General features: G+C 35.9%; 6 protein-coding genes, 1 long non-coding RNA gene and 1 other non-coding gene across 8 annotated transcripts in view; 6 read left to right on the top strand and 2 right to left on the bottom strand.

The window, feature by feature from the left end:
* The first annotated feature begins 65451 nt into the window (after positions 1 to 65451).
* LOC145580380 (small nucleolar RNA R71) lies at positions 65452 to 65557 on the top strand. Its single transcript, XR_014099437.1, has one exon. It is a non-coding gene; the product is annotated as a small nucleolar RNA R71 (small nucleolar RNA).
* Positions 65558 to 69844: 4287 nt separating this feature from the next.
* Positions 69845 to 72535, top strand: LOC145579019 (uncharacterized). Its single transcript, XR_014098972.1, has 2 exons — positions 69845 to 70022; positions 71910 to 72535. It is a non-coding gene; the product is annotated as an uncharacterized LOC145579019 (long non-coding RNA).
* Positions 72536 to 91849: 19314 nt separating this feature from the next.
* LOC145577852 (uncharacterized) lies at positions 91850 to 92368 on the top strand. The gene has a single exon (XM_081635283.1). It carries the CDS (start codon positions 91850 to 91852, stop codon positions 92366 to 92368), a length of 519 nt encoding a protein of 172 aa, XP_081491409.1.
* Positions 92369 to 100026: 7658 nt separating this feature from the next.
* On the bottom strand, positions 100027 to 105369 carry LOC145579018 (mitotic checkpoint protein BUB3.2). The gene is made up of 9 exons (XM_081636304.1): positions 105165 to 105369; positions 104931 to 105061; positions 103855 to 103937; positions 102899 to 103165; positions 102280 to 102355; positions 101724 to 101804; positions 100603 to 100681; positions 100416 to 100516; positions 100027 to 100320 (listed from the first exon to the last, which is right to left on the bottom strand). The coding sequence occupies exons 1-9, from the start codon at positions 105282 to 105284 to the stop codon at positions 100233 to 100235; spliced, it is 1026 nt and encodes a 341-aa protein (XP_081492430.1). The 5' UTR covers positions 105285 to 105369; the 3' UTR covers positions 100027 to 100232.
* A 7567-nt stretch (positions 105370 to 112936) lies between these two features.
* LOC145579017 (uncharacterized) lies at positions 112937 to 124319 on the top strand. Its single transcript, XM_081636303.1, has 9 exons — positions 112937 to 113286; positions 113791 to 113871; positions 117438 to 117558; positions 117643 to 117737; positions 119498 to 119569; positions 120108 to 120356; positions 120511 to 120619; positions 123762 to 123948; positions 124061 to 124319. The coding sequence occupies exons 1-9, from the start codon at positions 113263 to 113265 to the stop codon at positions 124140 to 124142; spliced, it is 1020 nt and encodes a 339-aa protein (XP_081492429.1). The 5' UTR covers positions 112937 to 113262; the 3' UTR covers positions 124143 to 124319.
* Positions 124320 to 131761: 7442 nt separating this feature from the next.
* On the top strand, positions 131762 to 133648 carry LOC145577851 (uncharacterized). The gene is made up of 5 exons (XM_081635282.1): positions 131762 to 132355; positions 132448 to 132678; positions 132766 to 132831; positions 132926 to 132991; positions 133305 to 133648. Exons 1-5 carry the CDS (start codon positions 131762 to 131764, stop codon positions 133395 to 133397), a joined length of 1050 nt encoding a protein of 349 aa, XP_081491408.1. The 3' UTR covers positions 133398 to 133648.
* Positions 133649 to 136686: 3038 nt separating this feature from the next.
* LOC145579016 (uncharacterized) lies at positions 136687 to 139590 on the top strand. The gene is made up of 5 exons (XM_081636301.1): positions 136687 to 137205; positions 137533 to 137793; positions 137891 to 137956; positions 139294 to 139359; positions 139479 to 139590. The coding sequence occupies exons 1-5, from the start codon at positions 136687 to 136689 to the stop codon at positions 139560 to 139562; spliced, it is 996 nt and encodes a 331-aa protein (XP_081492427.1). The 3' UTR covers positions 139563 to 139590.
* Positions 139591 to 141413: 1823 nt separating this feature from the next.
* Positions 141414 to 144179, bottom strand: part of LOC145580105 (vacuolar-sorting receptor 4-like) — a 9796-nt gene continuing 7030 nt past the window's right edge. Inside the window, exons 10-12 of the mRNA XM_081637454.1 lie at positions 142874 to 143002; positions 142675 to 142784; positions 141414 to 142018 (exon numbers count right to left, since the gene is read on the bottom strand). Of these exons, the coding sequence (XP_081493580.1) occupies positions 141923 to 142018; positions 142675 to 142784; positions 142874 to 143002 (335 nt within the window). The 3' untranslated portion in view covers positions 141414 to 141922. The remainder of the gene's footprint in view (positions 142019 to 142674; positions 142785 to 142873; positions 143003 to 144179) is intronic.

Genomic DNA, 144179 nt, shown 5'->3' with positions numbered 1-144179 from the left:
TTGAGGTAAGGAAGCAAGAAAATGGTGGAGGAGAACGAAAATGGCGTCTGTGAGAATGAAAGAGAAACGAGCGGAGGAGAGAGAATTTGCGTCTGAATAGATCCCAGCCGTCGAACTAGTGCGCGCCCCTCATTAGATCCAACGGTTCTAATCAGTTCCTAGTTCCTATTATAGGATTGGTTCTCATTGTAACTTGGTCCTATATATATATATATATATATATATATATATATATATATATAAGGTTTTATTTTATGTATGAGAAAATAAAAGAAATTAGATTATTTTTTATTATTATAGAATGTTGTTGAATATTTATGTACTCGTATAAAATTAAACATTAAATCTTCAAATTTATGAATTTGGTTAAGTCTTTTTAACAAAACATTGTACACATAAGATGTGTTATTGGAGTCAGTGGGGGAGCCATAAATTTCAAAACATGGGGACAAATGGATATCACATAGTTTGACACAAATGAAAAAATCATTACTTGAACATGTAGTTAGTTAAATAATTTAATTTTAGCAACTCTAAAATTTTTTTAAAAAAATGCTTAACAAAAAAAGTCCAAAGTAATTCTAATTTTTTCCTCCTTTGATGGTACATTCTTATTAATGCATGAACCATGAAGGATCTTGAAATGTTTTTTTTATGGATTTGAGTTTTTTGCGAATTCGAACATAAGATAATATAAGTAATTAAATACACTAATCACAATTCTTAATTTCTCAATTGAATGAAGGGTGACACATGGCGTTAGCATGTTGTCCCATAGGTTTTAATAATATTATATAGATTTTTGTAAAAAGTTTATATTCTAATTTTATCCTTATTAGTACCAATTTGCTGCACGCGATGCGCGCAGAGTGTATTATGATTAATTATCATTATAACGTAACAACTAAAATTAAGAGATTTGATAACTTGTAAATCTGTCTTATGCCTATGAAGAAGATGGTATGAGTTATTCTGAATCTCCCAAAAATGTATCCTAGATGCTTGAGCAAAAGTTATTTACTTTGTTGTATAGTGTTCTTTTCTGCCCTTACCCTTTTCTCTTATCTGTTTATAAATTCTTATCTACAATGCTTTGATGAGCAGCGAAGATTATGACGGCGGTGGTAGATGTGGCGGCGACATTGACAGTGATGGTTAGATGCGGCGGCGACATTGAGAAGGGTGGTGTTCTGACAATTCGTGGGAGTTGCTTCAGTTAAATGATTTATTTTTAAACCTGAATTGTTTTTTTAAATTAAGTTTTAGATGAGTTAAATTAGGTGAAAATATTATGTTAATTAAATCTGATATAGGTAGTTAATTGTGTTTATGAGTTCTTTAGTAAGTACTTTCATTTTAAAGAACTTACTAAAATAGGAAAAATATGGAAAGTTGCAACTAATGTGTAGCATTCCGTTTTGGCAAAAGTTTCAACTAATATGTAACGAAGGTAGTATAAATAACGATGTGGTAATGATGAGAAAGCATCCAGAAAATTGTAGTAAGAAGTTTTGGAGAGCTTCCTTCCTCACGAAAGAAAGAGAGTTGTATTGTTGATTATTCTGATTAGCAATACATCATATCAATAGTTTGCTATTTTTTCTTTGTGTACTTAGATTGTCTACTTTCTAATTTCAATTCCTAGCAAGTTGGTATCAGACTAGTGACGACCTGAGTAGGAGGGTTAATGGCGCCAGCTAGCTACCAATGCTTAGAGAATCGAATAGATGGAGATCGAGGTCGCAGGAATTCTTACCAAGGTTGCTTAGGAGGTTGCCGCTTCCATGGTTACACTCAAAGCAGATTTAGCTTCACAGCTAGAGTCTAGGTTTGAGCAGCATTCAACCCAGATGAGGACTGATTTATCGGTCATGTCTCTAAAGTTGGATGCGAAGATGGTGAATCTTCGCGCAGAGCAGGAGAAAATTTGAGAGGAATTGCGAGCTTTTATCTTTGAGGATCAACCATTCTTTGTGGATTCAGGGGTTTGCCTCAACTCACCAATTCAAGGTGGCGTGGGTGGTGGCAAAAGACTTGGGAAAAGGGGACTGGAGAAGCGGAGGATGGAGAAGGAGGTTTCCATGGAGGTTCGTCCAATTGGAAATTAAGGAAAATTGATTTATCGATTTTTGTTTAGACAAACCCCGATGGTTGGATCCTCTAAGCGGAGCGATTTTACAATTTCTACCAGTTGAACGAAGAGGACCAGCTAGAGGCGGCGATTGTGGCATTAGATGGCAACACGCTACTATGGTACTAATGGGAGCACCGGCGAAGACCGCTTACTAGGTGGCTCGATTTGAAACAGCTTCTCCTTCGTCGGTTCCGATCTACGGCCACCGGGACATTCCATGAACAATGGTTGGCTCACCAGCAAACCGGGTCTGTGGCCGATTACCACCGCTGCTTCGTGGAGCTGATTGCTCCCATTGACGGAATACTGGAGGAGATAACAAAGGGAAAATATATAAACGGGTTGAAGGAGGAAATACGGGTCAAAGTTCGGATCCTAAACCAGTATACTCTGACCAGGATGTGGAGCTATCTATGAGAATTGAGGAGAAGTTAAAATTTGGCCCTAGGCCCAAATCTAATAATAGCATGCCCACTTAGAGAGCCCCCTAACCAACCCAGAAAACTTGTTCAACCCAAACCCAGCTAAACACTACATTCAATTCTACTCAAAACACTACCTAAACCGAAACTCCACACAATCAAACACTACCACCACTGTGCGCCCTACTAGAGAGATAAGAAGATTGAGTGAGAAGGAACTTCAAGATAAGAGGGAGAAGAGTTTGTGTTTTCGATGTGACGACAAGTGGATTTTGAACCACCGATACCGTAAGGAGCTTAGCGTCTTGCTCACGATGGATGATGAGGAGGATAAATCGGAAGAGGCCGGAGAACTAACCACCGTAGAAACCACCGAATTGACGTGGGGAAAACTAGGTCGTTAAACTAATCCTCCCTACGGTCAAACAAATTTATAATCACTCAACTACCTAAATACAAGTATAGAGGTAAGTCAAGGGTCGAACCACTAGGAATGGTTATGTTCAAGTATTTCTAATTAACGCCTAAGCTAGGTCGAAGTCTAAAGTGAAAAGTAACATTATTCTACTTCCTAAATCAAGAACCAAACAAATGAAACACTAGGGAGTGGGGATCAACATGCATTCATGATAATCAAGCTAATTAGGGAGTCAAGCAATCCAAGCAATGCAAAGACAAATAGTAGGAGCAATTAGGGGCATTCAACTAATCATCCTCACACTCTCTAACATAGATTTCTCTAGTGCTAAACAATATGAAGAAACATAATCAAATACTCAACTAATTATGATCAAATCGATATCAAGTGGTCATGTCAATCAATTCAATCATGCAATCAATGCTAGCAATCATGGTTAGCTACTCCAATCAAACTTATGCAACTTGCAAACCTCTATGAATCAATTTAATCACAACACAAGAACTACTCAAATTCCCAAATCAATCTCAATCCATCAATCACATATGTTTACCCAAACCCTAGCAAGTAAACTACTCAAGAAACATGATCAAATCTACTATCAACTATAGAGAACAAGAATCAATAAAATATCAAGAACAATTACTCTAATCAAACATCAAATATCAAAATCAAACCAAACAAACATCAAATTAAACAAAGCAATTGAATGAGATAGAGTTTAGAAATGCTCATTGATAATTAGGAAGATCTCCAACACAATTGTCACACTTGCATCTTCAATCTCTCAATCACCATTGAAATTCTTCACTTTCTCTCTCTAAAACTACTTCTAAACTAGCCTAATCTAGAAAGAGAAGCTCTCAACCTAAGAGAGATAAAACTATTCTAAAACTAAAGAATTACATGAATGAAGAATAAAGGAAACCAAAAACTATATAAATAAAAGGAGAAAAGAAGCTTAAAAATCGTAAAAGACCCAGAAACCCGCGCCCGCGGAGAAATCGGCCGCGCCCGCGGAGGGGAACGGACACCCCGATAGCCGCGCCCGTGGCCCAAGCCCGCACCCGCGGGGCCAAGGCCCGCGCCCTCGGGGAGCCCTCGGGACAACCGCGGGTGCTTACTGCCCAAAAACGGCAGTTTTGGAGCTGCAGCAACCCCGAGCCCGCGGGTACTGTAGCCCGCGCCCGCGGCAGAATTTCAGGGCTAACTTTGGAAGGCTGTAACTCTCAATCTATGAATCGTATGAGGGCGTGCGACCTATTATGGGAAAGCTATTTAAGTCTAGTTTCCAACCCAACCTAAATCACATCAATCCGATCTGTAGAACTTGAGATATGGCTGAAACAATGCACAAAGGTCCTATTTGATACTTTGCAATCCTTCGTTTTCCTTTGTTTCAAACTCAAATTCAATTCCGAAAAGTGCACATTGATGCTAGTGGGTGCTATTTTCAATTTCCATGCATATAGCCCACGACGTACCTATAAAACAACACAAAGAACCATAGAAGCAAGAGAAATAGCCGAGAAATGAATAAAATGATAAGAAAACCATTAAAAGCATGCATTTCTCTAAACTAACACAAAATCCCGCAAATCGAGAATTATTCTCTATAAACACGACATAAACGACTAAAAACGAGCATAGAAATATAAAGGAAACATAGCCTAAAGGTGCCATAAATGGCATGGATCACGAATCAACCCCACTAACCCAGACCGTAACCTGTAACATTAACCCTGAAGTTTCTCTTAGCTCCGTTATGGGAATTACGGGCCCGAAGACTATGCGCCCGGAAGGATCCCTCAATGGTGGTGAGGTGTGAGGGAATTGTGTCTTCAATAAGTGCAATTACTAGATATATTAAGGATCATTATTATGGAGATAATAAGTTCACTCTTTTGGGTTGTCATTGTCTGTTGCTAGATATAATAAATGAACTTTGGGCTAGTTAAATAGTTCAAAGCCCAATAGAATGAATCCTATGAGGTCACACAACAAGGGTATTGGGTTAAACAAGTTAGAGGCCCATTAATGGGCCTTATGAGGATATAACAGATCATGATTGGTGTTGGGCTAGAGTAGTTGGATTAGAGTTAGAATTTTGGGCTTGACATGGACTCTTATTTTAGATATGATCAACAAATAAAGTCTATGACAATAAGTTGAATTAAGTCACAATTTACAAGTCAGTTAATTGTGAAACAAGCAACAGGCGAATCCTAAAACCCTAAGCTATCTCTCTCTCACGCACGCCCCTCCCCTCTTATCCCTCCGTACGGCCGCCCACCCTAGGGTGGCGTGTGGTGCTCGTGGTGGTGGATCTTGGTTGGTTCGTTTCTCTCCTCTCCTTAGAAGGTTGATTGAAAGGTTCAATCACGACTAACTAGCATTAGTGGAGGTTTAATCTGTGCCCGTGGACCAAGTAGAGAAATCATGCTTGAGGTTCTTTATCCCCCATAGTTCTTGCTCAATTGCACGTGGATTCTCTTCAAAGGTATTATTATTTTTTCTTTATGTGTTATGCATTGATCTTGGTGTTTAGATGCTTATGAATATGATGCATGCAATTCAGCTTAGAGTATCTAAACTCCTACAGTGGTATCAGTTAGCCTTTGCATGTACACATATTGAATTATTAATTGTTTGAATGTCCACAATTTTAATTCAATTAGGAAGGAGAATAATTTAATTATGGGTCAAATATTATTTTAAATATGATTTAACATATGGAATTATTAAAATTTGTTTAATTTGCTCAAAATTAGCCATTAAAAGGTCCGAATTTCGCCCTAAAAAGTTCAAAAATTTCAAACTCCCTAACCCTAAATTCGAAAAATCCGAAAGACCGAAACCCTAACCCCTTTATTTTGATTTTTGTGTTTTAGTTTTGATTTAATTCGATTGATATGTGATTCATGAATTTAATCTATTTGATTTCATGTTAAATTATGAATTTTTCATGATTAAATTATTTAATTTAAGAGTTAAATTGAATTAGGGATTAATTTTATGAACAACCCTAATTTTAAGATTGAATATGATTTAATTTTGAAATTAATTGGACCACATTAAGTTAATTTATTTTTTAACAAAATATTTATTTTAATTTAAATTAAAAAAGGAGTTTTTGTGCAGTAGCCGTGGCTGGGTGGCGTAACCACGTAGGCTTCCGCTGCTGGTGGTCCAGGAGGAAGGGTAGGGCGGAGCAGCAGTGGCAGCAACAGCAGCCGCGTGCAACAGTTGCGCGCACTGTTGTTGCTGCTGTGCAGCGTATACCAGCTCGGTGAATGGCCAGCGTGGCTGGCTTCGGCTGGCCATACCACGGTAGCTGGAAAATTTTTTCAAATTTTTTTTTCAAATTTATTTTATTTTAGTAAAATCAGATTTTAAAATAAAAGATAAGTTTTGAATTTTGAAAAGATAATTGTCAAAATTAAAGTTGTTAATTTTGATAAGTTTTGGATAATTTTTGAGCAAAAGATTCTGTATGGATAATAATTGGTTAAATAATGAGATTATCTCATAATTATTTTAGGATATAATTGATTTAAATATTGTGATTAACTAGGAAATTTAGATAGAATCTCCTAAATTAGTTAGGATAATCATGGGAAATAAATATGATTTATCTTCCATGATTAAAATATAATTTGATTCTATCTCATACGTAAAATAGAATATATGATATTTATGAATGGTAATGAATAATATAAGATAATATTTAATTGCAGTAATTTAATTAAAATATGAGATAGTTAGATGCCATGATTCCTTAATTATGAACATTCGATGTTGTAGTTTAGGAAAGCATGATTTATTATATGGCCCTTTATAATATATGATGTTATTTATTGCTATATATAGACTAGTATGGCCCATATATTTTAAATACGATCTGCGCATCGTGACGTATTTTTGTAATCTAAATACGGTCTGCGTACCATTAAGTACTTTTCTAATTTATTTTATTTTATTTGAGTAGTAGATAGAATTGAATAGTATACGAGTTGCAGTTAATCCAAGAAGCCAATGAAGTGAAGGCCCAAAGGAGCTAGATGGATGAGATCCATGAAGGTTCAAGTGGGAGTTTTGCTTTATTAGTTTTCATAGGATCAAGGAGCCACACTATGTTATTTTATTTATACATTAGTAGATTATGCATGTTAGATTTTTTTTATGTTGATTGATGATGCGCTAGAGTTCACTAAATAATCACAACATAATAAACCTAGGTCTCGTTAATATTGAGGTTGCTTTTCCAATTAGATACCCAACAATCCTTCGATTGTGAGTGATGGGTCGGACTCAGCAGAGTGTCACTTGTTATCTTGGGTAATTTGGGGTAGATCACGTTCTACATATTTAATTGGTTATACTCAACAAGGTTACCTAAAGAGTTTAGAACCTTGAAGCAAAGGGTAATAGTTAAACATGTGATGGTTAATTATTCAACCAAGAGTTGTAATCAGTAAAGAGTTTACTCACCTTGAAAATGTAATGCTTGATGGTAGGGCCTCAGTCCGGTCAACTATTACAAAAGTAAAGGATCTTAGAATCATTTAATTCAATTGGGATCAATTAATATTGAATAAAATGTTTTAAAGTTACCAATTTAATTCGTCTATGGTACTTTAAATTTATTAAACATAATTATTGAACTTTGCCTCATTTTTTTATTTTTGTGTAGATGAATAGCTTTAACGACAACACTAATTTGCCAAATAAATTAAAAACAAGGCTAAATCTCAGAAACTTCAGGGAATGGGAAGAAGAGCTAAGAAGTGTTCTTAAGTGCCATAAGCTTGAGGCTCGACTATATATTCCCATTGAAAAAAGATCACAGTGGGTTTCACTCCTGATAGGCATGCGAAAGATGTTATGGATGCAGAGAAAATCAGGAATCTCATTTTGGCATCTATTCCAACTTATTGGAAGAGAAGGTTCAAGGATTATGAGCCATAAGGTTCAAGGACTTGCAATATTCATTGTAAGATAATGGCTAAGAAACTCACTCCTGGTCAGTCAGTTAAGAACCATGTAAAGGAACTGATTTATTTACTCAATCGGATGGACATCTTAGGGAGACCGTTTGATTATGACTTTTCACATGACACTATTATGTTTGTCAATCTATTGATCAACCATATAGAGGAGTACTTGAAGAAGGAGGGAAGCCAATGCTTTTATTACGGCTGGTGGTCTTGCCATTTACCAGGTTGTCCCCACAACACACTTGTGAAAACGGAAGGTAAAGAGTTACCTAATGTTTTTGTTGTAAAAATAAACCTTACTTCCTCTTCCACATGGGTATTCGATACCGGTTGTGGTGCTCACATTGTTAATCAAATGCATGGCTTAAGACTGAGTAGAAGGCTAGCTAAAAGGGAGATGATGCTTCGAGTAGGAAATAGAGCAACTGTTACTGCATTTGCTATTGGAAGCTATGAACTCAAGCTCGCATTCGGACTCGTTTTGGTGCTTAATAACTGCTATTATGTTCCTGCGATTACTAAAAACATTATTTCAGTTCCTGTTTTAGATACTTAAGGTTTTTCTTTTGAAATTAAAGACAAGTGTTATTTTATTTCTAAGGAAAATATGTTATATTCTAGTGCTAAATTGGTTAATGGTTTATATGTATTAGATTATACGACCCATGTCTACAACATAGATCATAAAAAGCAAAGAACGGATGGTTCAAACCCAACTTACCTATGGCATTGTAGGCTAGGTCATATTAACGAAACGCGCATCCAGAAATTACATAAGGATGGACTCCTTTCATCATTTCATTATGAATCATTTGACTGTGAGTCATACTTGCTCGGTAAAATGACCAAGTCACCCTTTACGGGAATAGGTGAAAGAGCTAGTGACCTTTTGGGACTCATACATACAGATGTGTGTGGACCAATGAGTTCAAAAGCTAGGGGTGGATTTAGTTACTTTATTACTTTCACTGATGATTTAAGTAGATTTGGTTATATTTACTTTATGAAGCAGAAGTCGGAAGCCTTTGAAAAGTTCAAGGAATTCTAGAATGAAGTACAAAATCAACTTGGGAAAACAATTAAAGCACTACAATCTGATCGCGGTGGTGAATATTTAACCCAAGAGTTTGATTATCATCTGATTATGTAACACCCCCAAATCTCCCTCTACAGAAATACTAGTATAATACATATAATTATATCGTAGAGATAGACTTGGGCGTATTACCGCCGCGTGATTACGCAAGGCTACTCAAAATACTTAACTCAATAACAAAACTTGCAGCGGAAACTCAACTTTCTTTTATTAATACTTATAAAAATAGTAACATTGTTATGAGTACTTAAAATAAAACACAAAGACCAACATTTCCTAATCTAGGTGAAACCATTCCCGGGACTCCATATGCTCAATTATTGACTCCACCTGAAAATAGTCAACACTGCTTACCATTACGATAAACAGGGCAAACCAAAACAAATAGGAAATACGGATTAGCAAAATATGCTAAGTATGATAAGTGCAAAATAATGTAAACTCAATTTATTGGCAAACATGCTTTAAAAATCAATTCCAATAATTAATCCAATAAATTCCAAATTCATAATTCCTTTATTAAGAACCAATTTCTTTTAATCCAATTCCTCACCCAAGTGTGCACACCCCCCAAGCTAGTCTCCTTATATTACAAGGTTATTCTTGAGGAAAGACCTGGTCATACAAAGTCCAAGGCCTTATCAATAAACCAAATCCGCATAGTGGGATTACCAACATGCTTATAAAGCATTAATAATAATAATAATTCAATGGTTCAATAAATCCTTTTAATATCCAATAGTTCCAATATAATTTAAACTCTTTTTTAATAATTCCACATACTTTGAAAATCAAAACCTTTTAAATAGATACTTGAGAATAAAATCTCATATTAATAACTTTTCAAAATCAATAACTCTTCCTTGAAAAACCTTTTATTTAATTCAACAAACCTTTTAAATCAATTCCATTATTTAAACATGATAAGTAATTCAAACCATTCAAAACATGATTTAAAAATCAATCATTCAAAATTCTTTTATTAAAATCAATACCTTCAAACATAATTTATTTCAAAATCATAATTCAAATCAGTTTAATTCAATCACCAATCAAATCATGTAAAACATGTTATTCGAACCAATCACTTCCAAAGGTATCTAGCCACCTAAACGTACCTTGATCCTTGCTAGAAAAACCACACAAAAAGAACCTTAAGAACCTTGACTCTGAATAATCAACACTTCGTACTTTCAAAGTTCAATCACGAATGCACCTTGCAAATAACATAACCATAAGGTTATCACAACATAAACTCAAATCAAATGTGCATGGGCAATAAAACTGTTTTAAAATAATACTTTAATATAAAATTATAGCTTTGAAATAGGTATTTGTATTTTAGAAAACTAACCATAAAGAAGATAAAGAAATAGGATTAAAGAGAATTGAATTTTCGTAGGAAAGAATAGGCAGAACTTGCAGAGGTCATAACTCCTTCAATATAACTCCGAATTGGGTGATTCTTGAGCCTAACCTCAAGGATTTTTTGAGAGGAACAGTCTTCTGTGAACCATCAATACCCCAAAAACTGAACAGAAGTGCCCAAAAACTGACTTCAAAGGTATACGGGATAATATTAGTACGAAAAGAGGAGAAGAAAAGTATGAAAAGGTTTAGGGAAAAGAAGAATAAGAGAGAAGAAGAGAATTGGGTTTTGGTGTGAAGAATATGAGAGGTATGAAAGGGTATTTATAGGCTCATGAATGAGGGAATTATGGTAAGAGAATGTAGGAAGAATTATGGTAAAAAGAATTAAGGAAATTACTTGGAGAAGTGAATAAAAGAATTAAGGAAAGTTTGGATATTAAGTTGATTGTGTATACTTGAATATGGAAGGTATGTATGTCATGAAAAATAATAAGGAAATTAGAATTACTTGGGGAATAATTAAGAAGAATGAATGGCAAGACAATATGATGATTAGATATTAAAAAGATGGAGAAACAGAATTAAGGAAAATAAGAGATTTTGGGGAGATGATTAAAAATATAATAAACCAAAATAAGTCACCCAAAAATCCATCATGGTGGCTTTAGATATTTAGGGAATTAATTTGCTAGTTTTAAGGAATTAAAAATAATTGTGGAAATAATATTTATTGTATAAAATAATTAATTAATAAAATTTCAATTATTCACTAAATAAAATAACTAAGAAAATAAGATTTTCTACACATAGAAAATCCGAAAATCATAGTTAATAATTTAGGAATTTTCGGCCCTTTTAAATAAATAATAAAATATAATTTTGTTTAGTTAAAATATCCGAAATATATATAAATAATCCGGCTTTTAAAATAAAATAAATGGATAAGAAAACTTATCCAAAATCCAAAAATAATAATTGAGTTTTAAAATACTTTTGGCGCCGAAATTCAAATATCATTTTGGCTCCAAAATTCAAATAGTAAAATAAATTACTAAAATACCCTTTTTAAGAGAATACTAATTAGAAAATACGTTTCAAAAATACGGGGTATTACAGATTAATTGTGGAATTCTTTCACAGTTAACTCCTCCAGGAAAACCACAGTTAAATGGTGTGTCATAAAGGAGGAATTGAAACTTGCTAGACATGGTTCAATCTATGATTAGCTTTACTGATCTTCACATATCGTTCTGGGGATATGCATTGGAAGCAGCTACGAAAGTACTAAACAAAAGCCCGTCCAAAGCAGTAGAAGAGATTTTATATGAGATGTGGAATGGAAGAGCTCCAAAGTTGTCTTTTCTTAAGATTTGGGGATGTGAAGCCTAAGTAAAACGTTTACAAGGCGAAAAACTAGGCCCTTTTCTTCATTGGTTATCCCAAGGAGACAAGAGGGTCTTACTTCTACAATCGTGTAGATGACAAAGTGTTTGTTACTCGCGATGGTGTCTTTCTAGAAAAGGAATTTCTTTCTAAAAAGCCAAGTGGGAGTAAAGTATTTCTCGAAGAAATTCGAGACGAGCAACAAATGGATGTGGATAACACCACATCAGAGGCGAGGGCACATGTGTCGACTAATTCGACAAATCATGTGCCGGAGCAAGCTAATTCGACTAGCGAGACTCCTATCGTCCCACTTAAATCTAATTCTTGTGAAAAATCTTCAAAGAATTGAAGAGAATATTTGTATTGTTGCTCCTACCCTACGTAGGTTTGTTAGAATCAGAAATAAATAGTTTGTTGGTGTTCTATTAATTGAGGATTCTGAAATCTTCTTATTGGAGAATGAAGAACCTACAACGTACAAGCAAGCTTTGGCGAGCCCCAACTTTAAATAAATGGCTTGAGGCCATGAAATCCGAAATGGAATCGATATCTGCAAATGCTGTGTGGACCCTAGTAGACTTGCTTGATGAGGTAAAACCTATTGGTTGCAAGTGGGTCTACAAGATTAAAACGGACAAGGATTGAAGTGCCTACATCCACAGAGCAAGACTGGTTGTAAAATGGTACAGACAGATTCATGGTATTAACTCTGATGCAACCTTTTCCCCAGTAGCTATGCTTAAGTCCATTCGGATTCTTCTAGAGATTGTTGCATTTTTCAATTATGAAATATGGCAGATGGATGTCAAAATCGCCTTCTTGAATAGGTTCTTGACTGAGGAAGTGTATATGACACAACCTGAGGGTTTTGAAGATCCAGAAAATCCTGGAAGGGTATGGAAACTTCAAAAATCCATTTATGGATTGAAGCAAGCATCACGGAGTTGGAACCTTCGTTTCAATGAGACAATCAAATAGTTTGATTTTCTCAAGAGCGAAGAAGAACCTTGTGTATACAAGAAGTCTAGTGGGAGGAGCTTAGTTTTCTTAGTCTTGTATGTATATGACATACTACTCATGGGAAATGACATACCAATGCTTGAGTCAGTCAAGGAATGGTTGAAGAGTTGTTTCTCCATGAAAGAATTGGGTGACGCCGAGTACATTTTGGGAATCAAGATCCATCGAGACAGATCTCGAAGGATGATTGGACTAAGTAAAGAGACTTTTATTGATAAGGTCCTTGACAGGTTTGAGATGAAAAACTCTAAGAGAGGATTTCTTCCCATGTCCTATGGCATTACGCTCAGTAAATCTCAGTGCCCTCAAACGCCAGATGAGATGTGACGTGTGGCTAGTATACCTTATGCTTCTGCAATAGGGCCTATTATGTATGCCATAATTTGTAGAAGGCCAGATGTTTCATATGCTCTTAGCATGTGTAGCAAGTGTAAGGCAAATCCAGGTGAAGCACAATGGACAGCTGCCAAGAACATCCTTAAGTACTTGAGAAGGACTAAAAGAATGACTCTAGTATATGGCGGTGAGGATGAGTTTGTTGTCAAAGGCTATACGATTGCGAGTTTCCAAACAGACAAATATTACTTCAAATCCCAGTCAGGGTACATATTCTGTCTGAATGGAGGAGCAGTGAGCTGGAAGAGTTCGAAGCAAAGCACTGTGTAAGGAGGGTGTGCCCATCATAGGGGATCCTTCTCCTCTATTCCCATGACCCTTTAAAATCCTAGGACTTTACACTTTTTAGAGTGTTTTAGGATTTGAAGTCCTGACTGTTTGGGAGACCTTTGAATTAGAGTTGATACTATCATTATGCTTTTTTGTAAGAAACTAGTAAGGTGTCGCCAATGAGTTTTAGGAAAACTCATAAACCTCCTTCATGCCTTTCTCCCAAGTAGGGTTCAAGGGATATTTAGCATGAATCATAAGTTTACCCCATGCCCAAATTGGTCTACTTATACCATAAATGAGTTCGAGAGCGAGGGTACTAAAATAACGTTCCTTTTAGGGAGGAATCACTATTCTAGCCCTAGTGCGGCCTCTACTAGCTCTTCATTTTTCACAATTTCATCACCAAACAATATATGCAACGTGGCTCCTAAAAACTAAGTTAGTTGATTTTATTTACAAGCATTAATCATGTAGGAATTACATTGCGAAAGTCGTTATTCTTTTGTTATTCAAATTCGTGAAAAGAACAATAAATAAACAATATTTGCCTTAACTTAGGTGATAAAACAACAATTAATTATTCAATTCTAATCTTTGATTAAAGAAAGAATACTATGTGAAATAAATTAATTAAAGTTTATTTAAAGTGATCAAACAACACTAATTAATCAATTAAAGTTATTTAAACAATAAAAGAAAAGTGATTTATCTAAGTGCTCAGGAAACTAACCCTTCTTTTCTTGTGCTAAATCTCCATCTTATGCATTTATGGACTTTCCTCCTTCTTCGTACCTCCAAGGACTTCAATGGAATGTATTAGGGTTGAAGAGTAGTTGGAAAGAGGAGGGAAAAGTAGTATGATAGTAAGAGGGTTTGAGATATTAGGGATTTCAGAATTTAGGGTTTAGAATTCTGATTAGTCTGTTGTGTTTAGGGTTAAATGAAGACCCCTATTTATAGGCTTAGGAATCTAGGTTAAGGTTTTTAAGAGCCGTGGCGTTAGGTGGCGCGCGCAACTCTCGGAGTCGCGTTGGGTGCCGCGCGCATCTCAATGACTTGGCGTGCGCAACTCACTGAGTTGCACTTGGTGCGGTTTGCCTTATACGAAAATTCGTTTTTAAAACTTCCATAACTTTTAATTGCAAAGTCAGATTAAGGCGTATGAGATATCATTAGAAATATCTTAATGTATAATTTCCAATTCCGTTGGAATTAGGTTAACAACTGTTATGGATCAAAAGATATGGCCGTTGGAGTGCAAGGGTGTCGGTTTTAGGGCCCGATTTAGTGTTTTGATTAAAACTTCTTCGCTTTAACTCAGAATCGGGCTTATAATATATCGTTGGAAAGCTCCTTGAAAGGGATATCCATCTGTATAGGCTTTCATGGAAATTTGGTCTCAAATATAGGTTTTAACTTACTTCATAATGTATTTCGTAATCCATAAACACTTCAACTTTGATCTAGCACGAAGAACGGATTTTTGTAACATCATCGCACTTCCTGTCGGGACAGGAGGATAAAATTAGGTGTCTGCAGTTTACCCCCACGTTGATCGAGTCTAGAATAGACGATGATCAAAGTAGCCAAGGAAATAATTCTGAGACTCGTTATGCGAAGTTCCTTAAGAATAGGAAATCTTTTAGTAGTATTTGAGAATGTCGAAACTATCCTCAATTCGCTGAATGTTCAAGACAAGTAGCTGTTAAGGCTTGAAAAAGTACTTTCTAGTCTTAACGCGCTAAATAATTTAGATTGACTCTTTGCAAGTGTAGAACGCTTTTACAAGTAAAGGTTATCCTGGGTGGTGTCATGTCATGAGAAGATATCGGTTTTAAAAAAATAAAGAGGATTATATCCTCTCAATATGACATCGTTGATCTAAAGTCCCTCGATATGTCATTGAAACTTTAGCCCATGATTTTGACAAAGTAAAAGATGATAAAATGAGAGGTGTTTCAGCATTCGGAGCCTAACACGTGAATAGAGGTTTTGACACTCGCTTGCCAAAACAAAATATTCGGGTCCATAAGATAGAAATACATGTCTCAAGGACTGGAGGTATATATCCAAATCCAGTGAGAGAGGAGAAAATCGGCAACTCTCTCAGCAGTTTTGTCCACAAGATGAAAACACGCGTCTCAAGACTTGGGGCACGTGTCTAAATAGGTGTGACTTCGTCACGTCGCTTTTTATACAGGGGGTGGACAAACACCTTAACCGTCTGGTAAGCTAGTAAGCTCACTAAATACCGCATTTACTTCCAATCGAGAAGTGTCTGTTGTCGATGGTTTGACGCGCCAGTCGACTCGTAAAGCTAACGCCTAAAGTTTGAAAAGAAATTCTACCATTTTCGTTACGAGAGGTTGATCACGTTGCTGAGAAGAGGGTGCAATTTTATGCAGCACCTACGCCATACAATTTTACACTTTACTATACTCCATTCTTTTTGTTGTGGACGCAAAAAAAAAAAAAAAAAAAAAAACGTGACATTTCTAAAGTCAGTACAGTAAAATGACAAACCTGTTTATGGGAGCTTTTACGTAAAGCACTACTACGGAACATTTTAAGACACGCTCACGAAAAACGTCCAAAACGTATGCTTAGGGCAGGCATAAAGCACGGTGTGCATGCAGGATGATGCAAAAAATTAACAAAGAAGAAAATAAACTACAAAATGCAAAGCAAATTAAAAGATTTTGATAATTTGTGCGTCATTACGTCTAACAACGCACAAAACCATTGGAAAAATTTCAAAACGGATCAAAATCTGAGTACAAGTCTTTTAAGTGACCATATCTACGCACAACTTAGTGGGTCACGCTCGCCAGGCGCGCACAAGAAACTGGGTTGCACTGGGATGCCAATGCGCAACTTGATAAGTTGCGTGCAACATTTGAATTAGTAAAAAGAGTTGGAGAAGCGCGACCTGCAGCTCACACTCTTCTTCTCCTCTTTTGCCATTTTCGATCTCTTTCCATTTTTGTTGTCGTTTGAAGCTAAGGAAAGTAAATCTTGCTCCTTTTATTATACCAAACTTCGAACTTGGTTAATAAAATGTAGAAAGACAAATGAAGAGCTTTAGCTTTTAGAAGTTGGGGACTTTGATCCGACTTGTTTTCATGAATTTGTTTATTTTATGTCATTGGGACATGTTTAAAGAGTATATTGCAATAAATTTCATGTGAAATGGTAAAGTGTTGATCCTGTATGAGCATATACAAGCATATATGCATTTTTTTTATTTAATTTCGATTTTTTGCTCGAACTTTTTTTTTTTTTCACTCACATGGACTATAGTTGTAAATTTTAATGTAAATTGAAGTGTTAGAACGACAATTATACACTAAAATTATGATCGAAATTTTGAACTTTGATAATGGCATGAAATTGTTCTTGCGACTCATGTATATTTTTGTCATTCTTAAGTTGCAATATTGGTTTTAACAATGATAACAATAACCGAAAGTTATTATTATTCACTTATAATATTATGATTTCAAAATTTGCATAAACTAGTAAATTTAGGGAATTCTTGAAGACATCATCGAATTGGTGTAGTTTAGCTATATCTCAGGCTTTTGAGTCCCCATTTTATATTTTCGAATGTCGTAGGCCCTAATATTGGGTAGCTTCGATGACTTAGACCCTTTCATGTTGCTCGAAATGGGTCTAGAAATCCCGTGTTTTGTCTCATTGTTACAACAACTAGGATATTTGAAACGTTTAAACGAGTGTGTTAAAATCGTTTTCGGCCATTCATAGTTTTAACAAATGAAATTGCTAAGTCTAGTGATATTGGTCATTCGTTGGAACAAGTAAGAGGAAAAATGAAATGTTGCTCAATTTTTCTCTATTCGCTATTCTCGAATTCTTTCTCTTTAGTTCAAACTTTGTTACTGATTGAAGCTCGAGAAATTAGATATTATTCTCTTTGTGAAATTCCAATGTGCAACAATAGAGAATCTAAAAAAAAAATGAAGACCCCTTAATTTTTTACTTAGGAGTCTTTTATTTACGTTTTAACTCATGAAATTGTTTCTCTTAATGAAGTATTTTGATACAATTTTCATGTTGAACGATTGAATATTAAACTTTCGTATGAGCAAGTATGTTGTATGCGTTTAAATTCTGTTTTGATACTCATGATTTTGTTTCTTTTGCTCTATGCTAATCGTACTCTCTAATCTTTAGAGTAAATTAAAGTATTGAAACAACAATTATGCACTAAGATTAAAATGGCTCGAATATGTAGTTGTAAGGCTCGAGATCTACACAAACTATTTATAGTTTAGGTGATTCCCGACAATATCTTGAATGGCATGAATATCTCATTTTATTTATTGTGGACATTGGAGCCCCCATGTATCGGATTATGTGCATTCTTGTTATTTCTCAATCTTGGAGCCCCCAATTTTGGGTAGTTCTAATGACTTGCTATTGTTTAGGCCATTCATATAATCATGATATGGGAATGAGCCTATGTATTACATGTTTTGTGTTTTGATGACATGGCTTACGCATTTTAGTTAAAGTCATGTTCAAGGAAGCAAGTTAGTTCTTTGCTTGTTTACAAACCAAAAACAATTGTAGTTAAGGTTTAGTAATCTTTACCTAATGTCAAAATGTTCGTAGAGATCATTATGGTAATATTATTCTTCAAAGTTGATTTAAAACATCAAATGATTTTTTTGTTCTTATCAATCTTTGATTTTGGTCTTGTAGGTGGTTCGTTTACCATCCCTAAGCCCATATTCGCACGATAACTAGGAGAGAACAAGTTTGAGTCAAGAAGCTAAAGAAGTCAAATATTTGTTCACTTTTTTTGGAAATATGCATGTATTGTCCAAAAGGTTATGGAAAATCTGAAAATTCATTTATTTTGAGAAAATGAAACAAAATTCAGAAAAGGGAATTTTGAAGACTATTTTTTTAGTAACACGTTATTTCGAATTAGAATTCAAAATTTGGAGAGGGTCCAATGAAAGTTTGTTTTAAAAAATAAAGTAAATCTATTATTTCATAATTATGTTATTTTTGAAACTAGACCCAAAATGGATAGAAAAGCCTAGTTCGTAATGGAGTGTGACTTTTTTTGTCCAAGATTGATGAAGGTAAGTTGTAATTTGCAACTTATTTCAACAAAGATATGAAAATGTGGGCAAACTTTTGTATATCTAATCTTGTTATCTTTCCCTTTTAGTGTTTGTCATCATTTTCATATTTTGTTAATTGAAAGTGAAAATCTTCCAATTAAACAAGCGCTAGTTTGAAAATGAATATTTATCAAACTTAGGTTTGATGGAGTGTTAAAATAATTTATAAAATCATTCGAATCACTTTCCAAAATATGGTCTTATTTCAAAACAAAATCTAAGGTGAGACCTACATTTTTGTAGCCCTCCAAGTGTGGACTTAGGTGGCTTTTGGAATTAATGTATACATATGCTAAGGGATGTTTCTCATGTTTATTTGGAGTCCCAAGATTTGTATTTTTAATTTGTGGATTTTTACATATGTTTATCATGAAATGTTTGATCAAGTAAGAAGTAATATTCTTTCATTTGTCAGTTAAAGTTATTGTGATAGTTCGTAATAAGCTTTGCATGACATAATTAGCGTGTTCAATTCTGTAAATTGAGGGAAGTAAGGATGTCCTGGCTTTTTTGAGCCCCCAAAGAGTAAAAATTTGTTACTATTTTTGGAGTTTTAGTTTGCTAATGGGAGAGATCATCCCGACTTACCCCCCTAAAAAAGAAATGAACAAAAAAGACAGATTTACATAAAAAAAAGGAAGGGGAATCCAACTTTCCCATAGAAGAATAAAGAAAAGGTTTAGACATGTTTTCGAAAAGCAAAGATTATCGACTTAATAGTTGAATCATCGTGATGACTTGACTGTGAGGTATATGTGTGATGGTGATAACGATCATTTTTTCATGTAGTGATCATGTTCAATCAATGTTCCTCGCTTAGAGAGGATGAAGATATCCCACGCAGGCGGACATATTAGTTGCTCATGATAAGTGAGAAGACCAATGCTCAGGAGTAGTAAAAGACATCTAAAGTTGACGTCGAGACTGTCGATATATTAAATCAATTTATTGTATTAGCTCGTTTTCTTTCTATATAGAACTTAAATCACCTTGGTAATAAATAGCCCTATTATTAAAAGATAACAAGATGATTGTTTTTTTAAAGTGATAGTTATCTTACTTTTCTTGGCAAAAGATATAGAAAACATTGAATTTAGTTTGATTCGATTGCTTTACTAAAATGGTGTCATCGAGCTATGGCTATCAAATCATCCAAATTATTTGATTTTTTTAATATGATTTTGTAATCATTACTCAACACTTCATGCATTCTATGTATGGGCATAACTACTCAATAGTAGGTCCATATGTGAAAAGGCCTAAGGTGGGACATATTTTCATAGAATGATGATTTTTGTGGTACATGATTATGGTCTACCTCAAGGAGGGCCTTTCCAGGGTTTTAACGTGGCTAGGCTCAAGGTTATGAAAAATGGACAGGCTCAAGTATACTCCTTTAATCCCTTACTTTTGGTGCTTCTCAAATTAAATCCTTTTACTTTGTATAAAAACTCCTACATTGGGTGCCTTTTTCTTGTCTTCTCTCTCTCCCCTTTTTTTTTGTCTTTTTCGATTTTGCATTTGATCTTTCCTTTTTTGGGTTTAGGTAACTTTGTGTCCCCCTTTTGTGTTTTGTTCCCCTAATTTTTTCATTTGTATCTCTTTGCACCATTCCCATCCTAGGATTTTAGAATAATGTAGGTTGAATAAGTAAGGTTCAATTGATGAAGCTCAAAAGGACTAACAAAATAATGGATTGTTCTCGGGTTATTAACATGGGATTATCTACGTGGAGTTTCAAGTTGCCTCCTGTGTTGGTGTTATCATCATATCTCTTTTAGTGGGCCGAAAGGTGGGCCTCTTTTCATTCGATACATCTTGTAAGCCAAAGATCATCAAGATTCTTAAAGTGTTGAATATGTATGCCTTTTTTGATATTGCCTGTTTGCATGTATATGTTTATTTAATTCGAGCTAATAACAACAAAGAGATTGAAAAGAGAACAAGATAGACGTACCTGAAAATATAATTTTTATTCATTAATTAATGAGAGTACATAATAAGTAGATTTGAAAACATGAATCTCTTAGTCCATCATAAAGAAAACAAAATAAAAAGAAACAAAATAAGACCTGGGGTGCTACATCTTGAGTTGTTGACAACTTCTTGAGATTACGTCTTCTAGCTTAGTCCGTTTCCAAAGTAGGTGAAATCCTCTCTAAAAATCTAGTCTATCCTATATGATTCATGGTTTCATTTATCAAGTCCCTTTCAATTAATGTTACCATAGTATAGACTTTTTGAAATGAGTCTAAACCAAGGTATTGTAAATGGCACTTGTATGGTGGATACATATTGTCTATGAACTTCAGGATAAGTTCATGATCCGGAGGTCTTTGTGAAAGAAGAGAAACCTTTGATCGTCACCTGGAAAAGAAGTCAATAAAGCCTTCTTCTTCCCCTTACTTAAGCAATTCAAGATCGCGCAACGTAGTTGTGAGCTCGATGTTGTCTCCATATTGGGCTAAAAACGCTTTTACAACGTTACTCCAAGTGGAAGTTTGTTTTTCATCGAGGTTATAAAACCATGATCTAGCAGTTGGGTCCAATGACAGAGGAAAAGTACATGCATATAAGCTATGCTAAACCCCTTTCAATTCCATAATTCCAATAAAGCTCATTAAGTGAGTCCTAGGATTGTCTGTAACCTTAAAGGTTGGTAAATCTGTAGTCAAGAACTTTTCTAGGAGAGTCTTGCCCCTAGGTTGTGGTGCAAGCTCATAATTGAAGTACTTGTTCTCTCAGCTAGCTCGAATGACAAGTTTCTTCAAGGCCTCTACTCTTTCGGCTCTTGCTTTTTCCTGCAGAATGTTTTCTTTTTATTTCTCTGCTTTTATTTTAGCCTTTTCTTCTTTTTTATGACCTTCATTTGGGTTTCTTCTTCTCGTAGGGCCTTTCTCTGATTGTATCTTCATTCCCAAAGGGTTATTTAAAATCGAGCCATTGAGTCCAACAATCAGGATCTATTTCAGGATTAAATAGCGAGGAGGCATATATATAAATAGCCCGAGCACGATCCGAGTCATCTAAACTCTTTTCAAGCGTAGCAAATTTCAAGCACAACGCCTTCGCTCTATCCTCGGTTATACTGGCTTCCGCTATTGCATCTTCGTACATCCTTCTCGTCTTCGCAACTCCAAGTATTTCAATGACTTTTAATGGATCGTCAATTTTTTTCTACGGTAAGAATCATCACCAAAAATAACAATACTGCAAATCATCAACCTTAAAAAAAAAAAGAAATTTTAATTTTTAAGGGTTAGCATTATCAGCGAAAATTAATGCAAATCATCAACCTTCAAAAATCAAATTTAATTTATTTTTCAAGGAGTAGCATCATCACACAAAAAAAAAAAAAAGTACTGCAAATCATCAATTCAAAACAAATAATTACGAAAGACAAATCTAATGAAACCATAAAATTGGACTCAATGAATATGATAATAATTGTTAGAAAGTTATAGTGGGGTAAACCGGATATGTTCTTCTAGGCACGTAACTGAATGCCACTTTCCTAATAGTAATTTACCAACCCCACTTAGAACAACGGAGTTAACACGGTAATACTATTGAGATACAAAGAAGACCAACTAGGCTTGGTTGTTGTTACAAGGCTAGTCTAACAATGGTTATGTTTTGTGTTTATTACAAATCTCTTAGAAGAAAACTCGAGAATAACTTGTAAAAGTGAAGCAAGATAATGAAATGCTATTTATAGAGAATTAAAACATATGTTTTAAAGAAACATAACATTTAATCCATAAACGTTTAACACCCAAGAAACTCCAAAAGTTATTAAATTACATAACTTTCATAATTTATGAAGTATGTTAGCTAATTAACTATGTCATTTAACTACACAACTCCAAATGACATAAACACGAGAAACTTATAAGCACATTTATTACATAAATGTTCCAAAAATCCTCCTCCATTTATATAATAAATGTTTAGAGCTTATACCTTGCTCAACATGATAAACACTCAAACTTGTGCATTACAAAAATTTAACATATTTAACAATGATTCGGATTGTAATGATAGACCAAGATTTGAATCATATAACCACAATAAACAATTGAAGATGTCACACACACAAATTAACCACAAAATACATTGTTCCTTTGACACCTTTAAAGGTCTCGTGCCCATATCCAAACTATGAGTACTCCAAGCTAAGCCCGAAACTTGGCGAAGCGACCAAACTTCATACTCATTTAGGTAGATCTTTTATCATATGCTCCTACAATATGAGCAACATTACAAAGATCTATTAAGAAAATTTATTCAACCTCTTATATTATAGAAAAACCGAGCACTAACCTTGGGATTTAAAATAAATGCTCCAAACCACAAATGAAGTAGTATCCTCATTGAACTTGAGATCTAGTGTTGTACTAGACGTCAAGTCGACTTTTCCTCCACTCATGAGTTATCAATAGGCGTAAGACCCATCCCTTATGAAGTTTTATTCACAATCTCTCTTGGTAACGGTTTCGTGAATGGATCCGCCAAATTGAGATTAGACCGAGCAAAATCAATGGTAAAGACCCCATCCTTTATCATCTCACGCACATAGCTATGGTGCACTCCTATGTGACCTGATTTTCCGTTATAAACATGGCTATATGATTTTTATATAGTAGAAGTACTATCACAAATGTATTGAAATAGGTGACAAGGGCTTAGACCAGAAGTCCACTTCACTCATTAAATTCCTTAGCTATTTAGTTCTTCACATGCCGAAGCCAATGTTATGAACTCGGAAGCCATTGTTTAGTCTGTAATACATGTTTGCTTCTTAGATGCCCATGAAATAGCACCTCCTCCAAGAAGAAATACCCAACCACTAGTAGAAAAGTAATCCTCTTTTTTTAGTGATCCAACTAGCATCCGTAAACCCTTCTAAAACTAAAAGATCTCCTTTGTAAACCAAACCATGATGCAGGATTTTCCTCAAATACCTTAGAACACGCCTTAGAGATTGCCAATGACTCATACTTGGATTACTAGTATATCTACTTAGCTTGCCTACGGCGAATGCTATATCCGGTCGAGTGCTTGTCATAACATACATCAAGCATTCAATCAACCTAGCATAGTCCAATTGTGAAATCGAACCTCCTCTATTAGGAACTTAAGAATCATTTGGATCCATTGGTGTAGACATGAGAGAACTATCCCACTCACTAAACTTCTCAATCACTTTCTCAATATAATGAGATTGTGTCAAAATTAGTGAGTCATTCCCTCTCTTTATCCTAATACCTTGATAACATCTACTTCTCCCATATCCTTAATGGAAAAGTAAGACAAAATAAATTATTTGATCTTTTCAACTTGATCCAAATCAGTCCCAAATATAAGCATGTCATCAACATATAACAAATCATAACACTTTTTCCATCATTATCAGATTTGCTATATACACACTTATTCGACTAATTTATCTTTAAGCCATTTGCCAAGGAAACATCATCAAACTTTTGATGCCATTGCTTAGTGATAGGCCGTTGTCGAGCCTACCAAAGATAAATCCTATCCTGGTCTCACTAACTAATATCAAGGTTAAGAAAGGGTCGAACCCAAGAGAGGCGTTGAATCAATCACCGAGTTACTACCGTTTACATAAGCTAAAGGAAGTCAAAATTGGTTTGGTTGTAAGTAACTTCTACTAGTTCAAATCAACTAAAACTAAGAGGAGATTAACAATATTTAGAGGATTCTAGGGCTCGAGTTATACCACTCAACTTTATAAAAAATCACAATTAGCATGCATCAATCAAGGTAAAATAAGGGATAATATAGGGGAAGTCATATAAAGCACCCAATTACTCTCTCAAGCTAGAGGGATTACTTGAATCATGAATACAACCTACTCTCGTGGTTACAAAGCATAAAGCAATTGTTAAAGCATAATAAAGATGACATAAACATTCACTTGACTGGAAATTCCTATTCTTATAGCATTTCAAGTCAATTAAGCATAAGGGAGCTAACTCAAGTTCATCTCTCGATCCTTCTTTGAGAAAGCTTGGATAAATAGTCCTAACATTGGCCAAATGCTAGAACTAACAATGAAATTAAACCACTTAAGCTCAACTAATTAACACCCAACAATTACCAAGTTAGCTCATGCAACAAGTAATTAGTGACTACATTGAGGGTTTTACCCAAACCCTAGAAAATTAGACTACTCACAATCCATGGTAGATAAAGCAATTAAAGATTTCAAGCAATGCATGAACAAGGTTAGACTAAGAATTAAACTAATTAACAATCTAAGCATACAGGAATTAAGCAAGTAATTAGCAATTAAAGTAGAGAAGATAGAAGAAAAGAGTGAGAAATAATTACTAGAAGCTTCAAACTTGAACAACAATGGTGGAAATTGTCTTCTATAATGATTGAATTGAAATCTCTAAGATTAAGAACTAAGAACTAAGCAATGATTTGAGAGTTTTTGATGTTCTAAATTACAAACTAAGAGAAAGGACTCTAAAAACTTGGATCTCCGTACAAATGAACCCCCAAAAACTATTTATAACCCCCAATTACATAGTAAACTCCGCAATAGAAAGCTCGCAGGATCTATCGGGTGCGGCCTCTCCAAGGCCTGGAGAGGCCGCTCCAAGGGACTAGAGAGGCCGCTGATGAGTGCCATTTATGGCACTCATTTGATGAGTATTTAGGTTGTTTTCACCTTATTTTCATAGCTTTCTTTCTTAATAAATGCTTAGTTTTATGCATTTTTTCTTTATTTCCCTACTCTCTCTTATTTTGTGTTTTTATAGTTTTTCTTGTGTTTTCTCCTCTATTTCTCCTCTTTTTGTGGTTGTAGGTATTGTACGAGGTTCGGGTCTCGATATTGGGGGTTTTCTAAATTGGAAGATGCTTTTGGAGTAAGCTCATAACATTGGGAAAGCTCACGATGCAAGGAAGTGGATGCTCCAAGTTCTAGCTCTTGCGCTCTCAAGCCGTGCTCTCATGAAAGATGGTGTTGAACCCACCGTGGAGGCCCTTAAAAACTGTCACCCCCAACATGTATCAAGTGGAGCTCACGAGATCGATTTGCGAGCGCACGAAGCGGCGAAGAAGTCGAAGAAACCCAGAAGAGCGCAGGCGCGCATTTCACGTGCGCGGGCGCGCACCCTTGCCCGCGCAGGCGCTCTTCCCTGTTTTCCGGCTTCGATCAATTTCGTTTCCGCGTCTCTTATAAATACCTTTCGACAACCGATTTTTGTTGGGAGTTTTTACTTATAATTTTGATCATAATTTTAGCTTAGTTGAGAGTTTCTCTCTCTAGTTTTAGGTTTAGTTTAGGAGTAGATTTAGAGAGAGAAAGTGAGAGATTTTAATGGTGATTTGAGAGATTGTTGATACAAGGGTGACAATTTTGTTGAAGATCTTCTCTATTATCAATGAGCATTTCTAACTCTTTTGTTTGATTTAATTTTGATGTTTGATTCTTGATTAGTGTAATTGTTCTTGATATTTTTTTAATTCTTGATTTCATTAATTTCTTGTTAATTAGATAATGATTCTTGAGTAGTTGTTTGGCTAGGGATTGGGTGAAACTTGTATGATTGATTGATTGTGATTAATTTGGGAATTATGGTGATTGATTTTTGAGATTAAAGTGATTAATGTAAGTTTGCATGTGTTTAATTTGATTAGGCCTTAAGAATTATGCTAGATTGCATTGTAATTGCTAATGACACAACCCATTGATTTAGGAATTGCAATTATCGATTGGTTTGGATTGTTATTCTCCTAGTTTGTTATTCGTAGGGACCACTAGCTTAATGATTAGGAGATAGCTCTTTGATTCCAATTGATAGCTCTTATCATTAGTCTTCACAACCATTGATTGGCATGCTTGTCCCAAGTTGTTGCAATTGTCATGATTACTTGTTGATCGTCATTCCCTAGTGTTTGATTTGTTTGGTTGTTTGGTTGTTTGTTTTGTTTATTTTTAGTGTTACTTCTTCACCTTTGACTTCGACTTAGCTTAGGCGTTAATTGGAAACACTTGAACATAACCTCCTTTAGTTTTGACCCTTGACTTACCTCTATACTTGTATTTATGTTTGTTAAGTGTTTATAAATTTTGTTTGGATTAGGGAGGATTAGTGAACGACCTAGTTTTTCCCCTCGTCAAAATGGCGCCGTTGCCGGGGAATGGTGTCTATGTTTGAGTGTTTTGATTGCTTGAGTCTAGATCTTTGTACATACTTTTCTTTTATTTGATTTTTTCTTGTTTTGAAAAAAAAAACATTGCATGTCTCTCATTCCCTCAATATGATAATGAGCCTTTTTGTGAATATTTCAATAGACTTCAGGGATTTCTTGATTATTATTGTTGTAATCTTTGGGAAGCTTTTGAGATTTGTTATTTTGGTTTGATAGAGCAAACTAGGGATGAAGTTTAATGCATGCATAATGGTGAATTTAGAGTATTGTCAATCGATGATGCTTGGGATTTTTATGTTTGGTTTGCTTGGGATGCCTATAATAGGGGTAATCATGGTCCTAATATTGATGTGCAATGTGTTCATTCTTCTAATATTAGCATGAATCCCCATGAATTGTCATATGATCCCATTAGTGAACCTAAAACAAATGATTTTAACTCTATTTCCCCTTTTGCTCATGATGATGAGGTTCATGCTCAAGTTGATGCTAATGGTGTGTTTTAATATGCTTCATTATTTACCATGCCTTCTTGTGATGTGATTTGTTCCCCCAATGACGAATCTCATATGCTTGGTTGTGCCCCCACTCCCCAATGTGATGATTATGCTCATGATTTTAATGTTGATTCTTCCAATCTTGGTTGTACTTCTTCGTCTTTCGTTGAACCTTAACCTTCTACACCTTTGAAATCTCTTATTGCTATTTTTGAAACTCAAATTAGGCATATTGAGCTTAGTAATGAGCTTGGGCCTAGTAAGGAGTCGATTCTTAATTCTATGAGAAGTCAATTAGAGATGATGAAAAAGAGTGAGGAGAATTTTAAGGTGGAAAGAAGGAGAGGTGGAGAGCTAGAAAGCCAATTGTCATCTTTGATGCTTGTGTTATGAAAATTCTAAATCCAATGTGTGTGATGAGGATGATGATGATGATTTTGAGCAAACAAGAGAGTGCGATAATCCCATTAGTGAGCATTTGAGTGATGGTGAAGGAGTTGAGAATGTAGAGAGTGTTGATTTCGAAAACCCCCACCCTCCTTCCCATCTTGATGAGTCTCTTGTGCATGATTGTGACTCTTCTATCCATGAGTATTTGGACTCGTTTGAGGTTATGTCCAATACGTTCTTTGAGAGTCAAATTAAAACCCATAGCCTTTTGAATGAGTTCAGTGAGGATGCTTCATGGGAGAGAGATGAGTTTGAAATGAATCTGCATCCATTCATGCATGGTTTTGAGACTTTGGGCTTTAAGGATGTTGAGGGAGTTGTTGTTCATTGTTGTGATGGAGACGATTATGTTGTTCCTCTTGGAAGTTGGATATTTGAGGGACTGGAGAGGCCGCTCCAAACTGGGAGAAAATTGGGCAGAAACTCCAGTAGCACGGCGGAGAGGGCTCTCCAAAAAGGTTGAGAGGCCGCTTCTCAGGTGGAGAGGCCGCTCCCCTTTTTTTGGAGAGGCCTCTCTTTATGAAATTTCTTGAATCTGCCAAGGGAGGCAGGAACTTTTGCATCAAGGTGGAGAGGCCTCTCCACTGACCTGGAGAGGTCTCTCCATGTGGAGAGGCCGCGCACCTATGTTGGAGAGGCCTCTCCCCACAAAATTTCAACAATCTTCCAAGGGAGGCAGTAGCTACATAAACAAGGTGGAGAGGCCTCTCCACTGACTTGGAGAGGCCGCTCCAAAGGAGAGGCCGCTCCTCCTTAAGTTTGCATAAAAATAGTGTATAATTGAACTAAAACACTAATTTACAATATGAAAGTTAAAAAACACCCTAAAATCATATTAAATAACAAGTTATCAAATCCCCCCAAGCTAAGCTTTTGCTCGTCCTCGAGCAAAACAAACATGCCAAACCAAGAAGGAAAATAACTTGCTAACATCAAACCAAGGAGGGGCAAAAAGGAGAATGCACATATACATGAATCCGCATGGCGACAACCATAATCACTTTTAACGCAAGTGAGAAGCAATTTAAACCTCTAAGTCGCCTTAGAGGACGAGTTTTTATCTCGTAAAGGTTTCCATTAAGCTTAACCCACAACTCACACAAGCCACAACAAAACCATTAAACTATGTATATCCTCATTATATTTGCCCAAGTCAACTCATCGGGATGTGAAACACAAGAAAGGCTAAAGAGCAACTTTCATTCATGAAGAACTAATCAATGTACACATGAGTTAGGGGTAAAGAAAGAAATTAACCAAGATTGCACTAGGACACTTACTTAAGCTTGTTGCTAGTTCATTAGAGCACATCTAGCTATTTCAAGGTTTTAATAAGCTCTCTTTCAGTTATAAAATTGCAAAATACAAATCCACCACCCAATATGCGTGTAGACACCCCTTAACTACACTCTATTTTGAGACTTTTACATTACATAAAGAGAAAGAGAAAGTGTGGGAGGCAACCACAAATTGACCTCTAAAGAGAAAATTGTAGGACTTTAGATACTTTAAGCGGAATTTCATGAATCATATTCATAAGCATCTAATAACCAAGATCATTTCATAACACATAAAGAACATATAATTTTACCTTTGAAGCGTGATTCCATGTGCGATTGAGCAAGAACAATGGGAGATAAAGAATCCTAAGCGTGATCCCTCTACTTGGTCCACGGGCACAAGTTAAACTTCAACTAATGCTAGTTAGTCGTGATTGAACGCTTCAATCAAACTTCAACGGAGAAGAGAGACACGAACTAACCACGAACCACCACAACTAACACCACGAGCCACCACGAGGGGGCGTCGGCCGTACGGACGTGAGGAGAGGGGAGGGGCTGTGAATGAGGAGAGAGAAAAGGAGATTAGGGTTTGGGAAAACCGGTTTCCTTGTTTCACAATTCACTGACTATTAATTGTGACTTATGTCAACCCTAGGCATCGATCTTATTTATAGATCATATCTCTAAATAAGAGTTCATTTCAAGCCTAAAGTCCTAACCCTAATCAAACTACTCTAGCCCAACACTCCATGTGGTATGTCATGATCTCATGAGGCCGGACCTCTTTCTTGTTTAACCCAATACCCTTGTTGTGTGACCTCATACGATCCATTCTATTGGGCTTTACACTATTTAACTAGCCCAAAGATCTTTTGTCATATCTAGCACCAAACAATGACGACCCAAAAGAATAAACTTATTATCTCCATAATAATGATCATTGATATATCTATTAATTGCACTTGCGCAATATTCAAATTTAAGTCAATGTGCATCGATTTGATAATATGATTGCATCTCATGTCATGATCATATTAATCTACAAATCTTTCTTGAAATCTGAGTTAGAATTACAAAACAAATGATTACTACTATGTAATCCATTTGAGCACGGCCATGCAATTTCTGAATTCTCCCTCTTCAAGGGGCCAAGACACATTCCTAATTAAATAGGTAGACTCAATCCAATCTTGTGGAAACTAAAGCTACCACTCAACCCTTGAAGTAACCAGTAAACATCCTTTATAATCTCCAGTTACGGGTAGACGTTTGAATGTACCACAGTTAAATCAATCATTGAATGGAATCAATGTTCCACTCATGTCAAAGGAATCCACTAATATATCCGGAAGCTCTATACTTGAACTTCAAAGTAGCTATATAGTTCGATCATGCATCATTCATGCATATTCATGTGATTGACCGGGCATCATCACTATGCCCCTATAGCCCATGAAACTGCGCTATCCAATCAATCTTACATGCTAGTCCATTTATTGAATCATTTATGTCCATTTTAATGATTTCGAACTAGGAACTTAAATAATATATGGATTTTGTTCACCTGTGGGGTTTCATTCACTAGGTCATCAACCTGATCAGCCCATCAATCCATAATTATTTTGGACATATTATTTAATATCAAAACCATGATTATTAAGATTGAAACTTTGTTTCAATTGATAAACATAATTATGCAAGTTAATGTATTACTTATGTAATATGCTTTCTCAAACATATATACAACTTCAATTACATAACTTACTTCAATCCAAGAACCTTGGTATGACTCTCATACCTTGGTCATGGAAGGGGTTTAGTAAGTACAATTAATGAGACATTCTCATGAACATGAATTTTGCAACTTCTAAATTTTATAATAATATTCATCTCCATACACTAAGAATCTTCCTTTGTCCTTTCGCAAGGAACTTAGGAATTTCTAATTTGTATTCCAACGTTACATTGGATTTCGATTGAAATCTATCATCACTTGTTCTTAAAACGCGTGAATCAAATAGACGAGTATAATCCATGACATGTGTGATGCACCTTTTGCAAACTGCATAAGGAGCATCACTCAAAACCTTAATTTCATCAACCTTTCTCAAAACATTGAATCTTATTAAGATTTGTGCCATGTTATATGGGATTGAAACTCTTTTCAATATAATGTTGAATCTTATAAAAATCTTATCAATATAAGCTTCTTAACCAAGCTCAAACATCCTTCGAAACCTATCTCTATAGATCTTGAATCCCAACTGTACTCATCTTCCTCTTCAAGTTTTTTCATACAAAATGCATTAGCCATTACTTGACTCTTCAAGTAATAAATAATTACTCTTTATACTAGACCAAGAAGACTTTATAGCTCCCACTAAACATCCTGTATACATAACACCTTCATTTATGAGAACATTAAACAATTTTGATTAACTCACAAAAATTAAGAACACTAACTCCATGATGCTTTCTACAATCCATTAATGGATCTTTTATGCATCCTTATGATTATTGGATTTTCAAAACTTTTGATTGTATCATATACAAATCTTCTTTCATGAACAATTTCAAGAAGGTGTTTTGAAATCCATCTACCAAATCTCATAAGGTATAAATCACTAAAATATCTTTGATAGATCTTTGCAACATGACTAATGTAAAGGTTTCATCGTATTCATAGTCATACTATGAATTAGTTGAATCCTTTAACAAGTCTTTTCTTTAGTTAGAAAACATTTTTCTTTCTTGTCTGTTTTGCTTATATGGGTCTCACCCAATTAGGCAAATTAATCAAGTGTCATACACTTGCTTACAGACTTAGAATCTATTTTAGATTTCATGGTTTTTAAACCTCTTGGAGTTTTAACTTGTCAATCATCTTTATTACTTGCATACATAATCATCATGTTCCAAAATTAATATTTTATAACTCTTAGTCAATATGAAATCATACTTCTTTAGCTAAGTCTTAGATATGCTAGTCATCATTGTGGGTCTTTATGCAACAATTGAAACTCATACAACAACTTTGTTTAGTTTTCAATGAGAAATGACAATAGAGAATGTGCACTTGGAATGTACTACCTTCGACACATGGTTATTAATCCCATTACACTTAATGAGACCACGCGTTGTCATTTATAACATGAGGTGAATCGTGCTCATATTGTTGCTTTTATTCGATTACTTCTCGAATTTCTTCAAGATTTTCGAATTAAATTTTCTTGAACTCTTTCAAGGCTCTCAAACTCTTTCAAGATTCTTATACTCCCACTTGCCTTTGTGAAGAGGCACATTTAGAATAGGGTGAACCAACCATAGTTTGAGCCATGTTTGTTTGTTGCTTTTCTCGAACTCTTTCGAAATTTACACTACTCCCACTTGACCTTTTGGAAATGACATAATTTCCATAAGGGCATTTACTTGAGCATCAAACATTTTGTGCTAAGTATGACTTATGAAGTAGTACCCCGTGCTCTGTATGGGAATCGAACGTGTATCAAACAATTTTAATACACCTTTTATTCCTTGCTTTGTAGAAAGACTTTATAAGAACTTTTCTTATCCATATTAAATATGAAACCTTTGTTATATTTTGATTTGACATTTGTAGTTTTGTAGCTTATCTTAAAAGTATATCCCCTGAATAATGGTTGGAAGATAGGGTATTGTCATCCATTATCAAAATATATCCCATATAGATTGATAGCTCCTATAGACACTTCATAAGGTTTTCTTTCGGAGTTTGTTGTAAAATGATTTCACAACTCTTGGATGTTTATCAAGGTCTTGGCTTAAATTCTCATTATTACGATCATATCGCAATATTTTAAATATGATGCCAAGTAAATGTCTTGACTCAAACTTTCACCGTTACAATCATATTGTAGTATATTTATTATCTTGTCAAGTTGATTCTGAACTTCATACTGAACCTTTTAAACTTTTCAAAATTTTCACACTTTAGCTTCAACTAAGCACAAGTGATCATATTACAAATGAAGTTTCATTGCCCATCTCTAGCCTTTGAACCATTGGTTTTCTTACATCGATATGTGTTCGATCTTGAGTTTACATCATCATTTCTCTAAATGGTGACTTTAGAATGATAATTACATATATCAATGGATTCATAATCTAATGATATTGAAAGTCCATCCCTTTGGATCTTCCGCATGCAATGTTCATTTTTCATTCGAATCAACTAACATTTTAGAGACAAGTCATATATATAGATCTGGTTTATCTATATCTATCATATAGAAGTTCTAAACCTATTTAGCTTTTCAAAACACATCGTGACTCAATAAAGCATAGAATAACATTTACTCCATGTTTTTGAATCTTCAATGCTTAGTCATTACTAACATTAAATGGGTATGTTTTGATAATGACAAGAATAAATAACATTAATTTAATTCTAGCCATAACTTGGTAAGGTGAAAAAGCACGCTTCTACTTGTAAAGTTGCAACTTTGCTTCTAAACTTGTAGAATCTATTTGTGAAGTAGAAACATTTGCTTCTAAACATGTAGATTTATTTCTCCCTTAGCCATTATTCTTCATTTAGTTCAACCACATTCTCAATGAGAGAGAACTAAACATGACATCACATATCCAATAAGCAGTAGTATGCTAAATCAATTTCTATGATATATTTCTTAAATTGGAACATTTCCGTTCTTTTACCTTCCAACTTGTATGAGGTTATTTCTAATCAATTGGAATTGTTCCATTTAATTGGAAACATTTGTTGTTCATAACAAACTTTAGCATATAAGTAGTTTTAGGTTTTAGAACTAACAGCTTGCTTGCATTTCTTGGCCTATAACTTCTAAATGCAATCCTCATATATTCTTAAACCTTTCCCTTTGAGCCACTTAGAACATTTCTCTTAGGTTCAAAATGATACTTTGCTTACCTACTTTAAGCACATAATTTTTCTAAGTCTATTCAATCATTATTCATATTAGACTTTAATCAACTATTTAACTCTGTATGAAATGGATGGAGAATAATATCTTCGATTAACTTTTGATCATATAGATTTCCAATCACTTTCTTATATTCAATCATATTGAAAATAAGAGATTTTATTGGACTTCTATACTTGTCTTTTGGAGGGTTTGTACCTCTCATCTCATTATATCCCTTGAAACACTTTTCAAAATGAAGATGTGTTGGCATTTTACTCAAACATTTTGAATAAAACCAACCTTAGACATGTACTTGGGTTTCTAAAACTTGCCTTTTAGAACCTTCTTAACAAAATTGGAATATAGGTTTATGGATTATCTTTAAACCTTCTGAGAACGTTTCTTAACTTTATTTTTAATTGAGGAAATTATATATTAAAATAAAATTAGAACGAAATATTATCTATTAATAAACGTAAAATTCAATTATGTTTAATAAAATTTAAAGTACCATAAGCGAATTAATTTGGTAACTTTAAAACACTTCATTCAATTTAAATGATCCCAATTTGAATTAAGTGATTCCAAGACCCTTAATTTGTGCAATAATTGACCGGACTTTGGCCCTACCATCAACCATTACATTTTCTAGGTGAGTAAACTCTTTACTGATTACAACTCTTGTAATTCTTGGTTGAATAATTAACCATCACATGTTTAATTATTACCCTTTGCTTCAAGGTTCTAAACTCTTTAGGTAACCTTGTTGAGTATAACCAATTAAAATTGTAAAACTTGATTTACCCCAACTCTCCCAAGATATAAAATGACACCCAGCTTTGGCATGACCTATCATAAATATAAAAGGTTTATTGGCTTTTTAATTAGAAAAGCAACCTCAATATTACCGGGACCTAGATTCATTATGTTTGTGATTAATTTAGTGAACTCTAGCGCATCATCACAAGCATCAATAAAATCTAACATGCATAATCTACTAATGCATAAATAAACATGACATAGTATGGCCCCTTAATCCTAAGAAAACTAATAAAGCAAAACTCCCACTTGAACCTTCATGGATCTCATCCATCTAGCTCCTTTGGGCCTTCACTCTATTGGCTTCTTGGATTAACTACAACCTGTAATATTATTCTATTCTATCTACTACTTAAATAAAATAAAATAAATTACAAAATACTTAATGGTACGCACACCGTATTTAGATTACAAAAATACGACACGATGCGCAGATCATATTTAAAATCTGTGGGCCATGCTAGTCTATATATATAGCAATAAATAACATTATATATATTATAAAGTGCCATATAATAAATCAATCATCATGCTTTCCTAAACTACAACATCGAATGTTCATAATTAAGGAAACATGACATCTTAATATCTCGTATTTAATTAAATTACCACAATTAGATAATATTATATATTATTAATGACCAATCATAAAATATCATATATTTTATTTTAGGTATGAGATAGAATCAAATCATATTTTAATTATGGAAGATAAATCATATTTATTTCCCATGATTATCATAACTAATTAGCAGATTCTATCCTAATTACCTAGCAAATCACAATATTTTAGATCATTTATTATTCTAAAATAATTATGGGATAATCACATTATTTAATCAATTATTATCTATATAGAATCCTTTTGCTCAAAACTTATCCAAACTTAACAAAATTAACAACTTTAATTTTGATAATTATCTTTTCAAATCAAAACTTATCTTTTATTTTAAAATCTTATTTTTATTAAAATAAAATAAAATAATTTTTTTTAAAAAAAACCGCATCAGCCACCGTGGTGTGGCCAGCCGAAGCCAGCCACGACGACCGTACACCGACTGGTGTACGCTGCTGTGCAGCGACGCAAGGCAGCAGCAGTGTGCACAACGGTTGCACATAGCTGCTGTTGCTGCCATTGCTGCCCCACCCTCCCTCCTGGACCACCTGGTGCGGCAGTTGTCATGGCTGCGCCACCCAGCCGCAGCTGCCGTACTTAAAAAACTTTTTTTTTAATGACAAGGAAAAATTGTCAAAAATAAAATGACCTTTGAACGGTCTTCCAATAATAAAACGATCATTTGATTATTCCAAAATAAAACGACCTTTAATGGATATCTGCCCAAGGAATGAAAAACTGGTAACCTGTTTAAAAAGTTAGACCGGGACACGTGTCATAATGTGATAGATTAGGATTATTTAAACATTTTAAAATTAATTTTAATTAAAAAAATAATTATTTCTCCCTCCTCCCTCACCCTCCATTTCCCTGTCATTCATCCTTCTCCCGTAACCCACCGCAACCACCATAACCATTACCCCCTCACAACCTGTTTTTCCCTTAGCCACCCCTCAAACACCCTTAAACCATGAAACACACCGCACAACCGCCTTAAAACTCACCCCACAACCACTCTATTCCCCCTGAAACCACCCCAACATCCCATACATCCCGAAACAACCCCAAAACTCCCCTCACCCACCCCACACACCTTAAAACAACCCCCTTAGCCAAGCCCACAAACCCAAATTGTTAAATCCCTTGCCAAAAGGGTTGAGGTTGCTGTAATTTTGAGCGGGTTTCAAGGGTTTATAGTTGGGTTTCAGGCAGTTTACAGGGTGGGGTTTATAAGTGAGTTTCGGGTGGCTAGGGGAATTGATGGCGCCAACATGGTCAATAGTGAGGGCTTAGTTAGGTCCGGAGACTATGGTAAGGTGAGATGTTGGGTGGGGGGGATTGGGGCTTCGTGGGCAGCGGGTTGCTGGTTGGGGGGGGGGGGTTTTATTTTTTTTTTTAAGTTAAAATCATTCTTATTAAAAATAAAAATAAAAATTTTTATTTTAAAAAAAGGTACCAATCGCATTGTGCCATGTGTCACTATTAACCAATTTAACAGGTTACCAACCGGTCACGTTATATTTTAGGCAGATGTCTATCAAAGGTCGTTTTATTTTGGAATAATCAAAAGGTCGTTTTATTTCTGGAAAACTGCTTAAAGGTCATTTTATTTTTGACAATTTTTCCTAAAAACAAATCTTTTTTAAAAAAATAAATTAATTTAATGTGATCTAATTAATTTCAAAATTAAATCATATTCAATCTTTAAATTAGGGTTCTTCATGAAATTAATCCCCAATTCAATTTAACTCTTAAGTTAAATAATTTGATCATGAAAAATTCATAATTTAACATTAAATCAAATAGATTAAAATCATGAATCACATAGTAATCGAAACAAATCAAAACTAAAACACAAAAATCAAAATTTAGGGTTTGGGGTTTCAAATTTTTTGAATTAGGGTTTGGGATTTCGAAAATTTCAAACATATCAGGGCAAAAATTCGGACATTTTATGGCTAATTTTGAGCAAATTAAACAAATTTTAATAACTCTATATGTTAAATCAAATTTTAAAAAATAATTGACCCATAATTAAATTATTCTCCCTCCTAATCGAATTAAAATTGTGGACATTCAAAGAATTAATAATTCAATATGTGTACATGCAAAGGCTAACTGATACCAATGTAGGACTTTAGATACTTTAAGCGGAATTTCATGAATCATATTCATAAGCATCTAATAACCAAGATCAATGCATAACACATTGTAGGGAATATTTCAAGCATCCCACACTTGATCCCCACTGTGATCATACACTTAAGCATAGTGGCGTCCAAAGGGAAGGAAGCTAGAGCAAAAGAGTCGCCAACAAGTTTTAGGAACTTGTAATCCGTTCACAGGGCGAAGGTTACACCCCTTCACGATCCATGAGATCGCTAACTCCATAGCGGTCCTGAACCATGACTGGATATTCGGGGATGAAGGTACAAATCCAACCTAAAAGAGATTGAACCTGCCCTAAAAATAGGCCTCTACTTTATTCTTCTCATATTCATGTGCGCTTTTTGACTAACATACAATCAATATATTAATCCTAAACCTGTTTAATCTATATTGGTTGAACATTAATGCAAAACTATTATTGGCGATCACTTGAATTAAAATCATATTAGACTAAATAAGATTATTAATTATCTTATTAGGCGTGATTTCAAGTACAAATACCCTTTAAACCTGTAAGAGAGGGCGTGATCAAGCAATAACAATAATATAAAGCAACATAATAATTATAATTATAGACACAACAAATCATCATCATCATAATAATCTCAATAAAGCATGATAACATTATTAGCAAGATCCTAGGCATGATACTAACAAGATTAATAACAACTCCTAGCATGTCACTAAACAATAAAGATCAAAGCTTTATCCCTAACATGATATTAACATGATAGAAGAAATAGGAAGCAACCTAATCATGATACTAGAAAGCAATAAAAGACATCCTAACATGATACTAGGATTTAATATAATTTAAGCATGCTTTCTATACAAACAAAGCAATAAAACAACTTACTTTGTTGCTTTGTATCTCTTTCTATCAAAACAATACACACGTTAGTAACTTCAATAAAAATATTAAATAAAATAATTAATTTAAATAATTGAGATAGGGATTTGGGAGCAAACCCTCAAAAATTATCAACCTTTCACGTCTAGGGCGAAGGCAACTTCGAACTTGGTTAGGGGCGTCTAAGACTCGTGAATGCGGTATTGTATTCGAAACGGGAAGGCTTAGAAAGAGGGAGAAAGAACAAGCTTCTATCTTAAAGAGAGAAGAGAGTAGAATAAGAAGATTGCTGATGATTGAAAATGGGGAATATCTACCCTATTTATAGAGAAAATAGTCCCGAAACGATCAGAAAAGATCAAATTTGATTCGGAGTAAAACTACTTCCATCGCGGCTCGATGGAGCTGTCGTTTTGCGATGGTGAATGCGTTAATTTCAAACCGTACGGAGTCCTTAATCTAATTAAATTATACTAGTTAACAACCGTACTTATCAGATTTAATCTTTTAAAACACTTATTTTATTCCAAATAAAATTCTTTTTTTCTAAAAAAAAAAATTATTAATCCTAATTCCACTAGTGTAACACCCTAGAAATTCCTTTCCTTTAAAATACATGCTTTGCTCTTTTTAAAACCCAAAATAGAAAAATCTAAGATATTACCGCCATCGTGAAAACGGCAAAGGCAATTATTAAAGACACACAGCGGAAGACTATCTTTAAAAACATTCAAAACAAGTCAAAGGCAACCAAAACGAAAGTAAAGTCAAACCAAAATCAAACGAAGTCAACTTACAACTTGGAACCATTGTAGGCCATTATTAAAAACAAATAAAACTTAAAAACCTTTGTGTTAGTCTCACAAGCATAATATAAAATACTAAAGCAATAAATCACATTGCAATTTTACGGAAACTACGCATGCTTCGCTCTTCACTCATGTCCATCATGAATACGCTTCATCGCCTGAAAAGCTCCTCTCTACTTGTCCCCACTACTCGCCATTAGAAATGGGTCGTCGTAGGGCCAAGATAAAGACAAGGCCAACAAAACACACAATCACCAATGCTGAGTACATAAGCGTAAATAAAACACACTAACATGCTTTCACCCTATCATCACACAACTTACCATGTTGCACCTGTTTACAAGCACACAACATACGACATGACCATCCAATAAATAACTAATTTATTTATTTTGCTTGATTATGCATCAAACGGGTTTCCCCCTAACCTGCCCCAATAAAGGGGTACTAACACGGGAGCTAACCGTGCCAATATAAAAGAACCACTCGTAAGTGGCAGAATTCCTGCGCATAATAAAATTGAAAGTACAGCGTCCTGTACCTCCAGTAGAATTTATGGTCAAATATAAAGTCGCATAACTCCCCCCATATGTTCATACTCAAGGTATATACGTTCCAAGAGTGTTGGTGCATAATCTCTTTCACTTTACGTTCTTTACATATTATTAAACTTGGTGATGACTCTCAAATCATAATAACATCAAACATTATAATTATTCAAACAATTACACACTCCAATTTAATTCATGAATAATTAGTGACCACATAATATTTAATGTTGAACCCTTTTTAAATCTACCTCGGTGTCAAATAAACCTTAAACGCATAATGCGCCACAAATCCTATCCCTCGGTGTTGAAAACACCTTAAGTGCACTAAGACACCAAAAATATAATTTATTCCTCGTGTACAAAGACACTTAAATAGCTCCTTCCTCAAGCTTATTGCATCAATAAAAATTATATGAACCATAATAAAATTCCTTTTCAATATTCCAAACCAAATTAAACATTTATTTTAATTAAATAAACCTTCAAACGTGCCAATAATAAAAATATGGTTCAATGACAATATTCCAATATCACCAATTCCAATAAGTAATTTATTTCAACCAATCATGCTTCACAAATAATTCACCAAAACCATTCTCAATTCGTGAAAGGAATGGTGTCCTTCGAACAAGTGTATTATTCCGTTAGCGGGTTCAGAATTATTAGAAAGCTAATATATTCAGTAAGGTAAAGTGATCGGAATGCCTGAGGCCGCTTCCGATCAGTAATATTAATGGATAATTAATGTTACAGCTTAATCTTGACTGAACCCTTCGGGTCACACCCAAGCATTCAACAAACCGAAACGACGAATTAATTCAGAAGGAATTAATGAGTCGACCGAGTAATATTTATTTAGACGTCGGAAATTCGAGCTTAGAGCGTCGAAACCGAGCGTCGGAAGTCGAGTCGAAAAATAGTGAAAGACGAGACGAGAAATGGTAATAAATCAACAAAAGACCAAAATACCCCTAGCATCGGAATGCCCAAGCAAACCGAGTGCTAAGGGTGTATAGCCTAGCATGGTGGCTAGCATGCGCACCAAGCCGAGCCTACGCTGGCTGGTGCGTGCTAGCGCACTCATGCTAGCATCGCAAGGCTAGGCGCTGCCTAGTGCGTGCTAGCATGCTAGGCGCAGCCTTGTGCGCGCAATGGCTAGCAAGCCATGCCGCAACAAGCTGCTGGAGCTAGCACGCTAGGCGCGCCAGCTCGCCACAGCTAGCAGCAACATGGCTAGGCCATTGCTTGCTGCCTAGCAGCGCTGGCCAAGGCACAAGGCCAGCAGCAGCAGCCCGCATAAGCATGCTGGGCGTGCTGGCCAGCAGCGGCTGGCAGCCCGCATGCGAGTGCTGGGCTTGCTGGGCGTGGGTGCCACGGACAGCAGCACATGGCAGCCCACCTTGGCTGCCTTGGTGCCCAAGGGTGGGTGCCATGTGGCTTGTGGTCCTTGAGTGTGTGGGGAGTGAGGTGGCCGGTTATGGGAGAGGGAGTGGGGAGCAAGTTTGGTCCCCCCCTTCTCCAAGTGGTCCTCACCTAACCACTCACATGAGCTTGCCACTTGTTGATTTATTACTAGCTTGATTATTGATTTTATTTTAGCTTTAAAATAAAATGGAAAAATCATACTATCCCACATTGATGGGAGAGTAAATGATACTCCCATCATTTCCTATAAATACCCAAGTATGGGCATTGGGAAAGATGCTTGAGTAAGAGTTGGAAAAGGCATCACAATTAGTGAAAACCTTTGAACTCAATATAATTACTCGGGTTTTGTTGGTCGGGTCTTGCTAACCCCAAGACATTGGACCTAGTCGGTTTTGTTGGTGCGGGTGGACTTCGTTGGAGGTCTCCGTGCGAGCGGGACTTGAAGCTTTCAAGTAAGAGCTCATTTGGAGCGAAGCACGCGTCAAAGGTGATTAGCTTATCTTAATCTTGTGATTAATTTAATTATGTTTATGGTTTTATTTATTGCGAGTGCGGTCTTGGTTTTGGGTTTGTTTCCGCGGTGAGTCGGACTCACCAAACCCCAACAGCGGTATCGGAGCCTCGCTCGTTTATTTTTAAAATCATAATATTTTCAAGGTGTCTTTATGGCTTAATTTTTTTTCTGGTTTTAAGTTGCTAATTAGATTAGTAACTCGTTTTTCAAATTTTACCTCGTATTAGAGCTATCTTCAGCTCCCGAACCCAGATTTCGACCCAAAAATAGTGAATTTTGGGTGGAAAAGGTGTTCTGGAAATGGTTTTCCCGTGTAAGGACTCGGTTTTTAGCCAGAAAACGACCAGTAATGCATTTTTCGAGGGATATTTCGTTTTGACGAAAAATTTTAAGTCTTTCTAACCTTGAAAATTGATTGCATATTTATGGTGGTTATGTAAATGGTTCTTTCCTTATTTTATATGCAATTTTAGACCACTTTAAGCATGCTTACTTGGTAGTAATTGGTGCTTGAAAGTTTGGTTTTATTTTTCACATAATTGCAAATTAATTGCATTAAGTGTGAAATAGTTGTTCTTTGTTGCTTCCAAGTATTAAAGATTCAATCTTTACTTATGATAAGTGATTGAAACTTTGAGTTACTAAATTCCATGAATTTTGGTTAAACTTTGTTGATTTAATCATTTTTTAGTTGATTGGAATCATAAAGTTTAAAACTTGTGATAGAAATTGGTTTATCTTCATATTGGAAGATATAATTTTTCATGGAGTCACAAGTATTAAAGTTGGAGTCTTTATTGAGCTTATGTTCATTTTTCCAACTCCCTTTTATTTTGTCAAAATCTCAAGATTAATTTAAAGTGATTAAATTAATAGTGAGAAATGCCCTAATTTATTTTGTTACACCAAGTTAAACCAATTTTATTAAAGAATGATTCTTGGTAATAAATTTGGTTAATTCCTTTGGATGAATTATTTAAGTTGGACTTGTTATTTTTCATTTTTCCTCAAAATTGATTCTAAAATTAATTTAGAATTGATTTATAATGTCACACATAAAATTTGATAATTTTCGAAGCATTAGCACGCAACACGAGGCCTAAGAGCCCCGAGCTAGCTCTCGGCCAGCTGGGCTGCTCACGCAACCCATATGTGGCTGCCGAGGCTGCTGGGTGTTTCGTTCTTAGGTGCGTGGTGCTGTGCGTCTGTGTGTGCGAGGAAGGGCGTGGGCTGCTGCTCGCTGCCAACCACATAGCGCACCAGCCAGCAGCAAGCAGCAGCATGGCGCAGCAGCAGCATAGTGCTGTGCGCGCTGTGCGTGCTGCTACGCTTGGCTCGGCTGGGCGTGGCGTGTGCGAGCACAAGCAGCCCATGGGCATGCTTGGTGTTGCGGGGGTGCGAATGGGTATGTTACGAGCTTGTTGTACGGTACGTACGATCCCATAATTGGCACAATAACCCCGGGTTATTAAGGCGATGCTATTTTAAAGTTAATTTTAGCGTTGCTTAATATGTAAATAAGGGTAATTTTGGGTTCCAAGTCTTAGTGCTAGGCACTTAGACATTATGGAATACGTAATTTTGCTTAGATTGTCGTTTTAATTATTTTAATTATTTTGTTTATTTAATTAAAATTTTGGAGGCTAGGCCTCGGGTTTTTTGAGCGACATTTGCAAAATTAATTTTGACAAATATTTGGGTTCACCGACTTAATTAATTGGATTAGTTAAGATTGGATGCGGAATTTAGTGGGAGCGTCTCTTAGTTATTACCATAACCGGTTAAAACAACTTTGACTAGTTTAATTAGGCGTGTTAATTGGATTAACCACCTAGATTAATTACTAGTTCTCGCGCGGTTTTATGCATTGTTACTTGTTTGATCGTTGTAAAATGCATGGGCCATTCACAGATAGTGAATGGATGAATGGAATGTAAAATTTCTCTCACAGGTTTTATGAAATGGCAACTAGTGGGGCCCGATTAGGATAGAAAATACGGACTGTGATCCGTGATGTATTTTTGTAAATCTAAATACGGTCTGCGAACCGTTGAGTATTTTTGTACCTTAATATTTAGATTAGTCCTAATCGTAGATATTAGCAATTATATTATTTGGTCAAGTCTTGAAGACGGGGTTCTTAGAAGACGAAGCCATGAAGTTGCAAATGAAGACCTTTTGAAGACTTGAAGATCTCAAGGGGTCATGCTAGTTGCCAAATGCATCTCTATTTATGTTTTCGATATATATTTATGTTTATATATTTGAATTATATGTTAGATGCATGGTTAGGATTTCGAATGTTGAGATGATTAATTAAGTTCACTTAAATCAACCAACATAGAAACCCTAGGTCCCTTAAAATTGAGTAAAACTTGCCATTCCAAAACACACTTACCAACCGAACGAGGGTAGTGGTGGGCTACGCCAAAGCGAGGCATCACTACTTCTCCAAGGAACGTAAGGCATACTGGGTATGCAAGTGGTTTTGGTTATACTCAACGATATGAGTGATGGAGTCCTAACATGTCGTGGCAAAGTGAATAAATTGTTTAGAGAGCATTGGATGCGACGATTTATTCAACCAAGAGTGGCTTGGAGCCATTAGCAAAGCGTTGCTTACCTTAGGAGATTGAGTGTTAAGACAAGCCAAAGCATGCTTAACCACTCTTTGTTTCTTTGGATCTTGGAATCGACTTATTCTCACCAAAATTGGGGACAATCTTTAATGTGTGAATAAGACGTTTTAAATAAGTTTGATTAAAATGCATGATTTCAATCTTATTTAAGTATAATGAATGGTTTTTCATTTCAAATTCTTTCAATTGTAGAATCATGTCTTCAAATAACTCAAACAACCAATTCTCGTTACGCTCAATTCTCGACAAGGAGAAACTGAATGGGCCAAATTTTCTTGATTGGCAAAGGAATTTGCGAATTGTTCTCATGCAAGAGCAAAAGGAATATGTCCTTGATGAGGAAATGCCCGAGACTCCCAATGAGGAGGTAACTTAAGCTGCCCTAAATCGATGGCAAAGTGCCAATCGAGATGTCAAATGTATCATGTTGGCCACAATGTCTCCTGAGCTTCAAAAGACTTTCTTTGAAAAGGAGACGGCTTTTGAGATCATTTCTGAATTGCAGAATATGTTCCAAGAGCAGGCCCGAACTGAAAGGTTTGAAACCCACAGGCAGATCCTTGAGAGCAAGCTCAAGAAAGGAGAGTCAGTCAGCCCACATGTACTCAAAATGATTGGATTGTTTGAAAACATGGGAAGGCTTGATGCGGGGTATTCAACCGAGATGGCAATTGACATCATTCTCCACTCGCTGCACAAAGGCTATGATCAGTTCAAGATGAACTATAATATGCATAGCATGGAGAAAACCCTCACCGAGCTTCATGGTATGTTGAAGCAAGCTGAGCAAACGCTCAAGGATGAGGGAAAGCATGATATGCTCATGATTAAAAAGGGCAAGCCGTTCAAATTTTCGGGCAAGAAGAAGAAAGGCTTTAAGGGGAAAGGTAAGAAGAAAACTTTTCCGCCTAAGTCTAAAGCTACCAAGGATAAGAGGGTAGCGTCTTCTAAATCTGATTCCGAATGTTTCTACTGTAAGAAGAAGGGACATTGGAAGAGAGATTGCCTCAAGTTCAAGGAAGATAAGAAGAACGGAACCGTTGCTTCTGAATCAGGTATATTCGTTATAGACTTTAACTTCACTAGCTTAACATCATGGGTATTAGATACCGGATGTGGCTCACACCTTTGTTCCAATTCTCAGGGACTAAGGAACTCTAGAAGGCTAGAGAAGGGAGAGATTGAACTCCGGGTCGGCAATGGAGCCAGAATTGGTGCCGTATCCGTAGGAACTCTCAGTTTGTCTTTGCCCACCGGGCTAGTTTTGGAACTCGATAATGTTTATTATGTTCCTAACATTACCAAAAACATTATTTCAATTTCGGCGTTGGACGCCAAAGGTTTTGAATTTCGAGTAAAGAACAAAGAATGTTCATTTTATCTCGATAATGTTTTATATGGTATTGCACATTCTGAAAATGGTCTTTATGTGCTTTCATTAGACAAACAAGTTTATAATGTGAATAATGATACCAAAAGAGCTAAGACCGTGGAGTCAAATCAGACTTACTTGTGGCATTGTCGTCTTGGCCACATTAACATCAAACGCATCAAGAAACTTCTACAAGAAGGTGTTCTTGACTCTTTTGATTTAGAATCGTTTGAGAATTGCGAAGGATGTCTATTAGGCAAGATGATTAAACAGCCATTCTCCAAGTTGGGAGAAAGGGCAAGTGACTTATTGGGTCTTATACATACCGATGTATGTGGACCAATGAGCTCAACCACAAGAAATGGACATCGATATTTCATCACTTTCACAGACGACTATAGTAGATATGGCTATGTCTACCTCATGTCGCACAAATCTGAATCATTTGAAAAGTTCAAAGAATTTCAGAGTGAAGTTGAAAATCAGCTTGGCAAGAAAATCAAAGCCCTTCGATCGGATCGAGGTGGTGAATACTTGAGCCAAGAATTCGATGACCATCTGAAAGAAAAGGGTATACTTTCAGAATTGACACCTCCAGGAACTCCACAATGGAACGGAGTATCCGAAAGGAGAAATTGGACCTTGTTAGACATGGTACGATCAACAATGGGTCTTAGTGATCTTCCTATCTCTTTCTGGGGACACGCACTTCTAACTGCGGCACTAACACTGAACCGTGCTCCATCAAAAGCTGTAGAAAAGACTCCATATGAATTATGGATGAAGAAACCTCCTAGGTTATCTTTTCTAAAGATATGGGGATGCGAAGCATATGTCAAGAAATTGATCTCTGACAAACTTCATCCCAAATCTGACAAGGTTTACTTTGTGGGCTACCCAAAAGAAACCAAAGGGTATTACTTCTACAACAAATCGGAGAACAAGGTGTTTGTTGCTCGCGATGGTGTCTTTTTGGAGAAGGAGCACCTTTCCAAAATGACAAGTGGGAGGAAAATCGAACTCGACGAAGTTCGTAAGGATGAGCAACAAAATCATAATGACAGTCAAAGTGCTCAAACAGCATCTGTTGACGCAGGTCAAAATGATCAAAATGTGCAAAGTCGAACCGACAATGCAAATGCTCAATCCATTACCCTACGTAGGTCTCTGAGGCCGAGATCTCAACCTGATAGATATCTTGGTTTAGTATTAACCGAGAATCAGGACATCCTGATTATGGATGGAGATGAACCGGCAACCTACAAGCAAGCGATGGCAAGCACCGACTCTGCTAAATGGCAAGAGGCCATGAGATCTGAAATGGATTCCATGTTTGAAAATCAAGTCTGGGACTTGGTTGACTTACCCGAAGGTTATACACCGATCGGATGTAAGTGGATTTTCAAGTTGAAAACCGACAAAGATGGAAATGTATTCATTTACAAAGCTAGATTGGTGGCAAAAGGTTACAGACAAGTTCATGGTATTGATTACGATGAAACCTTTTCACCAGTCGCAATGCTTAAATCCGTTCGGATCCTCCTAGCGATTGCTGCATATTACGACTATGAAATATGGCAGATGGACGTCAAAACCGCCTTCCTTAATGGTTATTTGGAAGAAACTGTGTATATGACACAGCCTGAAGGTTTTGTCGACCAAAACAATGCTAGGAAAGTTTGTAAGCTTAAGAAGTCCATTTATGGATTAAAGCAAGCAAGCAGAAGTTGGAATCTGCGTTTCGATGAAGCCATCAGTAAGTTTGGTTTTATCAAGAATCCAGATAAAACTTGTGTTTACAAGAAGGTCAGTGGGAGTGACATCGCCTTCCTAGTCTTATATGTCGATGACATATTGCTCATTGGAAACAGCATTCCGTTGTTAGAGTCTGTAAAGGCCTGGCTTGGAAAGTGCTTCTCAATGAAAGACTTGGGAGAGGCTCAGTACATACTAGGCATCAAGATCTATAGGGATAGATCGAAAAGGATGATTGGATTGAGTCAAAATACTTATATTGATAAGGTACTAGCTCGATTTGGCATGGAGGAGGCCAAAAGAGGTCACCTGCCAATGTCACATGGCATAACCCTAAGCAAGAAGCAGTGTCCACAGACACCTGATGAGCGGGTAAGAATGAATCAGATTCCATATGCTTCGCTTATTGGATCTATCATGTATGCCATGATATGTACTAGGCCAGATGTGTCGTATGCCTTGAGTGCTACGAGCCGTTACCAATCAGACCCAGAAGAGGCGCATTGGACTGCGGCCAAAAATATCCTAAAGTACCTGAAAAGGAACAAGGATAAATTCCTGGTGTATGGTGGTACAAAGGATTTAGTTGTGGAAGGTTATACCGACGCAAGCTTCCAGACAGACAGAGACGATTTCAAATCGCAATCTGGATATGTGTTCTGTCTAAATGGAGGGGCGTTTAGTTGGAAGAGCGCAAAGCAGAGTACAACTGCAGATTCCACAACTGAAGTCGAATACTTGGCAGCTGCTGAAGCAGCTAAGGAGGCTGTTTGGATTCGTAAGTTCGTTGGCGAACTTGATGTTGTACCCTCTATAAAGGGTCCAATAGCCCTCTATTGTGACAACAATGGAGCTATTGCTCAGGCCAGAGAGCCTAGGGAACATCAGAAGGTCAAACATGTCAAGCGGCGATTTCACATGATTCGAGAATGGAAATCAGAGGGTGAAATCAGAATTTGCAAAGTTGGAACGGATGACAATGTAGCCGATCCACTTACTAAACCTTTGCCTCAAGTGAAGCACAACAAGCACGTTGAGGCAATGGGAATCAAGCATGTAGGAGACTGGCTTTGATTTCCTTGTTTAGTGTTTTAGTTAATTTTGAGAAAAGTTAATGTAAGACACTAAGGAAAACCATTCATGTTTTGGAGTAATATAAAATTTCATGCAACATTTTATTACTCCGTTATGCTATTTAATTGTGTTTTAGGATTAAATAATGAGTCCATTCGATTCTGAGAATATTCAAAATAGGGTATCAAGACCAGTCTTGGTAAGGAAACACCTATTAAGTGAACATTGAATATTATAATCGAAAATTATCCCTAATCAAGGTCATTTAAACGATGGACGATTAATGACCAATTGAGATTAGTGTGTAGTCTGATTTATAGCACCGTTTCATGTGCTACGAGGACATGATTGTCATAAATCATTTGCACAGGTATTGGTTTAGAACCATACTGGATCGACCTATGAGAATACTTTAAGAAATTAAAAATTTGTCATAAGTATACTTCTCATTATGGCTATCGGAACCTATTTCCTCGACCATGAGTAGTGTGAGTTCTCTTGTTTGAGTACTAGTTCGCTTTGATGTTGTCAAACGTCTGCCGTAATAGGGGATTATAACGGCAACACTCGGGCGGCTAGGTCCTCTCAGTAAGAGGAGCTACATTACAAGACTGGGAATGTCCCCCTAGTAAAATAGGGAAGATGTCTTTGTTGTATACAAGGCCTCTCGTAGAGCGAGACTGTAAAATGCATGGCCGTGCTCGGATGGATTTTAGAAATCATCTGTTTATTGACAGTCGGACTCGGAATTGGGAAACACTTCTGGACGTAATAAGGATGACAAAAATAAATCTTACCTTATAGTTCATGAAGAGACATTAAGCGACATAGGAAAAGGCTGTACACAAAATAAGCACTTGTCCGGAAGGACAAGTGGGAGATTGAAAGGAATGGTGTCCTTCGAACAAGTGTATTATTCCGTTAGCGGGTTCAGAATTATTAGAAAGCTAATATATTCAGTAAGGTAAAGTGATCGGAATGCCTGGGTGGAGGCCGCTTCCGATCAGTAATATTAATGGATAATTAATGTTATAGCTTAATCTTGACTGAACCCTTTGGGTCACACCCAAGCATTCAACAAACCGAAACGACGAATTAATTCGGAAGGAATTAATGAGTCGACCGAGTAATATTTATTTAGACGTCGGAAATTCGAGCTTAGAGCGTCGAAACCGAGCGTCGGAAGTCGAGTCGAAAAATAGTGAAAGACGAGACGAGAAATGGTAATAAATCAACAAAAGACCAAAATACCCCTAGCATCGGAATGCCCAAGCAAACCGAGTGCTAAGGGCGTATAGCCTAGCATGGTGGCTAGCATGCGCACCAAGCCGAGCCTAGGCTGGCTGGTGCGTGCTAGCGCACTCATGCTAGCATCGCAAGGCTAGGCGCTGCCTAGTGCGTGCTAGCATGCTAGGCGCAGCCTTGTGCGCGCAATGGCTAGCAAGCCATGCCGCAACAAGCTGCTGGAGCTAGCACGCTAGGCGCGCCAGCTCGCCACAGCTAGCAGCAGCATGGCTAGGCCATTGCTTGCTGCCTAGTAGCGCTGGCCAAGGCACAAAGCCAGCAGCAGCAGCCCGCACAAGCATGCTGGGCGTGCTGGCCAGCAGCGGCTGGCAGCCCGCATGCGAGTGCTGGGCTTGCTGGGCGTGGGTGCCACGGACAGCAGCACATGGCAGCCCACCTTGGCTGCCTTGGTGCCCAAGGGTGGGTGTCATGTGGCTTGTGGTCCTTGAGTGTGTGGGGAGTGAGGTGGCCGGTTATGGGAGAGGGAGTGGGGAGCAAGTTTGGTCCCCCCCTTCTCCAAGTGGTCCTCACCTAACCACTCACATGAGCTTGCCACTTGTTGATTTATTACTAGCTTGATTATTGATTTTATTTTAGCTTTAAAATAAAATGGAAAAATCATACTATCCCACATTGATGGGAGAGTAAATGATACTCCCATCATTTCCTATATATACCCAAGTATGGGCATTGGGAAAGATGCTTGAGTAAGAGTTGGAAAAGGCATCACAATTAGTGAAAACCTTTGAACTCAATATAATTACTCGGGTTTTGTTGGTCGGGTCTTGCTAACCCCAAGACATTGGACCTAGTCGGTTTTGTTGGTGCGGGTGGACTTCGTTGGAGGTCTCCGTGCGAGCGGGACTTGAAGCTTTCAAGTAAGAGCTCATTTGGAGCGAAGCACGCGTCAAAGGTGATTAGCTTATCTTAATCTTGTGATTAATTTAATTATGTTTATGGTTTTATTTATTGCGAGTGCGGTCTTGGTTTTGGGTTTGTTTCCGCGGTGAGTCGGACTCACCAAACCCCAACAATTCGATCAATCCAATTCAAATCACCAATCTCATTTCAATTCAACCATTCCAACCAATTCCTAGCATGACACTAACTTAGACTCACTTAAATAAATCCTAGCATGTTTCTACACGCTTAATAAATTTTCGAGTACGCGTATGTACCTCAAATAAGCTCTTAAAATAGCCGAGTACACTACAACAATTTCCGAACTAAGTCTCCTAGATAAAGGGACAATAATATTATATTAATTAACCTTGTATACACAATTTTCAGCAACTTAAACTCACTTTAAACAACTTATAATAATCTGAAAATTATTTTAAAAACCCTTGATTAACTGTTCTTTAATGGGTAATTAAACCCTTTTAATAAAACCATCAAAATTAGTACTTTAAATCAAATTTCAACACTTTTAGAATAATCAAAACCCATTAAAACACTATCAAGATTACATCTTTATACTTAAATTATCCAAAAGAATCATTGGGTATATAAAAGCCCCAAATTAATTTATGTAATGACCCTAAAAATCATAACTTTATCAAATTGAAAACCTTAACTTATAATTTATATAATCTGAAAATTAACATCAAGTATAAAATCTGAAATTATATTCTTTGACTACTAAAAACATGATTTTGATACTAAATAAACATATTTAAAACCATTAAAATCAAACCCATAGGCAAAGCTACCAAAATAATTACAATAAAAAGGAGGAGAGATGGAACCACAACCATGGTGGCTGCGTGGGGATTTCGGCGGGCAGCTAGTGGCGCCAGTTAGGTGGTGACGTGGCAGGAGCGCCGGTGGTGATGTGGCGGTGTGGGCTCGGTGGCAGCAACTCCATGCTTGTTGGCTGCACTTCAAGCAAGAAGAAAAGAAAGGAAGAAGGAAAAGATAGAAAAAGAAAGGAAAGAAAAGGAAAAAGAAAGAAAAGAAAAAAAATAAAACTTACCCCTTTTGATTCTTGTGTGGGGAAATTTTGGGGATTGAAGGAGTATTTATAGTGTAGGGTTGTTTAGAGTAGGTTTGGACTTTATAAAAATTGTGGACTTGACTAATAAAATAGGTAGCCCAAATGTAAAAATAGAATGATTGGGTTTATTATGAAGGTGGACTATATTTGGCTTGAATATATATTAACCCAAAAATTAAACCTTGTATTATTTAAATCCCATAATAAAAAATAATTTGACCCAAAATATATTTTATAATTCCCTACATTATAAAAAGTTTAAAAGAACTCTTATGAATAGTGTGATGCCTTTTTTACCCCTAAAATGTTTATTTACTAATATACCCATTTATGTCATATTAACTTATTAAGTGTGTTTATGGCTTTTATGATTCCCATACTTATTAAGTCCTCCATTAAAGCGCTTGCTGATGGATAAAATCCACTTTGTTACTATTTTCTTAAATTAAAAAATAAATAAATAAATAAATAAAAAACATTCACGCACACGAACCCATCGAAATCACTCCCTCTGTGTTCTACTTACCTCATCACCTAATTAGACATTTTTCTTTTGAAACTTTCTCCGTTAACTCTTAGTTGCAACATTTTAACTTTCATGCTTGTCAATGCATAATTTTTATCTTCTGTATCTCTGATTATAGACGTGTAAAAAATCTAAAGATTAAATATTTAAAACATATATATAGAGATGAATCTAATAAGATCCCACATGACTATTTTGCCCAATAAAAAAAAAGTCAATAAAAATAAAGATCAGTCATGAAAATGTGAATAGTGTATATATATTTTCAAGTGTTGCAACTAAAAGTGACGGAGCATATATATTATACCTCACAACAAAACCCATATTACAACACAAAAAAGCTTACAACTAAAATGTGAATAGTGTATATATATTTTTAAGTGTTACATTTCCGTATCTATATAAGGCTATGATTGTCAACGATTTATTTCTTAGTATATGCGTTCATATGCCTAGCCAATAAGTTTTGGGTGTCATGACAAGCTATTACAACTCGATCATTTAAACTAATTATGTCGCGCGCAACGCGCGCGTAGGCTCCCCTAGTAAATAAATAATTCATAAAATATATTAAAATACGGGGTATTATAACTAGAATTATAAATAACCTTCTAGATTAATCTAAAAGATTAAAGCAATTCCTATTAAATTTAGAAATGATAATAAATGGGCCCTCCATTTGATCATGGGCCGTATATAAAACTCATTTCGGGCCCAATTTAGTATTTTGGCCATAACTTCCTCATTATTCTTCGAAATTGAGCTTATAATATATCGTTGGAAAGATCTTTTCAAGCCCCATCCAACTAAACCATTATTATACCCTTATCACGGACAAAACTAAAGTGTATTGGACATTTTCCATAAATAGAATACGAAAAGAAATATTTTCGAAAACAGAAAGAAGTAATTTGTATTAAAACGACCGCATCACAAGACTTTTCACATTTCACCTTGTTCGATAGTCAATGACGTGAAAGATATTCATCACTGGGTTTGGTTTTTGGGGAGACACAATCAGGTGTCTACAGAAGCCCCCACTTTGACTGAGTTTGGAGAAACGTAAGTTTCGAAAACAAAAGTCAAAGTAACGATAGGGACGGAGAATAACTCAGAACGTTCTACGATCCCAAATCATTCTTGTAACACTGATACCTGCAAACTAGCGTTAGTTAAACAGATAAAAGAGTTAAGAAACGCGTATCTTGCACCGTCGAGTACACGTCTTTGGAGTAACTGATTTTTGTTGCTACATTTGTGACGACCTCCATAGTACCTCGTGAATGCCATTTGAAGGTCACAGTGCCTCGCTATCTTCATCTGTTTATGAAAATCTTCCACAATACCTCGGGAAGATCGTCGAAGGTGACTGTACCTCGTCATCTCCAGTGTTGTGCAGTACCTCGCCGCTATAGACAATCTCCTCTATACTTCGGGACATCGTTGAAGACCGCTGTTTGTATCCATCTTCAGTATTGTTATGACAATCTTCCTTATCCTAGGAAAATTATCGAAGACCATTGCTTGTTGATCCTCAGTTTGCTAGTGCTTCACTGAATACTTGCTGATATTTTGCTTGTGATTGCTTGCTGTGCCAGTACTTTGGCGCATTTTGTAATGAGCCGGTACTTTGGCATTTGTGCTTGCCTGAGAACCAATACCTCGGTGCTTGTAACGAGCCAATACTTAGGCGCTTAAGCTAAGTGAGATGATCGTTGTCAGGTTGATCACTTACTGCGATTGTAATCGAGTAGACTACTAATCATGTCAATTTGCTAATAGGGGCTAACTAGCGTACCAAGGAACCTAATTTGATGAATAAGGTCCACATAAGCCATTTATGGGGCCCAATAGTCGTATCACTGAAGAAAACAAAACAACGTGTGCTGACACGTGTCATCGCGGCGTGATAGCTCTGTCGTGGCGTGATGGAGTTGGGTTTTCTGGAATAAAACACCTTCTTCTTCCTTATTTCGGCTGTTGCTCATTTTCGAACGAAAATCACCCAAAACTTCACCTTGATCGTTCTTGCTCGTTTCTCAACCAAAGTCGCTCAAATTTGTCTCAAATTAAAGCTCTCGATCTTTAGTTTGCAGATCTATGTAAGTTTTGCTTAAACTCCTCCTAGTTTGAAAGTATTTCATGTGTTTTATTTGCAAATTTTTGAAAAAATCGAAAATGCCTTTGCTTGTTTTGCTTTGTTTATCAAATTTCTTGCCATGAAATTGCTTGCTTATGCTTGTATATCACCTTAGGAGTATCTTGAGACTTGTTTGACTCAATTTGGTGAAGAAATGAACGATTTGCCATTGTTGGGCACTTTGAGTTCGTGAGAACAATGTCACTTGTTCTTCATGTTTCTATTCGTTTTTCTTGCTCAATTTACAATATTTGTCACAATATTGCAAGAAATTGTTTGATTACTTGAGAATGCTATTTTTTCTTGAATAAAAAACATGCTCTGTCTTAGTACTACGTACTCTGTTTTTGGCGAACATAGTATCATGCGACTAGGAAAACCTTAGATACTATAGAACCTTTTATTTACTGTTTGCTTGCATAATTATTAGCATATCTCGACGACGCGATCCTGGCTCACGCTCTCGTGGGGCTCACCGAGAAGACAAGCCTGTCGATGCCGGCGAGAGGACTTCCACTAGCCTTGGGGAGTTCCCTGAGTAGGACGGGCGTACCTTGTACTTCGCGCCCCAGTTTCATATCTCAGAGCGTGTTCGACGCGGGATGACTGATGAGCGAGTTCGTTACCGCGGTTCGGGTAAAGACACTATTGGGGAGCTATACGATTCTTACTTCCGCAACAACGAGGAGTTGCTTGCGCTGTGGGAGTCTTGTGGTTTGACTCCTTCGCTGCAGACTACTCGGGCTCTCTGTTCTTTGAGGTCGAGCCGTTTCTTGGTTCGAGCTTTGGTGGAGTTCTTTTGGACACCACCAACACGTTCCATTTTCCTTGGGGTGAGATGACTGTCACTCCCCTTGACTTCTCCATCATTACCGGATTAGAGTTCCGGTCAGCTGCAGTTCCTTTCGGTAGAGATATTTCCCTTTTCTCTCCTGAGGTAGAGGAGCTACTAGGTCCCATCGTTATTCGGGCTGATGGGATGAAGAACGGTAGGTCGTTGGGCTACCACCCCACCCAATCAAACAAAATTTGTAACTCAACAAACCCCTATTAAGTGTAGTGGTAAGTCAAGGTCGAACCCAAGGGAATGGAGGTCGAATGCACAATGCCTAAGTCAAGCTATTCCGAAGTCAAATAAAGGGGTTTATGAAGGAAACAAGAGCTAGAGCTAAATGATGCAAGAACTTGTATGAAATCAATCTAAAAGACACTAGGGCAATGGATCCACATGTAATTGTTATGGAAAATGGTAATTTAGGAGGTCAAACCGACTAAGTCAAGTGATATGAAGGAAGATCAATCATGTATCCAAAAGAGCATACCAAGCTAGTTCACCTAGAGGTCTAACTAGCGTCAACTACGCTAAACACTACCTAGGGAACGTCACAAAGCACCTCAATCGTGAAATTGCAAGTTACTAATCAATGGTCCGTATCATAGCAAGCTCACAATGCAATCTAGTGCAATAATCAAAGATGGCCAAACTTCAATCAATCACACACATGCACATGAATTATCAACCAAATTTAATCATATCATCAACTCCATCAATTATCCCCAAATTACTCTAATCCATCACTCAAACATGCTTCACCATTTCCCTAGCTAGAAAACTACTCACTAGCCATGGAAATCAAGATCAAAACTACACTAATCATTAATTTCATCATCAACATAATTGAAATCAAAAGATCAAATCAACAATCAATCAAAAAATCAATAAAACTTCAATCAATCATCAAACAAACTTCAATCAATCAACAATAACATGGAAAACAAATGAAATCAACTAGAATCAAACTTGTATTGAAATCAAGAAGAAGATCCTTACAAAACTTTGATCCAAAGATCAATTACAATGAAGAATTCTTGAACAATCACCAAAAACCATGAGTTTCTCTCTCTTCAATCCTTGAGTTTCTCTCTCTAAAATTCTAATCAAAAACTAACTATATGAAATCCAATCTCCCCAAAAAACTCTCTCAAAAATAGAAAGAAATAACTATATATACAAAGAGGAGGTTGGTATTGACGCCCAAAAATAGACCCACGTCGGTGCGGGCGCTTGGAGGAGAGAGAGTGGCGCGCACGAGAACACACCCAGATTGGTGCGCCCGCACGCACCAGGTGTGCGGCCGCACCCGACCAATGTGTGGCCGCACACTCCCTGGGTGCGCCCGCACCTAGCTGGGTCTTTTCCCCTTCTTCTCTTTGTCCTAACTCAAGTGGTGCACACATCCTGGATGATGATGATGGAGGACAAGGTAGGCAGAAACTTTCTTGAAGAGTATAAGCCATGAGAAAGGCATATACAAGGCCTTGAAGCATGCCCCTTGGATCCACCTTAGACTTGAAACTTCTTGCACAAGCTTTAGGCATGAAAACAATGAAAGATCATAGAGAGGAAGCTCGGGAATTCTTGGACAATCAATCACCACCTACAAACAAATGATAAAAAGCAAGTAAAAGAGAAAAATAACAAGTAAACTAGAAAATGCATAAAATAGAGAAACTAACTACAAAAGGCATAAAAATGAAGAAAACAAGAATAAAACTAAGGAAAACTAAAGAAAAGAGTGATAAAATGAAATAGAATTCATCCAAAAAGGGACCAAATGAGTGCCATAAATGTCACTCATCAAATTCCCCCAAGCTAAACTTTTGCTCGTCCTAGAGCAAAACAAAGCAAGAAAGATAAAGGATGAAAATTTTATTTGAAAAAGAAAAAGAAAAAGACTCAAGATAAGAATATACACTAAGACTCACTGTCGTAGGAATCACGGTTGCTTTTAGCTACAACAAGCCCTTTAAACCCCAAAGTCGCCTATGAGGACGAGTGAGGTCTCGTAAGGGTATCCTAAGAGTTTGACCCATAACTCTCCACCAAACATCAATGAGGCAAACCATAAAAAGGAAGGAAAATAAAATGAAAACAAACCTTTGCGAAATGAACTAACACAAAGACTATAATGCAAATGAATGACAATCTTTCTCAAGTAGTTAAGGTATGCACTTTTCAAGATATCTAAGGTTGATTGAAACATAGGGTATGCTAGGCATAGGAACTAGTCATCACAATCCACGTTCATCCCAAACAATCTTACCGCGTTCTCCCCACTAGTCTCAAATCTCCCCTTAGTGAGTGTCCCAATGATTCCTCGAAGGAACCGGAAAAAGAATTATTTTTAGGCTACTCGACAATCTTGATTATGCATCCCCTTTCCTTAGGCAATGACCCATGATGCCCTCCCCCGAATAGTGACTCAACTATCTAAGTCGAAAGATCTTTCCCAAAGGTTGTAACGTAAGGCATAAAGGGTGAAGGTAGGCTAAAATTTAAAATTTGGTGATTTTCCTAAAGAGTGAAGCAAAAGGGTGATCAATCCTTAACACCACAATCAAGAAATTACCAAACAAAAACAACACCCCCAAGCTTACTTGAAGCTATACTCACAAAAATATATACAAAAAGCGTACAGGCTTCTCCCCCAAGCTAAAATGAAGCATTGTCCTCAATGCTTAGAAGGAGAAAAGAATACATCAAAATAGTTTTGAATTTTTTTTTTCACTCTTTCAATGTTTTTTTTTTTTTTTTTTTTTGTTTGTTATTTTTTAATGAATTTGCAATGTCCTTGCCTTTTACTTAATTCGGACGGCTTTTTCTATATGCAACTTATTGGTCCATGCCTTTTATGAAGTAGGACGGCTTTTTCACAAATATTTGCCATTATTCACAAAGAAAATCTTATCACAAACTTGCATTCATAGAAACTAAAATTCCAACTTATCCACCACAAACACCATCTCAAATGATCATATTGCTTCACAAAAACCAAGAAAAGTAGAAAATGAAACAAAAGGTCAAATGACTAAAGATGTGGCTTGGAAAGAAGGGATAAGGCTCAAATGGTTGCAAGAAGGCAAATGTAAACCAAAAAATAAAGAAAATAACAAAATATAACAAAAATGAAAAACACCACCCCGAAAATGTGCCTTTGTCCTTCCTAGATAGTTCGGTCTCGGGTTTGAGAATCATACATCAAGCTTTATTAGATTAGGTTTGCATAGTCAAGGATCCACGCCGCTCATACAAGAAATGTTGAAGGCTTGAAAAACAAGTAACCTCACAAGGATGTGGCAAAAACTCACTAATGGTGTCAAATTGACTATAGGGAGCAACTACCAACATGCCACAAACAAGTAGAATCCGGCTTCATGATCCTCCTAGTTCAAACCAACTACCCTAGCATACACCTATTCTAGAGTCAACCGAACATAGTCTCAAACCGTGCATACCTTTACAACCTAGGAAGAAAATCATGCAAAAGACAAGTCCAATGTACAAAGTTCATTTCATAAGAAAAGTGAAAAATAAAGCCTCAAAATCATATCAAAAATGAAAAGAAAAATAAAGGAAAGTAATAGAAAAAGTAAAATAAAAGAAAATAAAAGAAAGGAAATGGAGACATAGAAAAGGAAATATAGGAGAAATAGCATGCAATGGACTAGAAAGCAAGTTAAACACATAAAAATCCCAATCGACAAACAAGTGATTGATCGACATCAACGTCATCGATCCCAAACACATTACGTGTTAACAAGCATTCATCCTCGAACCATTCAACTTCCCCTAAACTAATCCTATTCTATGCAACCAAGGAAAATAAAAAGAAAAATAAGAAAGGTCTCACCGGGCTTCCAAGAGTAGCAAAAATAAACGAAGCAAGTAGAAACCACCTCGTTGCATTCCATATCCAAAAGCTCTTCAAGGAACCAAGTGAGAAAAAAGAATATAAAAGAAACTATGAACAAAGAAAATGGTTAGTAACTTCAAAACAAAGAAAAGAAAACAACAAATTAAAGGAAACTAATCTAAACAAAAAGTATATACAACCAAAGGAAATAAAAGCTAAACTAATCAAAGAATAGAAAGAATAAAATAAATGAAACTAAGAAAGCAAGAAAGTCTAAACTAACTAAAGAACTACACTAAACTACAAGATTTGGATTCAAGGGATTTGGATCAAAGGGGTTTGGATTGAAGGGATTTGGATATTAGGGATCAACAACAACAACATCTCAAGCAAAGCATCATCACAAACAACAAGCATCCAAACAAATAGGGCAAGCAAGCTAGCTACAAGGAAGGTAGCCTAGAGGTCAAGAAAATGAGGAAATCAAACAAGAGGAATAAAAATAAGCATGCAAACAACTAAGGTATGTACACAACAACAAAATTGGTCACCGAGTAAATTATTAGTTCCCCCAAGCTAGATAAAAATACATCTCAACATCCCAAGCAAAACAAAACATGCATCAAAAATATAAGGGATGGAGGCAAAAAGCACGAAAAGCAAAAGGGAACTAATAACTACTACCATCACCACCACCACTACCACTCGGCCCGGCCCCATTGGGGTCCTTGTTGCGCTCGGGGTCATCGAAGGGATGAGGGTAAGGCTCCCATCCTCCGGTGTACCCCTCGGGCCACCCATAATACCCCTTGAAAAGATCTTGTTGCCAAGAAGCAAGAGGGGTGAAGTTATCGGGCAAAGTGAGTTCGAAGGGGTGGTTGGGATGGACATGGGGATAGTTAGGATCACCCCTATAGTCACTACCACCCGGAGCCTTGTAATCATAGTTACCGTGCTCATCCGGATAGTAGCGACGCTCGGTATCGGGGTTGGAAGGCCCCGACCAATATGGATGCCCATACGAAGGTAGAGGACCTTGTTGGGGCAGGAAATACGGATAGTTAACCGGGGGAGTAATGTTCCCACGGTTAACTTCCGCATCATAAATTTGTTGTTGTTGAGCAAACATACCTTGATGCATTTCTTGAATACCTCTTAGTTGTTCATAGATAGCCCCAAAGTCTTGATCATACATGCCATCCACGTGGATTTTCAATCCACTCATTTGCTCACTAAGAGCCCTCAAATCGGCATTGGCATAAGCATGTTGCCCTTGTTCTTGTTCTTGAGGAGCTTGTTGTTGTGGAAATTGTTGTTGTTGTTGCTGTTGTTGTTGTTGTTCTTCTTCATCATCTTCCTCATCCTCATCGGAGTCGAAGTTAGGACGCCAAAAGGACTTGGGGACATGCCACACATTGTTGGCGATCCGGGCCAAAGAAGTCAAGCCGGGGTTAGGCAAATAGCACCAATGCTAATTGCCCCTTAGCCATTCATATCTCCCTTCACTATAGCCCTTGGATATGAATTGGATTTGACCCAATTGTTGCATGTCAAGGTAAAGGGAGTTGCTATCCCCAATCTCCTTACAAAATGGGAGATATGCATCAAGGCGAAGGTGAGTCAAGAGCCTAGTCACCATGCCCCCGCATGGGATCTCTCCCGAACTCCGGCCACGAAGGTCCACACAATATTGGGCAAAGATATACCCCAAGTTCAACCGGCCCACATACTCCGGGCGGGTAGACAACCACAAGACCTTGAGCTCCAACTTGCTCAATTTCCCCAACTCTTGTTTAGGGAACAACACATAGCCCAAAAGACGATGCACAACCCTAAGGCAAGGTTGGTACACCGATGAAATCTTAGCCTTGTTGGTGATAAACTCGTTACCACCCGAGATGTCTTCCCACCATGAGTTGTGATCGTACTCCGGGAAGATATAGGGTTCAACGTTCAAAATATCCCCATGGGGATCAAAGTCCAATGCCGCGTTGAACTCTTCCAAGGAATGATCGAAGATATGGTTGAACAATTGGAATCGCACCCAATATACCCCTCCTACGGGTACAAGCTCCAAGGTAGCCAAGAATTCCAATGTAGGCTCCTTGTAGGTGCGATAGGCATCGGTGATGAAAGAACCCAACCGAAGGTTTAAGAGCAACGACCGCACATCATCATCAATCCCCAATTTTACCATGTCGGGTTGGAAATAATGGCGGGTTTGTTTGAAGGTTCTCTCTTCCTTCAACTGTTGGTAGAAGGTCTTTTGTTTGTCGGTGAAATTTTTCTTTTTGGGTAGAGAGGTTGGAGGTCGTGTTTGAGAGGAAGAGGGGTTGGAAGTACTTGGCCTAGAAGATGTACTCGGCCTTGAGGAGGTACTTGGGCGAGGCTCATCGATGCTAACATCGGTTTTTCTTTTCTTGGTGAGTTTCTTGAAGTATTTAGACATGTTTGAGAGTTTGAGAAAGATCACCAACAATGAACAATGAGCAAAACCAATGAACCAAGAATACCACACCCAAATTCACCACTTACTACCAAAATCACCAAACTCCAATTTCACACCTCCTTCCAATCAAAACCAATTCCAAACCAATCAACAACACCAATAATCCAAGAAAAACTCCTTTCAACAATTCAAGAACAACCACAAGACCAATACCAACAATCACAACATACTACCCATATTCCAAAAATCCAACTCACAAGATATCAACCAAAAATGATGAGAATCACTACAAAATCAACAAACAATACAATTTTATGCAAAATCAATCAATAAACATCACCAAATCACAACTAATATCGAGATCAAGCATCAAAAATCACAAAACCAATACTACACTATTCATGCTCATACAATTTTTTCAATCTATGCAAAATTATGATATATTTGGAAAAATTAAAGCAAGGATTAGTGATTATACCATAAAAGAAGCAAGATTAACCAACTTAGAGCAAGCAATTTCGACTCCTTACAAAAGCCCCAATTTTCGGCCAACAAGAGTAGGAGAGAGAGTGAGTGAAATTTGGGTCAATTTGTGAGGAATTTTGAGTGTAGGAAGGTTTGTGAGTGATTTTGAGTGAAAATGGAGTGATTTTAGTGAGGATTTGAGAGATTTTTGATGGTGAATAAAGGGGGTTAGAGGTGCGCACAAGAGGGTTTGGAGGAGGGTTATGCGTGAGGAAGATAAGGGGAAGTGATGAAATGAAGGGAAGAAGGAGGAGGAAGAAGATATATTGCAAGTCCAGCTATGTGCGGCCACACAAAACTGGTGTGCACCCGCACACGCAGGCTGTGCGCCCGCACCAGCCTCGTGTGCGGCCGCACACCCCTGTGCGTCTCCAAATCTTCCTTTTTCTCATATTTTTGATACTTACTGCCTATTTGGGTGCGCACATGAATCATGATGGTGATGAGCAACAACATAGGCAGTAGCTAAAATCATTTTCAAAGACCTCAAAGTTGAAAATTCATGTGCTCACCACAAAAATTCACTAAGTATCAAATTCCTCCAACTTTTAAAACATGGATTTCCTATCTTACCTCTCTAAAATTCTTACCCTTTTTACCTCAAATTTCGATTAGAATCGAACAAAATATAGTTTGTGCCATGAACACCTTCCATTCACCATGCATTCTTGTAGAATTCCAATCCCGCAAAAGTCATCCTAAAAATCCAATGAAGTAGAAAAGTGAAAGAAAAGACAAAGTAATAAAAGAAACCAAAAATAAGAAAATTCAAAAAAAAATCAAAAGGAAAAGTTAGAAACTCCGGGTTGCCTCCCGGGAAGCGCTTGCTTAAGGTCCTAAGCTTGACCCTTCCTCCAAATCATGGAGGGTCAAAGAACACCACCTTCTTCAAGGTAGTTGATGGAGCAAAATCTTCTTCAATTTTGAGCAACTTCTCATCGTTGCTTAATGAAACCTTCACAAAATTCTTTTCAAATTCTTCCTTCTCTTTTCTCAATTTCTTTCTTTTTCTTGATTTCTTCGAGTCACGGGCCTTTTTCTTCGGCTTGACTTCAACATCCTTAACCATGGAAGCTATCTCTTCATCTTGAGAATTAAGCTTGAACCAATTTGGAATCTCAATTTCTTTCTCATCCCTTAGCGTTGGAATTACAATTTCTTCTTCACTAACATCATCAAAACTTGCACAAACATCATCAACAATCTCAAAAGTATTGTTAGTAGAAGAATCAACCATGCACACATCATCAATGGAACGAGAAAGACTAGCACATGCTATATCTTGCACACAAGATAAGGACTCATGCATTGGCTTCAACTTAAAACTTTCTTCTAATTTTCCACATCTCAAAGTGATTCGGCCTCCCTTCACATCTATTAAGGCTCCCGAGGTGGCTAAGAAAGGTCTCCCTAGAATGATTGGAATATGCTCATCTTCCTCAATCTCCAAAACAACAAAATCCACGGGAAAGACAAACTCTCCAATCTTTAAAGGGACATCATCAATTCTCCCCTTAGGAAGCTTAATAGAGCGATCGGTCAATTGAAGTGTTATATTAGATGGTTGAAGCTCACCTAGATCAAGCCTCTTGAAAACCGAAAAGGGCATAATACTCACACTAGCCCCTAGGTCACACAAAGCACTCTCAAAAACCATCTTTTTAATTTGGCAAGGGATTGAAAAATTCCCCGGATCTTCCATTTTCTCCGGAAGCTCACCATGGACAAGAGCACTAAAACACTTCCCTCCTTCCACCGAACTACCCTCATCAAAATTTTCCTTCTCCTCTAGTATCTCCTTAAGAAACTTGGAGTACTTAGGCATATCGGGAATTGGCTCGGTAGAGGGTGTGGAATCATGGACTTCCTTAAGAACTTCAAGGAACTTCCTAAATTGCTCATCCATTTTGAATCTCATGTATTTTTGGGGGTATGGTAGATCGGGAAATCTCTCTACCTCACTCATCTTTTCAACAACACTTTCTTCTTTTTCCTCAACCTCACAATAAATTTCCTTAGACTCAACCCTCTCATCTTCATTCTCCATAGCACCACTCTCATCTTCTCCCTCTTTTGAACAAGAAACTCCCTCACTAAAGTAATTTCCTCCACTAGTGGCAATAGAGTACACGGGTTTCTTTGGTTCAACACCTTGGGAAGGCAAAGATGAAGGACTAGCATTATCCTTAATAGTGCTTGCTAATTGGGTTATTTGAGTCTCAAGCATCTTATTGTGAGTCATCATCTCATTGAATTTCTTATCACTAACCGCCATATAGGTGTTAATGATCTTGGTTTGATTATCAATCAATTCCTCCAAAGTGGTCCTACGAGAAGAAGGTTGTGAATAGGAATTTTCACCTTGAGTCTTTGAAACAAATCCGGGAGGGGGACCTCTTTGAGCATTGTTTTGAAAATTTCCCCTTCCTTGATTGTTCCAATTACCCCTATTTTGATTTTGACCATAACCTTGATTATGGTTACCACCACCTTGATTATTGTTACCGTTACCTTGATTATGATTTCCATAACCTTGGTTTTGATTACCATAATTTTGGCTTTGATTTTGGCCACTATAACCTTGGTTATGGTTACCACGAGAACCTTGATTCCCTTGGTTCCTATAACCACCACCATGATTATAGTTGTCAAAATTGCCTTGGTTTTGGTAATTCCTATTCCATTGGCCTCTTTGATTATCAAACCTTTGGACATTGTTGTTTGACACAAAATTCACATGCTCACACTCATTGTTGTCAAATTCATCAACACATTCATTGTTGCAATTGCTAGAATCATGGTCATATGATCCACATACATCACAAAACAAACATCCCATAGGCATATTATGTGAAGTAGAAGGAGTTTGAGAGTTAGAAGAAGTACCTCTCCCCTTAATCTGGGAGGGAAGATCTGAAGCTTGAGAAGAGGAAGAAACACTTTCCAACTTGGCCTTGATTGCCGTCATCTCCTTTCCCAAGTTTGTCATTTGAGAGGAAAGATTGTTGATGGCATTGAGATGGTCCACCGAGTACAACGAAGATTGCTTGCTTGAAGAATCTCTTTCCCCATCTTGCCAATCTCTATAGTAAGTCACCACATCCTCTATTATGTCCACAACTTCTTCGGTTTTGTTCATGATTGGACCACCGGCCCCTCCATCAAGACATGCCTTGCCTTGAGGACTCAAACCACCATAGAAGATTTAGATCAATTGATATGTTGGAATTCCGTGGTGAGGACATTCTCTTTGGTACTCCTTGAATCTTTCCCATGCTTCATAAAGACTCTCATTTGGCTTTTGCTTGAACCCTTGAATTAAAGCCCTTGCCTCCGCCGTTTTCTTTTGAGGATAGAAACGGGACAAGAAAGCTTTAGTGACATCATCCCACGTTCTCAATGAATTGGGCTTCACCTCTTTGTCTAGCCATTCCAAAGACCTTCATATGAGGGAGAAAGGGAACAACTTAAGGCGGATAAATTCTTGAGACACTCCATTAACCTTGATTGTGTTACAATATTTTTCAAACTCCTTAAGATGGTTCAATGGGCTCTCGTTCTTTGCCCCACTATATTGTCTCCTCTCAATTAGGGTGATCATTGCCGGCCTAATTTCAAAATCGTTTGCCGGTGTTGTAGGTGGAGCTATGCCGCTCTCGAACCTATATGCACCGGGCACTCCCAATTCTTTCAAGGCAACTCTTGGTTGTTCTCCCATGACTTGATCTTGTTCAATCTCTTCTTCGCTTGAGGAACTATAATCCAATGTCTTGTTTGCTACTCTCCTCCTTGAGAGAGTTCTTTCAATCTCTGGATCAAAGGGAACAAATGAACGATCTCGGGACCTATGCATACAAAACTCAAAGAAAATATAAGTAGCACGGCTACAAGTGTAGCCTAAAGTGTAAAATCTTTTTGTATTTTGCAAATAAAGTGAAATAGACTCAACAACAACATGCACTCAAAGCACCATTCCCCGGCAACGGCGCCATTTTGATGGGATGAAGAACGGTAGGTCGTTGGGCTACCACCCCACCCAATCAAACAAAATTTGTAACTCAATAAACCCCTATTAAGTGTAGTGGTAAGTCAAGGTCGAACCCAAGGGAATGGAGGTCGAATGCACAATTCCTAAGTCAAGCTATTCCGAAGTCAAATAAAGGGGTTTATGAAGGAAACTAGAGCTAGAGCTAAATGATGCAAGAACTTGTATGAAATCAATCTAAAAGACACTAGGGCAATGGATCCACATGTAATTGTTATGGAAAATGGTAATTTGGGAGGTCAAACCGACTAAGTCAAGTGATATGAAGGAAGATCAATCATGTATCCAAAAGAGCATACCAAGCTAGTTCACCTAGAGGTCTAACTAGCGTCAACTACGCTAAACACTACCTAGGGAACGTCACAAAGCACCTCAATCGTGAAATTGCAAGTTACTAATCAATGGTCCGTATCATAGCAAGCTCACAATGCAATCTAGTGCAATAATCAAAGATGGTCAAACTTCAATCAATCACACACATGCACATGAATTATCAACCAAATTTAATCATATCATCAACTCCATCAATTATCCCCAAATTACTCTAATCCATCACTCAAACATGCTTCACCATGCCGCATCCTGTAAAGGGTTGCCTACGTATCCTTTCCTTAGGAATAAGGCCAAAAGTAGCTCTTTTGAGTATACTACTCAAGTTTTTATGGGTAGGACTTTTTAATTTGGTTAAGATTTGTCATATTTGAGAATTCATTACCATCCATATCAATTAGTTTTGTGGCACCTCCTGAGAAGATAGTTTTGACAATGTATGCTCCGGACCAATTAGGCCTAAATTTGCCTCTTGGGTCCAGAACATTTTTCCTTAATTCTTTTAACACCAAGTCTCCTAATTTGATGTTTCTTGTCTTGAACTTTTTACTAAAGTGTCTAGCCATGCGATTTTGGTAGCATTGAGTATGATGTAGAGCTTCTAGTCGTTTTTCATCAAGTAGAATTAGCTCTTCATATCTTGCTCTAGTCCATTCGACCTCATCGAGTTTACTCTCCAACACGATGCATAGGGAAGGTATTTCCAATTCTACAGGTTGTACGACATCCATTCCATAGACTATGGAAAATGGCGTATTTCCAGTGGATAAAGGAATTGACGTGCGATAACCCCAAAGAGCGAAATGGAGTTTGTCAGGCCAATTCTTGTAGTTTCTGTCATTTTTTCGATGATAGTCTTTAAATTCTTATTGGCTGCCTCTAATGCACCATTTTCTTGAGGTCTATACGGGGAAAAGTGATGATGTTAAATGCCATATTTTTGAAGCAATTCTTCACATTCCGCTTGAAAGTGAGTTCCATTGTCACTTATTGATGGGCGTTAGAACGGTCGCTCATTCCACACTCAATCAAACACATTTATTAACAAACACCTTACAAACCAAGCATAATGACAAGTAAGAGTTCGGTCCACAAGGAACGGGATATGGTTGCTAAAGATCTTAACACTTAAGCTAATTCGAAGTCAATGGTGAATTGGGTTTCGTCAAGTAGACAAACAAACTATGGTTCTAAATCAATGGATTAAAGACACTAGGGAATGGGATCCACTCAACCAAGGCAATTAGGCAAACGGGAGTAAAATAGACAAGCTATAGCAAGGACTATATGTAAAATCAACCTCATGCAATAAGAAAACAACTCACACTACTAAACTTAGATTCCTCATTAGTCTAGCAATAGATGATACATAATCAAATTACAATAAGTAATGACATACTCAATTTACACTTCCATGTCAAATTAGGCATATCATGCTGTCAAGCTCCTAAGTCAAGGGTAGCTAATCCTATCATGAAGAACTAACAAGCAATCTCATATAATCAATTTAATTGCAATACAAACATCAATGTTTCTCCCATATTTGCATAACTAACCCAAAAGGGTGAGCTTCACCCAACCCCTAGCAAGAAGACTACTCACAACTCATATTTATCAACATGCAATCAACAATTAGGGTTCTAACTACTTCAATAATTGGGGGAAAGTGGTTAACGATTGAAATAACTATCATCCAATAACAAATTACCAAGAACTTAAGAAGATTTAAATGACATGCAAAAGCAAATGAAATCAGAAATTAAGTAGAAAAAGGTTGGAGAAATTACTAATTGAAGCTTGAAATTGAATAACAATGGAGGAACTTGTCTTCTACAATGATTGAGATTGAGAATTCCAAACTAATAATTGAAATCTAACTAACGATTTGAGAGTATTTATGTTTCTACAACTACAAACTAAGAGGAAGCTCTGAAAACTTTGATTGTCGTACAATAGAGTTTAAGGGGGTATTTATATAACCCTCAAATAAAAAGGACGGAGAAAACAAGAGTCGGGATTTTCTGCAGGTGCGCACGGACGTGCCAGGGGTGGCACGGACGTGCAGCCAAGATGGCACGGACGTGCAGCCCTAAGCACAGACGTGCAGATTCGGGCAGTAGCTCAGTTTTGGCCAGGCTAACTGCACGGCTGTGCAGTTTATGGCACGGACGTGCTGAAGCCTTGCACGTCCGTGCCAAATCGGGCAGTAGCTTGGTTTGGCTGGGACTGTCCTGCACGGCCGTGCAGGACATGGCACGTCCGTGGAGGGTCTTCTAAGCCCTTCTCTTCACATTTTCCTTGATTTTGCTCCATTGTCACGGCTTCTATCCTTGGTTTATCATCCATATGCCTCAAATGATCGTTTTTAGACCTACAATCTCAACAAAAACACTAACAACCCGTGAAGCAAGGGATACACAAAAATTGAATGAAAATAGGATAGAAGTGAACCAAAATGCCAATATATCGAGTAAACAAGGCATCAAAATCACCCTAAAATCATATCAAATAAAACATCAGTTGAGTTTTTTTTTTTTTTTTTTTTTTTTGAGGAATCAATTGAGTTTATTTAGTACAATAAATATGAGATTAAAATTACCAAGGTAGGTAAAAAAAACGATTATATTCAATCAAAACAAAATACACTTGTTTAGGGAAAAAAATACACCCCGCCACGTGGTCCAATCCCATAGTGACACGTGGCCCAATCAAAGGGTGACACGTGTCCCTATAGGAAAATGTCGCGTGTTAGCTCAAAAAAAGCATCTGGAAAGAGAGTAAAGGGCCTCCTTACATCAGGAGGCCCAAATCCCAAGAATGCCATAAAACGGCGCCCCCCATATGATATGTGTCGTCAGCTGATTACGCAGCCAATCAGGGCACAGAAATCTAGGGTACAAGCCCTAAAGGGGCACAATTTCCCACCCCTATAAGTACCCCAATCATTTATGATGGCAGGGTGGATTGTGACAGAACCTTAAAAAAGAGCACTAAAAGCTACAACTTCTCTCTACTTTCTCTCTCTAGTTTATTCTGTTTTCCGGTAAATTACTTAATCGTCAGAGGCGGAACTCCGATAAACCGGAGTTCCATTGTTTTGCAGGTCTCTGAGTTTGCTTGCCGGCAAAGTATGACCAGTATCCAGGGATTTCAAAAATACCCCGAAACAACACCCACATAATTTTTGTCAAAAAACAAAAAAAAAAAAAAAAAAAAAAAAAAAACCCACATAATACCCAAAAAAAAATTAGGCAATTAACCCCTTTCGATAGCAGGCAATAAAAAGAAAAAAGTAGATAAAACCAAAAAATTCGCCCAAAAAAATCACAAGACCTTATTCGCTGACGATTCACAACCGTTTGAACGATCCCTAATTCGAAGATTCAACGCTTCGTAAGATCAATTCTTCGACAAATTTTCAAGGTTAGATCTTTTAATTGGTCGTTTTGTTTATGCTTAGTATTTTAATACATGCAATCAATGGTGATTTGATTTTTTTTTCCTAATACGTTTATGATAGCAGTTGAACTCTAAATGCTATTCTTGAATAAAATTATTCTCCAATTTGAATTTTATTTTTGCAATTTCGGCTTCAATTTTCTGTAGCTAACTGATTTGTGTTTTATAATTTTCATAGTCTCGTATGGCATTTTCACTGGTGTCAGTTAATTAGTTCAATTTATTAAAAAGCAATTACTCTGATTATATTTTTTTTGTGTATAATGTTCGATTTTCTGGTAGTAATTTTGCATGCGCCGCTAATTACTTTATTTGGTGGCATAATTCATAATTACTCTTGTGTTTAGTTATGTATTAATTTGACTTACTATGGTATCTGATGTTGGAGGGAGATTTTTAGAATGCTTTTTCTAGATTGGTTCAGTGTCTGATGTGGTAAAATGGAGGAGGGAAGTTGTGAAGCTAGGGGAGGGTGTTGTGTGTAGGCAAGGAGCACGGAGGGAAGTAGTGTGCAGGGAAGGGGGCAGGGAGGGGAACAATGTGCTAGCAGGGGAAGGGGGCAGTGTGCTTGGCGGGGGGCAGGTTGGGGAGAAGTGAGCAGGGAAGGGGAAGGGGAAGGGGAAGGGGAAGGGAGGGGATCAGTGTGCAGGATGGGGAGTAGTGATCAGGGAAAGGGAAGGGAGGGGATCTGTTCATTGGGTTCATTAGACTCTCGGCTCTCACTATAATCCACTACAATAGTACATAATTTTTTCTATGGTATTGAAGCATTAGTAGAAAAAACCACATTAGTAACGCCATTATTAACCGGCTTAAATTACGCAAGTTACCACAAGAATATTAGTAATTGGTATAATTAATGCAAATTATAAATAAATTAGCTTACATAATCAAGGCTAGTTACAATTATCAAGTCAAAGATAGGCTTTTCAAACATTATTAATGGGCATAGAAGAGTCTAGTTACAAATAGCTTGTCAAGATTGTATAAAAAAAAAGTACTATGATTTTGGTTATTTTTCTCTTTTCTGAACTGCTTTGTTCATGTGGGAAAATAACCATTGTTCAACATGTTTTTATAAAAACATGGCCGTAGGATTATGATAATGTATGCTACTTGCTTATTTTGCATGTTTGATTATTCCTTCAATTAGTAAAAGTTTTACACAAATTGTAGAAGTAACTTCTGCCAACTGACATTGATGTGGGTTTTCTTATGATTTTAATAATTGCTGCTAATTAGTTAAAGACCTTAAAGTAGAAACAAATTGTAGAAGTACCTTATGCCGACTGCCATGTAAGATTCATTATGGTATGATAGGCCAATGGAATATGATTATTTGTACCTGCTGGAATTTACCGTTATGCTTCACGGTATATCTCATGGTGAGATACTGTTTACTAATATTCATGTGGAATTTTAGAGCAATTTCTCTACAGCAATCTATTAATTTCATGCTTAAATAAAGGAGTGGTCAGGCTTCCTTTAGAGTACATGAATAAAATCAGAGAATTAGTACATCATATGTCTCACTTAATCATCAACCATTAACAAGTATGATAGTTGAATTCTTAGTTTGTTATCATTTCTACTGTGGTTTTCTCTATTAACAACTCTTGGAAAGTAAATTGAATTGCCTCAAAGTTGTTGTTTTTATTTTTATCTCAATATGAAGTTTATGGAAGCGTCGCTTTGAGACGTCTCCATGCTGCTGGCCATTCTTGCACTTCTTTTAATATCGGGGATGCAGCCTTGGGTATGGACTAGGCAGCATTTGTTTGCTACTGAATTTTAACCTTCTGATTCTTGATTATGCAAGTATCTGAAATTTGATATTTAACCTTTTTTCAGGTAAGGATATGCTCATATTTATAGTGAACTGGATGGTATAGTTTCCTGAATTCATAACTAGGGATGTGTTTCTTGCTGGGGGAGAGTTATGCAGGTTCGTTCATAGCTTGCTCGCAATTATTTAGTTGTTTCTGACTCATGAAATAGTTCATTGAATTCTTTCTTTCTTTCTGAGCTAATAAAGCGAGAGCAAGGCCACCCTGATTTCTTTGTTTGTAAATCCTTGCTTGCAATTGGGTAACCACTTTGTTTTAATTTTCTTGTCCTAGTTGATTAGACTGTTTTGGTTTATGATATGGGGATCCAAGTCAACTATTTTACAAATAGACTAGAAAATAATTTTTATAATAAATTTTTACCAAATTAAATTTGCTATGATGTTTGATCTTCTTTCTTTATTAAGGTCTACAGGAAGGTGATGGCTTCTTGTTATTAACTTTGATCAAGGCTATTATGTATTAATGTGCCTTGTATAATATAGAATGACTCATCGAATTATTGTATGAAATATTAGCTGAAAATATACGAAGTAGTATTGTTGACTTGTAATAGAAACCATTGATGTAATACATAATGTAATAGAAACCAGTGATGATGTTTCATGGAGTTGAAGCCAACCTTTGACATCTAACATAGCTTTAGAGGGCATACTAATGTGAGTTATGATTCATACTACATTTTATAAACTCTCATAGTTTTGAATGTTCTCTTGTAGTCTCTATTGGTGGTTATTGCATTTATCCTAAGTTCAATTGGCAGGCATAATGATTATCTGCAGGAACCTGTGCTTCAAGATGAAGCCTCTGGAACAGAAGACTGCCCTGTGAAGGTTACTCTACTTGCTAAACTCGTGCAAGGTTACCAAATTAATTTTTACCAAATTTTAAACTCGTGCCACAATCTTACCCGTGGCACAAAGGTCAATTTGTTGTAGTGAAGGTGGAGAAGCCTCTCCAGTGACCTAAAGAGGCCGCTCCAAAGGAGAAGCCGCTCCACTGCACATCTTTCTTTCCTCTTTACTTGGCCACTTTACCTTGGCTTCTTTCCATCATTTTCTTGCTTCCAACCTCAGTTCATCATCCATAGGCTTTAATTCGTCGTCTTTAGGCCTAAAATCTCAACAAAAACACTAACAACCTGTGAAGCATAAGATACACAAAAATTGCATAAAAATAGAGTGTAAGTGAACTAAAATACCAATTTATCAAGAAATGAAAGCTCAAAACACCCTAAAATCATAACAAATAACAAAGTTATCAAATCTGACCTGGAGAGGCTGCTCCAGTGCACATCTCTCTTTCCTCTTGACTTGGCTCCTTTACCTTGGCTTCTTTCCATCATTTTCTTGCTTCCAACCTCGGTTCATCATCCATAGGCTTCAATTGGTCGTCTTTAGGCCTAAAATCTTAAAAAAAAACACTAACAACCCGTGAAGCATAAGATACACAAAAATTGCATAAAAATAGAGTATAAGTGAACTAAAACACCAATTTATCAAGTAACGAAAGTTCAAAAACGCCCTAAAATCTTATCAAATAACAGGTTATCACTTAGGTGACTGTTTTAGACCATACAAAGATCTAATCAACTTGCACACTTTGGTTTCTTGTCCATTGAAAACGAAGCCTTCTGGTTGTTTCATGCACACTTTTTCCTCCAATTCACCATTAAGGAATGTCGTTTTTACATCCATTTAGTGCATTACAAGGTCATGAATCGCCGCGAGAGTTATCAATAACCTTATGCTAGTTATTCTTACCACCGGAGCATATGTATCAAAGTAATCAATACCGTGAATTTGCTTGCGCCCTTCGACCACTAATCGGGCCTTGAACTTTTCAACGGTTCCATCGATCCTTAACTTTCTTATAAAAATCCATTCACAACCTAAAGGAGTGCAACCGGGTGGTAAATTTGACAAAACCCAAGTATTATTTACATAATTGAATCCATTTCATCTTAGATAGCTTTTTTCCAAAATGCCGCATCTTGAAACTTCACAGCCCATCAAAGGTTTTAGGATCCTCCTCCACACCGTAGCAATATAGTGTTTGAGTTTTTATTGACTCCCTTGACCCTTCAACTAAATAAAGTTGAAAATTGGGTCCAAAAGATTTTTCTTTTCTAATTCTTTTACTTCATCTAACTTCCAGCAATGCAGTCTCATGACCGTTATTAATAGGATCATCAACAATGGCGGAGGTAGTACTAGGTACAATGTCCTTTGGCCTTGGAATTGATGAAAACCGAGTTTCATAAAAAATTGCATCTCTTGACTCTATCACCGTGTGAATCGAGACAATGTCATTTGGTACAATGACATAAAACCTATAGGCTTTGCTATGTTCCGCATAGCCTATGAAGATACTATCAATTCCCTTTTCACCCAATGCTTTTCTTTTGGGTTCCAGTAATCTTACAATTGTCCTACACATCCCTATACCTTAAAGTAATTGAGAGTAGGTTTCTTTTTGTGCAAAAGTTCATAAAGGGTAACTTTGTTCCTTTTATTAGGAACTCTATTTAAAATATAGCAAGCTGTCAACAAAGCTTCATCCCAAAATCCATCACTGAGACCCGAACTAGAAATCATAGAATTAACCATCTCCTTTAGGATTCTATTTTTCCATTCAGCAATACCATTTTGTTGTGGTGAATAAGGCACGATTACTTAATGGATTATTCCTATGGATTGAAAATAACTTGGATCAAAATATTCCCCGCCTCTATCTGTTCAAAGTTTCTTAACTTTTTCAATAGTTAGCAATTCAACATCGATTTTAAAGACCTTAAACTTATCTAGAGCTTCATCTTTAGAAGATAATAAATATAAGTAACAAAACTTGAAAAATCATCAATAAGAGTTACAATATAATTCTTATTTCCTAAAGAAGGCATGCTATGAAAATCACATAAATTACTATGCACCAATTCAAGCAATGTAGAATGTCTTTTTAACACTTGGAAAAGGATTTCTTGTAATTTTGTTCAACATGCATATCTTACACTTATCTATATTAAAATCAAATGCATTTATTAAACCAATTTTAGACATGTCATGCAAACGACGATAATTAACATGACATAACCGATTGTGCCATAGATAAGAAACATTAAGCATATAGATTGAATCGGCCACTTTATTATCAATACTTAATTTGAACATTTCATTACAATAATATCCTTGTCCCACAAATATACCGCTTTTAGATAAAATAAACTTATCGTCTTCAAAAACTATACTTATTCAAGAGTCTTCCAGACATTAAATTTTTCCTAACTTCCGGAACAAACACAACATCATTAAGAGTTAAAGTTTTTCTGGATGTTAACAACAATTCTACTTGACCTATGCCTTTAGCCTTAACCGTGGAATCATTCCCTATGTAAAAAATTGGCCCATCTTCTACTTCTTGATAAGTCTTGAAGAAATGACGGCTTTCGCACACATGTCTAGATGCTCCCGAATCTATCCACCAAGAATCACCATCCCGCACAACATTGATTTCATAAATCATATGCACAAAATTCATTTCTAAATTTTTAGACTCATGTTGAACATTACCTTGGACTTAGTCAATTTTTTGTTTACCTTAGCTACTTGTCTTCTTCTTTTTTCCAAAAGGAGCAATCCCTTTTAAAGTGAGGACTGCCATACACCCAACAAGTTCTGGATTTACCTTTCTTTTCCTTCTTGTTGTTTGATTTTTTGGTATACTTGAAAGATAGCTTGTTAGACTTTTTATTATTAGTCCCACTTGCTTTGTAACACCCTGACCCCAAACAAATTAGGGAGGGGCCTATTGTCCCGAAATGGGCATCAAGGGCCAACAACTATCCTCATATACCAACACGAGTCCTTTCGGCGCATTTTGTCCTCACTCATGCGCACCCCAGGAAAACGTCCCAAGAGGTCACCCATCCCTATACTACTCCCAACCAAGCACGCTTAATTATGGAGTATCTTAGCATATGGGCTCCCTAAAAGGAATATACATCTTGTTGGTATGAGCAATATATTAAACTCCTTTAAAGCAATCATGAGGGATATTACATGCTTGTCCTTCCTCCATCATATTGATGGTAGAAGCCGGAGTACCAATACGAAAATGAGCACCCAATTGTTCAAGAGACATATCCTCCTTTTGGTGCTTTAAGGAATTTCTTGTTTCTTTCCAAGATAAGGGTAATTTGTCAATTATGGATGCAATCGCAATAGCTTCATCCATAATCATGTTATGCTATCTTATAATCATGTTATGCTATCTTACTTGAAGCATCTTCGGCCAAGTACTTTGATTCAAGAGTATCCCAAAGTTCCTTTACACTTTCCTCATTTTGATATATATCAAACAAGGTATCCGACATCGCATTCAAAATGTGTCCACGACAAATGTAATCATCATTTTCCCACTTGGTCCTCCAACGAGTTATTTCCAAAGAATCCTCCTCCCCTTCCACTGGATGTGGTGGCATGGGGGTGCTAACAACATAAACTACATTCAAAGTAGTCAGTAGGAAGTAAATTTTATTTTGCCATCGACGATACTTACTCCACACCCTCAAACTTGTCAAGTTTTTGAAAATTGGCAGTCATCCCCTTCACCAAAGAACCCATATCTAAAGGCATAAATAACTGTTAGATTGTTAGAAATTTAAAGTGGGGTAAACTGCATATGTTCTTCTAGGCACGTAACTGAATGTCGCTTTCCTAATATTAATTTACCGACCCCACTTAGAACAACGGAGTTAAAATGGTAATACTATTGAGATGCAAAGAAGACCAACTAGGCTTGGTTGTTCTTACAAAGCTAGTCTAACAATGGTTATGTTTTGTGTTTATCACAAATCTCTTAAAAGAAAACTCAAGAATAACTTATAAAATAGAAGCCGGATAATGACATGCTTTTTATGACATTTTGTTTCACAAATGTAGCATTCTCTATTTACAGAGAATAAAACATGCTTAAACATACTTTTTTCCAAGATAAATGTCTTTAACATAAAATATTTATTAAAAGATATGTTTCAAAGAAATATAACTTTTAATCCATAAACGTTTAACACCCAAAAAACTCTAAAAGTTATTAAATTACATAACTTTCATAATGTATCAAGTATGTTAGCTAATTAATTATGTCATTTAACTACACAACTCCAAATGACATAAACATAAGAAACTTATAAGCACATTTATTACATAAATGTTCCCACAATAACAATACTTTTAAATTCAGTCAAATATTAAACAAACTCAGAGGCAAAAAGTAAATAAATTTGAGATGTAACGAGTAATTAAAACTTACATCGATCTCTCTTGAATCACCCATGTTGATCGATTGTTTTCGCAGAATCCTAAATCAGTATTTGCTATCGATCAGAGTACAGAATCTATATGTATATATAATAATTTGAAAGAGACTTGAAACCACGGTTTCCTATTCTCAAACCGACACAACTTAAGGCTTGTTATCACAAGTACTAAATGCAGTATAAAATAACCTAAATGCAGGATTTAAAGATAACACTTAATTATTTTAAAGACTATATTACCCTTTTAATAAACCTAAACTAATTTCATTTTCCTTTATTAATTGGAAGTTCGCATCCCCTTCATCTCCTATCTCCATCTCCATTGTATGTACAATGTACATTACAACTAATTAACTAAGAACGAGCTTAAAAGCTTCCCTGTTGCTCAATTTCTCGGAAGCCAATGCTATGAATTCGGAAGCCATTGTTGATATAAGCTAGATACACATTGTTTAATTCTCAGCATTTCTCTGATTGTATCTTCATTACCAAAGTGTTGATCAAAATCAAGCCATAGAGTCAAAAAATTAGGATCTATTTCAGGATTAAACAGTGAGGAGGCATAAATATAAACAGCCCGAGCACAATCTGAGTCATCTAAACTCTTTTAAAGCGCAGCAAATTTCAAGCACAACGCCTTCTCTCTATCATCGGTTATACCGGCTTCCGCTATTGTATCTTCGTACATCCTTCTCGTCTTTGCAACTCCGAATATTTCAACAACTTTTAATGGATCGTCATCAACCTTCAAAACATCAAATTTTTATTTTTTTTCTACGGTGAGAATCATCACCAAAAATAAAAATACACAAATCATCAATCTTAAAAAAAAATCAAATGTTATTTTTTTTTTCACAGGTTAGCATTATCAGCCTAAACTACTGCAAATCATCAACCTTCAAAAACTTTAATTTTAATTTATTTTTCAAGAAGTAGCATCATCACACAAAAAAATTACTACAAATCATCAATTCAAAACAAATTATTACGAAATACAAATCTAACGAAACCATAAAATTGGACTCAATGAATATGATAATAATTGTTAGAAAGTTATAGTGGGGTAAACCGGATATGTTCTTCTAGGCATGTAATTTAATACCGCTTTCCTAATAGTAATTTACCGACCCCATTCAGAACAACGGAGTTAACACGGTAATATTATTGAGATACAAAGAAGACCAACTAGGTTTGGTTGTTCTTACAAGACTAGTCTAACAATGGTTATGTTTTGTGTTTATCACAAATCTCTTAGAAGAAAACTCGAGAATAACTTGTAAGAGAAGCAAGAGAATGACATGCTATTTATAGAGAATTAAACATACTTGAACATACGTTTTTCCAAGATAAATGTCTTTAATATTTAATATTTATTAAAAGATATGTTTCAAAGAAACATAACTTTTAATCCATAAACGTTTAACACCCAAAACACTCCAAAAGTTATTATATTACATAACTTTCATAATTTATAAAGGATGTTAACTAATTAACTATGTCATTTAACTACACAATTCCAAATGATATAAAAAGATACTTCGGCCAAGTACTTTGATTCAAGAGTATCCCAAAGTTCCTGCACTTTCCAAATTTTGATATATATCAAACAAGGTATTCGACATCGCATTAAAAATGTGTCCACAACAAATGTAATCATCATATTCCCACTTGGTCCTTCGACGAGTAATCTCCAAAGATTCATCCTCTCCTTCCGCCAGATATGGTGGCATGGGGGTGTTAAGAACATAAACTACATTCAAAGTAGTCAATAGGAAGTGAATTTTCTTTTGCCATCTACGATACTTACACCACACCCTCAAACTTGTCAAGTTTTTGAAAATTGGCATTCATCTCCTTCACGAAAGAACCCAAATCAAAAGGTATAAATTACTATTAGATTGTTAGAAAGTTAAAGTGGGGTAAACTGGATATGTTCTTCTAGGCACGTAACTGAATGTCGCTTTCCTAATATTAATTTACCGACCCCACTTAGAGCAACGGAGTTAACACGGTAATACTATTGAGATACAAAGAAGACCAACTAGGCTTGGTTTTTCTTACAATGCTAGTCTAACAATGGTTATGTTATGTGTTTATCACAAATCTTTTAGAAGAAAACACGAGAATAACTTATAAAATAGGAGCTAGAGAATGACATGCTTTTTATGGCATGTTGTTTCACAAATGTAGCATTCTCTATTTATAGAGAATTAAACATAGTTGAACATACTTTTTTCCAAGATAAATGTCTTTAACATTTAATATTTATTAAAAGATATGATTCAAAGAAACATAACTTTTAATCCATAGACGTTTAACACCCAAAAAACACCAAAAGTTATTAAATTACATAACTTTCATAATTTATCAAGTATGTTCGCTAATTAAATGTCATTTAACTACACAACTCCAAATGACATAAACATGAGAAAGTTATACGCACATTTATTACATAAATGTTCCAACAATAATAAGATTTTTGAATGCAGCCAAATATTAAACAAACTCTGAAGCAAAAATAAATAAATTTGAGATGTAACGAGTAATTCAGACTTACATCGATCTCTCTTTAATCACCCATGTTGATCGATTGTTTTCGCAGAATCCTCAATCAGTATTTGTTGCCGATCAGAGTACAGAATTGTCTATATGTATATATAATAATTTGAAAGAGACTTGAAACCACGGTTTCCTATTCTCAAACCGACACAACTTAAGGTTTATTATCACAAGTACTAAATGCAGTATAAAATAACCTAAATGAAGGATTTAAAAACAACATTTAATTATTCTAAAAACTATATTACTCTTTTTATAAACCCAAACTAAATTCATTCTCCTTTATTAATACGAAGCTCGCATCCCCTTCATCTCCTATTCTCCATCTCCGTTATACATACAAAGCACATTACAACCAACTAACTAACTAAGAACAATTTTAAAAGCTTCCCCGTTGCTAAATTTCTCAGAAGCCAATGCTATGAACTCGGAAGCCGTTGTTGATATAAGCTAGATACACATCGTTTAATTCTCAACATTTCTCTGATTGTATCTTCATTCCCAAAGTGTTGTTCAAAATCGAGCCATTGAGTCCAAAAATCAGGATTTGTTTCAAGATTAAACAGCGGAGGCATATATATAAATAGCCCGAGCACGATCCGAGTCATCTAAACTCTTTTCAAGCACACCAAATTTCACGCACAACGCCTTCACTCTATTATCGGTTGTATCGGCTTCCGCTATTGCATCTTCGTACATCCTTCTCGTCTTTGCAACTCCGAATATTTCAACAACTTTTAATGGATCGTCATCAACCATCAAAAAATCAAATTTTATTTTTTTCTATGATTAGAATCATCACAAAAAATAAAAATACAGCAAATCATCAACCTTAAAAAAAATAAAATTTTAATTTTTTTTTTCAAGGGTTAGCATTATCAGCCAAAATTACTACAAATCATCAACCTTCAAAAAATCAAATGTTAATTTATTTTTCAAGGAGAAATTTATTTTTCAAGGAGTAGCATCATCACACAAAAAAAAAAGTACTGCAAATCATCAATCCAAAACAAATTATTACGAAATACAAACCTAACGAAACCATAAAATTGGACTCAATGAATATGATAATAGTTGTTAGAAAGTTATATTGGGGTAAATCGGATATGTTCTTCTAGGCACGTAACTGAATGCCGCTTTCCTAATAGTAATTTACCAACCCCGGCCCACTTAGAACAACGGAGTTAACACGGTAATATTATTGAGATACAAAGAAGACCAACAAGGCTTGGTTGTTGTTACAAGGCTAGTCTAACAATGGTTATGTTTTATGTTTATTACAAGTCTCTTAGAGGAAAACTCGAGAATAACTTTTGAAAGAGAAGCAAGAGAATGAAATGCTATTTATAGAAATTAAACATACTTGAACATACGTTTTTCCAAGATAAATGTCTTTAACATTTATTAAAAGATATGTTTCAAAGAAACATAACTTTTAATCCATAAACGTTTAACACCCAAAAAACTCCAAAAGTTATTAAATTACATAACTTTCTTAATTTATCAAGTATGTTAGCTAATTAACTATGTCATTTAACTACACCACTCCAAATGACATAAACTTAAGAAACTTATAAGCACATTTATTACGTAAATGTTTCAACAATCCTCCTCCATTTATATAATAAATGCTTAGAGCCTATACCTTGCTCAACATGATAAACACTCAAACTTGTGCATTACAAAAATGTCGAAACAATTGAATTTTTGCTTAGTATAACATATTTAACAATAATTCGGATTGTAATGATAGACCAAGCTTTGAGTCATACAACCACAATGAACAATTGAAGATGTCACACACACAAATTAACCACAAAATACATTGCTCCTTTGACACCATTAAAGGTCTTATGTCCATATCCAAACTATGAGTACTCCAAGCTAAGCCCCAAACTTGGTGAAGCGACCCAACTTCATACTCATTTAGGTAGATCTTTTATCATATGCTCCTACAATATGAGCAACATTACAAAGATCTATTAAGAAAATTTATTCAACCTCTTACATTGTAGAAAAACCGAGCACTAACCTTGGGATTTAAAATAAATGCTCCAAACCACAAATGAAGTAGTTACCTCATTGAACTTGAGATCTAGCGTTGTACTAGACGTCAAGTCGACTTTTCCTCCACTCATGACTTATCAATGGGCTTAAGACCCATCCCAAACGAAGTTTTATTCACAATCTCTCTTGGTAACGATTTCGTGAATGGATCCGCCAAATTGAGATTAGACCGAACAAAATCAATGGTAACGACCCCATCCTTTATCATCTCACGCACATAGCTATGGCGCACTCCTATATGACCTGATTTTCCGTTATAAACATGGCTATATGCTTTTGATATAGTAGAAGCACTATCACAATGTACTAAAATAGGTGACAAGGGCATAGGCCACAAGTCCATTTCACTCATCAAATTCCTCAGCCATTTCACTTCTTTACATGCCGAAGCCAATGCTATGAACTCGAAAGCCATTGTTGAGTCTGTAATACATGTTTGCTTCTTATATGCCCATGAAATAGCACCTCCTCCGAGAAGAAACACCCAACCACTAGTAGAAGAGTAATCCTCTTTATTGGTGATCAACCTAGCATCCGTAAACCCTTCTAAAACTAAAAGACCTCCTTTGTAAACCAAACCATGATGCAGGGTTTTCCTCAAATACCTTAGAACATGCCTTAGAGCTTGCCAATGAATCATACTTAGATTACTAGTATACCTACTTAGCTTGCCTACAACGAATGTTATATCCGGTCGAGTGCTTGTCATAGCATACATCAAGCATTCAATCAACCTAGCATAGTACAATTGTGAAATCGGACCTTCTCCATTAGGAACCAAAGAAGCATTTGGATCCATTGGAGTAGACATGAGAGAACTATCCCACTCACTAAACTTCTTAATCACTTTCTCAATATAATGAGACATTGTTAAAATTAGTGAGTCATTCCCTCTTTTTATCCTAATACCAAGGATAACATCTGCTTCTCCCATATCCTTCATGGTAAAGTAAGACGAAATAAATTATTTGGTCTTTTCAACTTGATCCAAATCAGTCCCAAATCTAAGCATGTCATCAACATATAAACAAATCATAACACCTTTTCCACCATTATCAAATTTGCTATATACACACTTATCCGACTGATTTATCTTAAAGCCATTTGCCAAGAAAACATCATTAAACTTTTGATGTCATTGCGTAGGTGCCTGTTTTAGCCCATACAAAGATCTAATCAACTTGCACACTTTGGTTTCTTGTCCATTGACAACGAAGCCTTCTGGTTGTTTCATGTACACTTCCTCCTCCAATTCACCATTAAGAAATGCCGGTTTTTCATCCATTTGGTGAATTACAAGGTCATGAATCGCCGCGAGAGCTATCAATAACCTTATGGTAGTTATTCTTGTTACCAGAGCATATGTATCAAAGTAATCAATACCGTGAATTTGCTAGCACCCTTGGACCACTAATCGGGCCTTGTACTTTTCAACGGTTCCATCGATCCTTATTGAAAATCCATTTACGACCTGAAAGAGTGCAACCGGGTAGTAAATTTGACAAAACCCAAGTATTATTTCCCATAATTGAATCCATTTTATCTTGGATATCTTTTTTTCAAAATGTCGCATCTTGAGACTTCACAACCTCATCAAAGGTTTTAGAATCCTCCTCCACACTGTAGCAATATAGTGTTTGAGTCTTTATTGACTCCCTTGACCCTTCAACTAAATAAAGTTGAAAATCGGGTCCAAAAGATTTTTCTTTTACTTTTACTAACTTCCGGCAATGCAGTCTCGTGATCTTTATTAATAGGATCATCTTCAATGACGGAGGTAGTACTAGGTACAATGTCCTTTGGCCTTGGAATTGATGAAAATCGAGTTTCATAAAAAATTGCATCCCTTGACTCTATCACCGTGTGAATCGAGACAAATTCATTCTGTTCAATGACATAAAACCTTATAACGAAGAGGAAAAAAAAGTTTAAAATCTTATAACTCATCAGGTATGAGATGTTCATTCAACTTAACCTCTAAAAAGTTATAGGAACTATTAGGAAGTAAAGGCCTCGGAATGTAGCGGTGGTAGACAGTAAATTAAGGACCCCGGAATATATCTCCGGTAGGTAGTGTAGGGCCTTGGAAATTAAGTCCGGTAGGTAGCAAAGGGCCCCAGAATTATATTCCGGTAGCCAGTGATGAGGCCTAGAAATCGTAGTCGGTATTAAGATGAAGGTCTTGAAAATATTTTACAAAGGGGATGAATATGAGTATTGCAAAGGTTTAGTGATGGTGGCTTTGGTATTGAAAATTTGAGAAATATCCGGATTTGTCAAACTAGATATATGAACAGTATTCGAGATTTGCTGTTGAGGATGAATGGTAGAAGGCCTTGAAGGTTGAAGACTATGACATGCTTACTAGTTAAATATCAAGGTTCTAATTAAATACTCGTAGTTATTAGGTGTAGGTTTAAAACAAGGGTAAGTTTGGAAAAATAAAATTTGACTAAAATTAATTTGTCCTGCATTTAGGTAAAATTGTACGTGCAATTAGTACCTCCCTTTATTATTACTTCGTATTATTTTTGGTACTAATGCAAGTAGTATTTTGCCTAAATGCAGAATAAGATAATTTTTGTAAAAAGTTTATATTCCAATTTTATCCTTAGTAATATCGATTTGCTACATGCGATGCGCGCAAACTGTGTTTCCAAAAAGGGTGTATCGCGCACAGACTGTGTTGCCAAAAAGGGTGGTTGAATATGACGTTAACTTAAAGAACAATTATTTTGCTAATTACCAATTTTAAAGGTTATTTCATTAATTATATTTCGAACAATAATTATTTTGCCGATTACCAGTTTTAATGGTTATTTCATTAATTGTATACAATGATGAAACACATTATATATAGAACACAATAATTAGCCCACAATTTTACTTTTTATACTTCTTCCGTTTTGTATTAGATGACACATTTTATTTAGACACATTTGTCAATGCATATTTTTTAATGCAAATATTTATGATTACATATTAGTAAAAATTACAAAAATTTGACATTTAAAAAATAGATGTTGTGACGAATCTAACAAGACCCAACATGACTATAATTTTTCTCAACACGAAATCACAAAACAAAGTCAAAGCAAGTTATGTGAATAGCGCACAAAGTCTAACCGTGTCATCTAATTTGGAACGTACGCAGTACAATAACTGTAACAAACAAAACTACCTTCAAATCTTATAATTGGTAGTGTGGGACAAACAGGAACATGGAACAAGAATCCTATTTTTTTTGTATCATGGTTGAAATATTGTTTAATGGTGTTACAATAGTGGTACCTAATTAAGAATATGATTATTTAGTATTAATGTGGCATATTCAAACAAGAATAATGTGCCAGAATGTTAAAAAATTAAAAAGAAATTGCGAAGTGGACATGTTAGTGGGCTTTATTAATCATTAATTAGTGGACATGTCATAACAATTAAAATCGTAAGTTTACTTTTGTGGTACCTTAATTATGATAGTGAAACTTACTACTCCGTAATAGTTTCGGTTATTAAATATGGAGTAGAAGTGTGAGGCATTAAGTACAAAGTTTCCATTGCACATCACTTGTATTTAGGATTAATTGAACCACTTTTTCAATAAGATAAAAAATTCATATTCATATAGCTCCGTTACAGCTTTCATTAGGTGCTCTGAGATGAAACACTACAACAATCTCCAGAAAACTCAACTGAAAAATGCAGAAAATGATGAACTGAAATACCAAATTCAAGTGAACATATTTACAGAATTAATAGCTTGAAAAAAATAAAAGTTGAATAACTAAGCTGCTATAAAATAGTACTCTAAACCCGCCTAGATATTATAACGTAACAACTAAAATTAAGAGATTTGATAACTTGTAAATCTGTCTTATGCCTATGAAGAAGATGGTATCAGCTATTCTGCAAAGCAGAACCTATGCACTTGTATCTCCCAAAAATGTATCCTAGATGCTTGAACAAAAATTATTTACTTTGCTGTACAGAGTTCTTTTCTGCCCCTACTCTTTTCTCTTATCTGTTTATAAACTCTTATCTACAATGCTTTGGTTGGCTCCGTTGCATATGCATCAGCCCACTTTTGGTTGCTGCAATGTAGATGCACCAGTAAGGCCCTCAATCACGGTGGTGACTTCAGAACTATCATCAAGAATTCAAGATAGTATCTTGCCATGCTTGGTTTCTGACCAATTGTGCAAGCGTACACTCATAGATTGGTGGAAATGATGTGTTCTTGGCTAAAGGACCATATTGTCAAAATTATTCCCAACAACTATCTTCACACCAACATTCATTCTATTCATAAAAAAATAAATAAAAAAATAAAATAAAATAAAATTAGAACAAGGAGTTTTAAATCAGATCAGTGAATCAAGAGAAAGAAGAGCAAGAGAAAGTTTCAGGAATAATGGTGACTCACAGTTTCAGGAATTAGATCAGACTTGTAGAAAGGTTTCACCATTGTTGGGCCCGTATTGTAATACGACCCATTACATTTAGGGCACCAATCCAAGAAGCAATAACTCAGCAAGAATGAGCAAAACGGCTTGATTGGAATAAATAAGGAAAGCAGCATCAAGGATATCAATCAAGGAGATACTTGCCAAAGATACACCTACAGAACAGGGAAGAAGATAAATCAAGAAGATCTTCCTCATTTTGAATATATTCCGAATACCTTTGTAAACCCTAGAGATCCCTAGGTATAAATAGGCATAATTAGACAATTTTGAGCATTCATGTACGCATATATACTCTAAAAACAATAGAATTACTCTACAATTATCTACGGAGCTTCGTCCCTACTGGAGAAGGAGGCTTGTCCTTGTTCAATATTGTATCTCTGACTTATTCTCTTTTCCTAATAGATTCTATTCTGTTTGTTCGTTGTTTGTTCATTGCTTATCTACTGCTTTATTCTTGCTTTATCGCTATTTTGTATGCTTTTGGTAGTATGATTGTTATTACCCCTCAAACCTAGCAGATTCTCATATGCCCTTGTTGAGATTTGCCTAAACAATTTGGCGCCCACCGTGGGGCTGATAATCAATTAACCTACCAATTCGCCAAAAAACCAATACAAACACCATGTCTGGGCACCAACATATGCCAAGTACTCTTTACCATGGCCGAAATCAATGAGGGAATGAACGCATTCCGTCAAACCTTAGACCAACAAAAAAGCCAAATTGAAACACTGTTGGCCCAAAAAGTTCAAACTGAAGCCAAGCTTACCAGTCTCACCAAGCAAAATGAAGCCCTCCGTAGCCAAATACAATCAGTCGCTTCTAAAACCATTAATACCAGAAAGAACACTGAAAGTATAGCCATGCAGCTTGATATGTCAGGTACTTTTCATACCCCTAATGGGGAAAAAGGATCTAACACTAGGGAAACAGCCCTAGATCTAGACTCTTTGAATGCAGGAACCCCTAAGCAGAACAGACAAGAAGGATCTGAGGAGGGGAAGATAGAAAAGGTAGTCAGGGAGTACCTCAAAGCAATCGAAGCCAAGATCGCCAAGATCCCTGGAATGCCAAAGCCCATGGAGGAAGAGGCGTCAGATGGCTATATAGAATCTCCCTTCTCAGAAGAGATCGCCATGGTAGAAGTGCCAAAGAGGTTCAGCACACCCAACATGGCCATGTATGATGGAACAACAGACCCTGATGAGCACGTGTCCCTCTACAAGCAGAAGATGATGACCAGCTCAATCCCTAGAGATATCAGAGAGGCCATCATGTGCAAAGGCTTTGGAGCTACATTATCAGGTCCAGCTTTAACTTGGTTCATTAATTTAGATAATGGGACAATTCGATCTTTTGCAGGAATGGTAAACCTATTCAAAGTCCAGTTCGCCAGCAGCAGGAAAATAGAAAAAGCAATTATCGGATTTATACCGTGTTGTGCAAAGACATGGTGAATCCTTAAGGGATTATCTTAACAGGTTCAACAGGGAAAAGATTGGAATACATAAGTGCGATGCTCCTACAACCATTGAAGCGTTCAGAAGAGGATTGCTAGATCACAGTGAACTCTACAAGGAATTAACCAAATATCCATGCACAACCTTTGAAGACGTACAAGCTAAGGCAATGGCTCAAGTCAGATTCGAAGAAGATGCATATGCAAGAAAGACTCCAGAGCTCAGAAAGGATGAAGATCGTCCGTCAAGAAGGAACAACAACTTCCCCAGGATAGATCATCGATTCAAGCCATATCAGCGTTCCCGCTTTGATGAAGGATCAGTCAATGCTGTCGAAGGAGTGTTTTCTGATTGGAGGGAAGATCCTGAGCTCCCACCCAAATTGCACGAGTATTGCTTCAATGTCAACCCTGCAGGAGTAATAAGGACCTTAAATAAGATGGGAGACACTGTCCAATGGCCCAGAAGGAGTGATAGGCCTGGGGAGAAGAAGGATCCATCCAGATGGTGTGATTTCCATTCAGATATCGGTCACACTACTGACGAATGTGTCGCGCTCAGAAAGGAAGTTGCATACTTGTTAAAGAAAGGCTACCTCAAAGAACTCTTGTCAGATAGATCTAAAGCTTCAAGGAAGGACAGAGAGTCCAAGCAAGGAGGTCCTCCACCCCCACCTCCAATTGTCAAAACCATCTGTTTCATATCAGGAGGGTCAGAAGTATGCGGCCTAACATATTCGGCAGCAAAGCGGCATGCAAAAGAAAGCAACAAAGAGCAACCAGATAAGAGGGAAAAATCAAAGATAGACATCCCTATCATGTTTGAGGAAAGCGATGCAGTAGAAGGTCATCATGACGGTCTAGTGATCTCACTCCCAGTTGGAAATTGCATGATCAAACGAATCCTAATTGACAATGGAAGCTCTGCAAATATCATCATGTTAGATACCTTGAAGCATATGAACATAGATGAGAAGAATATCGTCAACAAATCAACAATGCTAGTAGGATTCAGCGGGGAAACCAAGAAGACAAGTGGAGAGATTACATTGGCAACATACGCAAAAGGGATCAACCTGCAAGTCAAGTTCTTAGTGATCGACACTCTATCCTCATACAATATGATTCTGGGAAGACCCTGGATACACGAAATGAAAGCCATCCCTTCTACGTACCATCAGGTCATTAAGTTTCCTACTAGATGGGGAATTCAAGAAATCAGAGGAGATCCTAGGGAAGCTAAAGAATGTTACAAGATAGCACTGAAGGCAACATCTGCAGAAAAGAGTTCAGCATAGCAATCAGAGGGTCAGCTGGGCCAAGAGAAGTTGAGTATATCAGAAGAGCAAGAAGCTACAGAAGTCTAGCTGAACCCCTTACATCCAGATCAGAAAGTCAGAATAGGATCAGAGCTGAAAGCAGAACTCAGACAGCAAATTTACGACTTTTTGGAAGAAGAGAAAGATGTGTTTGCTTGGACCCATGAAGACATGAAAGGCATTTCCCCAGAAGTTATCACCCACAAGTTGAACGTAGATCCAATGCATACACCAGTGAAGCAAAAAAGAAGAAAATTCGCGCCAGAAAGGAACAAGATCATCAACGAGGAAATTCAAAACCTACTGAAGACAGGAAAGATCAGAGAGGTAAAGTACCCAGAATGGCTTGCCAACGTGGTGGTAGTAAGGAAGAAAAATGGGAAATGGCGAATCTGCATAGACTTCACAGACATCAACAAGGCCTGCCCAAAAGACCCATTCCCTTTACCTCATATCGATGCCATGGTAGATGCCACAGCAGGACACGAGTTGCTATCCTTCATGGACGCCTACAGTGGTTACAACTAGATCTTCATGCACAAGGATGATCAAGAGAAGACAGCCTTCATCACCAGCCAAGGAATATACTGCTACAAGGTGATGCCTTTCGGATTGAAGAATGCAGGGGCAACGTACCAAAGGTTGGTAAACAAGATGTTTGAAGAACAAATTGGAAACACAATGGAAGTGTACATAGATGATATGGTAGTTAAATCCAAGAAGGCAGAAGATCACGTCAGAGACCTTGGAGAAGCATTCACAATCCTGAAGCAATACGGCATGAAGCTAAATCCCACAAAGTGCACATTTGGAGTACAATCAGGAAAGTTCCTGGGATACATGGTTACACAAAGGGAAATAGAAGCCAGTCCGGAACAAGTCAAAGCCATCCTAGACCTAGAGCGACCAAAATCCAAGAAGGATGTACAAAGCCTAACAGGGAAAATCGCGGCACTGAACAGGTTCATTTCAAAGTCTTCAGAAAAGAACAGAGCTTTCTACGAGGTACTAAAAAAGAACAAAGAGTTCAAGTGGGAACAGGAACACGATGAGGCATTCCAGAAGCTGAAAGAATATCTAGCCAACCCGTTGATTCTCTCCAAGCCCAAAGAAGGAGAGCCACTCCAGCTATACTTTGCAGTATCTGAAGGGACGGTCAGTGCAGTTCTCACAAGAGAAGAAGAAAAGGAACAATTTCCAATCTACTACGTAAGCAAGACCCTGCTCAGCGCGGAAACAAGATATGCATCACTAGAGAAAATCATTTTAGCCTTGTTCACTGCTTCAGTGAAGTTACGTCCATACTTCGAGAGCCATTCCATACAAGTACGAACCAACTACCCCATCAGAGCTATCATGAGAAAGCCAGAAATGTCAGGAAGGATGGAGAAATGGGCCTTACATTTGAGCAGGTACGACATACAGTACGAACCCAGGACAGCGGTCAAATCCCAAGCCTTGGCAGACTTCGTGGCAGACTTCAGCCCTACACTTGAAGAAGAAGCGCAGAAGGAAGTGCTAGCTCTACAGGAACCAAAAACTGCGCAGAAATGGACACTCCATACATATGGTGCAGCAAACATACGAGGAGTAGGCTTAGGAGTAGTACTAACATCACCCCAAGGAGACAAGATAGCACAGGCAATAAGGTGTAACTTCAAAGCTACCAATAATGAAGCTGAATATGAAGCACTAATCACGGGGCTAACCGTTGCAAAGGACATGAAGATACAACACCTTGAAGTCATTTCTGATTCTCTACTCATGGTAAACCAAATCAACGGGCAGTATGCAGCAAAAGACACTAGAATGATTGCCTACCTAGAAGTCACAAAGAAGCTCATCAAAGAATTCAAGGAGTTCAAGATAGAACAAGTACCCCGAAACCTGAACACCGAGGCAGACGCACTGGCAAATTTGGGGTCAAACATCAATCCAGAAGAATTCGGGGCAATCCCACTAGTACACGTACTCTCACCAGCCATAGAGAAGGAGTCAACCATGAGTGTCTACGAAATTCAAGCAGGCCCTATAGAAGAAGAAGACAACAGTTGGACAACGCCTCTGAAAGAATACCTCTTGGGCAACACGAAACCAACAGGGAAAGCATTCGCTCAGAAAGCCTCCAAGTACTGCCTGATGAGCAACGTACTCTTCAAAAAATCTGCAGCAGGACCTTTCTTAAGATGCCTGGAAGGAAAATAAGCTCAGCAGGTCTTACAATCCCTACACAGTGGAGAATGCGGAAATCACTCCGGAGGAAGGAATCTAGCCAACAGAGCACTTAGAATGGGATACTACTGGCCCAGCATGAGGAAGGATGCAGCAGAGTTCGCCAAGAAATGCCTAGCATGCCAAAAACATGCGCCCTTGACACACAAGCCATCAGAAGAATTACACCCTACGTTGACACCTTGGCCATTTATGAAGTGGGGAATGGATATAGTAAAGCTACCCCCGTCATCAGGACAGATGGTGTACTTCTTAGCAATGACAGACTACTTTTCCAAATGGATTGAAGCAGAAGCATACAAGGAAATCAAGGATAAGCACGTCATCTCATTTATAAAGAGGAACATTCTAAGCAGGTTCGGAGTACCAGCAGAGATCATTACAGACAATGGGTCCCAATTCATCAGCAACAAAACCACCAAGTTCTGTAAAGAATGGAACATCTCCCTTATCACATCTACACCAAGGTACCCACAAGCAAACGGACAAGCAGAATCGAGCAACAAAGTCCTTATAAGCAACATGAAGAAAAGGCTGGAAGGAGCCAAGGGAAAATGGGCAGACGAACTACCCAACATATTGTGGGCAGACATGACAACTCCTAAAAGCGCTACAGGTCATACCCCTTTCTCACTGGTTTACGGATGTGAAGCTGTAATCCTAACAGAGGTAGAAGTACCTACAGCGAGATACGGGCTAATGACAGAAGAAAGAAACCAAGCAGAACTAATCCACAACTTAGACACAGTGGAGGAACTCAGGGAGGACGCGCAAATGAGAATGGTAGCATATCAGCAGGAAGTAGCAAGATCCTTCAACAAGAATGTCAGAATCAAAGTCTTCAAGATAGGAGATTGGGTTCTCAGGAAGGTATACGAAAACACCAGGAAAGTCAATGCAGGAAAGCTACCACCCAACTGGGAAGGACCCTATGAAATCACTAAGGTAGTAGGTAATGGAGCATACAGACTCAGGAATGCAGAAGGAAAAGAAGTACAACGAAGCTGGAACGCAGCACATTTAAAGTTATATCATTTCTGAAGAAAGGTACGCAGTTATTATTTCTATTTTGTCTTTTAATTTACTAAAAGGAAAAAAAAAATACAAAAAAAGAGAAAAATACAAAAATACAAAAATCTCCAACAGCCAAAATCAGCACGAAAGGTACTCATCTATCTCTATCCTTTGTCAATTTGCTTTATAATCATTACGAGTACTGACTTTGGCATCGGAGGGCCGTTGGGGAAACCCACGGCCACCCCTCACCTTCTTCTGTTTCGCAAGGAACACGACTGACATTACTGAGCAAGAATATAACAAGTCCCTTCACTACAGAACAAAGACAAGTCATTCCTGAAAAGAGCAGACCTACTATCCTTACAAAGCATACAAACACATGTAAGTAGCATCACAACTGCATCACAGCTGTAACACAACTGTAATACAACTGTAATACAACTGTAATACATTCGTGATACAACTACAATCACAACACACTATACAGAAAAGTCAACCATACAGCAAGAAAGACAGAAATACTTAGTTGCATTGCAACAAAATTAGAAAGAGCATCCAGCTACAGAAGTGTAGCACAAAATAAAAACAAAATTATCCAAACTGCACTAAGGCAGTAAACAGAAACAGCATTCAAAAGTTTTACATTTTTTTTAAAAGGTGACGCAGCACCAGTTAAACTAATTCTCCCCCATGTTGTCAGCAGGAGCTACTTCTTCAGCAACAGGCTTCATCACCTCTGGGGCATCCTTGACTTCTTCATTATGAGGAGAGTTCACTTCCTCATCAGCAAAGCTCAGCAGTAGTGAGCCAGGAGCAGCAGTCCCCTCAGGAAACGCCTTCTCGAAAGAAGCCTTATCACCATTATAGTCCCAAGCCTCATGTTTTCCTTGCTGAAACTCCTCCATCATCTCAAGACGTGCCTTCCCGTAGTAGTACGTAGCAGCATCAATGGCCTCGTTAGCAGCTTCCTTCAAGGTACCCTTCAGCCCATCCCGCTCAGAAATGCAGTCCTGATGCTTAGTCCGTTCAGCCTTCAAAGCCTCAGTAGCAGCCTTGTACTTGTCACACAGAGCATCACGCTCCTTCTTCATAGCCTCATACACCCGAGTAAATTCTGACACCTTGCCTAAGACACCAAGGCAAGACTGAAGGCTCTGCACAGCAAAGATGAAGTGTAAGGAGCATATTTCAATAAGGTCGATTTTATAAAAAAATTTTGGAGTATACTATACCTGGAAAGACTTTACAGCCGCCTCTTGTGAAAGGTCAGCAAAAGTCATCGAAGACTGGCGATCCTTGAAAGAAGGAAACAACAGGGTATCTACATGCGGAGCAAGAGAGTCAAAAGAAAACTCAGCAGCGTCAACATCAATAGGCATCTCCAACTTCCTCTTGAGACTGGCACGAGACGGAGGCGGAGGAGGGACACCCTTAGGAGCAACCATCTTGATGGGAACAGCCTCAGAAGTCTGGGAGGACGAGCGAGACTTAAGACGACCCAAGATGGAAGATGAGCTAAGAAGATCATGAGACCTTAGTGACCTTGATGTATCTGCAAGGAACATAGCTGGTTCAAAAAGTAATACAACAAGGAACACAGCAAATATATACAACAAGGATCACAGCAAATATATACAGCAAGGACGCTAATTGAATCAAATAGATTAACAATTGTATACAAGTATATTCAACAAGGATACAGCCGATTCAAGATTAAAAACCCACAAACTAAACAAGCAAACCGACATCAACCACACATTCACAAAATTATAAGTACAGCAAAACATCGAAACTCACAAGAAAGAAAGAAAACAAACCTTGAGACATGGTTGGGGCAACTTTCTGTTCAGAATCAGATTCGTCCAAGGACTTAATTTGAACAACTGCTTCAGGTTGTGTCAACTTGATGAAAGATCTCTCGTCTGCACTCAACTCATACAACTTGTCTATCAAAGATGGAGACTGAGAGCGCTGCTTCAATTTACTCACTGCAACCAACAAGCAAATAAGCCCAAATCAATAAAGAAGGAAAGAAGAACATAAAAGAATAAGAAAACAGAATACCTTCAGCCTTAATAGTGTCAATCAAAAAATCACAATCATCACCCAACGAATCAATCCTCACAAAGAAGAACTTGTGATACCACTTCTTGTCAAAAGCCTTCTCCAAGTCAGTCACCAAAGGACCAACACCATCCTTCAGGCGAAGGCCAACTTGACCTTTACCACTGGTCCTAATAGTATAAGGGTAACACAAATCCCTCACATCAAGTTCTATACCCAATTTTATACTCAGCAAATCCAGAATTCTCAATACCCTCCAAGTCTGGGGCAATAATTGACAAGGCGAAACCCTAACTCTAGAAAGAAATTGGCGAACAAGAGCAGAAAAAGGAAAAGTATGCCCAATTACAAAAGGGTATTCAAAGAAACACACCCAACCAGGGGCAGTCCAGTCAGCCCTTTCCCTAGGTGATGGAATTTTCACCACAACCCCATCAGGAAAACGCACAATTGCAGCAATATTCTGAACTTCCTCCTTCGTAATGGTGGAGGGATAGGTATCCTTGACAGGAAAGACGTTCTGCGCCACCAAGTTTGGCCTTTTCACACCCTCATCCACCCCAGCAAACACCACTCTCACGTGATCGTCCATCGCAAAAACAAGAGAAAAGTACAAAGTGTAAAACAGAGCAAATAGAGAAGAGAGAGAAAATACCTGATGAAATTGAAATTGGGGCAAAGCAATTGAAGTGATTAGACAATAGCCTGCACACCCAATAAATACCAAAGACGGAAATAAACCGCCCTTCACAGTTATCAAGGAGGTTGCCTTAAAACCGCCACCACTTTCTATTTTGCTAACCGTTGGAACAATTTCTGAAATTCAAAATATTTTCTAGAGCTTTCTTTAGGTAATTTTCACTTCCAAATACTTGGAAGTAAAAATTAGGGGCAATTGTTGGGCCCGTATTGTAATACGACCCATTACATTTAGGGCACCAATCCAAGAAGCAATAACTCAGCAAGAATGAGCAAAATGGCTTGATTGGAATAAATAAGGAAAGCAGCATCAAGGATATCAATCAAGGAGATACTTGCCAAAGATACACCTACAGAACAGGGAAGAAGATAAATCAAGAAGATCTTCCTCATTTTGAATATATTCCGAATACCTTTGTAAACCCTAGAGATCCCTAGGTATAAATAGGCATAATTAGACAATTTTGAGCATTCATGTACGCATATATACTCTAAAAACAATAGAATTACTCTACAATTATCTACGGAGCTTCGTCCCTACTGGAGAAGGAGGCTTGTCCTTGTTCAGTATTGTATCTCTGACTTATTCTCTTTTCCTAATAGATTCTATTCTGTTTGTTCGTTGTTTGTTCATTGCTTATCTACTGCTTTATTCTTACTTTATCGCTATTTTGTATGCTTTTGGTAGTATGATTGTTATTACCCCTCAAACCTAGCAGATTCTCATATGCCCTTGTTGAGATTTGCCTAAACAACCATGTCCTCCACGAAACCTTCTGCAAAAGCCTGTATATGAAATGATAGAAACTTAGGAAGTCCTACCATCACCTTTTCAGAAATTCATAAAAAATTATACTCCCTCCGTCCCATAATATACTTTTTGTTTGTGTTTTTTCACGATATAATTTAAGAAATAGGAGGAGAAAGTGGATAAAGTATATTAATAAAAGTGAAAAGTACAATCATAAATATAAGTTAGAGAAAGAAAGTGGAAAAAAGTACAAATCATGTGCAAAATTTAGGGGTAAGTTAGGAAGTATGATGAATACAGTTAAAAAAGTAAGGGTATAAGGGTCTTTACCTACTATCCAAAAATAGAAAATAGAACAACATTTAGGATCTCCAAAATAGGAAAACAGGAACTATATTATGAGACGGAGAAAGTAGAAAAGAAAGGAACAACCACAAGTACCTGAATAGCATAAGATATAATTTTAACGAAATTATAATAAATTAATCCATATAATTACCTTCAATTTATCCAAAGTTACTTCTCCATATTCCTGATTAACTAATAAATTGTACTCCCTCTGTTTTTAAATACTTGCTCCACTTTTCATTTTCGGCCGTTTTTAAATACTTGCTCCATTTCCTTATTTGGAAAGTTTTTACAACATTTAATTAATTTCTATCAACTAGTAGACCCAACATAAATCATATTTTATTAATTTCATATTCTCTCTCCTCTAAATACTTTTGCTTTTTACAATTTTTTATCCTTTCACCTACCCCAATACCTCCATATTTAATTACTTTATCCAATTTCTCCTAAAACTCCGCGCATGGAGAAATGGAATAAGTATTTAAAAACGAAGGGAATACATTGGAATAATATGTGTTCAATGCTACCAAATTTGATCCCATTTCTAAAGCAACTAATAACATCAAAAAAAAATTCCACAACAACTTGAAAAGGAATTAATATTGTTTTCCCTTTGTTTTTATGTAGGGTATCTTTTTTTTTTTTGACATATGCTTAAACAAGAAGAAACTATACTACGTAATTAAAAGACGACAAACTATGATTCGCTGTTGTTGCTAGATCATGAGCTCTGTGGACTCTTTCCCGATCAACCTTGTGGATGCTACACCATCGAAAGGAGTTGCTGAGGTGTTTTATTTGATCAACCGTCCAGATGTTACTTATGTCTGGTTCCTCTTCGTGCCTGAGAATATGAACCAATGCCTGAGAATCTGTAAGGATGGTAATCGATGACACCAATCTCTGCATTCCCCACTTCACCCCTTCTAAACAAGTCAACATCTCTATTTGTAGTGTTGAAGTCGCTTAACCACAATCTGCCCCACCCCTAAACAGCCTTGCTCCCCCGCTTCTCCACTATCCAGGCACCAACCCATGCCTGCTCGTCTAGTGACCTTGTTCTAAGAGCCATCAACTTGAACTGTAATCGTCATAACTCTTGATGATCCATCATTCCGAAGGATTGCCCGCATAAACCTCGGTGGATAATCAAACGTAACCTCATGGGGGTGGAGGCATCTCAATTTTCCATCACCTGCTAAAAATATTATGTTGCCCCAAGATACCTACAATGACATGATGAATAGTATGTGATGTCGCGTCTGTATTCCTAAATACTCTATTGTTCCTCTCAATCCATAGACCCGAAAGGGTACTAATAAAAAAAAGGAACTCGGTGGCCATGTCTCCCATCCTGGCTTATAATTAGCCAGATATAGTATAGAAACCAGTCGATGAAAGACTTATAAATAACCGGATATAATATAGAAACCAGTCGATGAAAGACTGGTCTCCATTAGCTTCTGAGTGGATACCAAGTATACCACCCCTCCACGCATTCTGAGGTATGGAATAGAATCGAAAAATATGTTGCAAGTCTTCTTCAGAGTCACTACACAGGTCATAACAAGTGTGAATCTGCAATCCTCTTCTTCCTAGGTTCCCTTTTATGGCAATGTCGTTGCAAAGAAACTTCCACATAAAAAGCTTCCATTTGGGCATCAACTCTAATGACCAAAAAGTCTTATGAAAATCAGAATAATGATGGCTATTATCCATCAACGTAGACCTCTTGATGAACGCGTATCCTGATTTAACTATGTATCGACCTGACTTGTGACCCAACCAGTACATAAAGTCATCTGACTCTTCTTCCGGTAATTCCATAGAAGCAATCAAAGCTGCATCCCTGTACACAAAACAAGAATTTAACTTGTTGTGATTCCAGACCTTCCTTGTCGTATCAATAAAATCCATTGCACTTAATACTCTAGCATCATGAAGAGGCACAGTATCCCTGAACTCTGGCACTCTAGTTATGTGTTAGTTATGTTTACTCTAGCACTCTGGCACTCTAGTCGTATCAATACTCTAGCATCATGAAGAGGCACAGTATCCCTGAACTCTGGCACTCTAGTTATGTGTTAGTTATGTTTACTCTAGCACTCTGGCACTCTAGTCGTATCAATACTCTAGCATCATGAAGAGGCACATTATCCCTGAACTCCAATTTGTTTACCACTTGAGTCAACTCTAGTTATGTGCTAGTTTAGATTTATTCCAATGAAATTGCTAGAATGAGAATTTGAGTTAATTACTTCCTATTACCCTATATTATTGTACGATGGGTAAACTTTTGTAGTAATTGTTTCGTTGCACCATTAAACATTTAAACCTATTGGTTAACTTGTGTTTCTTATAATTGTAAAGTATGCCTGAATATTTATCTACAACTCCAAATCTCTAATACAAGAAGAGGCTTTAAAAGAGAAAATCTAATATCATATAACTAATATATAAAGCTAAACTTTTAGCCAAGTCACGAGACAGCGATACTTGGCGTTCTAACTTTTCGCCAAGTGTCACGCCACGTTGGATAGATTTAGATAGACTTCATAAGATAAAATGTTAATTCTATTTGGATAACATTTTAGGATAAAACTGTTAGTTTAGAGTTTTATTTTCGATAAAATACCAATATTTCAGATGTACAAATTGAATTATAATTTTATTCAAAAAAATTATTAGATTATAATTTTCAAAATTTATCATATAAATTTATTTTTATATCATAATATTTTTTTGGAGCAAAGGAAGTAGTTCAAAGCATAAAACATCCCTTTATAATATATACTAATCGGTTAAAATAATATACTTCACAATCTAATAGAATTTTATTACTATGTAGACCTGTCAATTAGGGTCGGGTCATGAGTCATCTCGGATTGAGTCACTTTAGGTTATGAGTCAAGAAATGTTCAACCATTGCCCAAAGTTTTGGGTTCAGGTTAACCCAACGGGCTTTGAACATTTATTTTATTTAATTTATTTTTTGCTAATTTTTTATATTTTTTTAATATATTAAATCGAACATTCACCAACACTAATATTAGTCATTACATGCTTACTAGATAGCAAATCGTCACAAAATCACATCAATTCCTAACTAATTTTGTATCAATGATATATTTTAAAATTTAATACATAGATTAAAATTTTATCTTAAAATTCAATAAACAACCCAAATATCGCACGGGCACAAAACTAGTGTATATATATATAAAGGGGGTTTTTTCCCGAGTTTTTAGAGAGCCATGTAGGATTTAATTTTTTCAACACGCCAAGTAGAATAATAAATTTTAGTGGTAGTCAATTAAATGCGAGATTATTAATTTCTTTTAGAATTAAATAATTTAAATGACACGTAAGCAAAATTGGCGAATGAGATTTTCCAGTTTAAATTAATTAAAATTTAAAATATTAGCTTTTGATATCAGAAATTTTATCTAAATATATAACAAATTTTAGCACATAAATATATACATAAAAAAATATAAAAAATAAATAAAAAAAAAACCATTCTAAAAAATTCAAACAAACCATTCATCGCACGGATTTCATCTAGTTTATCTCCAATACAGGAAGAGGCTTTAAAAGAGAAAATTTGTTCCTTGTGTTACACAGTAATATGAACAAACTTTGTAGATGTGATGATAAATCATGAAGTTACTCTTAATTTATTTTATCCTTATGATTCTTTTGAATTGTATTTGACATTCTTAATTTAACTAAGAGTTGATTCATTTTAGAGGATCAGAGGGTAGGTTCTTCACTTTGTTGCAAGCGCAAACAAATTTTTCAAGGAAATAAGCTGTGCGTTAACACAAAATATAAGAGATGCAATTGTACAATCATATATCATGCAAGACAGTCCTGAATTCGGAATCAAGCAACTACTATCTCCAATCCCTTTTACATCTTGATCACATACGCTTCTTTGGGTACCAAGAAGCAAAATAGTGTAAAGCTATACCTAGATGATTTGAAACACTAAAAGAGGTCGAGCAAAGCTGCTCAACTCATTCAAGCAGGGGGGTTAGCATATACTTTAGGCTTTGGTTTGACTTCTACTTCATTCACACTTCGGATAAATATTGAATCAGGCTCATGACTGCAAAACAAACATAAACATGTAAACGTCAATGAGCAATCAAAAGCGACAACTCGACAAGGCATAAAAAAGAAAGCTAAGTGTCATTGTCTTACGGTTTCTCTCCTTCCTCATAGGTATAACTAGACGCAACAGCTAGGAGACGACCGTCTCTGCTAAATGATAATGCAGAGATGCTTGAAGGATACTTCACATACTGAAATTCAAGATGAATAAAGATTAAATATGTAATTAAAGGCAAAGATGAATCTACAGAGCTGAGCTATAAGTTGTCATATGTACCTGATAAAGTCTCTTCTTGTTATTTCCATCCCACACATTCACAATTCCATCACAACCTCCAGTTGCAAATGTTCCATAGCTGCAAAGTATATAAACATCATATAAATCTATAAATGTTATAAATAAAAAACAAAAAGCAACATGCACCACTGCTGCAACTTCTTGAATACAAACGAGCAAGAAAAGATTCATTATAGGGGATTAACCATTTTCTCAAACAAATGTTTTAATCAAAACTCAAGTTTCTCATCCAAAGACCTACAAACCAGTATACAATGTTTTCAGTCCGACAAAATCATGTCTGATGTCTAGATTACAAGCTTAAATCAACTGTAGTATGATCATGCCATGCAAAAGCTTCCTATAAACCTTGTCTTGTGAAGCAGTGTATGATTGTTCAAAACATCCTTAAACCATTACTTCACCAGCATCTTCAACTCATATATATACACCCTTAATTTCATAGAGAATATAGACTGGCGTGATCATTTACGAGCATTTTTACACTGAATGCACAGCTCTATAAAACTAGGTGAATAGCTACAAATACTCTTGGTGAATTTGTGAAAATTGAGAAAGATATACATCTACTACATGTAGTGTTGTTTAGGAATAATGAACACTGATGTCCATCAAGGGCATAAAAATTGAGTAATCAACTCGATCAGAATACATTATTTTATTAAATTATACTTCGTAGAAATTAAAAAAAATTCCTTAAAAAAAGAACCATCACTAATTTGCATTAACCTTTCAACTGTTTAGCACCTAATCTTAGAATGTCAACTTAAAAAATCTTAGTACGTCTAACACATTATATCAAATCTTTCAGTCCTACAATGATATACTAAATAAATGAGAATAAAAGTGCTACATTCTCATGCACATTCAGTAACTCGCCAAGTACATCATATAGCTCAAGAGCTTTAATTGACCTACTCTCCATTACAGCTTTCCAACAATTATCCAAACAAGTTATTTTCAAATATCTTTAGTTACTCCATATGTACACATCAAACAAGTTCTCTTGTTTTAGTCATAAGATCCTAATTGGGCATCATAAATTCAACAAGTGGGGATCATAGCCTAATTCTAAACATGGAATATCATCAAAAACTTACATTGGATGGAAGGCAATGGCATTTACAGGGTAAACAATATCTCTTCCAGCCTCTGACTTCCGATGGCATTTGAAAGCATATCTGCAAAACTTTAACCATCAGCTACATCGATGTCAAAGATAAAAGTGATGAGAAACCATGAGCATTATGTATAACTTGACTAATAAAAGTGATAAGCATATCTTTTCAGTCACATACTCTTATTCATAAACAATTAAGGGACACCCAACATCAACTGAAGCTGGCTAAACCAACAGTGGACCACAATCAAGGTTCTAGAAGAAGAGAGAGAGAGAGAGAGAGAGAGAGAGAGAGAGAGAGAGGGGGGGGGGGGGGGGGAGACAATCTAATGGATCCCATAAGTGGTTTTAGAAAATCCAAGCAATTTCCACACTTAAAACTTCTGTTTCAAACACTTATTATGGGGCAACACATATTACACAATCACCAATAAGCCACATTGAGTTTGGGCTATCATGAGCAAATTACAGAGAAAAAAATCAGAAAAGAAGCATACAATACACTAATAAAGGATGAACAAAAGGATTGAACTCACTTCTTTGATTGACCAGCATCAGAAAGATCAAAAAATTCCATTGCTACACGACCTTCCACTGAGCTCAGAGCATAACCTATCCAATAGGTCAAAACATGATTAAAGTTATCACCATAGCTTGAGAAATATCCTTCAGTTGATAACCTCCAAAAACCAACTTACAATAAATCAACTTACAATATTTAGCAAATCTAATACCCTATAAAAGTTTGAATACTTAAAAGAGTAGATTTAAGTTGGTTTTAATTTTTTTTTGGCAAATCAACTCTTGGTTTCCTCCAGGTTATTTGACACTCAAAAGTCAAAACAATATGGCAACTTTGTTATCATTCTAATTAATAAACCAATTTGAATTATCCTAGGCATATCAGGTGTATAGTAATTAGTAAATTAGAGATGAGGATATGACCTCAACTGATCTCAAAAGGCTACCGCATCATAAACGTGATGCTATCTAACTAGCAATTAGCCTGAGAACTCATCCTCAGCTCTTAACCTCTTATACCAAAACATAATTACTTGCTTCTTTTTTTCCTAGGTAATTTTCTTTTGAACTCAAAAATTCATAATTATGCATTAAAACCAATAAAACAACTTTAAATCTAGCACTTGTCCATGCCTGTTCCATTGGGGTAACAACGCACACATCTAGTCTGATATTTCAATGAAGACTCCCTGCGTTGTTCGGGCTGAGACATATTTCGCAAATCATAGACATTCACATGTCTGCCTGCAGTTGCTACTACCAATCTGTGACCAACAAGAGACATAGAATAAACACGTTCTGGTTGAGCATATGTTCCAACAAGTGTACGCTCTTGCCCGCTTGCACCTCTGGGATCCCAACACTTTATTGTTTTATCCCAGCTACCTGATATCAATTGCCCTGAAAAATAGCAAGGTAAGTCATATTTAATGGCACAAGCTCAAACAGAAAATGGTGCAACAAACTGCCAATAACATACAAGTTACATGCTCTTGCAGAAACTATGGACATCACCATTCCAAGAGATATCAATATTTCATCCTCAATCAACTTATGGTTTGAGGTAATTACATCATCAAGCAACTGAGATGCAAACATAGTGTTCTGATAAGTGAGATGATTGAGTTTTTAACTTCACTAGCTAACTACATTAAGCCAAGGTTTTGACAAAGAGGAAAAGCAACATAGAATACCAAATCAGAATAAATTAAACCTAACACTAATCACAACTATGCTATATATCATTGTAAGAACAAAACTGTGACCAGAATCCCAATCACTCAAGAATCTATCCTGAACTCTGAGCAGTGTGACTAGCTGCTGACAAATCATGACTCCACTCAGCTCAACCCTAAGTAAAAACCTAGTATGCTGAGCCAAAAACCACAACAAAGCACAAAGTATGTCAGAAGTAGCTCGAGAACCAGGTACTGCAAAACTAGGATACAACCCTGGTCATTTAAGCTGGCAAAATAAAACACCAAATGAAAACAGAAGGTTTCTCTGATCTAGATATTTAGATGACTGTCTACCAGCAAGAGAATAAAAAATTGAAAGTTGTCTGAACTCCGAGCACAATTCCAGCATACCTGTGGCATAAGAGTACTCCACACAACGTACATGTGCTTCATGCTTTCCCAACACATCTTCTTTTCCATAGTTGAAGACAAGCCTGAAAACCAAAACATAAAACAACTAAATCAGTCCAATTCCACTTTCAACACCATATATATAATTGTACGCCTTATATTTTCCCATATTCAATAAGGATATAAGTAAATTGGGGCAGCTGGACCGAATGTTATCCGCTAGCAGGTTAACCATTCAATCACACTAGTCAATAAGTAAGAGCGAATATTACCAATACATTCTCAAGACTCAAAAACTCAAGACAAGATACCAGTACCATTTTCAATGACACATACTAATGGAATCTACTTTTTTGTAGAATGATTGAAAAGATACAATCATGAAGCACCAAAACCAAAACCAGTGATCAAACAAGCAATCACAAACACCTGAATATGCAGAGCTATAAACCTGACACATTGAATGGCAGGAGTACATGAAAGGGAAGAGAAGAAAAGATCTATCCTCAAGACTAAACACGCAAAAAAACACCAATTACATACCATAACCCGAATGAACTCAGGTCGGTTGCAGGGGATCAAGTCGATCATTTGCATAATTTCAGTTAAACACTGCAGCCATGCTTATGCAATCTCAAACAAAAAAATTTAAAATCCCATATCCCAAACATAGAATATAAATGAGAATTCGTCAAATCCTAAATTATGGACAAAAATAACAAGCAAATACTTTCCATATTAAGCATTTCATTACCTAACACTCCAACTTTATCGTCTCCTAAAATCGACTCATAATTCACATACACGCAATAAAACCCCAAATCCCACGTTGAAAAAGAGTCCAATTTTCCAATTTATCACATTGTTCCACTTGTAAAACCTAAAATACTACACTTAAATCAACAAAACACCCAAATATTCTACAAAGTATTCCATATCAACCCTATAATCCTTAAATTCCAACATAAAAACCTCAAATACCAGAATCAAATTTTATTCAAACAAAAAAAAAAAAAAAAAAAAAAAAAAAACAACCCAAAAAATCTCAAAAAAAAATTAAAAGAGAAAACACCCACCGCCGAACAGTGGAATCACCACAGGCACTGAAACCAGAAGTATCATCATGAAAGCAGCAATCTAGAACAGGACCGCCATGTTTGAACTCCCCTCGAAGCACATTGGCACTCGCATCATACAAACGAACAGTCTAAAGTAACAAAGAACAAACAATAACCCAGAAAAATTAAATCAAAATTATGGATGAATAACAAACACCCAGAAAAATTAAATCAAAGTAAGAGAACAAAAACCTTATCCCAAGAAGAAACGAGGAGATGATCACTATGATTAGAGAACCGGAGGTTTGTAATACCGTCGGTAGGAGGACTGGAAAGCTCTTTGCCGAGCACTGGCGGCGCAACCGCCGTCATTTGGGATCTCCGATGAAGGGGAAAAAGAGAGCGGGGAATTAGAGAAGTGGTTTTGAATTGTTAAGGGAGGAGATAGAAAGAGAAAGTGAAAGTTTCTGTTTTTGTTTTGGTTTTTATTTTGGGTTTGTTTTAGATGGGGTCATGAGGAGGATTACGATGGAGGTAATGAGATTCAAATTCAAATTGTTGTTGTTAGAATTTTTTTTTTTTTTTTTTTTTTTTTTTTTTTTTTTGAGGAATTGTTAGATTTATTTAATTAAGCCTTTTTGTCACCTTTACAAACTTTGGAGTATACTAGTATATATTTGGGAAAAAAACACTTTAATAATTTCAACTTTATCCGATTTATTTTAAATAATTTCAACTTTTCTAATTTTTACATGTGTTTTCTTTCTTAAATCTCGATTATTGGTTACTTAAAGAAATGGTTAAATTTTAATTAAAAACTAGACTAACCTCGTGCGATGCACGGTCTTAAAATAAGAATTGAATTATAGACTTTTAACACGTAATGAAAGAAAATAACTTCCTCATTTTCCTAGCTAATTTTTTAATTAAATATGAATATATAATTCCCAAAAGTACATAATTTTCATATTTAATTAAGAAATTTCAATTAAATTATATTATTAACTATTGTTAACAACTCGTAAATAACTAAATAGCATAATATGTGTAGAAAACCCAAAATTTAAAATTTAAAAATTCAAATGGAATATATTTTTAAAGCTATGTTAAATAGGGTAATTTAAAAAGGAAAAAAAATATGACATCATCCTTGCATTTTGGAGAGAAAAATTAAATAAAAAAAGTGACACGTTGGTAATGATGACATCATCGGATGTTATTTTAGTATATATAATATAGATAGATAGATACTCCTTTCGTTACAAATTACTCGCAACAATTACTAAAAATGGTCGGTACACATTACTTGTAATAAACTTATTTTTTTCCTTTTATGGCAAAATTTTTTGTGTGATTTTACAACATTACCCTTACTTTTTATACTAAATACCCTAATTAAACTACTAATTTTATCTTATTAACTTAAACCCTAACATTGATTAACTTAAGCATTTATACCAAAATCATTCTCCTTCCATCTAAATTCATCACCACCTTAATTGGCAACCACCACCACCACCACTACTACCACCGGATCTCCACTCTATTTACCCAGAATTTCTCTCTCTTTGTCATCTCCCCCGATCTCCACTCTACCACTGACCTCCATCGCAACCATGTCGTCTTGCTTGTCGTCGCCGCCTTTTTCTCTCTCTTCCTTTCCTTACTGCTTCGTGGTGGGTGGTTGGTGATTGGTGGTGGTACTGGTTGGTGGGTTGTGATTTTCGGGGTTGTGGGCGGTGGATTTGGGTTCGTGGTGGTGGGTTTCGGGGTGTTTGGTCTGGGTTCGTAGGTTATGGGTTTCAGGGTGGGTGGTGGAGGGTTGTAGTGGGTTCGTGGTGGTGGGTTTCGGGGTTGTTGGTCTGGGTTCGTAGGTTATGGGTTTCGGGGTGGGTGGTGGTGGGTTGTAGTGGGTTCAGCGGTTGTGGGTTTGAGTTCGTGGTGGTGGGTTTCGGGGTTGTGGGTCTGGGGTTGGTGGGTTGTGGGTTTCGGGGTGGGTGGTGGTGGGTTGGTGGGTTGTGGGTTTCGGGGTGGGGGTTGGTGGGTTGTAGGTCTGGGGTCGTGGTGGTGGGTTTCGGGGTTGTGGGTTTGGGTTCGTAGGCGGTGGTGGTGCTGGGCTCGTTGGTGGTGCGCTGGGTGGTGGTGCGCTGGGTGGTGTTGGGCTCCGTTCGTGGTGCTTGGTGTTTAGTTTTTGTTTTTTTTTATTAGATTAATACTAAGCACATTCCTAATTTTTCAATAATTACACTTAAGATATTTTGCCTAGGAATCCGCAAACTCCCTCTTTGTTGCGAGTAACTCGTAACGGAGGGAGTAAATTATTTACCAAGTGTTGTATGTTAATTGGCTACAAAATAATAATAATAAAAAATTTAAATTAAACATCCAAAAAAAGAAGGTAAAAAAAAAAAAAAAACCACCGCCCACTAATGCTGGTGGCTACCCACTTCCCTAGCTAACCATCCCCCTCCCCCAAACCACCCTCTTCTATCTTCAATTTTAAAATCCAACACTTTCTCAGAAAAAGCCCCCATCTAAAATTCAGATTAAACACCCACAAAACCCTCTACTCAACTTAGAATCATTGTACGCCATGAATCTCATTCTCCCTTCTTTGTCCAGCTTTGCGTCAACCCAGACTTGTATCGTGCACCCCATTACACGATTCTTCGCCGTCCGATTCTCGTCATCTAACAACCAAAACTTTGTCGCGTAGGATAATAATAGCTTCACCCGGTCAATGGGGTCAATCAGCAGAAGAAGTTTTGCAATTAACCTATCAATTTTTAATGCATCGAGGTCAGAGGTGTCCGAAATCGGAGGCGAGCGAGGTGGTTTTAGTTGTTGGGGGTGTGAGATAAGGGCGGTTTCGAGGGTGGGAGAGGGAAAGGGGACGATTTCGGGGGTAGGGGTTTTGGTTAATGGTGGCTACATGGCGGTTTTAGGGCGGGAATTTGATTATAGGTTATTTTGGGGTCGGGAGGTAGTTTCGACAATGGGATTGTGGAGGAGGGATGATTTCAGTGGTGCAGCAGGGTTTTGGGTGGGATTAGGGAGGAGGCTGGCCACCGTGGTGGTTGTAGACTGTTGTTTGAAATTTGCTTTTTTTTTTTTCTCTTTTAATTTTTTTAATTTTTTTTTTTATTTTTTGGACCAATTAGGTCTAGACACATGTCAGGTAATTTATAATAAGAGGTCATTGACTTTTGTTGACCGGTTTGGGATTAAAAAAGAAAACGCATGTAAAAGTTAGGATTATTGTAGAATAATAGAAAGTTGGGATTATTTAAAGTATATTAGGAAAATTTGTGACTATTAAAGTGTATTTTTTCCCTACATTTTTCAATATTTTGTATTATTAATACGGATTTGCACTGACCGCCCATGCACCGACAATTGCACGGACCGCCTCCCCCGGGCCACCGCTTCCCACCGCCAGCCCTCCCTCCCTAATCGCCGGCCTCCTTTCTCCCACTCCTGATCCTTTCCTCTTTCCCTTCCCTAAACGTCGCCCTTCGTTGACTGAAACCAACTCAAACCTGCAGACCTATAATGAAATCCACCTCAAAACCACCATACCCACCTCGAAGCCCTACCCTAACCACAAAAAAAATGTATCTACCCCCAAAACCCAACCCTAACCACCGAAATCTAGTCCTTCCACCCCAAATACCCAACACCCACCTAAAAAAAACCACTACAAAATTCATGAAATAAAAACAAAGAATGGGGAAGGAATAGAGGTGGCGATGTGAGGGGAGAAGAAAGAGAAAGGAATTGGTGGTGGTAGAGTGAGGGATGATCGGCAATGGCTGGTAGTTGAGTTCTAGTCGGCATGGGGTGGTAGGGATTTTTAAAAGTATTTTAAAAAAATTATAATTAAAATTGTTAAATGCACCAATCATACTACGACACATGACATACTTAACCTAAACAACTGGTTACCTCCATAAACAACTGAACATGACTCATTTTGGGTATATATCTTATAAAGGTTGACTTATTTTTAGTTAATCAAAAGGTTGACTTATTTTTAGCTAACTGCTTAAAGATTGGCTTAGTTTTGACAAATTTTCCTTTTAATTAAGCAAACAATAGCAAGTGGATAAGTTAACAATTGTGGTGGGGCAACAAAAGGATGTTGAAGCTAAGCAAGGGGGTGTAATTACCAAAGATCACTTTTGGAAATTTTGTCTTGACTTTTGATGCTAATTTTGGTCACTGATTGACATTTATGGTAGAGATAATGGATGTCACTCGTGGCCGCCTGAAACTTGCTCGAACTTTTGACAAAGAAAATTAGCACTGGGTTAGCGCGATAAATGCAATGGAGTTAGGGGTGTCCATTCGGTTTTCGGTTTGAATTTAGCCCAAATTCAATCCGATCCGAAATAAATTTCGGTTTTTAATTTTCAAATCCAATCCGATCCGAATTACTTACCAAATCCAATCCGAATTATAATTCGATTTTTTGGATCCGATCCAAAAATCCGAATTAAATATGTTGCTAATTTTTTTGGGTCTATTGCGATTATAAAAATAAAATTGCAATAATAAAATTTCAATTCTTGAAAGTATAGTAGTACATGATTTATACAAGTATTGAAAACATATGTTTACATGATTAATATTATTATAATCATAAACATAGTTTAACATGATTAATATTAACAATATTTTTTCGTAAAATAACGCTTTCATAATTCGGTTATTTCGGTTTTTTGGATCCGAACAAGGTCAATCCGATCCGATCCGAAAATCCGAATTTTCAAAAAAATTCAATCCGATCCGATTTAAAGTTTGGATCCGATCCGAATTCATAATTCGGTTTGGATTAGATTGGATTTCGGTTTTTATCCGAATAATGGACACCCCTAAATGGAGTACAACGGAGAGATTAGCTCTCTTTTTTATTCTTCAAAGAAAATCAAAGCAAGGATATTGTATCAAATATATATGTAAATTAAGCAAGTATTTAAGAGAACAATTTTCTTAATTTTCTCTTATCACTGTATGATACATAAGTTCTATATTTATAGATAAACTTGTGTAAGGTTGAAAAGGTGTGTTGTTGAATCATCATATACAAGTGATCGAGAAGGTTGTCATTATCCACTCACTAATCTAGGATGTAAACCAACATCACAAAACATTACGTCAAATAAATTAAAATCAGGTGCGCCCCCATTACTTTTCATGAGAAATGCTCTTTGTTTCTCCAGTGGCAGTTCGGAAATCATTTCTAACTCTATACCTTGCTGGGCTACTGACTGGACATAGGTGGGGACATACATCATTGGCAAATGGCAAGTTTTGTTGAGTATGTGTGATGGCGTTAAAATACCCGAATTCGAACTAACTCAAACCGAAGTGCCCCCGAAGCTCGAAATGACCTGACCCAAAACCCGAAGTGACCCAAAACCCGAATTGATTACCTCAATTGACACGGCCCGAATTTACCTGATCCGAAGCGACACGATACCTGAAGTGAATAGGGTGAAATGGTGAATTACTCATTCCAGGGCTTCTTACTTAGGTACTCACGTTTTTATTTACTCCCTCCGTATTTAAATAAATGAAACGTTTTTCTTTCGCAGCCGTGTTTAAATAGGATTTTCCATTTGATACCATTGTAATTTTGGTTTTTCCATTTGATATCGAATTTTATTTTTATTCCACATGGTACCATTGTAGTTTTGACTTATTCTTTACTATAGCATCCCTTTAGATAAAACATTAGTTTTTGCAATTGTGGTCCTTATTTTTCTGATTTCGACTGCAAAATTTGATCCTTTAAGATCAAAATGACCCGGAAACTTTAACCAAACTATTTTTTTTATGCTAAACAAATCGAAATATTAAAAATCGTGACATTTTTAAGCATTTTTTTTTTGCTAATTTCAACCTTAAACTTGAACCTTTAGGCCGCTAATGGTTAAAATATCCAATTAAAACCTTAAGCAATCAATTTTTTTGACGAAGATTACATAATCTATTTGACGGAATGCTATAGTAGAGAATAAATTGAAAGTATAGTGGTATCATTTGAAATAAAAGTAAAAATTAGGTACCAAATGGAAAAGCCTAAATTACAATGATACCAAATGGAAAATCCCAATAAATGAAATGTTTCCTTTCTTAGTAACTTCTTCCTATTTTTTAATAAATAACATTCTCTATTTTTTTAAAAATAAATTTTACTAACTAATGGTCTCCACAAAACCGCTTACTTTCTTCTCTCTCCCAAACTTATACCCCACTGCCTATTATTTTAATAAATTCAACTAACTTTCTTAAAAACTCTTTGAAAGTCAAAACGTTTCGTTAATTTAACCACATAAAGAGTATGTTTTTTTTTTTTTGAAAAAGTTGATTTAAATAATCCAACCTTTACCTCGTTTAAATCTAATAATCCAACTTGCAATATCAGGTCACCTTGCCACGTGTCATATTCTGATTCATCTAATATATTTTACATTTAAGAAAAATAAAAAAAATAATCTTTTAATTTCCTTTTCCTTCCTTTACTTTTTGTTTCTTTTTTCCCTTCCCCACCCCTTCCATTAAATCAGCAACCTTCACCTCCATTAAATCCGGCGGCAACAACCTCTTTCTCGATTGCCCCTCTCATCCCCCCTTCCCCTTACTTTTCTGACCACCCTTTTCCCTCACTTTTTCAACCATCCCTCCCCTTCCCTTTCCCTCGCACCCACCTAAACCATCGATCCCGAAATCTGAAAATGCCAGCCACAACCAACCCAAAAACCCCTCGACCTTCAATAATACTGGCAACGTGCGACAACCCTCTTCCCCTCCTTATCCGACCTGCAACTCATGACTAGTAACCCATTAATACTAGCAGATAGGGAATGAGGGTGGCGATTTCGATTTTTTTGTGGGCCCATTGGCCGAAAATGGACAAGAATATGATAAGGGTTGTTGGAAGAATAAGTAGGGGAAGCAGGGTGGCTAGGAACAGGGGCGTCAGGGGTGGCAGCAAGGTGGCTGGGAACGAGGGTGGCAGGGAAGGGGGGAGGGTGGTTGGGAGAAAGAGAGAGAAAGTGATTTATATTTTTTTTTTTAAATTGAAAATAATTAAACAAAATAATAAAAAAAGACTTCAAAAAAATTTAAATAAAAAATTCTTTAGGTTATAAGTTGATTTGGCCTAATAGAATTCAAAAGACCCCCAAAGCTTGAATTGTATAGCAACATTTGGATTATTTGATTTAAATGGGGTAAATGTTGGATTATTAAATCAATTTTTCCTATTATTTTTTTTAAAGAAATTTACTTTATTGTCTAATTATTATTACAATAAGAGGAAATTTTTCCACAATTTTTTCAAGTGAATTTATTTTTGGTGACCTGATTCGAACTTGACTCGACCTGAATTTGATCCGAAAATTGACTCAACCCAAATTAACCTGACCTGAATGACCCGATTCGAAACCCAAAGTAGACACGACCCAAAGTGACCTGAAACCCAAATTGATTGACCCGTGTCGACACGACTCGAATTGACTTGACCCGAAATGACCCGACCTAAAGCGACACAATATCTGAAGTGAATAGGGTGAAATGGTGAATTACTTATTCTAGGATTTCTTTAGGTACTCGCGTTTTTAATTACAAGCATATTTTTTTAAAAAGAAATTTACTTTATTTCTAATTATTATAAAAGTTATAATTGAAATAAGAGGGACTTTTTCCAAATTTTTTAAAGTGAATTTATTTTTAGTGGCCCGATCCAAACTTGATCAGACTTGAAATTGATTCAAAAATTGATCAGTCCCGAATTAACTTGACCCGACCTAATATTGATATGAAAATTGTCCACTCAAATTGACCAACTCGAACTCAACTCGAAGTGTTAACACGACCCGGATATTTGCTAACCCCAAATCAACTCAACTCAAATTCTACCCGTTTGTCAAGTCTAAGTTACTCTATACGAATATTGAAGAGAACTTCAAAGTTTTCATTACATAAGCAAATAGAAATTGAGAAATCATAGACAAGACAAGAGGAAAAAGAAAAAAAAAAAAAAAAAAAAAAAACAGTAATGAAGAAAATTTCATAATTTTCATTACCAGAAAACAAGTGAGAGAGCCAAAGTGAGCTGTAACTGTAATATGTTCAATTGTTCTCCACCTTCTTAGATCATCCATCACAATTCTCACTCCCTCCCAATTTTCTCTCTCCTCTTTTGTCCTCAGATTTCTTAAACCCTAATAACCCCCAAAATTTCCCAGATTTGCTTCTAATCTCAAGCAATTGATCATCATCTTCGTGCTATCCGTCCCTAAATTCGTAGCTATTTTGAGGATTTACATTGTTTGTCAATGCAATGGTGGTCTGTAAATGCCGCAAAGTGAGTCCTCTTTTCTGCTCTTCAGTTCTAGATTCGTTAATTTTTCGTAATTTTGTAGTTTTTGATTTGATCGCATGCTTAATTTTTAGCTCTTATTAAAGGATTAAGCTGTATTTTTGGATGATCTTGCTGTTTTAGATCTGATCGAGGGATCTCTGAATTTATTTGCAAAATTGGGATATATTTGTTAACAATTTGTCTTAATTTAAGAGGTTTTAGGACGACATTCTAACTTTGATTGGGATCAATTGTTGGTATATAAATGTTGGGATGAAATATAGTGGTTTATCAATGAATTTGATATGTTTTCTCTGACCCTTACTGTGGAAATGATTAATTATTATGTGGCTTATCGGGGTTGCATGATATATAGCTTAGGAATTCATTGAGGAGCGACGAAATGCTTGTTGTTGGTTCCGTATAGTCTTTATTTTTTGTTGAGTTGATGGTTATTATGTGCAGAATTATGGGTAGTGCTTACTTATGATTTTTTGTGGGTTTCAGGCAACTAAATTATACTGTTTCGTGCACAAGGTTCCTGTTTGCGGAGAATGCATATGCTTCCCTGAACACCAAATTTGTGTGGTAATTATTTCACATTATGCCTTATGCCATGTACATTGTTATGTTTTGAATTTCCTATGTATCCCTTCTATATAATACTGTTTACTGATAGTCTAATACTATATCATCTTTTTCTATGAGTTCTGTCCTAATCATGCATGAAAATTGTGCATTGTCTTGTAATGTCTTAAATTGCTGAGGATAACATTGAATCTTATTACTTTGAAAAGATTTCTCACTGTAGACTGTCCAGCATATTAGAGGTAAGTAAACATAGAATGTATGGAGTTGGCCTACCAAAATTATGATTTTCTTTGAGAAAATTCTCGATTAAACTTGCCCTCTTTAGTCCATGGATCATCATCAATTCATCATTGTGTGGTATGATGCAGACAGAGACTGAGCCTCTGTCAATTGTGCCTCACTTGTGATTGTTGTAAGATATGGTTTTAACTCTTAATCCAAAATCAAACAGGGTTCAAATCATATGTAGATTGTGTCTGTTCCAAATCTTCCTTTGGAATATTCATATTTCCAGCTAGCTCTATTAACATTGATTGGTGTCATAATACACTTTCCTAACTTGGGCCTTGACAAAATCCCTTCATGAAAGCTGCAGTTATACTTATAGGTAGGAAAGATATATGTTTTATAATATGACCATGGATAAGAGTGGGAATGCACTTTTACATCTGCACTCTTTATTAATTCCTTATTGCGACAAGGAAACTATTGGTCATTTAGTTGATTTTTTCATAAACATTCACTCCCTAAATAATTGCATGAATTTGATTGGACACTTGCCAATGCACATATTTTACCTTTAATATCTTTAATGGTCTATTTAATAAAATATTTAAAAGGTTGAATTTGTTAAAATGTACAACAAGAATTATTCAATAACATATTTCATAACAGTGTTTGAAAAAGTGCGCCTTAGGCGCTGAGGCGCAAGGCAATAGGGGGTAAGCGCCTTTTTTGGCCTGGCAAGGCGTTTTCAATAAGGCTCACCAGAGGCGCCCGAGGAGCACTATAAGCGCCCAAGGAGACGCACCTGAAGCAATTTCTGCCAATCTTACTGTTTATATAGTGTGCCTCACTTCAAAGAGGCGCACTAAGGCGCGCCTTAGGCGCACCTAGGTGCTGCATAACCCTTATCGCTTCAGTGCGCCTTGAGCTTTTTTTATACATTGTTTCATTATACCTTTTGTTTTGCAAATATTAGTAATAAAATCAACTTAAAGTTCATATAAAATAGTGGAAATGTTAAAGTGATGCTTTTATTAAGTAACAGAGGGAGTACCTCCTATAAATGTGATGGTCTAAGGAAACATCTCTTCCCCTCTGTAGTACCACTACTTGCTAAGTTAAATCTGAAGAGATGGGAGCTTATGGAAATCAATCCTTTGGGTTCATCTTTATCTTGTAAACTAAGTAACTTATTTGAAATTACGCTTCTCATGCATAATAAAAACTGTACTTGCATTACATGCTGTTGTGCACCAAGTGGCAGATCTAGGATTATCTACAAACCTATTGGAAATTGGTTTTTCTGTGCAGAAAAACAAACTTGTTTTTCCTCGCCTGTTCTTGTTCTGCACCTTGTGGTGGATCCATCATTCCCATGTTGGATATGCACAATTGTAAGAATGGAAATTTAGGCCTGTTTGATGACTTTGATCATTTGATGTTTTGCTCCAATTTTTTTTTTTTTTTCATTTCTTTTCGGTCACCATTCTTTTTCATATTATCAATTTTAACTATTAAAGTTCAAAAGAGAATATTGAAACCCAATACGTTATACTGCTATTATTTTTATACTTTATAGTCAAATAAATTTTGTAATATAACTTTGTATCTTAATAATTTTACCTGTATTTTATTTATTTTGATGAAAACTAATTATAAGATTCTATTCTGAAATAGCAAGGTTCTATTCTTTCTCGAATTAGTTGGTAAAATGAACCAATTGAAGGATGCCGATGCTAGAACTAAACAAGAGGGGTCAAGAGTGAAACACCATTTCGGACTTATGGACATAGATATAATAAGCAAACAACAATAAGGCAAAATAAAATATAACACATGTAAATATAAGTGCAACCATGCAGGCGGGCGAAGTTAGATGGTTGAAGGATTAAAGTGAGAATTAAGGAGAAAAACTGAAGAAACATAAGAGAAAAATAGGAGGAAATAGTAAACATACCTTGGCTTGAACTGACAAAACTCACTAATCAGCACCAGAGATTATTTCCTTTTTCCATCAGATTATGTATAAAGAATGTCGGTGTACGCACATGCATACTCTTAAGAAATTCTGGAGACTTATTTCTATGCTCTATGATGTCATTAAATCGAATTATTGTGTTACTAATTTTGTTTTGTATGGAATTCAATAATTCTATGGTATGATTATGGTTAAACACATACTGTGTTGAGGTACAGTGCCTGTGACTAACTATACTTGAAAGTTCTAGATCACTGTCACTGTGCTCACTAAATATCTATTCAACATAAAAGCATCCAGGCTGGATAATGGTACACCACTAAAATGGAGTGTGCTATGGACTGAGATTTCTAGAGAAGAAATTATAGGTTAAAGAGAGATTTAGATTGATACTTCTGGAATTGCAGCAATAAGCAGGATAGAATATCAAGTTTTCAAGTACCTTGATTCACTCCCAAGAGCTAAACCAAACTAAAGACAACAATGCACTATCCAGAATTTTTTTCTCTTTCCCTACTCTCCCATATTTATAATATATTCTAGTTCTCATTTCCCCTCTAATAGCTGACTATCTTCCTCCTCAAGATACTATTAGCATATTATCTGTATACAAATTGTAATACAGATGTTACGAGATAATGGAATGGGGTGACTAATCCTCATGAAGATTTAGACTAGAAATAGAACCCTCATATCTTGTTTATAATATAATATATTATTGTGATAGATATTAAATTATGATATATTTACAGAATTAAAAGTCCTTTTTTTTTTTTTTTTTTTTTTTTTTTGGGTTGTCCATGGAAGTGTTATCCTTCTAGAGTCAAATAATTCCTCCATTTCACGATAGTGCATCATATTTACTTTTTACACTTTCCATACTCTGACCATTATTGATTACTAATATGTAACAGTAGATATCATTATTTTGAAAATGATGCAACTATTGAGATGGAGGAAATATATGAATATTTATTTTGGCAATTGGTACAGTAAATTTTCCAATTATTTGTGTTGTTTGATGTAGAGTCAGAACTGTTGTGTCCTCACTTTAGTGTTTGGTCAGTGTTGTAATAAAGGAAAGTCATTGTGGACTGGTGGTAAGTGGTGATATTTTTATTAACAATTTGAATTTTATGCATCTTAAAATTGCTAGAAAATTTGATCATTGTATTGTATTCTTAAGCAAACTTACTTGCTGTAGAGACTGTTTGTGCTCAATATTAAAAGTGTATTATTTACATTGTAATATATTATGACTTGAATTCAGCCATTCTTGCTTTCTTATAGATAATTAATTTGAAGGCTTAGGTACAGTGTTGAGACTGTTGACTTATTTATGCATGTCCTCTTTATGTAGGTCCGCACCTACTCAGAGTGGGTAATAGATGGAGAGTATGATTGGCCTCCTAATTGCTGTAAATGCAGTGCTGTGCTCGAGGAAGGAACAGATCCTCAAACTACTCGCCTTGGCTGCTTGCGTATGTTGTTACTGAGATAATCATTTGTAATTTGATTATGCATTCAAATTAGGTGTTAACATGATTTTTATGTTCTTTTTTCAGATGTTATACACACAAATTGCTTGATTTCACACTTAAAAAGTTTTCCTCCGCACACTGCACCAGCCGGATATGTTTGCCCTGCATGTTCAACTTCAGTGAGTCCTGTTTGTTAGATATTTTTTAATGCTCATATCTTCATTTTCCATTCACCACGTTCTTTGTTATAATTGTTGGATAGATAATGTTCAAGTAAGGTAGTGATATTTTCATCAAATATGTAACTTGTTGGATAAAAGGTTATGTTGTATTTGTGGATGTACTCTAAACTTGAGTCAATAATTGCTTAAATGTGGTAACATAAAAATATTCCTCCTTTCTCTTTTAATTGCAACATGGGGGATGCACAATTATGAGGAGAGGAGAGGAGAGGAGAGAAGAGAGATAATACGAGGGACCCATATTATAATAATAGAGGTAGAAAGAACCATAATTTATTTAAACTGTTGTTGGAATATTTTGTAGTATCCTTAGTAGGATTATGATGCAATAAAAAAGAACACAGGAAGTATATATTTTAAAATGCAAGTTTGAAAAGAGCTAAGAGAGGATTATATAAGAAAAAAGCCCCTCTTATTGATACATCTAATGGGAATTTGTACTTTCCACATCCGAAACGATCCAACATGGATACAAGAATGTTGACCCTTGAGGAAGAGCACTGTTCCCTAAAGAGAAAGGACTTTATTTAGTCTTGAATTTCAGGCTCCACTATTTTCTTTTGTATCCATGGTTGATAATGTGGTCTCCATCTCAGGTGCTCTTTCTTATAGTTGTTTGAAATGTAGTCCACGTAAGATTCATTTGAATACAAAGAACTTTCCCAAAATGCTGGGCTTGGTGTCAAAGAATGATGATAAATGATATAGTCTTCATTGGCATCTTTGATTATGTGGAGCAATTTCTTTCTTATGAGGTCTCTCCCATCAAGGTCACATGCTCATTACTGCATTTTATTGATCTTTTTTATTTTACTTATTTTATCTTATATATATATATATATATCCTTTTTTGTTTCCCATACTCCATATGCCTCTAAAAGTTCTTATTTTGACTTTTGGTGAGATGATCATCATTCAAACAAGAAGAGAGTTTAGAGAAGGTGGGAGTACATTTTTACCGTAGAAGGTTGTGATTCTTGTGAAGGTGTACTGAAGTTATAATAGATTAAGATTATGGGTAGGGAACCTATTGTTGCCTAAAGTTTCTTGCTTTTTCTTTGTTAGATAGTTTTGGGAGGTTACTTTTTGTTCACGTTCAATAAATATGTCCTTATAATTGCTTGTTTTGTTGATTGTTTAATACTAATCTACCCTGTTTAATACTAATCTACCCTGTTTAATCACCAACTTTCAAATGTGTTGATAGCAGTTGCTTTTACTTATTATTTAAGTAATCATATGAATTCAAATTTTAGAATATTGTAATGGGTGGAACTAGACCTCCTCAGGTGGTAATTTTATGAATTTGACCATGGTTGATTAAATGTAATGCCCTCCTGTCATGTTGTATTGCTGTGAATTTATGGGCGGTTCCACAGTAACATAGGTATCATATAACCTATAGGGGGAGAGGGGGTGTTGGGGGGGGGGGGGGGGGGGGGGGTGGGGGGAGGAAGGAACTGTTGTGTGTTTTACTATATATATATTTTTTTTTAAAAACATTCTGACTTTGCCATCTTTATTATAATTGTTATTGTGGGTGGGTCCAAAGTAACATAGGTATCGGTTAACCGTTTTTAGTAATTGGTAACTGCTGCAGTTTTTTTCTTTCTTTTTTTTAGAACATTTTGACTTCATTATCTTTAGTATCATTCTTGATTTAATTTATAACTTTTAATATTATTTTGTGGATGTAGATATGGCCTCCAAAAAATTTCAAGGATTCAGGATCACACCTTCATTCAAAGCTTAAGGAGGCAATTATGCAAGTAAGGCTTTTGATGTTTGCATGTCAACTACTTTTCTACCTTATCCCTCTTATCTATAAAAGTTAACAAATAAATTGCTTTCTCCCTACCGTACCTTCACCCCTTTTGTAATTTATGTGAAAATGTAATAATTTTGGTTGTTTCTACCTATGTTACTCGAACTTGGGTACCCATGTCTGACACAGATTTGTGTCCAAGTGTTTGACTCGGCTATTTTGTGAAAAATTTCCATGATTTTGAACTAAAATGAATTGTCTGTGTCCTACCCACGTCCGAGTGTCCGACATGGGTACTTGAGGTGTATTGAAGATTCCGAGTAACAGTCGACATTTGCTGAATGAGCTATTTGTAGTTATCAAATAAAGTACTTTCTCCATACTCTGCCTTCATCCCTTTTCATTGTTATCATCATAATATTAATGTATCTTTTTCAATGAAATCCTTGGAATGTTTTGATTGTTTAACCTAAGAACACTTTAATTCTGAAGTCTTGTGATCTTCTGGGATTCTTTATCCTAAGCTGATTGTCATATTGCAGACTGGTCTTGAGAAAAATATTTTTGGAAGCCATCCTGTCTCGATGACAACGCCAGACCGTGGCCCTCCCCCTGCCTTCTCTTCAGATCCCCTGAAACGTGTATCAGGTGCTGGAGGCATCGAAGGAATAAAAAATGAAGCAACAATTGGGGTCGGAATAGGCTCATCTAATGCTACTACACAAGACATAGTAGAGATAGATGGTTCTAGTCATGAGCCTAATTATGTAAAAGCTGGAAGTCCTGCAAGTGTAAGATTTCTATACAAAGGTTTTAATGTTTATATGTTGTATTGGCCTTGAAACCAACTTGATTTGATCCTCTTGTTCATTCAATATATGATCTCTTTGCTTTTCATAATTATTCTTTTAGATACTTTAGTGTCTAAACTTGATGTTTATGCAGGCTGGGGCTAGTACAAGGAAAGGTGCAATCCATGTTGAAAGGCAAAACTCTGAAATTTCATATTTTGCTGATGATGAGGATGGAAACAAGAAGAAATACTCTCGAAGAGGTGAGGAAGCTTTGCAACCAATGTATTTCTAGGTCAAAATTAGTGCTTGTTTGGTTGAAAACAACAAATGGGGAAGAGGGAGGGGGGAGATTCATGGGAATTAATAGATTAGATAGTTGTTTGGTTGACACAAAAAAGTAAAATGGAGGAAGTAAAATTCATGGGAATTTACACTTCCCATAAAACATGGAAAATAAATTACTAAGCACCCCTTGTTCAAATTCATGGGAATTCCAAATTCACTTGTTAATCAAACAAATAAGTTAAGTAAATTTCTAGGTAAGTCAATGTTAGAATGACTTTCATAACACCTACTCTCTTTATTATGGAGTGATTTTCATTTATAGGGAAAAGAAATAAAAAACCTGTATAATTTAATATTTTCCACTACCTCTTAGTTATTTATTTATTTTAACTTCCATTCTCTAATCAATTATGTGTGGGAAATTTTAGTGCATAATATGATAACATTACAAACTTGGGCAATTTTAAAGTGCAAAATTGACATTTAATCCAGTCATCGAAGAAGGGGGAGTATTACTTCTTATAAAATATCTATAAAAAATTAAAAATTTAAAGTGAAAGTAATATTTAAGGTGACTTAAGAAAATTATGGCAACACCTTTTGTATAAACCTGGGTACACATAGAGGTAGGTGCACCCAAGGGTAGTTTTTTGCTCATTTGATATTCTTTTGCTCATTTTAGATTTTAAAATGAGCAAAGAATGTTAAATGAGCTGAAAAAACCCTAGGGTGCACCTTGCACCTTGCACCTGCGTGTATATATATTTTCTTTTTCTAATATATGGGGGGCATAATGAAACTGGATTAAGAGTGATTTCTGCTATGACAATTTGGATTGCAAAAGGTTAAGGAAATTCCAAGCTACCATAGAACATGCCTTCTGAAAGAATTAATCTGTCTTCAAGACTACTTAATTTGCTTACTAGGGTTATAATTCATATGTTCCCTCAGCTTCATTGAGATAATCACAGTTTAAAAAAAGAACCTGAATTTTTGTTGCATATTTGTTGATATCTAATTCATTTGTTGTTATTGTTAATTACTCTCTCTGTTCCTAAATGATGGTTAATGAAGATACACATTTTAGGAGGATAGGAAAGAGGGTAGGAAGTAAGGAATGTGTAAGAAAGTGTTGGAGAGATAGTATTGAATGTGGGTTTGTGTAGGAATAGGCTGGAATGAGTGTTGTATGTAGTGTTTGTGTAAGAAAAAGGCGTGAGGAGTGTGTTGCATGTGGGGCATGTGAGATTAGGTGGAAATAAACATTTGCAAATTAGAACTATAGAAATTATCAGTTAATTGTTCCACATTTGAAATCTGCACCTTTTAAAATTTATGTTCAAAATCTACCATAAAAATAAAAACACTTATTTTTGATAGACTCTATTTACCGTCAACGGGGCCCACTTCTTTGTTTTCATCATTTTTTTTCAACTTGAAATGTCATGCTTGGCCTTAAGTTTGATTTATGAACCCGTTTTGCTAACTAAATGGCCCTTAACATGAGTTGAGAACCTTAACCACCAATTAAATACCCAAAGTCTGAGGATTGGATATAAATCCAACTTATATGTAAACCATAGTATTGCAAATGAACATCAATTTCTCCAGAAATTTCAGAAAAATACATGCTAACCTACTCAATTTTAACTTTTCAAGTACACCTCGTAACTTAGTCTTCAATAAGGCAAAATCTTCAGCGATATTGATATTTGAATTCAAATTAATAGGATAAGGAGACTTAGGAGGTGTTTGGTTGATTCGGGGAAGGGAGTGGAATCAAGAAAGGGATTGAGACTTGAGAGGGAGTGGAAAGCAATTCCCTTTGACATAAGGTGTTGTGTGGATTATTCAACCTACCTTCTTTCTTCACCTTTGCTCCACCACTCTCCTCCATTCTCATAATGTTGTTGTCAACCCCTTTCCATTTCCACTATCACCACCACAAGTTGCTGCAGCTAAATTCTTCCTCATTGCCTCCACCGCCTCCCATTTTCTCTCCTTTCATTGTTTTACCAACACCATGGCTGAATTTGAGGCTTAAAGGTCAAATTGAATTTGAAAACTTCGGATTCAGAGGTTTCATGGTCGAATTTGACCATATCAATGATATGTAAAGTTATTTTTCCGTTTTTAATCTTGATTTTTATTTTCGTATTTTAGGGTTGTGGGTTTTTAGGTGGGTGGTGGTGGTTTATAAGTGGGTTGGGTGGGTTTTGAAGGTGGTGGGTTATTTCTTCAGTATGGTGGGCTAGTTTCGGGAGGGTGGGGCTGGTTTTAGGTGGGTGGGAACTGGGAAGACTGATTTTGGTGGGTGGGGTAAAGTTTAATGGAGGTTTGGGTTTGTAATGGGTAGTGATAGGGTGGCGATGGTTATGCTGGCAAGGTGGCGGTGTTGGGGTAGTGAATCAAGGTGGCCGTGGTGGTTGCAGTTGTGGTGGGTGGTGGTGGTTGTACAGTTGTGATGGGTGTGGTGGTGTATTGATGGTGTGGTGATGTATGGGTGGTCTTGAAGAAAGGGAATAGAAATATCATGGGGTTGTGGGGAATGAGAGGAGTTTAGGGGTAAAGAGGGGGTAAAGTAGTGATTAAAATGACGTCACAAAGGGAGCTAGCCCTACTCATTCTCTTTCCCTTTACCCCCCCCCCCCCCCCCACTCTCCCCCCCTTAAAGTCCTAAAGATAGAGAGAATTCCTAAAAGAACAAAAGGTTAGCTCGGGGAAGTGAAGAAGTGGGGTCCATTAATGGTAAAAGGCAGTGCTACTCGAAGATTTTGTGTTTTTAAGGCTATTAATCTTTGTTAAGTTTAACAAAATTGCTATTTCCAATAGCGATGTTTAAGAAGTATTTCAAGAAAAAAAAATATATGAAGTAACTTGTGTAACCTACAAAAATGAATCGATGAAACTAGAAAGTGTGATGATCATAGAATGGAGTATTTTCGTCATAAATATACAATATTATTGAATAGTAGTAAATCACTTCAGTACGATGATTTTCATGAGACGAGCAGATCTTCTATAATGCAAGCCATGCAACTTCTGTTTGTGAAAAAGTGGTGTTGGTTAAGCACAGGGTTTTGTATTTATCAACTGATTTGACATTAACTTCAACAGGTCCTTTCCGTCACAAGTTCCTGAGAGCACTGCTGCCCTTTTGGTCCAGTGCTTTGCCCACTTTGCCAGTGACTGCCCCATCTCGTAGGGACTCATTAAATGCTGACGATGGTAAAGAAGGGCGTGTGCGGCATCAGAAGTCATCAAGAATGGATCCGAGAAAAATTCTCCTTTTCATAGCCATAATGTAATGTTTACAAATATCTGCTGTGGGCCTTCTCATCCTCTTATCTGCATTTCTGTGTTCTTTTTTCTTTTCTTTTCTTTTTTTTTTTTTAAAGCTTTCTGGGTGGTTGCAGGGCATGCTTGGCAACAATGGGTATCCTCTATTACAGACTCGCTCAAGGTAGCCTAGAGGAGATGCCTAATGATGAACAATAATGATTTGCTGTGTAAGGTATTAATACCACCCTACATTGACAGTCTGAGTTTCTGGCAGTTTGATTCATCTAATTTGTAAACTTATAGCTAGGTGGTTGGTGTTTTTTGTTATCTTCTTTTTTGGTCCTTTAAAATGTCACTGCATCATGTCTCTATATAGAATTTTTTTGTTCTTTTCTTCCATTTTATTGGGGAATTAGGGATGTTTCAACTGTTGTCTGCACTGTTTGCTTGAAGAGCTCCTGTATGCTCTTCTTCAGCAGGATGGGTTAAACTTCACATCTTCCCCTTTGACCCCCTCTTCTATTTTGGGACTTAAAATCTGTAATATCCTAGGGTTCTTCATGCGCCCATGTGTTCATCATACGTCGTTAATTGGACCCCAATTTTGTTCTTGCCCAGTTTTGATTTAGCAATTTCAAATATATTGTTTCAGCATTTTAATTCCCATGGGGCTGTAATTAAGCATGTAATACAACCCTAAGGATCCATTTGATGTGAGAAAATTTAGAAGGAAAGGATGAGGGAGTGGATGAAGATAGTGGAAATGAGGAAGAGGAAAGCAAATCTGATGTGCCAAAAGCAGAATGAGAAAAAAGGCTTCAATAATCAGTTATTTATTTGTTTATTATTTTTTAAAGAATAATCATGCTCCTTATAAGACATGAAGGGAGGGGTTATTCTTTTTAATTTATTATTCATTTTTTGGCTTTTGATTCACCCTACCCTCAAAAAAAGCGAAGTACTTTATACTTATATACGAAATATAACATTTGTACATTACCCTTATATTATAAAGAAATATCTTAAATCATTAAATTCATATTCCCTATGTTTCATAATAATTACAACACTAGGTGTTGCATAAAGTTATAATGGCCCAAATGGAAAATTTTATTATATAAAGTATAGTTAGTAGATAGATATTTAATTGTTAGTATGTGAGAGAAATTATAAAATACCTTATCAAAAATAATAAATCGTTGCTGCTATTATATAACGCATATAAAAGGAAAGTATTGCGATTATTGCAAAAAGGATGGAGTATTAATGATATTTAAATTGTTGGAAAAATAAGAAATAATAATCCCAACTTTCACACATTTTGTTTCAACAATCCCAACTTTGGATTATTTCAGAATAATCTGAACTTTGGAGGCTGTTGATTTTCTTCAATCCGTAACTGATCAATAGAAGTTAATGACCTATTATATCAGGTCACTTGACACTTGATACGTGTCAAGTCCTGATTGGTCCAAAAAATTAAAAAAAAATATAAAAAATCAGAAAAACCTAGCCAGCTTCCCCTCCCCCACCGTCCCACCTACTCCCACCCTGACCTCCACCACCACAAAAGGCCCGTCGCCTCTCCATCAGGCGGACCATCGTTCTTCCCTTAGTGGACCGCCGTTCTTCCCTCGCTGTTTTCCCCCTTCCTTGAAATCCCATCCAATCCCCCCACGCAACCACCACAGAAATCCCTTTCCCACTCCTAAAAAACCTCAAACACTCCTCCCCCACCCCGAAACCCTAGCGGCTACGATTTTTGATGGCGAGGAGGGGTTTTTGAGGATTTTCAAGAGTGGGGCTATGGTTTTTGGAGATTTTCGAGTGGGGCTGGTGGTTTTGAGGGATTTTCAAGAGTGGGGCCGGTGGTTTTTCGGGAGTGAGGCTGCTTGTTTTTGGGGTTTGGCTTATGGCCGACAAGAGAGGTGGCTAGTTGGCGGGTTGCCAGATCTTTTGGGTGGTTGGGGTTTTGGCTAGGTGGTTTTTTAATTTTGGTTTTTTTTTTTTCATTTTTTTCACCAATTAATTTGTGACAGGTGTCACTTTAACCAAATTAATCCATTTAACTGGCATTTGGGAATTTGGATTGAAGAAAATCACCGGCCCCTAAACTTGAGATTATTGAAACAAAATGTGTGAAAGTTGGGATTATTATTTCTAGTTTTTCTTAAATTGTTAGATGATAATTTTTTTTGATTGTTCGTTATTGGCAAGATGCTGAATCAATTAAAAGTTTAAGTAGCAAATTAAACGGAGGTTGCACTACAAATGACTAATTAAATAACAACAATTGCGATGCATTAAATTAGAGATGGACATGCATTGGGTTGGTACTAAGACCAATCAAGCATGACATGACAAGTTGTGGCTCGTGCATGGACATCATGATCAGAATTTGACGCGAGTCAGGCACGAGCACAACGAGCTTGTCTGTGTGTCTCCTTGGTTATTTTTGACCAATTTAGCAAAAAATTTGAACATATAGATTATGCTTGAGCTCCATTTATGAAAGACACGTGAATCCGACGCGACCCAACTAAACCTTCTATCCTCATGGAGTCCAAGCGAGATAACAAACAATAACGTTAGCTCTTCGAACTGCGTCGTTTTGTGACTTTCTTTTTGTGAGTGAATGAGCTACAAGGAAAATACAAATTACGAATGAGAGTGGAAGATTTGAAAATATGTCGTATCATACTCTTGTCCTTCATCTTAACCAGTATAACCACCATTGCTCTGAAACAAATTTCTCCAATTTATAGATGTGAAGGGACTGAGTTTTTTCTAATCTAAAGGGTCATTTGTTAACCCAAGAGGTTAATTATTTGGAGCTGAATTTTAACCGGAAATTTGTAGGTAACCCTTCAAATGCTTTAAAAAAAAATGAGGTCTCAAGTGGTGAAGAAAAAGGCAAATGTAAGTTCCCAAACATATGCTTAACTCCCATTTTCATTAACTACATTTTAAGCACTAAATTTTTAGAATTAACTTACCAATTTAATTTTAATCTCATTTTCATTGATTATTGCCAAATATAGCCTTATTCCAAGCTAAAACCGATAAGGTAAATTAAGAAATAGCCAATTCAATCCTATTATTTGGATAATTCAAGTGACTATATTATTAGCTACAAAATTAGGAAAATTAGTGTTAATTAAGAGGGAGGTATAATGAGGGGAAGTAATAAGAGTATCAGACTATAATGAAAATAATTAATAATCCTTCTATAGAATTTAAAACCAACATACGTGTATAGAATTAAGCCAATCAAAAACAAATAAAAAAATTGATTAAGTTAATGAAGGAGGCTTAGTGGTTCAATTAATTGATGAGTCAAACAAATAATTAGTTGTTATCTGATCTAAATAATTCCCATATTGCATTAGATTAAGATAATTGTACTGAATATTAGAGTATAATCTTAGCATATCCTTAATTGAAAACATTTTAGTTGAATGATGCTAACATGGAGACATAGCTCCTCGTGTGAGTGTAATTCAATTTCTTTAGTTAATCAACGCCGGCCTTCCAAATCTCCATTTTGGACCGTATGATTAAACTCTAATTAATTGAAATTAGCTATTGATTTTGTAGGACCGAGTGTCCTACATCAACTGACAATTGACATAATTATTAGAGTTAATAAATGATAATATTTTTTTTTTGAATAAAATTAATAATAATAATAATAATAATTACTATTAATAATAATAATAATAATAATAATAATAATAATTATTATTATTAATAATAATTGTTATTATTATAATTATTATAATTAAATAAATAATTATTAATAATAATAATCTTTTCCAATCTATAAGAAGAAATATGGTGTAGTGCGTAGGATCTTGTTTGATTCGTTAAGATAAGTAGTTTTAGAATATCAGATTATCATATAAGTAAAGTTATTTTAAGATGTGTATTGGCATTCGGCACACATGCATGTAAAAGAAAAATGGGAAGAATTTTAAGGATTCGAGGGAGTAATAAAATCAAGTAAATTATACAAGCCAATAATGTTCAACAATAATAAAGTATTATGCATTTACTTTAATGTAGTGTTTGTAATTTATTATTTTTTTTTTTACCAAAAAAAAAAAAAAGGGAATGTAGAGGATTAGTAAAGTAGGTTTAGGCAATGGTGGATACCCAAATTGTTGGTGGGGCAAAGACGGATTAAGTTTAGATATAGGGATGTTAATGAGCCGATGAATCGCGAACCTCAAACAAACTTGGTTAAAGTTGCACAAGAATTTCAAGCTCATTTAATATATATACTAGTCCTACTCGAACAAAGTATTAAGTACTTGGCTCATTTAGGTTCACGAACAATTCGTTCATGGTTTAGGGGCTTGTTCGTGTTCATTTATACATTTATAAAAAGTTTATTTGTAGCTCGGTTAAAGCTTAAGTTCAATTTAAATGAGATAATTTGCGAGGTAATTTCGAATATCAAAAAACTTATATACATGAGGCAAGCTCAAACAAGCAAAATAAAGCTCGGTCGAGCTTGACTCAAGTTCAAGCTTGCATATTACTTATCAAGCCTAGGTTGAACAAGCTTATCTCGGCATGACTCATTGAATTAAAACGAAGTGTTAATGAGTTAGACAATTATTGAGTTTATCCCAATATATATCATTGAACTAAACATTTCGAGTGATTTCCATAGAAATGGTTAGAAAAGTTATAATTTCCAAAAATATGTCACTTTTGCTAATATTCCCTACATACTGTCCACGACATCAACAATTTTTTTTTTTTTTTACTAGTTTACAACAAAACCGCTAATTCAATTAGCGATTTACTTACTTAAACTTGATGTACACAAAACAAAATAATAGAAACCGTCAAACCGCTAATTCAGGGCTTGTTTGGCATCATTTTTGGTTTTCAGTTTCCTGTTTTTTTGAAAACTAAAAACCAAAAACAGGAAACAAGAAAAAGGTGTTTTCACTTTTTTGTTGTCAGTTTTCAAAATTATCATGATTTTAATAAGTCTAAATATTTTTTGATCCATTATGTGACATATGTAATATACTTTTAAAAACAAAAAACCAAAAAACAGAAAACCACAGCGATGCCAAACGAACCCTCAATTAGTGGTTTCCCTTTGATAAAACCGCTAAGCGGTTTTTATTATTTTGTTTTGTGTACATCAAGTTTAAGTAAGTAAATAGCTAATTTAATTAGCGGTTTTACTTTTAATAAAACTTTACTTTAAAAAAAAAAATTAAATTCAATTTTCATGGTGACGAGGACGGTATGTAGGGAATATTTACAAAAACTAGCATAATGTTGGAATTTATAACTTTTCTAACAATATTGATGGAAATCACTCAAACTTTTTACAGTTTTACAAATACATAATAATAAAAAAAAATGATAGTCATGATAAAATCAAAGCATATTGTGCTAATTATTATGAAACGGGTATAGTATTATTTTTAATCAACTCCCATCATTTTCAGTTTATATAGACAAACGGGTAAAAAGGGGAGAAAACATAGGTATTATACATTGACTCCTCTTACGCAAAAGAAACGGATAATAGTCTTTGTTTTGCACAAAAGAAACTGATGGCACTATTTTATTTTTAGTGAAAATTTCAAAGAAAATTATCAAATGGTTATAAAATTATTAACAAAAATATCTAAACTTCTAGATAAAATTAGCCAGTCACACTTGTAAATAATTACATTTGCACTTCCTATTTCTTCACCAATAGAAAAACATAAGCTTGCACGCTTGCACTTCGCACCCTTGTGGACTTGTAGCTACAGTCCCTCCGGCGACACAAAATCTACCCTCGTTACGGGTTGAGTATAATATTATGCATCTGGACGAACTAAAAATTTGACGAATCTAATACAGGTTGCAAATAAGCAAAAAATAACTTCAAATAAGTTCGGATAATCTTAGAACTCGTAGCTTAATCAGATCGGGTGCACAAGAGATTCCTTGGTGTTACAAGGTACAAGTCAATTGGTGTAGGTGTTAACATTAAAAATGAAAAGGTTAAAAAAAATTTAAAAATTAACTAAGCATAGCAAGCTCATGTAATAATTTGTTTATTGAGGAAGAAAAGCCACATGTTCCACGTGACATTAACCATTAAAAATTGTGCAATAGTTTAAGTAAACAGTCTGCTGAAGAACTTTTGCCAGAAGATATTTTGTCTTGTAAGATATAGACTTGTAGAGTTCCTAACTTGTTGATACATAAAGAATTAAAGAGTCAAAAAAAAAAAAAAACTTGTTGATAAATAACAATACTCCGTATTATGCAACGGGTTAGTTGAAATTTCAAAGGTAACACCGCATCATCCATGTTAAAAATCCTATGATGATCGAGGGAAAAAAAAAAAAATTATTCTGTCACAGTCACTGTATTAGTCAATAAATTAAGGAATTATTGATAGCTAATAAAATCTTTAAATCAATATTACTGTTATAAAGAATAAGGATGAGGTTTCTTTAGTTCATTTCTATTTAATTGTTGAAACATTGTTCCACATAAAATAGTACAAGTCAATAATAATACGAGTAACATTTTATGACATTACTGCAAAAACAAATTAAATTAGTTTGACAAATTTTTTTTTTTTTTTTTTTTTTTTTTTTTTTTTTTTTTTTAACTCGTTTGCAGTAATCAGTGTCAGTTAACCATCATTGGCTTCTCTTGTCTTATTAAACCAAAATCTGAATGATTATTATTCTTAATCATTTCTACCATCTTTAACAATCATTACTGATATTATTAGTCAGCTTTTTTAATTTCTATATCCAATCAGAAAAAGCAAACTGGCCCAATCATAGTTTAGTTTTTAGATTATCTGAACATTGTCTTATATGCCATGCCACCAATACTGCATCTTTCATTCTGTCAAAATGATATTATGTGCATTATATTAATGCATTACTAAACATTACATTCAATAATATTCTCAACAATATTTTACATGATATCATCGGTTGCATGAAACTGGATACAGATTTAAAGTAATCGCACCATATGAACATAAGATATGGACATTCGAAAATGGACATGGGGTTATTAGAGTTAAAGTAAAAAAAATTCTATAAAATCAACAAAATGGTAGTTAATAAATTACCTGTCTTCCAGCTAATAGATTTTGACAGTTAGAAGTTTCTAAGTATTATGGATTACTGGTAGAATAATGGACTTTCCTCTTATTTAAAGTAGTGATTTTATTTACTCTAAGAATATTTTGGCTTGTTCAATGTGTTTTATGAAGGTTCCTCTGATGTCCTGGTCCTTAGCTGAATTTATCATCATTAACAACTAAAAAGCTTGTCAATTGTCAAAATGTACTTGTATAATGAAATAATTAATCGAGTTCATTCGTTTGCAATAAAATATAATTCCACGTCGTTGCAATTCGTAGGATAACATTCTACATTCCAATTTCGCCTCACACCAAATCATACTTGCATTATGAAATAAAGGTCCCTTTTCGTTGATTGCAATCGTTTAGACTTCGTAATCATACGTGTTTCATTTATATTTATATTTTATAATGTATGCTTAAGGCCTCTAAGCCATCAAAAGGGTTTCTTTACTTCTATTAATCCTTAATTTAATCTACATTAGCCTGCAATGGCCCCATTAATCATTTAGAGCTTAACTACACAACAAAAGTGTCGTTTTAGTATTAACGAAGTCAATCTGCAAGTTGCTACATTGGCTTTCGAGTATAAATATGTCCTTTGATATCTTTGTTTCATTCAAGCTCGAACAAAATCTAGCTTCTCTAACACACTTCTAACACACTTAAGATCAAATACGTATAAAAAAACATTAAAACGATGATGATGGAGGCAGAATGGGGATCTTTTAACGGAATTTCTGTTAATGATGAGGCCGATTTTATGGCTCAGTTGTTTCCTAATTGTTCGCTTGAGCAAGAACTAGAATCGTGTAGCTTGGCACTGTCATCCTCTTGCTACTCCGGTATGACAGAGGATGACAGGCTTGACAGCAGTTCATTTTTTAGTTCCGATGATAAGAATTTCAATTCGTATTGTTTGTCCCAAGGGAGTAACTATAGTGGTGGCAGCAGCAGTAGTACTGTTGTCTACCCTTATCATGAAAACTTTTGTTTGAGCGAAACTCATCAGATTTTTGCAGCTAATGATAATAGCTGCCACTTTCCTGTTGATTTACGTCCATCTGCTGCGAAAAACTTTATCCAGCGCTTTCCAGGTAACCCGATGGAAAGAAGTGACAGCTTGAATTTGGAAATCAGCTGTGGTGGCAGCTTTGAAGATAAGCCAGAGTTTTCGGAAAATAAGCAATTGCAGCTGAAACAAGAATATGAGATGTCAGAAGTCGAGCCAGCTTCTGAGGATAGAAGCAGTGGCCTATTTGAGAGTGGAAAGAAAAGATCTCGAATTTCAGAGGTAAGATTGTTAAACTTTCATTCTGAGCCTTTTTAAAATTTTTATTATATTACATTACAATGTCTGATCATGGTATTGCAATGTATGTTCAGAAAGGAAAGAGGAGTGTCAGGACAAAGAGGAATCAGAAAAGTGGTTCTGATGACGAAGATAATGCTCCTGACTTTACTAAGCAGAACTCGAGTACTAGTTCAGAAGAGCTTGAGGAATGCAACGGGTCTCAGGAGTTGGGTTCAAAAGAGACTGCAGCAGCTGTCAAAATGAATGGTAAAACAAGAGCCAGCAGGGGAGCTGCAACTGATCCTCAAAGTCTCTACGCAAGGGTAAGTGTTAACATTTTACATATTAGTAACAACGCATATCGCCTTATTGGTTAATTATTGATTTAACTTATTTTCATTATATTGCAGAAAAGAAGAGAGAGGATTAATGAACGATTAAGAATCTTGCAGAGCCTTGTTCCTAATGGAACGAAGGTGAGAACACTTCGATTTTAGCATATCTTATTTTTACTATATTCTAAGTCTTTATCAAGAAGTGAAAATCTAAGGATCAGATTTTGGTTGACAGGTTGACATAAGCACAATGCTTGAAGAAGCTGTCCATTATGTCAAATTTTTGCAGCTTCAAATCAAGGTAAAAGGGATATGATGACATCCTTACTGTTTGAATTTTAAGACCAGAAAAACGCGTCATGGTTCATTTCAAAAAATGACTTCATCCAAGACAATAATATTCTACATATCATTTAAAACATATATAATGAAGTCAAATATATGGCAAACCTTATTTTGAATGTTTATGCAAAGATACGCCAGTCACAAATATTTTAAAGAGTAGTTTATAAACGAGTCCCATACAATATTGAAAAACATAAAATGATCATAATGCAATAATGTAATATTATATTAATAGGTACTAATTTCTTTCTCTTTTTGATTTCTTGCAGCTATTGAGTTCTGACGAGATGTGGATGTATGCGCCTCTTGCATACAACGGAGTGGACTTTGGTCTTGATTCAAAGATCAGCGCGCTGCTATGATGTATCTAAAAATATACGGCTCTTGTAACTTCATAACTCATGATACCAACACTAATAATAACTAAGCCCTTGTTATCTTATCAGTAAACCAAGTGACAAAGGCAAACATTTTTTGCTGAAACCTGTAAGAAAGTTCAGGTGACAGTTTACATTTGATCTGGACTGACATGGATTACCAATTTGTGTCCGTTGATTTTTTCATAATGGACCTTGTTCGAAATACATTGTTTCTTAATGACTTGTTTTGATCACATTGGTTTTATTCTTGTTCTACTGATGGACTCTTCGTTGCTTGGTGTGGGTGATCATGTAATGTGTAAATTAATATGATTGGACAATTAAAACTTTGCTCTCAAAGACAATGACTATAGAGTTACTTTGGGGTGATATATAGAATATTGACAATGTTTCTAAAACTATACAGTAGCAAAGCCTTTTTATATAGCTTGGAATCTGTAGCAAAGTTTAACTAGTCGAGAAATATGACAATGGACTAAATTTCTGATTCAAATGTCAATTCCAAGCTGTTTCGGTTTGGATTAAAGAAGCTCGATTTTCTGGTATCTATAGGTGCACTTTTCATCCTAAGTATAGCTCATTGCATAAACAGAGAAGCTAATTACAAAAGAAAAATAAAATTTACAGTATAAAGAACTCTTTTAAGTTCCTAAAATCGATGCTCAGTAGTTCTGTAGCTGTCATTGAAATGGTAGCTGTAAAATACATTTCGAAAAGAATTTATAGCAAAAATCAGCAAATTGGAGCCATCACGGCCAGCTGCTAAGTTGAGCCGTTAGGGGAGGAACTCATTTCACCCCAACTTTGATGGCTGACACAGGTGGTCGTGTGAGTGCAATAATTGTATTCTCAACTTGCAAACTCCACCCACCATGACTGTGTCAACGGACACAAGTGTCCGCAGTGGGCAGGTTTACCATTGTCTTTGCCTCAAATGCACCACACCTGTGTCAGATAACATATACCAGAGGTGTGGAACCTTCATTATTATTGGTTTCTTATATCAATTCCAACCTAAAATGCCGTTGCAGTTGACATGGATGCCTGCCAGTGGTGAAGATCTCCGCCTTCTGCCCTGCAGCCCTGCTCTGGACAGGACTGCTACCATGGCTGTGTTTGTAAAATAATAAGCACAAGTGCACAGCAGCACATGGCAGCCCTATTTGCTCCTAACACAATCCTTAATATGTAGCGCTAGCTGTACAATTTTCTTTCTCGTGTTGGTCTATAACTATTCAGAAATTTCTATTTTGACAGTCATAAGTACATTATGAAAAAGATCTCTTCTTGCTGGTCTTGGTCAGGTTATCAGACGTTCAATCAAACTACTTCGTGACAGTGTTTCTCCTACCTATCGTATTGTTAATCATGTTCAACATGTACAATAGAAGCAGGTACATCAAGATTGAATATCAGTTTTTCAATAAGCATGTTGATCATAAGTATGTATCGATTCACATTATTCAACTAGCTGATGCTTATACAAAATGTCTTTCAAGCAATTAATACAATCAATTTAAAGTCACCAGAGGATCAAGTATAATAAACCTAATTGGTAAATATGTAATAATGCAAACAGTTTTACTAAACTACATCATGTGTATTACTCCGTATATAAAGAAGGTTAGAGCCTTCATTATGGTTGGTCTGTTAAAAAAAAAACACCTTTCGCGACTAGTCTTGCCTAAATAAGTAATGTAACAGATCATCTTGAACAATGTAGCAAGTTTTTTTTTATTCCAAGACAAACTGATCACCTTCATCAAATTAAATCACAAATTATTCCAAGACAAACTGATCACAAAGAAAAATAATAGATCGAGCTGAGACAAAAGTTCTTTGGTGAATTTTTAATACGGTGCATGAACTAGTACAAGTACATAATCTGGTTGCCAAGTCACATACGATCTTGTTCCTATCGAAAAATCCCTATAACTGTCTAGGGAGATAGTATACGAAATACGATCATTAGCTAACAGATGCAGTTGTTGATCAGGGGATATTGTGTAAACAAGTCATCAATCAACAAGCACTAATCCAAAATAATATAATTATTAACAAAATTACAGAACATTGAAGAAGACATTGCTAATCAAAAAATGGCGTAAGCAGATATTTGTATGTATCAAAGTATATTCTCTAAATTATATTATATATATTTAATTTTATAATAAGGTCTCATTTGTAGCTTGAAAGATCTTAATCTTAGTCTATTTTATTTTTCATAAAAACATAGAGAACTCATGGCACGTCCTTGCAAGTTGCTAAGAGGTGGGATTCTTTCTCTAACCCCCCATCCAAAAAATTTATTCCTTTTCTTTTTATTATTCTAAAAAAGCAATTAATTGTCTGGTACTACCAATTATATAACTCGTACTACATTCTCTATTCAATCATTGGATTGTATTTGTAACCATTTCTCCATCCTTGTTCATTCTAATGTTTTTCTAGCCCCGGTACATTATTTGACTTCTCTGAAACTAATAGTCACATATACTAACTCATTTCCCATTTTACGCCCATATTGTCACCTTTTAGGATGGGGGATAGGCCGATAGGTCGGGTTTGGGTTAGATTTTGGGTCATGCTAAAAAAAGCTATCGCAAATGTTGTAATAATCAGTATCATGACAAAATATGATAAATGGGTCAAACTCAGGTGATTTCGTCTTATCTGGGCTTGGTTCAGATGAAGTTCTAGTTTCTCTCATTAACTTCAGGCCGATCCACGTCAGGGATTGACATCCCTTTAAGGGAAAAAATAGAAATAACACGACTATTATAAAGGACTTTTATTGTAAAAGTTTTGTTCTCTGTAATTACAAAAGGTCAAGACAATGTGACAACTAATTCTGAACTAACGTATTTATTATTATTTTATAACCACCAACCGGAATACTTAAGTTCCTGCTATTAGCTGTAATGGGTCCCATCGTAGTAGACTCGTGCTGCTGATGTACATGGATAATGACATTAATATTTGTTAATCTTCTCAACAGCTAATCATTTAGTTAAACAGAAAACAGTTTATGGTAAGGTCAATTTTATTCTCTACTCCTTTGGTTCTGTTATTGACATAATATATAAACTAAAACATGATCATCTCATCCATCCTCATCCACATTATTAACTACAGCTTATAAGCTTCGAAAAAAAAATAAAACTCGAAACTTAAATAAACTTTACAAAATTCTAACTATATAATAAAAAACACAGCAGCATTCTCCTTCTCCTCCTGCAATACTTCGATCCTACTAATAACTCGAGACAGTATGGAGGGAGGAGAATGGAGCAACTTCAATGCTGCTGTGTGTGTCAACGAAGAGGCCGATTTTATGGCTCAATTGTTTCCTAATCCTAACGACGTAAATCTCAATTACAGCCATCATCATCATTACCACATTATTGCTAATAATACTAACAATAATAATAATAACAATGCAGAAGGTGGTTCATCTTATTATTCTTCTGATTCCACCTCTAACTCTCAAAATATGTACCGTTATTCGCAAGAGAGTAGTTATAATAGGAGCAGTCATGATCATGAGGTTCATTATCACAATTATTTTGGTGATAATAATAATCATCATCATCAACAACAATTAGCAGCCGCGGCTAGTAATGCATCCTCCCTGCCTATTGATTTCCTCCAATGTCATATGGAAGATCATGACAATGGGGCGATCAATAATGCAGACGTTGATGAAGATCAGTCTCAGTTGGATCCTGCTGCTGAGGATAAAATTTGTGATTCCTCTTACAATTCTAAGAAAAGAGGCAGAGTTTTAGAGGTAAGCTAAATTTTTTACATTTTCTTTTGGTTACTTTCAGATTATTACGTCTCAAAATAAAATGTCATGTCTCTATTTTAGTTCATCTCAAAATAATTCGACCCCTGTCTCACATAATGTCACATTTCTATTTTGGTTCGTCTCAAAATAATAGACCACTTTACCTATGGTGTACATTAAATTTTATAACATGATATTGTAACAGTAATTGTAATTTAAAGTCAATTCCTTACAAAAAGTCGCAAATCAAATTTGGCCTATCATTTAGTAACGGAGGGAGTAAGTTACAATATTTTGGGTGATTGATCGCATTATTGAAAAATGCAGGGTGTTCAAAAGGGAAAGAGGAGTGTAAGGGTGAAAAGAAGCCAGAGTCTATCAGCTTTAGGCGGCGATGATGATGAGAAGGAAAACGATGGAATAGCAGTGAATAGACAGAGCTCAAGCAGCGGTAGTTTAGAGGATGATTGCAGCTCTAAGGGAACTACAACGACAACAACGACGACGACGACTACTGTTCTTAATTCCAATGGTAAAACAAGAGCCAGCAGAGGGTCTGCTACTGATCCTCAAAGTCTATATGCAAGGGTAATCACCTATCTATAAATTTTTACCACAATTTGTACTTAAAATTATCTTTTTTTGGCAATGTACATGAACTAAATTGATTTTTTTTATGAAACAGAAAAGGAGAGAAAGAATTAATGAGAGATTGAAAATCTTGCAAAGTCTCGTGCCCAATGGAACTAAGGTAAAAACACAAGATTGAACAATGTGTTTAATTGTCTTAATATATATATAGGGTGACGAATTTTACGAGGGATGACTTTTCAATGGCCACATAAAAAATGTAGCCATTGTAACTGTTTTTATGTCAACCGTTAAAATGTTAAAGATTAATCTTGTCTATTCTTATATTTGACTTTGAAATAAAATTATAATTAAAAATTTCAAAAACTATATGCCAAAAAAAAAAAACTGCTTTGTCGCTGCCATACATTGATGCAGTTTCAACTTCTAAGTATCCTACCTTCAACCTACAACCTAAATCTCCATTAAATATGTATGGAGAAAAAATTAACTTAGATACTTAGATAGGATCAAGTATGTAAACGTCTTCCAATCTTCCCTCATCATCCCTCCAAATTAACAATTATTTATCAATCTAATATTTTTATATCCTTCACGCAAACCATAATTTAATCAGCAAAATTGGTTTCCAATTATATTGAAATCTTAAGAAAAATAGAATATTAAGAACTATCAAGAATTGAAGGACATCAATGAAAATCAAACAGATTAATAGGAGGAAGAAAGCATTAAGGAGGAAGAAAATTTAAAACTAATATTTGTTGTGATTTTATTTATTTTTTTTAATTTTATCTAGTCAACTAAACAAATAGCTTAGATTTAATCTTAAGGAGGAAGAAAATTTAAAACTAATATTTGTTGTGATTTTTTTTTTTTTTTTTTAATTTTATCTAGTCAACTAAACAAATGGCTTAGATTTAATCTTAAATATTGATGGTGCACATTCAAAAATTACAGTAGCTACAAAAGTATTGTGGCCATTCTAAAACCATCCATCCATTTTACAAGACAATATTTATGGATGTCTTTAAAATTTTACTTACGTATCATGCTTGTAATTGCATTTGTGTGTGTATACATATAAATAAAGGAAAACAGTCTTGTTAAATTCATTTTAACAAGTGTTTTAGAAATATCAAAGATCATACATGATCAAATGAAATACGTTAAGAAAGATGGACAAGTCAAACCAACGTTAAAATAGAGGAAGTACTACTTTTATACCGAGTGACAAGGCATGTCAATATCATAACCGAAAATGTGACAATTACATTTAAACCAACGTACATTATTGTTCAACTTTAGGTTTTATTAAAGAAAAAAAAAGTTCATAATATCATTTTTCAATTAATTTCTTGCCATAATATATTTGCAATAAAATAAGAGTATTTGACTAATTTATCATGCGACATAGTAGCATATTCGTTAAACTATATTTTATTGAAAAATTCAATACGGTTAAGGATAAAGTCAACTAATTGTTTACATGATATGCAGGTTGATATCAGCACCATGCTTGAGGAAGCTGTGCAGTATGTCAAGTTTTTGCAACTTCAAATCAAGGTAAAAAAAATTATGTACATTAAATAAAGTTATTATCGCATCTTTAATTAAAAATTCATTATTTTTGCAATTATATGATTTAGATTAAATATTAACCATAATTCGCATGATTTTTGCAGCTACTAAGCTCAGATGAGCATTGGATGTATGCACCAATTGCTTACAATGGAATGAACATCGGGCTCGATTTCCAGTTTAAATAACCTTCTTAGATGATTTAATTTAAATCGCCACAAAATGTTCCCCTTGCAAATTTTGGACATGATATACGAAGTATACAATCTCACACGTAATTAGTAAACCTTTATACTCTTATACAAAACAAATCTCATAAATTGTTTCATTCATTCTTGTAATCCTTTGTTCTATCGATTTTTTGTTACTCTATACTATAAAAAGAAAAAAAGAATATAAAAATTTATTGACTACATTATATTTGGGTCAATGACAAATTATTAGATTTTGTCATGTATGCTAAAGTAAATATACATGAAGCCATCAACAAATTATTGACATCAAAACTTCTTTCGCTTTGTGGTGCACAATTAATTATTAAATAGAAATTCGAATAAAAAAAATTATTGAATAGAAATAAGTTTTTTGACATTGTCATTTAATCATATACATGAAAGATGAAACTATTGACAATTATTAACTTTAAAACTATTTAAGGTATTTGGTGGACAATAATTGGATGGAAAGAAGCCATTAGGCCCTCATTGTTTGAATGAAAAAATCGTGCAATAATTGACTAACAATTTATTGAAACTAAACTTCCCATCGCACGAAGATGAACACAGTACAATCTAAGGTTTCGTTGTTTGATGGAAAACATCTAATAGAAAATCATTTTCTAAAGACTAATATTGTTCCTTCTCTAAGGGCATGTTTGGATTCCATGAAGTAATTAAGAGGGTAATATTTATGTGGCTATATTTAGTTATTTACTGAGGGGATAATTAAAGGGTTAATATTTCATTTTCCATGGTTTGACATTTGGCAACAGTACTGCTGTAATAATTATGGAAGAAGAAATCAAGAATAATCAACAAGTAGAAGTTAAGGAGAGAGAAGAGAGTAGAAGAAGCTATGAGCAAAAATAGAGTTAGAAGAGTCCATCTCAGCACATGATATATAATTAATGGGGTTGACGGATTATTAGGAGTATAATTTAGTAGGTCGTGAGTTAGTTATACTATTACTCTTATTTTAACTCACGTCCAGAGAAGGGAGTTGGGAAGGAGGGAATATATTTTGTAACACTACGTAGCATTATTGATTCTTTTTGCACTAAACACATACGAAGTAGTTTATTTCTTTCACGTTACAAATACTTAGTACTCTGTACATTATTATTATTATTGAAATAACATAACTGTATTATCCACCTTAATTTCGTGCGAAATTCATATGACAACTCTTAAGGTTAAGGTATACTATTGTACTCATAACTCTTTTTATTTTTTTAATATTATTTTGACAGCCGATTAATGTAACTCATGATTACTGATACCATGTATATAACACAAGACTTGCTTCAATACATTATATATCGCATACGAATGACTAATGTATGGCTTAAATTTACACAAGCATTGTATATGATGCATCAAGGTCCTTGTTTTGCTAAGTCTTATGCAGTCTTTTCGGTCAATAAGAAACAGAGCTATTTTCTATTAATGTATGACTTCAATGTACTTCGAAAAAAAACGTCTCAAGATGATTTGAATGCTGCTTCCTCTAATAATGGGCATACAATCCTAGATTACAGTCCGCCCACCCGGGCCACCCCACAAAACCAAAGAGGATGAATGGATGAAACAAGGCATAAGCTTATCACAAATGGCTCGTGGATATGTATGGATGACGCACAAGCATGAGACATAATTCGCTCAATAAAGGGAGTAGCAAATCAGATACTCTATGAAGCTAAAGACTTTAGGTGCTGCCTCTACTGAACTCATTGCAATAAGAGAGGGTCTTATGACGGCATAACATTGTAGAGTTTTGTGGGAAAAACATTTCAAACGCGTAAATCAAAGTTACCACAATAATTGTCAATCCAACAAAACTAGAAAAAGTATTTAAGGCTTGATATAATAGGAAATTTGCATCTCAACCATAAAATTTTGATTTCTATTTCCACTAAGAGGACTTTTTAGGGTGAGGATTCCCTTATCCTTGCCACCACTGTGATAATTACCCAAGCCAAGTCAACTCGTGTGAGGTTCCGACCCAATAGGACATTACCCTTACCCTAATAAAATGCAAGAAAACCCAATGAAAACAAAAAAGTTTTAAGTAGATACAGAATTTCTAATTGAACAGAGAAACCGGTAGTCAGCACAATCCTTTTGGCAATCTTGTCAATTCCACTCGGCAACGCTGCCCTCTACAACACTACATGTCACGGTCCAAATAAATATATGCGAAAAAATCCTATGGTAATCTTATTCTCCAGCATAATTTACAAAGAGGTGTTGTACACTCAAATCCACAGGATAATAGGGAAGGGCAAATAAACAAGCCCAGATCCCCCTCCGATCTAGAGCACTTGTTTTTTTCATGCGCGGTCATCAGAATGATTCACAATTTCTGTCTGGCTGTCCAGCGGCATGTACTGAGCCATAATAGCCCTAATTTCTGAATCCATGTATTGCTGCAAGTAGCAATAAATAAACGTTAGGTTTGTCTAATAGAGAGTGACATAAAAGGCTGGCATAATGACTAATATATGATTACGAGCACTGTAAAGTCCATCAAAGATAATTTCTAGAAAATTTGAATTTCCTAAATTGCAAGGGAAACAGAAAAAGTTGGCCAAGTAACTTAATGTAAATTTGTCAACCAAGTAACTTAGGGTTCGTTTGGCATCAATGTGGTTTTCTGGTTTTTGGTTTTTTGTTTTTTAAAAGCATATGATATGTCATATAATGAACAAAAAATTAGTCAAACTTTTAAAATCATGATAATTTTGAAAATTGACAACAGAAAAGTGGAAACACCTTTTTCTTATTTCCTGTTTTTGGTTTTTGATTTTCAAAAAAACTGGAAACTGAAAACCAAAAACAATGTCAAACAAGCTCTTAGCTTATTTTAACCTCTTAGCCTGAAAATAACAGACACATTATCTAAACCTCTCATAAGCCATAATAATTAAGGATATGACACAATCTTTTACTAAATGATCCATAGTAGACTGCTTACAAAATTTTTGGGATTTAGAAACAAATATCAACAACTCATCACATTTAAATGAAAAAAAAAAAAAAAAAAAACAACCAAAAAGTGACTTAGTTAAGCAGTAGAACTTACCCTGATCCTGTACTTGTAAAAGAGATAGCCCCCAGAAGCAATCATACCCAGACCTATTAAACTAAGCCATACAGCAGCCCAGGTTGATTTTGCCTGTGCAGCCGATTTGCCTATATGACACAGAATGACAAAATATAAAGGTGAGCCATTGTTATAGCAAATTATTGAAACAAACCAAGCAGCAAGGTTAACAGCTCACTTATGCAGGTATCATGGTCCTTCATGTACAACAGATCCCCACTGCATGAGCAGTCATAGCTACCCCATGTATTCTTACAGCTACAATCCGAGCACTGGCAAGCTAGTTTCTCTTTGCATTCGTCGATGTCTGGAAAAAGAACAATGCACCATTAAAAGGACATCGAATTATTTAAAGGACAACGTAAGCAAGCTAGAACAGTCGAGAATTTTCATGACAGATGACCATAAAGTCAAACAGATAGAAATAGCAGACATTGTCAAACTTGCATAATCAATATTATCAATTAAAAGCTAATACAGTTCATCAGCAATGAAAAAACAAATATATAATCTTGGTTAATGTAGAATAAGCACAGGCAACGTGATTTGTAGACTATCTGCCAAGGGGTCAGGAAAAGACATACTTCCTCTGTTTTTTAATTATTGCACCACTTACCTTTTAAGGAAGTTTCACAAATATTGCACCAGATCCATTTAAGGAAACAAAATGTCTCTGTTCACACTGCAAATACCTAATATAACCTTACTTTTAATACTTGATTATCTAGTTTATGCTTACATAACATGGTTAATGTTGTACTTCTACCATTCTCTCTCTTCTTTTTTTCCACTAGCAAAAATATTGTGCCCAAGCTATATGATGCGATAATAAAAGAACGGAGGAAGTATAAAGAAGAAGAAAAAAAAAAAAAAAAAAAGACATTGCCTTCATCTTTAGCATTTACTCTGGCCAATTGTTCAACAAAAAAAAAAAAAAAAAAAATAAAAAAAAAAAAAAAAAGGGAAAATTGCTGGTAAAAAAATAACAATTCAATGTACTCAATTGTGCTCCAGAGGTAATTTTAGTTCCCCATAATGTTCACAATGAAATACCACCTATATGATTGTTAGTTCCCAACATAAACATATTGTTGTTTACAGTCCTAGTTAGCTTGGTTTATTTACAAGAGATAGAATTTTGAAGATCAGAAATTGAAAAAGAACAAGGTATCTCCTGCTACAAAATCGTAGTATTAATATTATAAACAAGGCCTTCTCATAATTTTACGATTAATCTTTTTTACGGGTGTTCCATCCGGTTCACCCGTTGGGCTAATCCGAATTCGGGGCTCTGTTTTGGATGGTTAGGTTCCAGTCCCCTCCCAATAATTGTTGTGGGGGATTGAACACGCGATCCTCCCTACCAAGTGCAGCTTCAATCACCACTACACCAACAACCAATTGGTATAATTTACGACTAATTAAGCTTGTGTTTTTGTTCCCTTAGGCCATGCAGATTATCCCTCTACATACTTAAATACATA

Source organism: Chenopodium album, chromosome 14 (genome assembly GCF_948465745.1).
Source record: "Chenopodium album chromosome 14, dcCheAlbu1.1, whole genome shotgun sequence".
Classification (NCBI taxonomy): Eukaryota; Viridiplantae; Streptophyta; class Magnoliopsida; order Caryophyllales; family Amaranthaceae; genus Chenopodium; species Chenopodium album.
Note: the sequence above shows the minus strand (reverse complement) of the source record. Positions and strands in the feature narration are given on the sequence as shown.

Bases quoted from the DNA above. Each gene is read 5' to 3' on its own strand.
- LOC145577852 (XM_081635283.1), top strand. From the start codon at position 91,850: ATGAAGAAAAGGCTGGAAGGAGCCAAGGGAAAATGGGCAGACGAACTA.
- LOC145579018 (XM_081636304.1), bottom strand. From the start codon at position 105,284: ATGACGGCGGTTGCGCCGCCAGTGCTCGGCAAAGAGCTTTCCAGTCCT. The intron at 102,356-102,898 runs GCATGGACAAGT...CCTATTGGATAG, and splicing joins TTGTTACCCCAATGGAACAG to GTTATGCTCTGAGCTCAGTG. The intron at 100,682-101,723 runs GTAAGTTTTTGA...TATACTTTGCAG, and splicing joins GCCATTGCCTTCCATCCAAT to CTATGGAACATTTGCAACTG.
- LOC145579017 (XM_081636303.1), top strand. From the start codon at position 113,263: ATGGTGGTCTGTAAATGCCGCAAA. The intron at 117,559-117,642 runs GTATGTTGTTAC...TTCTTTTTTCAG, and splicing joins TACTCGCCTTGGCTGCTTGC to ATGTTATACACACAAATTGC. The intron at 120,357-120,510 runs GTAAGATTTCTA...ATGTTTATGCAG, and splicing joins AAGCTGGAAGTCCTGCAAGT to GCTGGGGCTAGTACAAGGAA.
- LOC145577851 (XM_081635282.1), top strand. From the start codon at position 131,762: ATGATGATGGAGGCAGAATGGGGATCTTTTAACGGAATTTCTGTTAAT. The intron at 132,356-132,447 runs GTAAGATTGTTA...ATGTATGTTCAG, and splicing joins AAAGATCTCGAATTTCAGAG to AAAGGAAAGAGGAGTGTCAG. The intron at 132,992-133,304 runs GTAAAAGGGATA...GATTTCTTGCAG, and splicing joins TTTTGCAGCTTCAAATCAAG to CTATTGAGTTCTGACGAGAT.
- LOC145579016 (XM_081636301.1), top strand. From the start codon at position 136,687: ATGGAGGGAGGAGAATGGAGCAACTTCAATGCTGCTGTGTGTGTCAAC. The intron at 137,794-137,890 runs GTAATCACCTAT...TTTATGAAACAG, and splicing joins CTCAAAGTCTATATGCAAGG to AAAAGGAGAGAAAGAATTAA. The intron at 139,360-139,478 runs GTAAAAAAAATT...TGATTTTTGCAG, and splicing joins TTTTGCAACTTCAAATCAAG to CTACTAAGCTCAGATGAGCA.